The 139,832-nt window shown below is 52.1% G+C and overlaps 6 protein-coding genes across 10 annotated transcripts; 5 read left to right on the top strand and 1 right to left on the bottom strand.

Moving 5' to 3' along the window:
• The first annotated feature begins 7,402 nt into the window (after positions 1-7,402).
• On the top strand, positions 7,403-11,693 carry LOC119097146 (RING finger protein 207-like). The gene is made up of 7 exons (XM_037220207.1): positions 7,403-7,426; positions 7,854-7,954; positions 9,317-9,419; positions 9,908-10,000; positions 10,400-10,561; positions 11,410-11,583; positions 11,628-11,693. The coding sequence occupies exons 1-7, from the start codon at positions 7,403-7,405 to the stop codon at positions 11,691-11,693; spliced, it is 723 nt and encodes a 240-aa protein (XP_037076102.1).
• Positions 11,694-19,051: 7,358 nt separating this feature from the next.
• On the top strand, positions 19,052-35,328 carry LOC119096712 (rho-related GTP-binding protein RhoA-A). The gene is made up of 6 exons (XM_037219609.1): positions 19,052-19,091; positions 28,875-29,067; positions 30,255-30,369; positions 31,164-31,291; positions 31,840-31,917; positions 35,178-35,328. Exons 1-6 carry the CDS (start codon positions 19,052-19,054, stop codon positions 35,326-35,328), a joined length of 705 nt encoding a protein of 234 aa, XP_037075504.1.
• Positions 35,240-41,018, top strand: LOC119097031 (transmembrane protease serine 9). Its single transcript, XM_037220048.1, has 2 exons — positions 35,240-36,447; positions 40,269-41,018. Exons 1-2 carry the CDS (start codon positions 35,328-35,330, stop codon positions 40,664-40,666), a joined length of 1,518 nt encoding a protein of 505 aa, XP_037075943.1. The 5' UTR covers positions 35,240-35,327; the 3' UTR covers positions 40,667-41,018.
• Positions 41,019-42,397: 1,379 nt separating this feature from the next.
• LOC119096472 (glutathione S-transferase omega-1) lies at positions 42,398-86,073 on the bottom strand. Of its 5 annotated transcripts, none has more exons than XM_037219385.1 (7): positions 85,859-86,073; positions 83,671-83,740; positions 83,392-83,497; positions 82,690-82,909; positions 46,231-46,320; positions 44,773-44,949; positions 42,398-42,772 (listed from the first exon to the last, which is right to left on the bottom strand). In XM_037219385.1, the coding sequence occupies exons 1-7, from the start codon at positions 85,931-85,933 to the stop codon at positions 42,644-42,646; spliced, it is 867 nt and encodes a 288-aa protein (XP_037075280.1). In that variant the 5' UTR covers positions 85,934-86,073; the 3' UTR covers positions 42,398-42,643. The 5 variants fall into 5 exon arrangements, with proteins under 5 accessions (XP_037075280.1, XP_037075281.1, XP_037075284.1 ...); XM_037219386.1 differs by having other exon boundaries at positions 83,671-83,737; XM_037219387.1 differs by lacking the exons at positions 42,398-42,772; positions 44,773-44,949; positions 46,231-46,320 and adding exons at positions 77,615-78,694; positions 79,325-79,498; positions 80,050-80,139.
• Positions 86,074-94,807: 8,734 nt separating this feature from the next.
• On the top strand, positions 94,808-97,626 carry LOC119096711 (hepatocyte growth factor activator-like). The gene is made up of 2 exons (XM_037219606.1): positions 94,808-96,120; positions 97,533-97,626. The coding sequence occupies exons 1-2, from the start codon at positions 94,808-94,810 to the stop codon at positions 97,624-97,626; spliced, it is 1,407 nt and encodes a 468-aa protein (XP_037075501.1).
• Positions 97,627-124,922: 27,296 nt separating this feature from the next.
• On the top strand, positions 124,923-134,599 carry LOC119096710 (helix-loop-helix protein 13). The gene is made up of 5 exons (XM_037219605.1): positions 124,923-125,007; positions 128,126-128,234; positions 130,277-130,297; positions 131,313-131,539; positions 133,079-134,599. The coding sequence occupies exons 1-5, from the start codon at positions 124,923-124,925 to the stop codon at positions 133,186-133,188; spliced, it is 552 nt and encodes a 183-aa protein (XP_037075500.1). The 3' UTR covers positions 133,189-134,599.
• Positions 134,600-139,832: the final 5,233 nt, after the last annotated feature.

The raw sequence follows: 139,832 nt of genomic DNA, 5'->3' as shown, positions 1-139,832 counted from the left end.
GTTCTTACCATGGTGCACAAGATGGCAAACAGATCATGCCCTGAGGCTGAAATGTGTTACAATGTGTGCTACAGTGCTTTAACAGTTTAAGTTTGTTGGCTGCATTGCAATGCAAGCTTAAGCACTGTTTTCTGGGTTTATCTCATGTTATCTGGTTAATTTTAAATCTGGGTTGCCAAAACCGAGACAATCAACAGAAACACCACATGATGCAGCAATCCTATGGCCATTAAAAATGCATCATTATGACTTTATTACAATATCCCAAAATAATGGTCTTCAAGTATTTTCAATAACTTGAAAATACTTAAATGTCATATTGAGCCACCAACAGTACAGCACTTATCCCTTAAGTTGCACATCAACCATTTATATCACAAAATTCTACACTGTGGTTTTGCTTCTAGTTCTGCATTTATATATTCATAAACCATAATATCCTGTATGGGTGAAATATGTGGATGATGACTAGCATGCATGTACTTAACAAATGAATATAGAAAGCAATCCTGTAGAACTCAAGGAATAATTCTCAAACATTCCTGTTAAACTATTTCATTTTCACTCTTAGGAGGAAACATTTTTGGTTCCAAAGAATTTTTTGTTTTTGTTCTATGCAATATGACAAGAACACTGGTCAACTACACACTAGAATACAGAAATACTGCTGTCAACATTTGTAAAATTATTTTTTGATGCATAGTGGATCAATGCAAATAATGCCTTACCAATAATTCACCATATGGTCAATAACTAAAACTATACTTAATACAAGCACAGGGTATAAATTGTCACAGATAATTTTATCCATAGTAAACAAATGAGCATGCAACTGTACATTTTATGTAATAACTGAAGGATCAAAATCAGCTGAGAACATATCAATTCATGTGTTATTCATTTGCCTGTTAATACATGGTATCTTACAAAAAACAATTAAGAGGAATACAAAATTGGTTTGTAGGTGCATGATTCCCCTTTGGTTATGCTGCACAAAAGGCACAAATATATATACATCCCACACACAAAGCAGCCTGATTATTGAAACAAACATACTGCATAATTATCAGAAGATACTAATACAAATAATTATCTAGAATGACCACATAATAAAATCTTAAGAGTTGCATTTGGCCATTTCAAAAAGTCAGCATAACAATAATAATAATAAAGAAGGAAACCAGGAAATTTCTGATAACTATGCTGTCAAAATAGTAACTAAGAATGTAATAGGTCCATTAACAGACACAAGGGCTACACATTTCTAGCATAACACACAAATGATGACATAGTGCCATTCAGGCTTTACAAGGCATTAAGCTGCTAATGCTATACAGTGACACCTGACTCACACACCAGCAAGGACATGTAGAAAAAAGAATCAGCACTTGTACTTCTGGTCACCCAGACAACCAGCTTAACCACCATTCTACCAGCACCTTTAAATGATGACAACTCAGCATGCTAAATACACCAGCATTCCATCAAGATGTTTCTTACCTTTCCATGCTGTGCTCCATGTGATGTTCTTCTAAGATACCTGTCTTAAAAAATGGTTCATAGTAGGGCATACAAAAAGGATAATGATGACATAAACATAAAGGACACTTGCAAGGGATCACAGAAAATGACTTTGTGAAGCTGGATATTCAGGAATGGTCAGAAAGGATATAATAGCTAGCAGTTATGACCCCAATGCTGGCAGTATCTCACTCTAACCCATCTGCAAAGATGACATCACATTTTACGGCATGCATTTGAAAAAAGCATGTGGTGTCAGACTAAAGTTACTCAACCCTTTTGAATTGTAAGAACTCCATACATTTACAGATGTGCTATAATTTCAAGAACTGTGCTTATTTTACAGCAACTTTCAGCTATTTTCACAAGCTTGCATATTTGTTATACAGCATTAAGATGATGTTTCAGCAGTGCATGAGGATGACATGTCACCTGGTGGATGTGGTACAGATCAGCAGAGATGGATGGATATGTACCCAGGTAGGTACATATCTCCTTATGTGGGTTGATAAGTTTCAGGGACAGAGCCGTGGACAGGACTCCAGTGATCGAACAATTGGTACAAAAAGCCCACGGGACCAGACGGAAACGTTGAAGTAGGTACAAGGAAAAGTTAAGTTTATGTTCGCGGGACAGCCATCCAAAAACGGATTGGACAGCTGTGAACCCAACAGCAGCTAAGTAACATAGGCCTGTATCAGACTTTCCACTTTCTTGCCACCGGAACAAGCTGGCTGCACAGCAAACACCAGCAAACGCGGCACCGTGCCCCCAGCAGGGACAGGACGGATTTTTATGATTGAGTACCCTGGGCACGCTCCAGCAAACGGTTTGGTTGCATATGCTGGAAAGCCGCCTGTGAGTTACGTCAAGTCTTCTTCTTGGACGGGCTTGTGTAGATATGAAAATGAGCAATGACGTCATCAATTCCGATATCGCACACCATACTGTCCACACATTTGTAGAAATCGCGCCACTGTGTGTCTCATTTGCGGCAGGATAGACCTTGCCAATGCCAAAGTATCAAGGACTAAATCTTGTGAGATATAATTTGCTGTTGTTCATATATCTAGAAACATTTTCCATATTTTTCGCGGCTGCATATTGCATCACTGCAGACTTTCTTTAACTGTGGCATTAAAAAGTGCAAACTGACAATTTCTTTCATTTTAGTATAGCATGTTTTGGTATAGAAAGAAAAGGTTACAAATATTTCATTGATTACGTATCTTTAAAAGGCAGTCGAGCTTTTCTCACTATCTGTTGAACAAATTGATATTTTAGGGGAGCTTGCGAACAAAATACTTATCGTCCGAAAAACTCATTGCTTTTCCAAAAGTGATGTTATTCCACCGAGTGGGAAACGCGTCTGCTGCGCTAGTATTGTATTTTCGGAAATTTTGTGTTTCCATGATTTTGCGGTTGTATTCTCTGGAATGCCTGGGAAAATTGGATAGTTGGGAACGATAAGAGACCAAGGGGAGTGAGGTAAGCTCTATGCGAATACTATAGACGTATATTGCACGTCCACTTGTTAGTGCATATGCTATTGCGCTACCGAAACCTGCACTGAGTTGTCTTAAGTTCGTGAACCCATACATCTACCCATGCAACATTTTTTTGCAGACATTTTAGACGTATGGACATTGGTGCTATTCTGGGTTCAAACAGCTGATATAGTAACATGCATGTTTTGACATAAGCAGCATTAAACATTGTGCTTGCTGCCCAGATTGAAAAAATACACTACGGCGTGAAGAACATGCCTATTACTGCAGCAACATGAAGGCAATAAATTCAGTGCATATTCACCATGAATACATGAACCCACAGTTTGGAGTGCTGTCACAACCAAATTCAGAGCTTAGACTGCTGATGTCTCTATTAACTGTAATAGCACATACTTTTCAGCAAACACACTCCGAAAATTTTTGTTTTCTGCAAGCTAATTTTCAAAATCCAGCACAACCTGGTCTGGCCTGAGATAGGCACTTGCTAACATGATGTTTAGCTCATCAATGTCCTGCTGGTATCCTCTGCAATGGATGAATTTCTTGGCAGACTTGCCCTCAACCTTTGTGCAACTCGTAAGTGGATTTGCCGTAATAATGGCTTTGTTCTGTTCATTAAAATTGGGTGTTCTGTGATCATTTCTTAAGGTCATGGTTATCATACATGGGATGTCACAAGTTTTAAGCATTTATCAGGATATGATGCATGTCAATATAGTAAGAGGCCACCAGATCAGGCTGTGCCAACATCCTATGGCTAATTTTGATGCTTTCCTTCATGCTTAGTTTCCATGTGCAGAAAGCTTTTTGGTAAAGGTAGGGCTTTTATATTTCTGAGCCATCACTCACATCCAGTGTGTTGCCTTCATTTCTGAGAGCTGCATGTGTTTAAGGCTTAGTGTTGGAAGATAGTCATTAACAGGAGTACATTCTCTTAACCAGAATTACAGATAGGGTTTCAGGATGATATTATGTTGTTAGCTGGAAAACCTGTAGCTTTCAAGGTTTTTTTAGTACTGGTAATCTGCCATCAGTGGCCTAGCAAGGGTCTTAGCACATTGCATGTATCTGTAACAGCAAACTGACATTGGGGATAACTGGAGTGGTAGGTATGACAATATAGTGAACAACAGTTGGACCTGTTGGAACCTCGGCCCATTGCTGTGACCTTAAAAGGAAGGCCAGCAGTATCAGTATTGTTCTCTATGGTCTTCTCTTTTATCAATATCTGCCCTTAATTTCCAGGCTAGAACTGAGCCGAAGAACTGATAAATTAATTGTCCTTATGTGGATGTAAAACTGATGCATGTTATAATGGTGCTCACTGATTCTATTCATATATAAAGAAATGGTAAACTTTACTTTTATGCATTTCTTCCCCACCACCATTGTCAACAAAATGACCTCTCACAAACCTGATCAATTTTAGAATCAATGGCCTTTAGAACCTCATCCAGTATCTAGGCTGGCAAAGGCAAGCACAGTTTGATGGGGAAGAGGATCAGTCATTTCACTGAAGCAGCTGTTAGGCTGGGGTGCTTACTTTTGTCTAAGTTGTAGAGTGCAAAGGCTTTCAAACTGTTAGTGAAAAATGTTTTTAATGTCTTTAATAATTGGGTGGGATGTTTGGTCTTCAGTAGAACTCACATGGTCTCTTTGCATGAACAATTGTTGCCATAGAACATTCAAATATGTTTCAATTTGAGCAGAGGCTAAAATTGGGATGAACATAAGGCTTATGAACAAGCTCAGATAGGATATACCTGCAGCTCTAAATAATTGCAGTAACTACCATTTTTCTTGGGTACAGTTAGGAGCACAAAATTGTTGTGTACCATTTAGCAGCAGGTGCCAGCTTTTGCAACACTTCTGATTTATTGAACCCTTAGTGCAGCAGATCAAGAGCATGCATGGCATCCATTGACCCACCTGTTTATGGTGTTTTTCATAATCATTCTCAGATCTTGGCAGGCAGAATACATGTGAATTTGACTTCAACTTTATGGTGTAAACAAGTGTACTTCATACCTGTTGTCATGTGGCCAATTTAATGTTGTCCAACCCTTAGTAACAACAGGGACACTTAAGTATGTTTGTCAGGGCCCAGAAATCATTATGTGTGGGCTTTTATTTGGTGTCAAGTGCAAGATGCATACAGCAAGATATATAGCCATGAAGAGCATGTGGTTCCAATGCAATGTGGCCAATATTCATCCATAATGGTATTTTTGAAATACTTTAATCACAGTGTTGATACACTTAGAATGAATTTTCTGATTTTGTTTGTTTGAAATGGATTGGCTTCATTATTTGCAGATGTTAGTCATAACATAGGCATTAAGCCTTGCTTTGTTTTTTTTTTGTATTTGCCTACCATCTGTGATTATGTGCCACAGATTGGCAATGATGCCTGGAGTGAACAGCCGTGATTTTCAGGCACACAGACACATAAGATATGCTGGTCTTTAGTGACAGGAAGGGTGATTCTGTAGGATTTTTGCTCTGAGAGCGATTTTGTGAGATGTATAATGTCCAAGTTTGAAGGTGCCTGCAGGCAGGATGTTTTGCCAGATATGGTATTCCTGCAATCTGATAATATGAGATGTTGCTACCACGACATCATTACACAGAAACATAAAGTCTTCTTATTTCGAGAAAGGCTCGCTCCGTGACCGGAGGCTGGTCTCGGGTATCGGCTCCGCTGCGCGAGAGACCTGCGCAGTTTGACGCAGGGGAGGGCCGATAATGGTGTTTGCATAACTGTGAGTGGATGCGTGCGGTCGGTCACGAGCGCTCGAAGACAAACCATGGATCGGTAGCTCTCTGAGCATTTTATCGATTTGCCATATCTCAGCAGCCAGAGAAGACGAAGGTCTGAAACTGATTGCCCTTACCGTGTATGGGCTGTGCTCCAAATATTGTGATCTGGCAAATAATATGCGTGAATGTTGGTCACCATGCGCTGAACCATGCACCTGTGTTGCTATCATGTCCCATTATCCCCCGATGTAGGGCACACGTGTTGTATTGGAGGCCGGTTTTGGAAAGCGTCACATTACAGCTTCCCGGTCTCTTACTGGGGCGCCTGTGGTCCGGGTGGTATTGAGGTTACCCCGCGATTTGTGTACGGAACATTTGCTTGCGCCATGCAGTCGGCTTCGCGAGTTGGTCTGTTCTTCTTGCCGAGATCTGACACCTGTCCCTGAAAACGTCCAGCAGCGGCTGAGTCGTGGACGTTGCTCGAGGGCGTGTGACAGGCTGCACAAACCGCCTCAATTTGCCACTGCCATCGCGTGGTCCCGGTTTACTCAAGATTATTGGTCTCATATCGTCGTGGAGTCAGTTTTAGCCAGTTTGCCAGGAGCCAGTTTGGAGAGGTTTTAGCTCGGTTGTGACATTTGTGGAACAGCTTTTTCACAATAAGCATACTTTACGTTTTCCATGTTGATTGCATGGAGCATGTTAAATGCGTTTTAGCTTGTAATGTCTCATGAATGTCACGCCCGGTCCAGCAGCTTGCATGCAGGCGTCTTTAAGGATGCACACCATAAGCTTTACAAAATCGTGCTTCTTTTCGCTGGGAGCTATGAAACTGCGATCAGTGCTTGTTAAGATATGAGCCTCCGAAATCGTGACGGCTGGGGCCGGTCTGGCACGTGCCGCTCAACTTGAGCACTGTATCGCCGTCCAAGCGAGCCTCGCTCGTCACGAGCACGCCCGCGGCCGTGCGCCCGTGTACGCTCGTGCCATTGGCCGGGGGTCCCACCGGCATTCGTGGAACACGTCGTGAAGCAGGTGACGTGATAAAGACGGCACCACTTTGGCATTCCTGAAGGGGGGGGGGGGGGCAGATTTCCTCGGCTGGTCGCAAAGCAGGTGCCTCCGGTAGTACATCCGGGGCTTAGGCAAACCAGGTGTTGGTGGTACGTGCTAGGGCGCTGAGCAGGTGGCGGCGGCGGACTCCGGGGCGGTGCTGCGTCACACCACTGTCCGTGGACCGCGGCTAAATCAACTAGCCCGAGGTGGCATCGTTGTGCGTCACCTGGCAACAGAAGTAGTTAAGCGGGCACTAACCCGCCGTGGCATGCGCTATACGAAATGGCGACTTGGTGGGCGGTGGAACCCGGCGCTCAGTCCACCGAACCACTGGAAACCTCTGGCTGGTCGGTGTGGTCGTATTCGTCGGACTCTCGCGAGCGTAACAGCGGCATCAAAACTAGCCCATCTCGGTGTTGACGCGGGGGTGTCTGCATTGTCGCGCAAGGTGTTGACAGATGGTGGCCCTGCCGCTAACCTGGCGTGTGTCGCAGCGGCGCGCTGTGTGACGTCACTGGTGCTGCCTATGGCCGGGCGGCATCCTGTCCTCCAGCATGGACGATCTGCTGCCGATCTCGGTGGACGAGCTGTGCCGTAACCCCGCTGCTCTGCCCGCTGTGTAACAGGTGAGAGGCGACGGCGATCCGCCACGCCGTCCGTGCCGGTGCCAGTGCCGGTCGGCCGGCGGCCCGACGCCGCCCACCCACGGCTGTGCTCTGATTACGAGCATGGCTTGTGGCAGCTGCCGTGGTCAGCAGCATTGCAGCCATGTGTGCCTGCTGGTTATCGACGGTCGCAGTGTGCCATGCCGATTTCTAAGAGGGCAACGGAAGGTGGTAGCAGTGGGTTATGTATGGGTCGCACCGCGAACATTTTCGTGGTGAGGTAGACATTTTGTGATGGAGGCACTGCGTCATGATCCGCGTTAAGGAGCGTAGAAGTCTTGAGCGGTCGCTGTGTGTGTGTCGCTGCGCAGCTGACTGCCCCGTCCGACACCATCGACAGGTGTACGACGAACCGTGCCTGCTGGTGTGTTTTCACTCGTTCTGCGCCAAGTGTTTGCGGGTGCGTGTGGTGGACGGACGGCTGAGCTGCACCATCTGCAGGTGAGTCCGGCCCCGGCCCCGGCCCCGGCCCCGGCCCCGGCCCCGGCCCCGGCCCGGCCCCGGCCCCGGCCCCGGCCCCGGCCCCGGCCCCGGCCCCGGCCCCGGCCCCGGCCCCGGCCCCGGCCCCGGCCCCGGCCCCGGCCAGCAGCCCTTATCCCGTCGTCGGCAGCCGAACCGCACGGCGTCGACCCTGCTGGGTGAATCACCGCCCGCAGTCCTTGTCCTCACCTGAGTCAACACTCAACCCTGCGGCCGGCGCCACCTGTGCTCAGTCGAAATACGACGAACGACGGAGTGACCAGCCGTGCCAGGACCCGCTGCCCGGGGCGTGGCCCGCTGCCCGGGTATTACCCGCTGCCTGGGGTATGACCCGTGCCTGGGGCATGACCCGCTGCCCGGGGCGTGACCCGGTGCCTAGGGTATGACCCGCTGCTGGGATGTGACCCGCTGCCGGGACGTGACCGCTGCCCGGGGCGTGACCCGCTCCTGTGGTGCGGCGTCTGGCCTGGTCTGACCCGCACGGGCTGGCTGCGGCTGTCGATCGGCCGCCCCGCCGCCTGGTCAGCCATCGCGGTCCGAGCGCGGCCGGGCCCCGCGCGGCGCCTGGTCAGCCAGCCCGCCGGTCCGAGCGGCGGCCGCCCCGCGCGGCCCGCCGGTCAGCAGCCCGCCTGTCGAGCGCGGCCGGGCACCCGCGCGGCCGCCTGGTCAGCCAGCCCGCCGGTCAGCGTCGGCCGGGCCCCGCGCGGCCGCTGGTCAGCCAGCCCGCCGGCCCGAGCGCGGCGGGCCTCGCGCGGGCCGCCTTTGACGCCGCGCTGCCGGCCCGACCTGCCGCAGTAACGACGACGGTGCTGAAGGACGGCAACAGCTTGCCGCCGGCTGACGTGCTGCTCCGCTTCTGGTCGAGTTCTCCACTGAGGCGCGCACGCCCTGCGCCAACTGCGAGACCACCGAGAATATCAGCATGTTCTTCTGCAACACCTGCGGTACGGCATCGCCGCTATTGTAATGCCAAGCTTGCTTTCGGCTCGTCGCTGATGAGATCAAAACCGGTTTTCAGCACGAACGAAAACGATTGCAGGGGCTGTGCAATAGGCGATCACGGCACGTTCGGTGACAAACGGATGGGTGGATTACTTTGGACGAGTTTGGGCCCGTTGGGCTAAGGCCCAAGTGATGTCGTTGAGTCCTTTTGAACTTTTTTGCATTTTTTGTTTTGCAAGACAAGTTAGCGGAAATAATGTGGGCGAGACTCGCCCTCAGATGGATGATAAACAGAAGATGGGGGGCTGGTTACACCTGTCTTGTATCCCATATGGAAGTGGCGGTCCCCAGCTGGCCCGGTGGTCATCGTGTACCGCCCAGTGGCGCGAGGAAGGTGCCGAGCTTGCTGCCGCCCTCCGCCGTGGCCGCCTCGCGCAGTCCACCCCGGCATGGCCGGCGGCTGGTCTTGCAAGCCACGGCCCGGGTACTGGTGGCGGCGCGGCGCGCGGTCAGCGCGCTCGTGGCCCGTGGTGGGGGCCAGCTGCGGCCGCTGCTGCAGCCACCGCTGAATGGCCGGGTGGAGCGGACCGATCTGTCAGTGATTGGTGCCGCTTATGGCGCCCCCCACCCAGACACACGCTATAGCCGGCGTTCAATAGGCCGTGGCGAAGTAATTTCCCGAATGTGCAAAAAAAAGTGCCGTTGCTGAATATGTCCTACAGTGCGCAGCTTCCTACCGACCTTCTCCAGCCCCTGCTCCCTCACTACCGTGCCTAGTTATTCGGCTAATATATATATATATATATATATATATATATAATATATATATATATATATACTATCTATATCTATCTCTATATCTATATCTATATAATATATATATATATATATATATATATATATATATATATATGCCCGGGGTAGCGGGCGGTGCCGTGCTCGGCTGACTGTCTCTGCCGCCCACCGCTCCAGGCCAGGCCGCTGTGTGAGCGCTGCAAGAACGAGACGCACCGCGCCAAGATGTTCTCCATGCACGAGGTTATGACGCTGTCGGAGCGAAGCTGCGCAAGGCCTGCAGCAGGTGAGCGGGCCGCACCCGGCCTCGAGGCTCGGCCCCGTCGCCAGCGACGCCGCCGTCGCCCCCAGAGAGCGCTGCCGTCCCGGCAACCGTAGCGCCCACGCGAATCTGTGCACGTGCAGTGGCGTTTTGGACCCAGTGGTCTCGTCGTCCGGTATGCCTCTGTGAATGCATAGTGACTGGTGCTATCGGGGCCGTCTGAACGCTACAAAGGCCGTCGTGCACCTGTTCCCCTCGTGCCGAGGCTGCGGCATGATTCACGGCCACACGGCCCTGTCCGCTGATCTCAAGGTCGCAACGGTGTACCGCTGCAGCAGCTGAGGCGTGCCGGTGTCTTGTATGTCGCCGGTCGTTGACGTCCGCGATGGTGGCGCCGTTGGCCGCAGTGTGCGGTGCACAACGAGCCCCACATCATGTTCAGCACGGACAAGAAGGAGCTGCTCTGCATCAACTGCTTCCGCGAGTACAGCGCCGAGTCCAAGCTGCACTGCGTCGACCTGGACACGGCCTACTCGGACAGCGTGCGCCGTCTGGAGCGGACCGTGGTGGTGGGTAGAGCGCGCCGCCCGGACCCGGGGACTGGGCCTGAGTCGGGGGCCACCCTGTCCCCTGAGCTGAACTGCGCGCTGCGGACCGAGGTCCGGGTGAGCTGATTGCAGACAAAGTCGCAAATGGGCATAGGGTCGTTTGTAGCATGAATGAGTACGTACGTTAACAAGTTGCTGTGCAGATGATGGATGGTGTCAACTCGGCTCTGCTGATCGGCTCAGCTCGCATGATGTACCGTCATGTTCCGTGGCCTCCCAGCTGACGTTTCAACGGCATTGATGAGCAGCGCCTTGAATAATGCTAACAAGCTGTCCGTGTCTGAAGGACGTAATCAATATTGTGGGGTGTACGGGGACAAGTGTCAGCGAGTTGTGTCTGTCAAGAGGGCACACGTGGGCTGCAGAACGCGATGAGGTACAAGCGCCATCCTGGGCCAGCCCGTGTGTTCGTGGCCTGAGTACCTGCGAGCTGCAGAACTCGGTACACGGTCCGACATCACCCGGTACGGGCGCGTGTGTGTCCGTGCCCAGAGTATCTGCAAGCTGCAGAACTCTGTATTGGGTCCGACACCACCTGCTGTGGGCGGGTGTGTGTTCGTGCCCAGAGTATCCGCGAGCTGCAGAACTTGTACAAGGTCCGAACACGGTCCGACAGCACCGGGTATGGGCGTGTGTGTGTCCGTACCCAGAGTATTCCCGAATTGTAGAACTCGGTGCGCGGGCCAACATCACCTGCTGTGGGCGGGTGTGCGTCCGTGCCCAGGGTATCCCCAAGCTACAGAGCTCGGTACACAGTCCGAACACGTTCCGGCATCACCCGGCAATGGGCGCGTGTGGTCCGTACCCAGAGTATCCGCGAGCTGCAGAACTCGGTGCGGGACGGCATCATCTTGTACCGGGCGCTGCTGGACGAGGTGCGCCACAACATGGAGGCCGAGAAGACGGCCGTCGCCACGTTCTGCCGCCAGCTGCACGAGACCGTCAGCCAGCTGCAGGAGCGGCTGCTGGCCGATGTCGAGGGGGTACGCGGCGGCCGGCGCGCCGCCCTCCGCCGCCGTCTCCTCAGCATGCCCCGCCGTGCGCCGGTGGCGAGCCAGACGAATGTGCCGGCGCCGTGCTGCTCTCGTGTTAGGCCTGTGTGGGAGCTTCGTGCGTGGCGCGGTGGAACGGCACCCAGGCTCTGGCCTCCCGTTGTTACGTTTGTCTTTGGAATCTTAGCTTGGTTCGCTTTCATGTGCCAACATGTTATCTTTGGCGCGGTTCAGTGTGTTCACGCGATTGACTGGTCTTTTGTCTGATGCCAACAGCGACCTGCATGAAGATGCCTGTGCACTGTGTAGTTGGCGTTTAGTAGGCCGAGTTAAGTGGAACGCCTGCTTTGTTTTCTTTCCGTGTTGGTCCATGCTGCCATGATCTTGTTTTTCGTTTACCTGGCCAGCTTTCATCAGCATCTGAGTTATGTTCCCTGACTGAAGCACTTCAGTTGTTTTTGCGTTCATCTTGTGAGCATGTCCTCCACACTGCATTGTGACTTTTGCGCAACTGGACTTGTTGATGTGAAGTTTTTACAAACCTGTTTATTTTGTTAGGCAGGTTTTGTGGAGCTCTTTGATGTTGCTCTTTGCTCTTTGAAGAGCTTCCATTTCCTTCTTTTTTGCGCTGTTACATCGTCGGCTTGTAAACCCGGATAAAGTGAGCTTTCATTGAGATCGTGTTTAAATGCATTACCAACGCTGCTCGGATGGCCTGGCTTGTGCCGGTGGATGCGCCGCGTTGTTTGAACGCATTTGCTTCACTTCTGGCTCTACCTGCCGTGTTTTTCGTACCCAGTTGCTGTTTGTCGCCTGATTCCTTTGGCTGCTGTGTAAGCATAGACTGCGGTCAGAGAATAAGCTTCCGTCACACTGTGCATGTGTTTCATGCATTCTGCGCGGCATTGTTGTGTTATTTTCCGGGCTTTTTGCCATCGTGTTGTGATGCCTGGCTGCGACCCGCTACTCCCGAATACATCGCACCAGCGCTGCTACGGCAACTGTAGGAGAGCTCCACATCGTCTGTCCGCCGCTTCTGCTGATCTGTTCGCCCGCTGGCTGTCGTTTGTATCATGGTTAGCCAGGGTCTGTGATGGACTTCCCGTTGCTGCCATTTGGAACGCTTTTGCGTGCGCTGACGCTCGATGGCAGTGAGGCGCGTATGGTCCGACCGAGCCCCGTTCTCCCGCGTGGGATTGCGGCGCTCTGGTGCGACGCCACCGCTGCCGCGCCGTCGGCCGGCGCCGGGCTGGTGTGCTGCCGCGGACCGGCGGCCGGCGCCGACTCCCCGTGTCCCCGGGCTGGCCGGCGCTGACCCGGCGCCGCCGTCGCCGCAGGCAGTACACGCAGAAAGACGTCCACCTTCCAGCAGCAGCTGTGTGACCTGTGCGCCCTGCTGCCCGTGCTGCACGTGCACCTCAGCATGTGCACCACCTTCACGCACTCGGCGAACAAGACCGAGTTCCTGGACCTCAGCTACTCGCTGATGGCCCGGCTCTCGGACATCGCTCACATCGGCGTGCCGCTCAGGTCAGTATGCCCAGCTGAGAGCTCGGGTCACATGGATTGCCTGACAGCTTGGGTCAGATGGGTCAGCTGACAACTCGGATCAGGTGATCAGCTGATAGCTCGGATCAGGTAGTCAGCTGGCAGCTCGGGTCAGATGTTCAGCTGACGGCTCGGCTCAGGTGGTCAGGTGGTCAGCTGATAGCTGCGGTCTGGTGATAGCTTGGGTCAGCCAATGGCTCGTGGCAGCAGCAGCAGCTGAGATCTACTGGGTCTGCTGCGCCCAGCCAGCGAGGTCAGGGTGGATCTGTTCTCGAAATGAACCGGGCATAATTCGCTCTCGTCCTCAAATCAGGTGGCTGTTTATTTACGTGCGCGACCAGGACATTACAAGCTGAATGCATTTGCAAGTTGAGGAAGCTCGGTGCAAATAAGACTGCATGGATGACGTCATGTTGTCTGGTCGCTGGATGCTGTGAGACTGACATGGTGATCCGCCCGCCGTTGCCAACGTCCCCCTGTGGCCGCGCCGCCGGGCAGGCCGAGCCAGACGAGCCAGGTGAAGACCAACTACCGGCGCGAGGTGTACCAGGCGCTGGACCCGCTGCTGTGCCCGGCGGCGGCCGCCACGCCCGAGCCGGGCGGTCGGCTGCTGCCGGTGGCGCCGCGGCGCGCTCACACCGCCAACCGGCTGCGCCTGCTCGAGTCGAGCGGCCCGTTCGCCGACCACTGCCGCGCCATCGAGACGCGCCTCCAGGAGATCACGGGCCCGCTACCGGCAGCTGCGCGAGATGTCGCCCGACCGCGCTGAGGTCGCGTGCCAGGTGAGGCGGCCGTGCCGCCGCTGCCGCCGCCGCCGGCATCAGCAGCCGGCGGGAGTGCGTTGTTCCCGCCACCTCCCCGGAGGAGAAATCCAACGACGACCGCTGCGGCTGGGCCCGCTGGAGTGGGTCGAATGATTTGCTAGAAATGTTAATGGTAAGGTGAACTTAGGCGGGTCAGGATGGGGTAGAGAGGTTACTTGATGAAATAGCACCATTGAATATTGCTTTCCAGTCTGGTGGCAAACAAAAAGAGCAAAACTGTCCCATGTCATCGCTGCAGTGATGTCATGGAGACCATGCAGACCATGTCATGCAGGCCCGTCACAAAGATTTGAATGATCCCCACTCGCATGATAAGACTCAAATGCGTAACAAATGAGGTGACAAAACCAATTTCCCGTTTTGTGCGGTAGCATCCGAACGGTGACGGTACCCCGGAAAAGTCCGGCCGTAAGCTGGCACCGATCATCGCCATGTTGGTGAGCTGACAGGCGGCAAAACGCTGCCACTGTCGCGGGTGGCGTCCCCTGTCCGCTGGCCCCCCGCCGGCGGCTCTGGTCGCGCGCCGGCCGGGTGCGCTGTGCGGCCCGGGTCCGTGACCTATGTCCGTGACCACGTCGGCGCGCCCAGGTGGTGGACGGCGACATCGTGTCGCTGGCCTGCGAGGTGGAGGAAGCGCGCCTCCGGCTGCAGCACCGCTGGGACGAGGTCAACACGCGCCTGCAGATGGAGCGCGACGTGTTCTCGGCCCAGGTAAAGGCCTGACGCCCGCCTGCGCCGCGGCTCCGGCTCCGGTCCCGGCCCCGGTCCCGGTCCCGGTCCCGGTCCCGGTCCCGGCCCCGGCCCCGACCCCGTCCGGTCCGGTCCCGGCCCCGGCCCCGGCCCCGGCCCCGGCCCCGGCCCCGGCCCCGGCCCCGGCCCCCGGCCCCGGCCCCGGCCCCGGCCCCGGCCCCGGCCCCGGTCCCGGCCCCGGCCCCGGTCCCGGTCCCGGTCCCGGTCCCGGCCCCGGCCCCGGCCCCGGCCCCGGCCCCGGCCCCCGGCCCCGGCCCCGGTCCCGGCCCCGGTCCCGGTCCCGGTCCCGGCGCAGACAAGTCGAGGGCGGACAAACCACGCTCCAGCGACATGTGGCCTGCCGTGCGCGTGCCCGGGATTGGTTTCGTCCCGGTTTCAGCCACGTGTGACTGCGTCGAATCGTTTGGTTCCTTGCACAGCTGTCACTGAAGGTCAGCAGACCATGGTTATTTGTATGTGCGTGTGTGTGGTTGTGTGTGTGCGTGCGTGCATGCGCGTGCGTGATGAACGTCGTGTTATGTTGTATGTTACCCGGTCGGTGGTCGGCTGTCTGAGGGTACGCCGCTGACCGGGTGTGGCGCTCGCTCCGGCCAGGTGTGTGACCTGCAGCAGCTGCGCGCCGACCTGAACCGCTTCACAATCGCCATCAAGCAGCAGACGTGCGAGCGGCCCTCCTCCTGCGACCCACTCACCAACTCGCACTCCAGCGGCGCCGGCAAGAAGCAGAGGTGGGGCCCGGCTCGTCGCCTGATCCGGGGTAACGGGGGGGGGAGCGAATAATGCAGGGGAGCAGAGGATGGCTGGGGGGGGGGGGGGGGGGGGAGCGGGGCCCGTCTGGTAGCTGGCCAGGGACGCTCTCTTCCTGGATTGTTACGGCTTGCCATTCTGTCGTGAACTGTCAGTATGACTCACGTTATAGGACTGGAATTTCATGGGTCGTGAAGCGAAGCTGTGGTAAGGGGTTGACGCCGGTCGCTGACCTGTGGGTTACACATGGCGTGCCGGTGACGTGTGGAAGGCGTGTGATGATAAAGCTTTGAGCTGTCAATACCCGGCCAGTTTTGGGGATACCTGGCCGGTTTTTACCTGGTGTTCTTGTGTGAGGGCATATCCGTAAGGCGTTTCACAGTTTGGTTGGGAAAATGGAAACGCAGCGGCGTAATTGTTTCCGCGTCGTAAGCGTTGAATCACAGACACTGCTGTGGAAAGGGTCGGCGGTGTCGCCAATGTCCGTCTCCAGTCAAAGTCTCGCCCGCACACGACACCCATGCTTAAAGCCCGGTGCTGTGCGGCTCCGGGCGTCTCGCGCAGTGGCGTGCGGCCCCGCGCGCGCCCGCCTGTCCAGCACAGTCACCGGCGTGACCGGGGCGCCGCGCCGGCAGGCCGGAGGTGCCGCCGCGGGTCGACTCGCTGCCCGGCCAGCCGCCGCCGGGGCTGCGGCCGGACGAGCCGCCGCCGGCCAAGCCGGGCGCCGAGCCGCTCTGGCACATGCAAGGTGGGCGCGGCGGGTCGGCCGGCGCCGGCCGGCCGCCGGACGCGTGACCGGGCGCCGCGGCCGCCGAGCCCGGCCGGCCCGCGGCCCGGCCGATCGCCCGGCCGCGCCTCGGTAGACTCGGCGGCATGCTCGGCACGCGCCGGTAGTGGCGCCCGGCCCGGCGCCGGGCGCGCGCCCCGCGCCGCCGCGCCGGGCCCGGCTACAAACTGGATGTCGCCGTGATGGGGCGTGCCTCGTTCGGTGTCCGTTGCTTGACAATAAAGTGTTGGCTTCTCGCGGTGGAATGTTTGTGTGGCATGGCCGGACCGCCGGCACTCGACGCAGCACGCCGGCGAGTGCTCAGCGAAGATCGCTCACCGACGTGAGCAAGCTGACCGTGTAATGCATCCAACTAACTAAGACATTGCGGCATCGAGTCAACGGTATGTTCTCACTGGTCCGGGCGCTATATGTCGCATAGTGCAGCTCCTTGGTCGTCCCGCCAACCCCTAGACGTTCAGTAGACATCGAGGGTGTCCCTAAAACTGTCGAACTGAAACGGCACGGGGACCGGTGCGTGTGGTGCGAGGCTGTTATGTCGTGTGTTGTGTGTCTGGCTCGGCATGCGTGGTGGCCAAGTGTCCAGACCCAGAAGCTCAGACTCCAGTCCGGACTGACAGACCTAACAGAGCGCGGCAGCGTCGGATGTCGCCGCGCCGTACCAGGTCGATCGAGCGGCCGCGTGTGACCATGGGCCGGCCGCTGTCTCCCTCCGCGGCTCGGCGCAGCTGTACCGCGCGCGTCGCCGCAGCGCCGTCGGAGCCGCCGCGTCCGTACACCGTTGTGCCCTCTGTCGGCAGCCGCTGCAGACGGCGTCCGCGCGGCCGGCCGCGGGGCGGCGCCGCCGGCGGCCGCGCGCCGCGAGCCGGCCGGCGGCGAGGCGCAGCGCGGCGTGATGACCCAGCTGCGCGAGGCGGTGCGCCGCGGCCGCGAGCGCAGCGAGGAGCGCTGGCGCGAGCTCTCGCCGCGCCGCCAGTGGCGCGACCGCTCCGAGGAACGCTGGCGCAGTGACGACGAAGGCCTGATGGAGCGCGAGCGACGCATGGTGCCCAAGCTGACGTGGTCGAGCCGCGGCGACGGCCCGCCGATGGCCGCCAGCACGCACGACAGAGCGACTGGCGGGCCAGCGCCAGCTGGCCGCGCCGCAAAGGCACCCGTGCTGACGCCCATCTCGCCCGCGCGAGGTCAACACAGGACTACAGCGCCGGCTCCATCACCAGCATCGACTCGCACCCGTCCGAGGGCGCGTCCCACCCGTCCGGTTTCACCAGCATCGACTCCGCCCTGGACCGCACCGTCGAGCAGGTCATCACCCGGCATCGAGAAGTCGGCGCAGCGCGCGCGCGGGCCGCGAGCGCGCGCCGCGCCGCGTCCACCGGCGAGCAGGTCTGCAAGTTTGGCCGCTTCACGGTGGCCAAGGTGTCGCGCGACTCGAGCGGCCAGGACAAGGCGATCAAGATCTCGGGCCGCGTGAGCGAGGTGCGCGGTGGCGCGCTGTCGACCGAGCGCCGACTCTTCCGGCGCTCGCGGCCCAAGCCGCGCTCGCGCGACGACGCCTGCGACAACAGCTCGCCGACCGACGACGAGCGCCGACACGCCTACTCCGACTCCGAGTCCAAGGCGTCGCGGCGCGCGCGGCGCGGGCCGGTCATGCGCCGCCAGAAGTCAGCCGACGAGTGCGACGGCGCGGCGGCCGGCCGGGGCCGCGGCCGCGCGCTGCTGGCCGCCGACGGCGCCGTCCACCGCGCCGACAGCTTTGAGGGCCACGAGGAGACGGTCAAGACGATCGTGGCGGCCGTGCAGGAGTCGCGCACCTCGCGGCGGCGCAAGAAGTGATGGTTCTGCGCCGAGTTCGTCCTCTCCAGCCCGCGCGCGGCGCGGCGGCCCGGCCGGCGGCCGGCCTCCGTGCCGCGCGCTGAGGCGGGCGACGGCGAATCTCGGCGGCCAGAGCCCCACTGAGGCGGCCGGGCCGGCGCCTGGCCGCGGCTGCCCCGCCGCCGCCGGCCGGCACGAGTTCGGCGCTCCCAATACCCTCCACTGAGGCCCGGCGGCGACGGCCAGTCGCCGCTGCGGCACCCCTGACCACGCCAGGGCGACACTAGGCGGCCAGCCTTCCGGGCGGCCGGACAGTTTCAGCATTTATCTGCCAAGTTCTCTCCAAGACCCGATGGTGGGCCGCACTGAGGCCGAGCGTGGAGCGCGCTGGTTCTGCCGCTACGCCCCGCCCAGGCGGGGTCACCAACGGCCCAGGAGGACCGGCGGAAGCTTACGTGGGTCCCCGCGCCATCCTGCTCACCTACTTGTAGTGACTTCTAGTACAATGTGGCGCGCCAGCTCGGTCGCGCGGAGCCCACCGACCAGCCTGAGGGCGACCCCCACCGGAGGGCCGTCCTCTCGCGCCGATGTCTTCACAGGGTATTTCTGATCGTTGCTCTTCTGCCCCTGTTGCTGTCTTTATGAGTGGCTGCCGGGCCGGTGCGTGGCGCCGCCAGTTTTCTCTCACGTTCTCGTTGTAGTGGAGTACCTGCATGGACGCGTGACCGGACTGCGTGCTGGAGCGGCTTCTGTGGACGCTCTGAGCCGTGTTGTGCTGCGGTGTGACTACGCGTAAGTTGGGAGCGTGTCCGAGCCCAGGTGATGTACCGACCCTACTGGCCAGGAGTTGCCTCTTGTGGCCAGACCTGGGCTGGCTAGCTGCTGGGGGAGTCATCGCTAGGAGCCACCTCTGGTCCGTGCGCCTGCAGCTAGAGCGGGGACTGGTGTTGACCGTGACCACATCGAGGAGCGAGCGGCGCGCGTGACCATGAGGCGTCGGAGCCGCTCGCTGGTCCAGCTCGGCTCCAGTGAGTTGCGCTGGCTGGCTGCGCTCGGGCCGGGCGCGGATCGCCGTCACGACTCACGACCGTCGATGCAGCAGCTACCGCGCCGCGGGCCCGGCTGCCAGCCAGCGCTGCCTCGCGGAGCGGCGCTGGTCTGCCAGATCGAGCCCGTGCACTGCAGCGTACCCGCCGCGCTCGTCCCTCAGATCGCCGACGACAATCAGGCCAGTCCGTTTGGGACTCCCCTCCGTGCTGTGGCCGGCCCGGAGCGGGCTGGGCAGATGTGCGTCACCATCCGCCGCCACCCACGGCGCGGGGGCCGGGAACCGCGTCCGTGGCCGGCCGTCGGCCTGGCGCCCGCTGGTCAAGTCCGCTCCGCCTCGGCGCCCGGGCGGCGCTGAGGCCGGCTCGACCCGGCGTCAGCTCCAGCGCGGCCGTCAGTTCCAGCGCCGCCGCCTCGGCGCCCGGGCGACGCTGAGGCCGCTCGGCCCGGCGTCAGCTCCAGCGCGGGCCGTCAGCTCCAGCGCCGCCGCTCGGTCCGCGCCCGTCGTGTCGGTATGATCGGTGCAGGTTGAGGGAGGGGCGGGCGCCGGCAGGGTCCACGGTCCAGCTGCCCATTGTGTGCAAATGACCCCGGGCAAGGCCGCCGCGGGAGGGCGTGGGGTAGGGGGGAGGGGTAGACGCTTCAGCGACCAACTAGCCGTGCGCCGAGGCTAGACGAACGAATCCGGGTTTTGATCGAATCTGCGTTTGTTGTTAGTCGTTTGACTTGGCTTCCAGACAAATACAAAGCCGATACGAATGCGACTGTCTTGGCGCGACCCTGTGCTCCAGATTCCCGCTGTTCACGGACTTGTGACACTGAATGGATCTAGGGCGCGACAATCTGGCTGAAAAGGCGCATGCTCCGTGCCCGTATGCATGTCGACGACACACTCCGTGGACCTCGTGCAACACACTCGGCGTCAGTCTGCCGCACCGCGATATCGCGTGCGCCACAAAAGCAGAGCTGTCAGCAGTGTGTTCGGAACGTGTGCGCGCGCGTGTCACCAGGTGACGGGCGTCACCCGAGATACCACGTGACCGGATGCGAACGGCGGGCGGTGCCAGAGATTTTGAGCTAGAGTTGTCCACTGCGACTGCATACCCATCGGGCTGTAACTGAAGTACGCTTCATTGCCGTGTCATTGGCCGATACAGAGGGCTCGGCTGCGCTGCCTGGTCGAGACGGGCGTAACGGAGCTGGCTGGGCCGCCCCACTCCAGCTGACTGTGAAGCGGGGCACGCGAGGCAGCCGGGCCCAGCGGCCCTGACCGTGCTCACGCCGACGGCACGGGCGGCCGCGCCCGCCGGAAACCGGGCCGCCCGCGCTGGCGAGGGGGGCGGCGGCGGTGCGGCGAGCACCGCTCAGTGCGGTGTCAGGTGCCGAGCGGCGGGCGCGCCCCGGACGGCGCCAGCAGTAGCCGGGCTCGTGTCGACACGGACTCAGCGGTTCAGCGACGCCATCAACCCAGGTCCAGAGAACATCTCGCCTAGAATTCGTGCTGTTTGGGTCAGTGAACACCCAGTGTAGGCCAGTGAAGACCCAGTGTAGGCCAGTGAAGACCCAGTGTAGGCCAGTGAAGACCCAGTGTAGGCCAGTGAAGACCCAGTGTAGGCTAGTGAAGACCCGGTGCATGCCAGTGAAGACTCGATGGAGACCAGTGAACTGCTCAGCCGAGGTCAGTGAAGATCAGGCGTGGGCCACCGACGCCAGTCGGACGTCCGTGTGAACTGGGGGGCAGTGTAACGGAAGCCACGCTTAGGCCGGGAAGGATAGAGAGAACTGTGTGGGACTAATAAGGACACGGCCAACTTACGCGATGTCTCACGCTAGGTCGGTGAGGAGTGAGCCTAGTCCAGCGACAATGGGTCCTGGCTCGGTGATGAATGGTCCCAGGACCGCGACGGACTGGTCTAGGTCAGGGTTGGCAAGCCCTAAGCCGGCCACGGCCAGTCCTAGGTCCGCGAAGCCCAACCCCAGGTCAGCGGCGACCGCTCCTGGGTCGATGACGTCTGTGCCTCGGCCGGCGACGACCGCCCCCGGGTCAGCGGCGACTGTTCCCCGGTCAGCGACCGCCGGACCTAAGTCGGCGAGACCCTTGCGGTTCGCCGCCGGCAGACGTTCGGCGCGGCGGAGCCCGGGAAGTCCGCACCAGCCGCCGGCGCAACGCGCCGCCGCACAGGCCGGGTGAGTGCCCGGCCGGCCCAAGCCAGCCGTGGCGTGTGAATCGCGACGCTTTCTGGTCAGGCTTGGAAGCCGGCAAGTCCGCTAACAGCTGACTTCAGAGCTCAGCAAACGGTGTGGCGTGACTGTCACGGTTGACGCTGTGCTCTGGTCCATTGCAAACACTGAACACTCCCGGAATGCAACGCGCGTTTGCCATCGAGTGTTCGCACCCCATTGCCGCTTGCACCGCGTGCTGGTGCGCGTGCAGGGTTGCAGATAGCAGAAATGCAAACGGGACTGACCTAAATGTGAATGTGAAAGCGAGCCGCTCATTACAGCTCAATTCGTGCAACTGATCGGTACATTGTGGGTCACTGTTTGCAATGCATGGCAGGCGTCACTGACGCTTCAGTCACTGTCAATGTTGCTGCCGAATGATACCGAAGTAACGTGATGCTTTATGCGGGTACATGCAGCCGATAGATACGTATATTATACACATGCGTGCTGTGTTGTTACCAATATCAGTTCCTCGGCTTGAAGATGTGATGATCGGTAAGGGGATCTGCGTCAATGCGAGTTACGCCGCCAGCTAGGTGTCTTTTATATACCTTAACAACGTTTTCATATTATTATTGACAAACGCGAAATGTCTCTGGAGCTCTAAATATGAACTTGTTGGACACCACGTAATTACTTAAGCCGTTAACGGTATTCGAGAATGTACCTGCGACAACATACAAGTTCAACTGAAATATCCGTGCAGGCAAAATAGGCATACGCCTCCAAAATACATCACACCATTAAAGCGCAATGCGGCCCTGAGGCCAAGTCGCAGTTTTGAGACCAATTTCTCGCCCCACCTAAAGATGTGTCGGAACGCGTGCACCATCGTTTTTTGTAGCCCGTGGTGGTGTGTTGTCCAACCCGTGAAGTCTAAGACGCAGTCCGCCCGTGCTGGCGACGGTGTCGCAGCTATGTTCTACTGGCAGTAACCATTATGCAAGCGCTGGCATGAAAATGCAATTAAAACTCTGCGTATTTTAGATTTCGCGCGATTTTTAGCCATCAGTTTTAGCGTCGGCAGCAACGAACAGGATTTGGTTAGCTTTGGGACGGTACCGACTTTTGTTCGTCGTCGCTTTGGGACGGTACCGACCTTTGTTCGTTGTCGCTTTGGGACTGTACCGACCTTTGTTCGTCGTCAAACTGGCTCTTTCTTGACCGTCATGTTAGCTCGATTTCATTCCCTGCTTTGTTCAGATGTATCGAAACGTTGCGACGGTCAGCATCCCCCAAGCGTCGGCACCACAACGCGGCCGGGAAATCCAACCCGGCCGGCTCGGTGTCCCAGCCGGCGTCACATACGGGGCCATCACGGCCGACTTGGTCCGAACCAGACCGGGCCCCAGTCACACAGCTCTAACGTAGACACAGTCACGGCCAGCGCCACGGACCGGGCTATCATGGCCGACTCGGTCCGAGTCAGACCTGAGCCAGGTTTGACTCTTTAAAAACCTCTCACCTTTACGTTGCTGACAGTCACGCAGCTTCGCGCGAAGTGCAAGGTGTGCGCAGTAGGTACGGACCAACAATACACACTGAGCTGAACAACACGCCAATGGTCATGTTCTATGATGTGAGTGCATTTGAATTATGGCGTGCGCAGTACGCGCGCAGATATCAGGCTGTGGTCAGCTTCAAGCGCACCTAGCCTCGGACCGCACCCTTCGGCTGGCATGCCTGCAAATTTCAACGAATTGTACCACCGAGTGCAAGTGCACGGAATTTGGGAGGCACCAATGAGAGAATGCGCTTGCTTCGGCTGCTGCCATTGGCTTGTCAAAGCCAACAGAAATTTGAGTCGTGGTGGAAGACAAATCCAAACAAATGCGTCCGGGAAGGGGGAGTCAAGACGCCGCGCGGACGGCCAGCGCGAGTTTCCCATAAAATGATATTGTTAGTCAAAGATGCTCGGCGAAGCGGTAGCTCCGTTATGAACGCGGCCATTGTGGCGCCCTGGACGCCCGCTGATAGTGTGAACCTGCACCTGATGCGAGTGGCCGAGTGCCGTTACAACACTGCCATGTGGCGCGGTATAGGCTTGCATTCCCTCTCCTTTTTTTGCTCACCCCAATGCTGTTCTCTTCCGTCCTGCCTTTTCGGGATGCCTGGCCGTGAAGGGAGGCGTACATCTTCCGGGGACGGCGGCCATGGCCAGGCGCTGGTGGCTCTTGATGGCCTTCGCGGTCCTGGACAGACAAGCACGGAGGGGTTGCGGACAAAAGGACGTGTGGGCACATTGTGGCAAAAGTTTGCAAGGAAATGTTCGTATGGTATGAAGTACCCATGCAGAATGTTCTTATGGTATAAAGTGCGTATGTAACACGTTCGTATGGTATAAAGTACGTATGCAAAATTTTTGCATTGACAAAATTTCACCACAACAAAAGTCCATGGAAAAAATTGTGTACAAACGTACCTACGCAATTGTTCGCAGGCAATTACTCTTTCGCAAAGGTTGGTGACGAATAGAGTTCCTTTCATGAAAGCACGTGCTCAAAGTACGTGCGCATTGATGATAAAGTAGCACGTTCGGGTGAGAATTACCTCTATGAAAAGTGTTCCTGGACAACTTGATCATCATGGTATTAAATCATGCATCTTAAATATACATAATTTCTAGCTCTGATCGCCGGACGGCGTGGTAGCCCAGGACAGTGTTCGGTCGGGGGTAATCAAGGTCCTAATCAAAGCGGTTGCATCTTTCTCTTGGACTCCGTTTGCCTGTATATAACCAACCATACATCGGGCGTCGCTCGCGCCTCTGCCCGCCGCATTCCACAAGCGAGCTGACTCCCGCCGTGGCCGTCAGCTGGTGTCAGTGGCGCACTCAGGAGGCGTCAGGCGGGGCGTCGACAGAGGCGTCATCAGGGTGAGGGATAGAGGGGGAAAGCAACAACACGGGAATGGTCTGCGGTAATCATGTGTTTCAAATGTTGTTTTATTAACTTCCGATCGCTTCCATTCTCGGGGCATTTTGTACTAATCTCATTTATTCGAGCTCATTTGCTGACCGCCGATGTTCGTTTAATTAAGTTCGCGACATGAAAAATTGCAGTTTTCCAACCTATCATACAGCTTAAAAGCTAGTCATGCTATTTGAACTTACCTATACAGTTGTTACTCTCCACTGCCATCTACTGTGGGGAGTATCCACCCTCCATGTTCCTCCACTATATCCGTTTTCGGTCGCCGGGATATGGTAACCCGTTCTTTGTCAGGCGACCTCCATCCCGGAGAAGTATTTGCATATGATCTTTGTGTACTTACATGCTGCATCAAGATACGAAGTTGTGCGCACGGGCTTTTGTCGTTCGAAGTTTTTCGGGCACTAAAGTACAAACATATGTGTATTAACAATTGCGAGTAGCCTTTCGGATGCAAACTTTTGTACATACGAATATTTTCGTTTGAATTTGTTTCCGATTGGCAATTGACAACGCGAGCATTGCCCTATACAATCCTCTTTACCAGCTTTAGACGTCACGAACTTGTTAGGCCTCGGTCTGATTATAGGCCTTTTTCTCAAGAACTTGGGACAAACAAAATGTATGCTGTAAGGAGTTGTCTCGCGAACTTTCAGACACACTGCGTCGGCAACCCACAGGGAGGAGTGTGACCTTTTGGGATATTCTTGGCCGAACTGCAGACCACTTTAACGTACCTGAAGTCTAAGCATCTCAAAAGCCGCTTGGCCACGTCGGTTCTTCGGGCAGATTACGTTTGACGGATAACGCTGACGGAGTAAGCCTGGCGGAATACAGCGCCTTGGTTGATGCCAGTAGTTCAACGCGTTGCCGTCACAGGGCGCCGAACCCCCGATTTACCCGAGCTAATTTTGTTTTAAATCCTTGCTGCCTCTGGGATTCTTAGCTGCCAAAAGAAGTTAAAGGGAACTTTTCACATTTGAAGATATTGAAGCACGCATCAGATATGATGAAAACAAACTCGCTTTTCGTATACTTTTTTAGTTGAAGAGACTGCTCTAGACAGCAACAACTCTCTTGTAGTGATTACGCTCCTCAGTGTGTCATGTTTTGATTACGTCATGGTACCTTGCACAGCATTGATTAGGAACCAATTAACTACCGTTATATCTGGAAATCCCGCTCGCGAACGCCAGATATGAATGTCTCGGCAATTACATTTTTCTTGGCCTTGATCGCCACATGGCATATAGAATGGCAGGATTCGAATGGCGTTGCTATGACGTTATGAATGTCAGGGTGACTTTGAAATACTCCTCCCGATATACGTTTTTCTGTTTTCGCGGGCGTGTAGTTCAGAAACGTGTGAACAGCACCGAAAGGTCTTCAAGATGGTTATTTCGGCTCAAAGCCCCAAATAAATGTGGACCTCTCTCTTTAAACAGAAATCAAAATAGCGGACGTGGAAACGTGACCAAAATGACAGTAAGGACCGGTAGACGTTAGGATTGGCCAACAATTGCTTACGCATTGGCCGTACCTCAACGTGTTTTTGTTTCGAACATCAAGGTCCAATACGTTCGGATTGGTATCGTGTGTTGGTAGCTTCCTTACTTTCAAGTATTGCAAAATGTTTGACATATTGCTATTATCATCAGATTCTTAATGATGAATTGACCACAAGTTGTTCGTGATCGCGTAAAAAGACAAAAGGGTTTACGTTACCTTAAACGTTGCGATTCAACCGCTGATCCTCTTCAAACGGTGCGCGTTTTGCTACAGATAGTTGAGAAGTTGTCTGGCAGGTTTAAAAGTTTGTCTCTTAGGGAAGAGCAATGCCAGATAATAATGTCGCGGCGTGGCGCGTGACCGGGCCTAATGTTTTTGTAGTGTCATGGTCCGTGGCGGGGCTTAATGTTTTCGTGTCATTTGATAGCTCTTGCAACAGTGCCACGATACATGAATGTTCCGCTGTTTGTGCCCGATGATTTTGAACACTAGCCCTATGAAAATTGTTTCCCCCTCGCCCTAAGAGGGGAGCCTCAAAGGGACATCATCAGGACATCAAAGGGACATAAAAGAAAGACATCTAAAGAATTTTTAAGATGAGTGCTAGTGTCTAGTGGACATCGACACATGTCACATTTCATCCCAGGATTTAATGTCTGAGGGCTATTCCTCCATCGGTCTGTGCGGTTTATAAAAAACTGAGCATGCAACATCAGTGGAGAAAATGGCGTTACGAAGCACTCCAAAGTGTGAAGCATGTGTCTTAAACGTTTTGGCATATGACCTTTCAAGTGTCAAATCCCATCACAAAGGTCAAAGTTTGTTATCGCTTGACCTTGAGTGACCTGACGTTCCAAGGCCACCAGAATGGTCGTAATACTATTCAGAGTGGCGTAAATAAGGATAGTAGTTTAAAAACTCTTTGGAGTGCATTTTTGGGTGAAAATTAAGACTGTTTATCATTTACGACCAAAATGTCACTGACGATACATCAGGGTGGTGCCATGGATAATGAGCTGTAAGGTAAGAAATTTCATTCTTCACAGCATGTGTAAATCGGACGAAAATGGACTAATATATTCTCAAGTAATACGCGTCATATATTTGATATTTGATGTGTTCAAATTAGCGACAATGTGCTTAAAACCGTCCAGAAGTTGTTCTGTGCTACCCATGGGGGGGAGGCTGTGAGGCAGACCCTGCTAGAACCACGGGCAACACGCGGCAGTGGTTTTACGTGTAGGGTTTCTACTTGAATTGCCGTGCCACTGTGGCTGTTACACGTTTCCTGAAATATATCCCCTGCCACTGCATGGTATGTCGGCACATGCCGGATTGGGCTCCGGTACAAAAGGCCGAAGGGCAAACGAAGAGCTACGAACAAGAAGTGAAATGCAAGAAGCCAAACGGCAAGCGGTCGAACGGGATAAACACCAAATGCACAAAGTCAACAGAGAAAAGTGCCCAAATCACTTTAAGTCAAACGGCTGAAGTTCAAAAGGATAAAAGTTAAGAGCAAAGCTCAAAACAGAAAAAAACTTCCAAGGTGATGAAAGCAAAATCGATAAAAGTTGAAAATGCAAAAATTCAAAAAGATAAATCCAAGTACAAAGAGGCAAATACACACGAAGCCGAAAGGAATAGAAAAAAATCACATGAAGCCCGGTTTCCACCAAGTTTTCCGGCCCCGAAAACCGGGCAGTTTGACCGGGACGGAAAATTGAAATTGTCATAGGATGTGCAGAAAGTATCTATATTTGTTAAACCGTAATCTCTGTATGGGTCCTGGCAGCACCGGTCCGGAAATTCACAACAACACGTGACGATAGTTTGAATGTACCTTTCGAAATAAACTTCTCAAAGACGATGCTTTCATGCTCAGGTTTTGTTGTAGAAATGTTGCAGAAGGTGTCGTTTAGAAAATATGATAGGGGTATCTATATGTGTCATACAGGTGGTGCGTTGTCTTCGCCGTTAGTTAAGTAGTACAGGTAGTACAGAGAGGCAGCGAGACAGCGAGACGGCGGGACAAAGGAAAAGAGAGACAGAACAAGTCAGAGAGAGACAGGGACAGAGAGACAGAGTAAGTCAGAGAGAGAGAGAGAGGAGAGAGAGAGAGAGAGAGAGAGACAGAGACAGAGACAGAGAGACAGAGAGAGAGACAGAGAGAGGGAGAGACAGAGACAGAGACAGACAGAGAATCGGGGTGACGGTTAAACAATGATATATCATCTGTACCCCTGCTGGCATGTCAGCGTGTCCCACTGCACTACGCGCCAATGACGGCGACCCCGCTCCGCACCCATCGTTAACTGCAGCGGAATGTAATTGGGCTGAACTTGCGTGGCGCTAAATCGGATCACGTGATGGACTCGCGCTTCACGGGTGTAACCGAGTGAAGCTCCGGGGTCGCCCTGTACTTCAGTACTCCGGGGCCGCCCCGGTGCTTTAGCCTCCGGGCCACCCCGGTATTTCAGTACTTCCGGTGCCACCGCGGTTGCTTCAGCACTCCGGGGCCACCCCGGTGCTTCAGTGGCTCCGGGGCCACCCCGGTGCTTAAGCGCTCCGGGGCCGCCCCGAGGCTTCACCACTCCGGGGGCACTCTGGGGCCATTTTCGGTGCTTCAGTACTCCGGGGCCACCTCGGTGCTTCAGCACTCCGGGGGCACCGCGGTGCTTCAGCACTCCGGGGCCACCGCGGTGCTTCAGCAGTTCTCGCTCTGCACTGCCACATGTAAACCCATTCGTTGTGCTGAGAAGAAAACAGGCAGTGTCAGCCCAAACCAGCATAACCGGTCATACAGGCCAGTCAGTGATTGATCCCAAAGCAAACCAGTAAAGCCCATGTACGTCTTTTAATGTTTTAAATGCATTCAATGCTGTGCCTGTGTTTCAATTCTGCGATGTTTCGCACCCGCGTGGTTTTGCATTTAATCAGAAGCGAGCATCCATATTTACCTCCGCCAAGACAAAGTGGAAGCATTCCGAACGCCCTCGGTTCCTTACAAGCGCGTCGCCGCTCCTCACTCTGTCATCGAACGGACGTGACGCGCGCCGCCAGCGGGACGGCGACCGCGGCTGACCGGGGCGGGGTCGGCAGGTCGCGGCCGCCGGAACCGGACGCCTGCACGGGGCACGCGCCCCCCCGAGGGCGCGCAGGACCAGCCGCAGGGGACGGACCGGCGCCGGCTCAAGCTGACCGTCGTCGGCGACGGCACCGTCGGCAAGACGTGCCTGCTGCACGCCTTCGTCAACGGCACCTGTCCGGACGAGGCCGAGTACATCCCGACCGTGTGAGCCCCTGTCCGGATGTGGCCGGGTACATCCCGACCGTGTGAGCTCCTGTCTGGACGAGGCCGAGTACATCCCGACCATGTGAGCCCCTGTCCGGACGAGGCCGAGTACATCCCGGCCGTGTGAGCCCCTGTCCGGATGAGGTACTGAGTACATCCCGGCCGCGTGAGCTCCTGTCCGGATGAGGTACTGAGTACATCCCGGCCGTGTGAGCCCCTGTCCGGATGAGGTACTGAGTACATCCCGGCCGTGTGAGCCTCTGTCCGGATGTGGCCGAGTACATCCCGACCGTGTGAGCCCCTGTTTGGACGAGGCCGAGTACATCCCGACCGTGTGAGCCGCTGCCAGGGCACCGCGAGCCGCACGCGCCGTCGACGGTAGTTGAGTGGGATCCATCCTTTTTTTTTAGGTTTGGTTTCGTTAAAATAATATAACGTCACTCGCGCATAGTTTGTTGTAGCTCATTTCTACTCATGCACGCTTCCTGCCGTTTGCCGCGTTTGCCCTCCGCGCAGCTCATGCCATAATTTCCTGCTGACATGTGTGGATTGCAGTGTCGTCTTCCTCGCTGTTACTTCGCCCCACGCCGTCAGTTATAACGAGCCGTCCGGAAATGGGGGAGGAGGTTTTGATGGGGTGTAACTTAAAGTTTCTTGAACAGCGAAACATTGCGCTCATTTGTGGTTTAAAATCATGCTTGAGCCTTGAAACCATTTTTGGCCACGTAACCAGGCTAACGTGGCTCTCGTCCAGCTTAGCCAGCACGTGATCACCAGGGAGGGGAAGGTTGGAAATAGCCAAATGCGTACCGTAATTTATGGAAGGTCCTATTCGGCATATGGCGCGGCGTCTTACAACGGCACTGTCCGTGAACTGTGTGCGGTTTGGCTGATGACCTGATGACCTGATGTGCGGTTCAGCTGATGACCTAATATGCGGTTCGACTGATGACCTGATGACCTGATGTGCGGTTCAGCTGATGACCTAACATGCGGTTCGACTGATGACCTCATGACCTGACGTGCGGTTCAGCTGATGACCTGATATGCGGTTTGGCTGATGACCTCATGACCTGACGTGCGGTTCAGCTGATGACATAATGTGCGGTTCAGCTGATGACATGATGTGCGGCTCGGCTGATGACGCTGATGACCTGATGACCGTGCCGGGCCGACCCTCGCCGCAGCTTCGACAACTCATCGCTGGACTGGAGCGTCGGAGAGACGCCGGTGCAGCTCAGCCTGTGGGACACGGCCGGCCAGGAAGAGTACGGCCGACTTCGCCGGCTCATCTACCCGGCGGTGAGCTGCCGCAGCGCCCTGCCGCCACCGCTTGAGCGCCACCCTCGGCCGAGGCCAGGGAGGGGGGGGGGGATCTGTCACGTCACCTCGGCCGCGGTCAGGGGAATCTGTCACGTCACCTCGGCCGCGGTCAGGGAAGTCTGTCACGTCACCTCGGCCGTGGTCAGGGAAGTCTGTCACGTCACCTCGGCCGTGGTCAGGGAAGTCTGTCACGTCACCTCGGCCGCGGTCAGGGGAGTCTGTCACGTCACCTCGGCCGTGGTCAGGGGAGTCTGTCACGTCACCTCGGCCGCGGTCAGGGGAGTCTGTCACGTCACCTCGGCCGTGGTCAGGGGAGTCTGTCACGTCACCTCGGCCGTGGTCGGGGGAGTCTGTCACGTCACCTCGGCCGTGGTCAGGGGAGTCTGTCACATTACCGGCCGATGGCTTGTTCAACATCTCACTATCATTTGAGCAGCTGGCGACGGATCTTTGGATGTACCTGCGCTGTGATAAATTGATTAGCCCTTGCGTTGCAGTGATGATGACGCAATTTCAGCACCACGACGCCGGTGGCGTTTCATGCCATACTTTGTTGGCTGTTTTTTATGGAACCTTGTGCTGTACCCGCTGTTTGGCAGTGCAGCGTGCGGGGAGGGGGAAAAGTACAGCGAACTTCTACCGGCCATGGACCTATGATGCATTCATGTTTTTATGACAATCTATTCTGTTCGCTATCTAGGCGATGGTGACCGTGCTAATGATCAAAACAACTCTTTCGTGCCCAAGGTAATGCATATAGCTTTGGATTTCAGACAGACATATTTGTTCTATGTTACGCTGTCGACAACGTCAACTCCTTCAAGAACATCAGCTCCCTGTGGTGGCCAGAGCTTCGTCATGACTGCCCCAATACTCCCATAGTGCTCGTCGGTGAGTACCGGTATGGAGCATACCCTCCTTGAACGGACCCTACTGCATGCCTCTACACGGGTCCTGCTACGGGCCTCCTCACACCGACCGTTCCTGCTCGCACCGACCCTGTCACGGGCCTCCTCACGCTGCCCCTGCCCCAGACCTGCTACTTGCACGACCTGCACGCGGGCTACGTGTCAACACACTTGCTTTCTGTTCTTTCCTATTATTATTGTTTTGACTTGTCAGGAAGCCCGGACATTCAAGGTTGTAAGCAGTCAGGCTATCCCTCCAGATGTCTTGATTTGCTCATATGTTTATCTAGCTTTCGTAATGAATGCACGTGTTTATTACGGCCGCAGTGCCGGCAGCCCATGCCATAGAAATCTTGCAGAGCTCCAGAGTAAAACACGGATGCATGAAAACAGCCAGACCCGCCACAGATTAGTCCACCAGATGGCAGCACCAGTCACCCGTCGGTCCCACCGCAGGCACCAAGACGGACGTGCGCCACGCCGCGCCGGGATCGGCGCCCGCTGGCGTCAGCAGCGCGCAGGGCCGCCGCCTGCGCGCCAGACTGGGCGCCGCCGGCTTCCTCGAGTGCTCGGCCCGGGCGTGCCAGGGCGTGCGCGAGGTGTTTGACGTGGCCGCCCGGTGCGGCCTGCGCGGGACGGCGCGGCGCCGCTGGTTGTCAGCTGCTCTGAGCAGCCAGGCGGGACGGTGCAGGCCGGGTCCTGCCCCGCCGGCCGGCCGGGGCGGTGCAGGTGGTGCAGGCGCAGCGACCGTGAGGACGGGACAGGGGCCGTCCCGCCCAGTTGGCAGGGCGGGACCCGCGCGGTTGGTGCACACGCAATGAGCGTGAGGGGACGGCCAGGGATGGATAGTTACGTGGACAAGGATGCAGACTGGCCGGGTGACACATGCGATGCATGTTGCCACGTGTGTTGGGGAGCGATACCGAAGGCTGTCCATCGATATCTCGATGTCATTCAAGACCACAAGGGGAAGCAGGTGTAAAACGAATAATGAGGGTGCTAGATACACGAGGATAGTCAGAATATAGCACAACATGCAACTTTGGCTTCCCCGAAAACTTTAAAGAAAGCCGTTTGCTTAAATGTAACTTAAAGTACGGCAATCGGTGCACGTGGTTTTCTACAACGTTGTACGTTATATTGTATGTATATGTATCATATGTTATTTGATTTAGTGGTGTATAACGTTTACATGATATATTCTACACAGAAACCAAAATGACGGTGAGGGAATGCCGCAATTTATTTTCGGACATGAGAAAGGAGCTTTCCAGTGATGCCTTTTCCTGGAATGAAGACCCAGCCGAGTCGCTAGTGTTCTGGTGGCTTGGACATCCCCATGCCGAGTTGCCAAACGATCGCGGATGTTTTGCGTCAGTGACAGGCATTTATGTATGAACTATTTCTCCCACATCAGAAGACGAGCCGTGGCCATACTCCCGGCTCTGAAATGTGATAGCCAATCAGCAGCCACACCTGGTATTTCAGGGCGGCCCTGTGCTGTTTACCCCTGGGCTAAGCGTGATATCCGCCACCGCATGTTTCTACTTCCTGCCCTGACACAATGAATGTTGTGGTACATTATGCTAAGAAATGAGTGCTGTGGCTGGTTGTGGCCAACGGCATGACATATTTTTGATTCATCAACGATCGTTGAAAGCTCGTTTCTTAAAAGCAGGTTGGAGTGGCTGCTGGCAAACATGCGCGATATGATGTCACCAGCACATCACTGACGCTGCTGAGATGCGTTACGTCCGTACCGAATCGCTTCTGCTGACACACGTGAAACGGGCGCGTTTCTGGTGTGTCCCATCTGTGCATTAGCGGGTGTACGCCTATTATCACCCAAGAATATACCCTCTAGTCATCATGGCGCCGTCGTGTTTTCCTATCGCCGAATTTCCCCGGGGGCTTTGATGCGTCGCCACGAAGATCACGCGTTTAGATGTTTTCTTTCCCTTAGATGCATATGGGGAAGTCAGGAAATGTTTTCGTAATGTAGTGTACGATATATATATATAGTGTGATACCATACTTTTGTGCAACATGCTCTTCTTTAATTCTCGATTTTCCGTGTTCGCATTGATTCTTTCATCGTTCCTGGCGGTTTTACCTGCGATCTACCTTTTTCCAGCAACATAGTTACCGTAATTCACTGAGTTCATGTTCTTCCTTCTTTATTCAGCATTATGCAGAAAAATTGGGGTATGTCTCAATCCATGATACCTATCTTGGACGGCACATTGCAATCATCGATATTTTAATACATATATATATATATATATATATATATATATATATATATATATATATATATATGTGTGTGTGTGTGTGTGTGTGTGTGTGTGTGTGTGTGTGTGTGTGTGTGTGTGTGTGTGTGTGTGTGTGTGTGTGTGTGTGTGTGTGTGTGTGTGTGTGTGTGTTGTGTGTGTGTGTGTGTGTGTATGTGTGTGTGCGTGTTGTGTCATATCACAATAATGCATGTATTTTTTATGACATGCATGGCGATTTCCGCCTGCACGTAAAATCATTGGAGACAAGAGTCCGCCGGAAGTCTTTGATGATGACCGAGATGGGATGCATGCGATCGAGACGCATGCCGAGCAGGACCTACGGCCTTCGCGGACCTACGGGCCGATCATGCAGGCGATCAAACTGCACGTTTGCCTGCGTCTTCCATGCCTTCCTGACACGTGTCATTAGGAAAAACGCTTCACTACAGCACTTTTGTTTGTTTCCTGTCGAGCTCTGTTTGCCAAAAGTTGTTCCTCCGCCACTTTTCAATACCAACATTTCGTTGCGGTTTTATGGCACACGAGCGCCATGTTTCATGGACACATGAGCGCATGAGCGCTGCCGTCAGCTGTTATTGAATGACGTCAGTAAAACGAACTTTTGCAATTGGCACAGCGGGCGGCTATGGCTAGTTACCGAGAAGCGCATTGGTTGAAGTTTGAACCAGTGCGTCACTATAGCCATGTGGTACTCCGTTCCACTAATCTAAAATGCGCTTCGAAAAGAGCCACTGTAGTAAACGCCATAGCGCAGAAATCAAAGTACAACCTTTTGTTGAATTCGCGGGATAAAAGCTTCATGCTCGCATCTACATACAAACATGTTGACAAATAAGTCTGTTGCAAACATTACAGAACACACATGTTGGAAAAAGTAAAGCATATGAAGCGTTATTACTTTCATAGCGGTGAGCAGGGAGCTTCAAGTAGACTTATCCTGCAGGAGCGGCTACTTCAAATCGAAGCCTGTGCTATCCAGGAGGATTTCGAGAAAGCCGGTAGTACCGATAAAATCGTACGTGTCTGATCAATAATAAATGAAAAGTGCAAAAAGGTGGCGCGCCCCCTTTAAGGAAGGCTTCCTGGGTTCGTGGCGCCCGCCGCCTTCGGCTGTCATCGCTGCCCAAGTCTTATGCCGAACCACGAGTCAGATGTCCTACGTCAAAGGCCGGGTGCAGTTCCGAGTGACTTACAACATATGCAACCCCCGATCAACAGATCTGATGGGCTTGTTTAATGTATCTGTCAGCAATGGTCAAGTTCTCGTAATTCGGCCAGAGGCGAGGGCAGTTTGGTGGCGAGAGGCTCAGTCAAAGGAAAAGAAGCGGATCGAGCGTAACCCAAACGTTTGAATCTGTCGCTGGTGAGCTGCTTCTTCACAGTAACATCATGAGTGGTCAGCATCCTGCCCGTGAGGTCTTGCTAACGCATGCTTGTCACCACCGAACCCGTCGGCATGATTTTCCGGCACTTGATAACATCACACTGCCAAAGCCACAGATCACTGACGGGCGGCAGTAAGACTCGCCCTGTCCCGTCCCTGTAACCGCCCTTGCGAGCCGCACGGGCCGCCCGTCGTCTGCAGAGGCGCAGGGCGCGCTGGCGCAGCCGGCCAGCGTGGAATTCCCGTCAGCGACGCGGCCGACGGCGGCGAGCGGCGAGTCCAGCTGGGCCCAGCTGCCGCGGAGTGTGCCGGCAGGGAGACGGCGTCGCCGCTGCAGCCGGATCACCAGTGATGGCCGCTGGCTGTGCAGTGATGTGGACAGCGGCGGTGCTGCTGCTGGCGTGCCGCTTCTTGCCGGCGACCGGCCGCATTACATTCCCGCAGAGCGACGGGCCGAAGCTGTGTCAAACGTCGCAGGGCGGCGATGGTGTGTGTGTGTCGCTGCTGTCGCGGCGCTGCTCGCTGTTCACCCGAGTGGAGCAGCTGGTGACGCTGCGGCCGCGCCTCTGCGCCGTCTCCCAGCGCGACGCGCTCGTCTGCTGCCCGCTGGCGGCCGTCGCGCCCGACCGGACAGGCGGAGCGGCGACGCCGCCGCCCAGGTTCGCCACGCCGGGGACAAGGCCCACCAGGCCACCGTCCAGGCCAACTAGGCCGGAGACAAGACCTACCAGACCTCCCAGACCGCAGCCCACCCCCACCAGGCCGGAGACCAGGCCAACTATTCCCACTAAGCCGCCGACGCGCTTCACCAGACCGACGGCGAGCCCTCCCACCGAATCGCCACCAACTCGCTCGCGACCCCCGGCTCGCCCCACCGGACCCAGCCGCGGCCAGGGCGCGCCACCCAACCGGCACGCGCCGATCGGCCTAAGGCCGCGGCCGAGCAACGCACCGTCGCGGGTGGCGCCGACCGCCTCCCCCGGGCGGGTCCGGCCCCACCGGCTACGCGGCTGCGGCATCAGTCGGCCTCTAACAGCCTTCCGCGCCTTCGGCAACTACTTCCAGCGCCCGCCGTCCTTTGCGCGCGTTACGCCCGTCCAACTGGGCGCACAGCCGTGGACAGCGCTGGTCGGCACCGTGGACGAGGCCGGCGTCACCCACTGGCTCTGCGCCGGCGCGCTGCTTACGCCGCGCATCGTGCTGACCAACGCGCACTGCGCCGGCGGCTCGCCCCGCCAGCTGCTGGTCGGGCTGGGCGAGCACGACCTGACGTCCGAGTCGGACGGCACAGCCGGCACGCACCCGGTACTGGCCGTGGAGCGGCACCCTGCCTGGACGCATCCGAGCCGGCGGCACGACCTGGCGCTGCTGCTGCTGGCGCGGCCGGCGGACCAAAGCACGATGATCCAGCCCGTTTGCCTGCCGCCGCCGGACCCGACCGACACAGCCCGGCCGCTCCGACCGCCGCCAGGTGAGCATCGCGCACGGCACACAGACGCGGTATACAGACACGGTATACAGACACGGTATACAGGCACGGTACACGGACACCATACATAGACACGGTATACAGACACGGTGCACAGACACGATGCACAGACACAGTACACAGACACGGTACACAGACGACGTACACAGACACGGTACACAGACATAGTATACAAACATGGCATACAAACAAAGTAAACAGACACGGTACACAGACACGGTACACAGACACCATACACAAAGTACTCAAACATGGCACGCAGACACGGTACATAGACACGGCACGTAAGCTTGGTACACAGACACGGCACACAGTGCACGGTGCTCAGATACGGCACACAACCACCGTACACGGGCATGGTACACATACATTACATACAGGCACGGTAGGCAGACACAATATACAGATGCGGTAAAAGGCACGGTACCGAAACACGGTACAAGGTGCAAGGGAAAAGTACATAATCACGGCATACGTACACGGCATACAGGCACGCTGTAGACGCGGCTCACGGACAGCGTATTCGCAGGACAGACATTGCCAGACAGGCAGACATGACTGCCACATGGCGCAGATACAGCACACAGAGAACAGACACGGATACGGACATGGCAAAGACAAGGTGCATAGGCCGGGTCCGGACGGTGTACAGAGACAGTGTGGCCGCGGTACAGACACGGCACAGACCTGAGACCTGACAGAGACACGGTACAGAGACGACACAGATAAGTGGCAGGAATGGCATGGTCATGACAGAAACACCGTGCAAATGTGGTACGCAGTAGAGACGTCGTACGAGCGTAGTGCAGACACTGTGCAGGCATTGTGCGGGCACGTTATAGACACGCTACAAATTTGCCATTTTCGGCGCTTGCAGTAGTTTCTTTACAACTTTCGTTTTTGTCTTGCTTACATGGTAGTCAACACATACTTTTTCAGCAAAGTTGGGACCAATCCCGAAAAGACCAGACTGTGCTTTTTTCAGTTATAGCTCAACTGCCTGAGTTTGTAAAAATGTTGTAAAAATGCATAATTGTGTTGTTGTAATTACATATTTACATATTTACATACAACATTTTTATGTTGTAATTACATAATTACAACATAAAAATGTTGTAAAAATGCATAATTCGGAACGGATGTTTCTGATACAGTTGTGATTGTCATGTGCGAATTGTCACACCCCTCGCGTGCACCGTTTTCTGAAGTGTATTTTTTATTATGAAACACAGATCTGTGCGTTTCACGTTCAGCAAATCGAGGAAGACATGTGAGGTTCTAAAATTACCACGTATTCAATCGGTTGCTGCAACCCAAACGCAACGCATGACCTTCAGCGCTCAAGCGGGTTGTACTACTCTACTGTCCCACAATTCTCCATTTGTTTGAAGGATGCCTGTACAGTGCATGCTATGCGGAAATCCATGCACAACAATCTTCACACACATCCCCCTCCCCCCCACACACACAGGCTTGTGGCCGGGTTCGTTTGGGGTGGCCGATGGCATGGCCAGTGTGAGGAGGTATGTGGCATATGCCTACAGCGTCAAGATTCAGCGTCCTTCGTCAAGATTGCACAGTTGGCTTCAAATTACCAGAAAATCAGAATTTGTAGATGACTGGCGGCACAAGAGCCAGTGCGAGCTCCTGGCATTGACTCATTGGAAGAAATGGCTTAAAATGATGAATGTAGGTTTTAGAAACTGAAACGGCGCCCTTAGGAAACCTCCGCACTTGGTGGTGTCGACAAATTTTCTTCGGTGGAGCGGGGTGTTTTCTCATGGTTTTGTTTCACATGAAAGCAGCCATGGAGTTTTTCCTGAAAGAAAATTTAATTGGCTGCCCATGTTTTCATCGAAGTATTTCAAGATCCTGGCTATTTTTGCGCATTCCGACGAAAGATAATGCGTTTCTTATGGTTATAAAGAAGTCAAGAAGCAAATATTCAACAAAGAAAAGACCATTTTTGGAAAACTGAGACTGTTTTGTTTCAAATGCGTATAGCTGACCTGATGTCTAGAACTTTTGGGCTGCCGAAATCCTATTTGGAACGCGAGATATATGAAGTCGCGCGCTGCGGGTAGTTGCGGTGTGAGAAATGTTTCTCGTTATACTTCAGCCATGCAAAAATTCCGTTATCAAAATGGCGTATTGTCTTGCTGTCATACGGCTTGAAAGTGCAAATGTGGTCTTTGGCCATTGGACTGAGACCGTGGTCTGCTTGATTGCGTTGCTCAGGGCCACAAGTATGGAACTGAAATAAGTCCATGACATATATTTATGATGCATTTGTGATAATCCCGGCTGGCGTACCACATCTCTTGTGTTCAGCGCCCTTCTGCCTGAAATAAGACTGTGACGTCAGCAGAACACAAATTGAGTGCTTTCTCCTCTCCCCCCCCCCCCCCCGCCCCCTCCATTCCCCAGTCTTCCATTTGTGTGCTGCCTAGCTGCAATGTATGGCCATGTGGCAATCAGCGTGCAAATATAATACACACAACCTTCTTTGTACATGGCACCAAATTGGCCTCTGAGTTTACGCGGTGGGGACGCGGTACAGGCACAGCGTAGGGGTCACGCCGCAACTCTCCCCTATTCCCCTTGCACCGCAAATAGCGACTGCATAATCCTCACAGCACTGCAAACCTAACTCTATGGAAACAGCTCTCAGTAAGTCCAGCTGTTGAACTCTCGGCTGGGGGCTGGACCCGTACCGGTGTCCGGCGTCACAACATTATTGCTACTGTAAAAACCACTACCGACAGGAGCGTTACATCAGTTATAGGCGGCATTACTTCTGCTGCAAAAACTGGTGCAGATTTTTTATATGCGATATTACTGCCACTGCAAAGGCTTATACACGGCCTGAATGTTATACGACAAAATTTGTGCTTCAAAGACTTATACACGTCAGTACATCTGCTGCAAAAACTGATGCAGTCTCGACTGGTTCGTGTCATTACTTCTCCTGCGAAAACCTATACACGATGGGAGTACTACAGGACAAGTCTGCATTGCAAACACTTATACTCATCATTACTTATGCAGCAGACTTATGCACTCTTCATATATACGTGACATTAATTTTTCCGCAAAAACTCATATAAGACATCAATAGCACACGGCAAACCTTGTACCGCAAAGAAATATGCCGATCATAATTTCTACGGGAAATACTTGAACACAAGTGTTTTCTGTAGCACTAATGTCGCGTATAAGTCTTAACAGCAGAAGTAATGCGTGTATAAGCAGTGGTTAATGTGTAAGTGGCGATGGCAATGGCTGTATAAGCGTTTGCCGTAGAGGTAATGAGAGGGATAAGTTGCTGAAGCATAGGTTTTGTCATGTAGCACTAATGTGTTAAAGTTTTTGCAGTAGAATACCGTCGCGTATAGGTAACGTCTGCATCAGTGTTTGGAGTAGAAGTAATGAAGAGTTGAACTTTATGCGGCGCAAGTTTTGTCGCGTAGCACTAATGTCGCATATAAGCATTGCTAGGAGCAATGTAGCATCCCTGTGAGTAAGAGTTTTTGTTGCAGTACTAATGTAGTGGAACCCCGGGGGCCCGTGCTACGATGTCAATAGTAATATCCTGCAGTCCCCTGGTATTTCGTCAAATTGAGATACTTCTTAACCCACAGCGATAAGAGCGTCCATTGGTCCCAAAACGCCGGCCTCACAGGCCGCCAGCTGACCCAACCCATCCCCCTCAAGCTCCCCCGCCCGACCATCCGCGGCTGACGATTTAGTAGCCGCGACCCCAGTGGTCTGACTCGACTCATAACCCGCTCCCGACTTCCCAGGCTCGGAGCTTCGGCTGGTCGGATACGGCCTGGACGCCACCGCTCTGGACACGGACGGCAGCTCGAGCCGTGGCTGGCAGGAGACCACCACGGCGGCCGTGGCGCCGCTGGCCGACTGTGGCGCCGCCCTGGCGGCATCGCCGCTCGCCGAGTTTCTGTTCCCGGGCGGATCGCGCGCCGGGCCCGACCTCTGCCTGGCGGCGGTGCCGCGCTGCGACCAGGACGCTGGCGGCCCGGTGGTGGCGCGCGCCCCCGATGGCGTCGGTCAGCTGGAGGGACTGCAGCTGATGGACAGCTGCATGCCCGGGCAGCCGCAGCTGGCGCTGCGCGTGCGCCACTACGTGCCCTTCATCCTGGAGACCATGGACCGGCTGCTGCAGCGGGTCGGCAGAGTGTAGGTCATCGCGCGACACTGCGACAGGCAACGCACCGCGCTCACTGGCGTCAGTGCTGAGTGAATGGTCGTTGTCGTACGGAAAAGTTGTTCTGCCTACGATGTACATGATTTGGTTTGGTACCAAGGGGACGCGCCAGCATGGAGGCGATTCGGAATCCAGGGTACTTCAACCACTGATGTGGCACGATGGCTGGGGCTCTTACAAGGCGGCTGGATAGATCACGCCCTGAAGAGATAGCGGCATCTAAGCCAGCGAGAGGTAACAGTATCTGGATGACGAAACTGGACCGTGTTCGAGACGAGACGAAAGCTTGTCTGTTAAATAGGGCGGAAATATATTTGCAAAGCGTTTAGTGTTCCGAGCCTCTGCGACACGTTGTGTGGTGATGCCCGATCCTCTCCTCTGCGACGGTCTCGCTTCCGGCTAACTCAATATGTCCAGGCAATGGTGGCTAACATCAGTGTGGCACGTGGGGCGACACTACCAAGGTGCCTTACCGGTAAAAGCAACAGTGTCATTTACCGAAGCGTGGAACCGCTGCAGACATTGGCACTCCACTTCGTGGCGGTGGCTGCGGCGCCGGACCCGACAGTGCACCCGGAGACCGAGCCATGGAGCCCGTGTCTGGCTGCACTGCGCTGCCGGTCGCGCCGCCCGCTCTCGTGTCGTCGTGGTCCAGGGCCCTGTCCTACCGTCACCGTCGAGACGCGACCAGCCGCTAAATCAGCGCCGCTAATAGGGGACAACTGGCCAACCAGCACTGGTGTACCGCACGCCATGGAGGCCCGACGTGCCAGGTTCAGTGCCCTTCCATATCTAACGCCCGCAGCCTCGCACATGTTGCATCCATGAAACATATCAGGTTCATTCCGGTACTACGTAGCACTGTAGCACGTAACGTCAAACGCCTTTTATAATGGTGTACGACGAACCAAGAACCAGTATGATCCAACGACAAACCCGGCGCTGCATCGAAGCGGAGGACGGCCAGTACAGTATGGCCTGTCTTCAGCCGTCTTCAGTCGATAAGTATGCGACTGCCGATCAGCAACGCAAACACTGAGGGGCTTTTCCACGAATCCCGCTATCGAAGGCATCAACAACGCCGAGCTGCGGACTTTGAGCCGCACTGGTGGATCTTGACTTGACGAAAAGCGGCGGATCGATTCGTCAAGACAACGCCAATCAGCCTGTCGCCCACTTTAAACTCGAGGAATTAGCCCGGAGTCCACTTTGGCCTCTGTCATTATTCCCAACGATTACTTTCATTGATCGACGCTACGACAGCCAATCAATGTAGGTTGACGTCTACCGTCAATAGCTGGTATCCTGGCAACGCTCAACAATCAAGGACGCCATCACTGAACACAGATTTGTCAAGAACACCAGCTGATTGATCTGATCTGATCAAGAACCAGAACTGATCAAAAACACCACAGATTGGCAAGAACAATTAGAGTGGCTGCACGAAAAATTCGTTCTCTGAGCTTTCCTGAGCGGGCGCCAGAGCCGCTGGATTAAATGCACGACGACAGTTGTGTTTGAGAGCGCAGGCGGACATGTGAGCTACACCAGCACCCCGATAAAAATTCATGCTTTTAGTTTCCGCCGAGGCCGAAGCACGGGTGTCGGTCAGATCATACCAGTCACTTTTCTTTGCTGGGCACAAACGACTCTTTTCCAGATCCTCATTGTTTTCCACATCATTTACGGCAATATATCAAACCCAAATTCCACAATTCCAGCTATATTGCTATGGGAACGGAACAGTCTGAACACCGGTAGCATGATTCTCATTCGTGAAACACCGCAACCAAGAACAGAGACTTTTTGGCTGTCTAGAACCTACTAACGGAAATACGTTTGGTTACATCTTACGGCCGGGTCGGTCCCGTCCGTCAGCCAGAGTTACTCCCGCGCGGCCTCGAGCCTTCAGATGGCCTCGGCTGCCCGGCTCTGGCTGCGTCGCCTCGCGGCCTAGACGCCCTCCATGTCGTAGTCGGGCTTGCCGGTCTTGCTGGACATGATGAACTTCATGTGGTGTTCGGTGGCTATCAGACATTTCTTGACGTCGGGGTGCTGCGTCATCCGCATCACCCACTCGTGCTGCAACGGCAGAGACATGATCAGTGACGCCCGCTCGCCGCGGACCGTGACTGCGGTCATGTAGCAGGCTCGTCTTGCCTAACTGGGCCTTCTGATATTCAACTGGGCCGCGAGCGCTAGCTGCTAGCCTGTGTTGCAAATCCTGCGACGCCTCGGGATGAACAACAGCAAGGAACAAAGCGACTAAACGCCTCAACACCGGGTGAAAACAGCACCCCTCACATGGATGGGTGCTACCAGAAACAGGTGAGCACCATGCGACCATGGAGACCCCGGATTGGTCGTTTGTCGTCGGAGAACAGGTCAATAGCGTTGTCTGACAAAAAACAAAAACGGTCAACGACATCGGCCATGGGAAATTTGCATTGATGGTAACAACTGAGCACACGGCACCAACAAGACACGAGCGGCAGTCGAGTAAGAGCATGCACACAGTCTGTACAAACTGTCCGTGCCGCGCGCAAACAGTCGGTGCAAAAAAGTACAAAACAAAACAAAAACAAAACAAACAAAACAAAAAAAACCAACAAAACAAAGTACAGTACAAGCCCACCACTCGCAGGCTTTGGTTAACGCAGATTCTCGCAGCGCACCGCCTAAACACTTAACACACCTAAGTACTGGCTAAACACCTGACGAGAATAGCTTCGGTCACTGAATTATCAGCAACGCGAGCCCCATCTGCCGATCCGCGCGGCCCCATTAGACGGCTGCGCCGCTGGCACCCATCGATCGGACCGCCAGCAACTAATGATATCACCGCCGCCGCTGCCGCCGCCTGTTGCCCGGCATTATCGTGGAGCACACAAGCCCAGGTCAGCAGCCATCGATCATCGGAGCGGGGCGAGGACGGTCCCCCCCGCAGAGCGTGCCCGGTACGCTGGGCGTGCGGACGTCTGCACCAGAGGTCACCGTCTGTGACCTCGAGCGCCTGTGACCGTCTGTAGCCTCGAGCGATCACAGCCGTGATCAGGACGGGATCAGGCCAAGGCAGGGGAGCATGAACGGTTCATCTCATTCCAGCTCTAATCATGAACACTGATCGCTTTGTCTACCAGATAACTTGTTCGTCGCCCAAACGGTACCGCATCTGATGTCTAAAAAACGTGTTAACATGTTTTTCGCCTTTCTCTGTTCACTTTTGTCGGTGCGAACGTCAGCCAAACCCGAGGCGCTGCCCCTTGCTCAGCTGACGAGTCGGAGAGTTCGCAAAGACGGTCGGAAGCTCGGCTCACGCGTGGACCGATGCGAAATGCGCAACATTACCGTCTCTACGCGGGCGCCCTACGCGTGCGCCCCGTGTGTATCCTGAACACCCGGAAGGCGGGGCTCACGCCCCTGTCTTCCAGGGACACGCGCACAGGATGTGTGCATCAGTGGTTCGAGAGTGGGCACGTCTCGATCAGTATATATAGCGAGCCTGTCCGATGCAATACAACCAGTGTTTTCTCATCAGCCTTTGGCGCAACATCCCCAAGAACCTTGACTACACCCCGCATCATTGAAAACGCACGCTGCGGCGGTTTAACAACGTGACACACAACAGGTATTCTGCGGCGTGCAACCTTGCAATCACTTGCAGTGCGCGTATAATCTGGCGTATGGTTTAGGAGCATTCTAGAATTTAGAGGCTGAGAATATCTTGTAAATGACTACTTAAATTTAAGTCCCGGGATAATCAGAAACGCGATGCCATCATGGGATCGTTTTTCATATGTCCGTGAACGTCCCGTTTAACAGAAAATCGGAGCGGTTAGACAAACTGTTCGGCCTTTCCAAACAAGAAAGAACCTAATAATTGCTCCAGTTGCTTCATAAGGTCAATGACCTAAAATCCTGTGCTACTGATCGTGGGATGCAATCGCTTCACAGAAGTACAACGATTAGTAATGCGAGGAGCCACGCCATAAAGCAGTCCAAACTGCATCAATGTCTTGTCACACCATCCCAAAAGCCCTCGTGCTGAGCCGCACAACAGCGGGGGGGGGGGGGGCACGCACCAGATTTTTGATGGAGGGTGGCGGCGGCGGCACCTCTCCTTCAGGCAGTGTGGTGACGCCCAGCTTGCGAGCGGCCGGGAAGCGCTCCATCCACGGCCAGATCATGAGGTCCAGCATACCCGGACGGTCGCCGTGGTAGAAGGGCGTGCCGCGGCGAATCAGCTCTTCCTCGAACGGCTGAGGCACGGCAGGGGCAGAGTTCAGCAGACAGGTGACACAGGACGAGCTCATCGAACTGGTGGCACAGGTGAGCTAAACAGGCGGCTGGCGACAGAGCGAGCTCATCAGATAGACGACACAGCGGGAGCTCGTCAGACGGACGCCACAGGATGAGGCGATCAGATGGACGGCACAGGACAAGCTGATCAGACGGACGGCACAGAACAGGCTGATCAGGCGGATGGCACAGGACGAGCTGATCAGCAGAGGGCAGAGGACAAAGTGATCAGACGGAGGGCACAAGACAAGCTGATTAGACGGAGGGCACATGACAAGCCGATCCGACGGAGGGCACAGGACAATCTAATCAGACGGAATACATAGGTAAAGGTGATTTGGCGGGGGGGGGGGGAGGGGCACAGGACAAGCTGATCAGACGGAGGGCGCAAGACGAGCTGATCAGACGGATGGCACAGAACGAACTGATCAGGCGGATGGCACAGGACGAGCTGATCAGACGGGGGGGGGGGGGGGGGGGGCACAGGACAAGCCGATCCGACGGAGGGCACAGGACAAGCTGATCCGACGGAGGGCACAGGACAAGCTGATCAGACGGAGGCCACAGGACAAGCTGATCAAACGGAGGGCATAGGATGAGCTGATCAGATGGACGGAATAGGATGAGCTTGAGGGAAGGGCGCTGCAGAGCGGGCTCATCACTTGGACGATACAGGCAAAGCTTACCAGACGAGGATTACCAGATGGCACATTGCCGCTTCATCAGACCGACGGGTGTCGCAGTCATCATCATCATGGTCATCATATCATCACACGCATGGCTGGCACAGTGAGTGGTCATCGCCAGCTCCATAACCGATAAGGGTGGTGTGTGGGGGAAGGGGGGGGGGGATAAGAAGCCGTCCGCCGCTGCCCCTGGGGGAGGGGGAGGAGCAGTCCCCTAACACCGCACCCTTGAGAGGACACAAATGACATGACGTTGAGCAAATTGACACGCGTCAGAAATTCGAAACCGCGCCTTTCTTCACCAATGCGCAGTGTGCGTTTATCCTGGCATATTGCTCACAAGCATCCTAAGATTCGTGGACTGAACAGTCTCACGATTAAATATCATTTAGATTTCGTTACGAGGATAACATGAAACTCAATGATCGTTCGATTTGGTCAGACAAGCTTCCCCGCCTTTTCCAGAAAAGTAACACCATTATGCGCCCTTAACTTTCCGACTAACCTAGCCGTTGCGCACGGGTATGTTAAATAATGGAGGGTCATAATAAACACCTGTATTTTCTTGTTGAACGTGTCACTGAGCTCCTTGATTTTCTCGGCATCCCCAGAAGCCCGGTACATCTGGTACATGGTTCCAGAAACCTAGAACAGATGGTGATATCAATTGACACATTTTCGGTCACATTCGGGGCACAGTTTACTCACAATGTGAGCATTCAAAGTCCAAGACGGCCTTGAATTTCGCCTACCTGTGAGACTGCCACAAAACCGAATAACAAATGTGATCAATCAAAATTCACACGGCATAATATAACGATGGGCATGCTGTAACCGCGGCAATCAAGCGTTTGATGGGCAAGCCCGGCCACGGACAAACACGCACAAATTCTTTGAATGTCTTGAGTGCATGCCCCTTGGACTCCTCATTAACATCATGGGCTGCTGAAATCACACGTTCTCAAATGTGTACAGTGCGGAACACGCTGAGGGTCAAGATTCCGACAGAGCCGTGCGGATTCCTACAACAAGGTGTCCGGAATGCACATGTACGGAATGTCTATGGAATGTTTATTATATATATATATATATATATATATATATATACATACAAATAGACATTTCCTAAGCGTGTTGATTCCCTTACACCCAGCCCAGCGAAGCTACCTACCGCGCTGAACTGCTCCACCATGAACTGGTCACGGGCCTTGGCCCAGGGATCAGCCGGGTAGAGGGCCGGCTCCGGGTACAGTTGCTCCAGCAGGTTACACGTGACCAGGCTCTCGGGCACAAAATGGTTGTCCAGTTCCAGCGCTGGCACCTTGCCATCCGCGTGCTTGGCCACGTACCACTCCGGCTTCTGTTTCAGGTTGATGTTGACCACCTCGTGTCTGTCAAAACGGCGAGCAGAGTTCTGAAGATGACTCAGTCGCTGAAAAAACCCTTGACTAGACCGGCCGCGTGATCGCTTGAACTGCAAACATTATTAGCCTGTTTCACTGGTCGAGCCCCAGCCGCGACCACATCAGATAAAGCATTCAAACGAATAAGTGCACGTGCACAGCCCACAGAGACGTGTTCTTATTTTGACGCGGTGGTCCAACTGTATCTGTAGAAAAAACTTCGGAATTTGTTAAGTCCATTTGCGAGGAACATTATGCACACAGATAAGATAGTGGTAATAACCTTATTCCACGTAAAAAGGCAAAGAGAATGGAGGTACAGATGCGTTGATATTTCGGCAACATGTCTTTATCGAAATGAATAGCAGGAGTAAATTCTGTTTTTCTATTATTGCGCCTGCTATTTACTTCGGCTCTTCTGCTATCAATAAAGGCATGTTGCCGAAATATCAACGTACTTATATCTCCATTCTTCTGGCTTTTCTACGAGGAATAAGGCTATCACTACTATCGTAACTATGAAAAGTCCTCTATGACTGAGCAACAGCTATGTGGAAACCTGATTTGCACAGAATAATTCACAACACATTTAGTCAATAAGCGCCGGCAGGGGAGTGGCGCAACGACAACTAACTCCCGAACAGCCCGTCTGACCCAGGCTACCCAGGACCAGCACGCACGGGATGTTTTTAGCCGCGAGGACCAGTCGCGTTCTCTCGGCGTATGGACAAAACTTCATCGAGTAAGACGCGTAGAGTGCCCGGCTTCAGCGGCGGGTTACTCGGAAGGCCTGCGGCAAACGCGCTGCCGTGGTAACATGCGTCAGTACGCGAGGTCACACCGCCGGAAGGTGAGGTCAACGTAGTCAGGAGGCCGGGGTTCACACCGGCCAGGAGGCAGAGGAAACACCGTCGTGAGGCCAGGTGCGTGCGTCAGGAGCCGGCTCCGTCAGGAGTCAGGAGGCGACGAAAACATGCGAGACACTCCCGGAGAGGTGGGGGGGGGGGGGGGGGGGGGGGGGGGGGGAGATGAAGAAGGCAAGAGCGGGTGGTGTATCGGAGCATGACTTCCGCCCGCGAGAGGGGGTCAGAGAAGCGGTGGAGCATCGGACTGAAACGTCAGCGGTGGACGGGACGCGGCGTAACAGTGTGTCGCAAAAACAGGAAAATGTGAAGAGGCCACTAGGTCACAAGACACTGGAGGACATCACTACATTACAGGACATTGGAGGACATCACCGCGTAACACGATATTGGATGACGTCACTGTGTACCACGACATTAAAGGACGTCACTGCGTAAAAAGACAATGGATGACGTCACTGTGTACCACGACATTGGAGGACGTTACCGCGTAAAAAGACATCGGATGATGTCACTGCGTAACACAACATTGGATGACGCCACTGTGTACCACGACATCGAAGGACGTCACTGCGCGAAAAGACGCTGGATGACGTCACTGCGTAAAAACACATTGGAGGACGCCACTGCGTAACACGGTTTTGGAGGACGTCGCCGCGCGCCCGGTGCACCACGCACAGTGACGGCGGAATACAAGTGACGGCGGAATACAAGTGACGGCGGAATACAAGTCGCACACTCAGGTATGACATTCGCGGAAGTTACGACACAGGCACAATTCAAATGCAAGGGAAGACGCTACCGAGAATCGCAGCGAGGTCCCTTTCCCGCACGTCTGCAGGTACACCGGGGTGGAGACGCCCGAGACACGTTACGGTTGATTCGACACGGGCAGTGCGAACCGGGTGCATTCCATAAACTGGGAGACTCCTTTTGGATTCACAGAAGAACCCGAGGTTGATTTTTACGGCCTTGTTCGGTAAGTACGGAACGTGCACGTGTGTTATCAATTACTTTCGTTACGTGCACCGTCACATGCGTAATGATGCCTGTTTCCAAAGCTGGTGCGACATGGGACCCACTCCCCGTCCCCCGCGCAGTTCTGGCCCACGTGTCTGGGAGCGGATAGCGAGCTGTGGCGAGGCCACCTCTTCAACAGCTGATAGCACCGTTCCGCGGAGTGGGGCAAGGGCTTGACCCGGGCGGGCGGACCATCACCAAGTCTGCGGCACTGGCCGCTAGCCCCCAAGGTCCGGCGGTATCGCCGTGCAAACACCAGCAAGTTGCCCTTGCCGCGCAATCCTATGTGTCGAGCACACCGCAGCCGCAGCCTGTAGCGACGGATCGGCGGAGGCGAGTAAATCAAGTCCAAGGGAAGACAAGGCAAAAAACGGGAGCAAAGATGGTGACACAAGGTCAAAAACCATTTGTAAGAGTACACCCACGGAGGGCTTCAATCGCTGTGGCCCTGACGACTGAAAAAGGAAGAAATTCAAATTTTGCATGGCGCATATGATGTGAGGTACTACAATAGTGATGCAATTCATGCCAGATTTGTATCATTCCATCAAAGCATATCCGCCACAGCCATACCTTTCAGCTTCAGAAACGCTCACTGAAGGGGCCGGGGTTATCGGTATTTGTCCTATAAAACGTTCCCTAACTTTGCTTTACCTGGAGTAAGCTGGCAATCGCGATCCCAGACAACAGCCTTTTTCCAACGCAAATAAATTCTGAACCTCATCAATTTTGCACGCTTGCGCTGTGCCATCGGCCATGACGCTATGGCCAAACATGATGCGAATGATGCGAGTCTTCTGCTACCCGTTCATATTGTCATCACTATCGGCATTATGCATGTCTAGTTCCTCTTTTCGGTCGTTCTACTCGTTCATTATCATCGCCATCGGCATTATGCATACTCAGTTCCTCTTTTCGGTCGTCGATATCTATCTGTTTGGTGGTGAAACGGCTGTAGCACGTGATCCCTCCCCTGCACTTGCAGAGCTCTGTGCATGAAAGGCCTGCGCTGTTGCAGCTGAAGCTCGCGCCGCTGTAAGCCTTGCCCTCTGATGTGCACCTGCAGCTCATTGCACCCAGGAGTGTTTTGGGGGCAACTAGTGCTATTCAGATAACTGGTGTGATGGCGGGGCCCTCGGTGCTCTAACAAAAGTTAGCCACATCTCGAGCCTTTTCGGGGGGGGGGGGGGGTGGATCACGTTAGTCCACTCCTTTCCATAGTAGCATCTGGAGGTGAGCTCGGAGCGCATGCCGCTGGAAGGTGGCATTAGTCGGCGTAAGCTTCTTTAGCGGCGGAGGCTTCTTGGAAGCGAGCACGCGCATCACTTATTGTTCTACAGCTCCGTTGTCCGTATAGGGCAAAGAAGAAGGCGTCTGCTGTCCATTTTAGCTCATCGTAGGTCGCACCAAGCTGTCCAAGTACTTGATCAGGATATGGAAAATATATTTACAATACCTTGAGCGCCGACTGTTCCTCTTTTCCGACGCAATACGACACCGTATCGCATCCCGACAGTCCGTGGACGCCGAGAAGCTGGCTACACTTTCCGAGGCCTGGCCATTTGACAGTCCCGTTGATGTTCCAGGAAATCACCATTCCACTTCTCCATTTGGATATTAGCGACCAACTGCCTCCTCGATGTTCAGTACACCAGGAGGGCGGAAACGTCGGTGTCATCACTTATGATGCAAATGGTCTGGGAGCTGTCCGCCACGGCCTTCTGCATGTAGCTGCAGAAGGTGACGCCTGCCTCAGCATGGATGACGGCACAGTCCAGCTTGCTGACAAGCTGGGTATTGTGTGGAAGAGGGTAGCTGCATGGGAGTTGTTGAGCAGACCCTTGTTCATGGCATTGTGAAGGATAACTTCCCGACATGAAAGGGTGCGTTTCGGGTCAGCCGGATTTCCTTGACTCCTCTTCTCACTCGTTGGTGATCCTGCGCGCAAGGAGTCTCTTGGTCTCTTCTGTCAAGGAGCAGGATTTTCTTGGGGCAAGGAGGACAGCGGGCCGGTCGAGTGCCGAAGCTTACAGCCAGATCTCCTGCGGTCCCGCAACGGGCCGGGTGACGCGGTACATCAGCTGACTGCCGTCAACCAACACCACGTCTGGAGCAAGTAGAGCCGTGACAAGGACACCGAGACACTTGACGAGCACGGTCTTGTCGCCTCTCCTCAAGAAGCCGCATTCGTCGATCAGATATGAAGGCACTGGACTCAGTTCGAACTGGAAGACGTCAGCAACATCCACGCTTCGTTGTTGCCCCACGACCAGCAGCCGACCGAACGGCGTGTCAATGTCGTAGATGGCCTTTCCCTTGGCAAAGACTGCCTTCTTGAGTCCCTCCACTGTTTTTACGCCCTTCTCATCACTTTGTGGAAGTTACTGTTTAGGAAGGCGGATATCTGCCCACTCTGTTCACTACCGATGGTCAGCGCATCCCGAACATTCGCGGTGTCGGGGGCCACTTGGCCGTTGCAGATGTTATAGACACGAGGATGCTGTTCATTAAGGGTGCGCGTATGTTTCTCGAGCTCTGCCGCGATCCTCCTCCGATAGGCCTCGTCCAGTCTCCTTCTTCCCACTCCTTTCTCCTTGTGCTTTCTCCTTGCGCTTCTTTCTCCTGCTTTCTCCTTGTGATTCTTCTCTTCGTTCCCAGTTCCCCATGTGGCCCCTCCTCGTCCCCAGCTTCACCGCACATATGATTCATGGCGATGTCCAAGTGAGCGCAAACGATGAAACTGCTTACCCACTCAGCCACTTGCTCGGCCTTCGTCAAAATGTCCTTTATGCCTCCACTACATTTCGCTGGCTTAACACACGTCTGCTCACCGAACTGGTCTGCTGGTTCTGCGGTCCCGCCGTCCGAGTGCCGAAAGACGTACGCGCCCGCCAGAAGATCCTCCTTGGCACGCTGGGGAAGGTGTTCCATCTGCTGCACATACCAGCTCAGGTAGCGGGCATAGTTGTGGAGGCCCACCGCGAAGAAATACGGCAGCATTGTCCTTAAACAGTGCTGCTGGAGGATAAAATCACCGTTCCGCTCTCCACGCAGGAACATGAGCGCCAGCAATGTAAGTCTGACGAGGCAGTCCCGAAACATCTTTCCAGTTGGGTGCTCTGGCTGCCTCCAGATAGTTGCTCAACTTCTGGATGTCCTCGCGCCATTTGAATAGAAACTCGGACTACTTAGTGTTGTGGACTTGCGACAGCCATGCCCCGTCTCCCGGCTCACTGAACATGACGGCAGTTGCTTGCAGCTTGGCTTCTCCAGCGGACAGAGCCTTCGCCGGAAGCAGCGGTGGGTTCAGCTCGGGGGGCCCATGTAGCGCTGCAGCTGCGTGGCCCGGTTGGTGATTTGCAGAGAGGACACCGCGCGTTTCCTGAGTCGGGGTATCTCGAGCTGCATCACACCAATGTTCCCCGTCTCAATGATTCTGGCAGGATGCTGGGTGAACACCATGATCATGGTATGGGTGCTCTTCGGCCCATTAGGGCTCACAATGCACGAAAGCTAAAGATAGGACCGATATCCGTGCACAAGCCAAGTTTCTCGTGAAAACCTGACTGGTTGTCCGGCACAAATTTAGGCACTGACTTCCCAAATCGCAGCACTTCGTCGTAGGTGTTCGCGATACCGTGCTCGTTAAGAGCCTTGTTAGGCTCATATGCTGTGGAATGCACTGAGACAACGTAAGTGACGGCTTCGTGATGGTGCCCTCTGATACGAGGCTCGAAACGAATTTGAGAAGCTTTGCGCTAGCGTTCTCAACGACCTTGAGACGGGCGAAGGTACCGAGGTCGTGGGCCCAGGTGTTGCCATGACCTCACATGCCCTTCGAATTTTCTTTGTCATCTTTTCCAGCTCATCGTCGTCCTTACTCTCGCTTGTCTTCATTATTTTGGAAAGCTGTCTGAGGCTGCCTTTAAATCCAACCACGCTGCTGCCGCAGCCCTTGATGTGGGACACGAACAGCTCGTCACCAAAGTGGTCCGTGACGCTTTGCACAAAGTGTCTTCTTGACACAATGTCCGAAGTGGCGAAGTGCTTGGAATGAAGCTCCGATGTCGTCCACGTTTCTGACACGTTCTGAGCCACCGTCGTGACGACGGACTTTAGTGCCTCCTCCATAAGCGCCTTGGGGGGATAGTTGGGTCACAGGAACACCACGAAAACCATTGTAACAGGGGAAAGGGTACTGACCGTCAGCAGCACGCACATCAATGACTCCACTGACTTAAGCCGCTGCCACGTTTTCCCAAAGGTCTTGCCTTTCATAATACAAATCTTCCAACTGCTGCTCGAACGTGATGAAACCACGCTTATCTACAGTTTTACACTGTCGCACCTGTACCCACCTGTGTGGATTTCGCCCTCTCTCAACTTTCACTCTTTTCCACAAAACAGGTATTCTCGCCTCAAATCAAAGTCACGACAGCGGGACCTCAACAGCCTTTAAGAAACGCCGACATGGGCAATCGAAAACTTTCTCTTCTCCTTTGCATTATTCCTACTCCTCGATGTACAGCTACGGTAGCATGACTTATGCGCTAGACTATCACGCCCCCGTAAAGTTGCATACCTTCCACCATGTTTTGCTTTGCTTGTAGCAACGAGCTTTTGCGCAGCCCTGGTCTTGAATGTCTATAAAGCTCCCGTGGCGTTACACGGACTGAAGAGGGTTTTCCTTTTCCAGCAGAAGGCATGACGACTTAGACGGCATGAAATATCACAGCATTGATCCTAAGATGGTGACGGCACCGGCCTCTGTTCTGTCAACAACCTCATAAAACAAATACATGCACGCAGCCTAGTGAACCCATGGCCTTTAGTATACGAGTCATTCGTGCTGCACGTGTTTACAGCATTACTGCATGCAGCCCGCGTGGCTGTTTCTATTGATACTCTTACATCGAACACGAGCAGACAACGGATTGCGTTTTACTTTAACCTCGGATCTAAAAATTAACTGCAGGAACGGGCTTACTGACATCAAAATCCCCTAAAATGAAGTGTTACACGACCCTGCAGGTTATCACAAAAGTTGGACGTTGGCCAGGAATCAAGATGGCGACGTCTGCCATCTTAGATTCTGAAAAATGTTCCAAGCTGCACGAGTAGCAGCCAAGCTAGTTTGGCTCTCCAATTACAAAAAAGTGATTCCGTGAAAAGGTGCGCGGTAGTCAAAATTGCAGGTTCTCGTACAGTAGGCATATGGGTGGTAATTCAACTAAATGGCGAACTGCAAAATAGCGACGTGCCAAAACGCCCACATGCCGAAATGGCGAAGGTCCAATGGTAATATGCCCATGGGTCATGTTTTAATAAATGACGGCATGTGAGAATGGTGTTATAACGCTTGGCGTTGCTGTTATCGGTATAAAAAGCGCACAAGTGAAATATACACCAAGACCACCTTGCTTGTAACGCTTCGCTCTTGTGGGTAGCGTTCTTCTTCTCACTAAAGTCCATCAGAGAACGGGCGTGAAAAGGTAACTATATTCGGTCGAGGTGCCCCCGCAAAGTGCAGCGTCGCGACACTGGTCGTCGGGTCGCGTCCGCCTCTCTCTCTGACCGTCACCGCCCGTCTGACACTACGCAGGATGCGTCAGGTTATAAACGGCGGGGCCGCTGGGGGGCGCCGGCGTGCGGCCTCCAAAAACTGGGGATGGGACGTTCTCGAACCTTCGACGTTGTGCAATTCTAATGCGTATTTGAGCCCACATGAAGCAGCAGCAGAGGCGCGCTATGTCGCAACCCTTGCATAAAGCAACTACGGCTACGGGTAATCACATCCGGGTTATCTAATAATTCTCATACAAAGTAAACAAGGCAATGCATCTGCGTCAAACGAGTCAGTCTACGTGCGTTGTTTTTGTTAGCGAGCCGACCGTCCTGCTGACACGTTGACAATGGCGCAGTACGGACGCGTATTCGGTTACGTGTTACTATAGCCCCCCCCCCCCCCCTAACAACAAAAGAATGATAGCAGGGCAACAGCTATCATTAGTTGGCAGCAGTGCTGTCAACCAAGTACGTAGGGGTTCGGAAATAACGGCTGACGCGTCACAGACCTTGTGAGCACGCACTGAGACGCAGCGTAACCTAATCAGCGCACAGCGCTAGATCTACAAGCCCAAAAACATGTAGCATAATCTAATCGAGCATAAAGCCAATAACAAAGAACGCGGGGCACAGAGCGTGCGCTCCGACGCAAGTATGGTGCCGTATGTATCCTGCTCGTCAGCGGTTACCAAAGGACCGTCATTGCGAAAAGCTAACTTTGCTAGTCTGGGGGGTTGGACACGAAGCGATTTTTATTCAGGTCTCTTATGAATTTCAATGGGACGTTTCAGGGTGTCGTAATTTCTATTCCAAACGTCATTGATATCCTTATTTCGGGGATTTTCAGAATAAACCAGCTTGGTTTCATGGGTTGCCAGGTTTTTGATGACAGTTTTCTTCTTCAATTTTTGCTACAATGCGAAAGTAATTCTTCCAATGCAGTGTGAACTTCGAAGAATTCCCTGTTTTGATCGTAGGATCGTAGTATTAAACCGGATCGCCAATTTGAAATGAGGATGCTTGAGCATTTTTGTCAACTAGCCTTTTGTTGTGATCCCATGTTTGTTGAATATTTTCTGGACATGCTTGAATGCGTGATGGAGATTCTCTAACATTTGGGGAACATACTCGTCGCCAGAGTACTTGTAACGGGGTTGCATCAAAGCATCTACAGGTGAAATCGGATCTCGGCCGTACATGAGAAAACATGACGAGTATTTGGTTGTTTCATTTTTGTTAACCCTGTAAGCGGCTAAACATGGTTGTAGTATTTGTTCCCACTTTGTGTGATCCTCACTAACCTTTTTGGCAATCATCTCATTCAAGACCTTATGGGATCTTTCTGTCTTTCCGTTGGTCTGAGTATGGTAGCTACTCGTGCGTATCCTTGCTATTCCTAATTCTTTGTTAACAGTATCTATAACCAAATTGCAAAACTCCGTTCCCTGATCGCTCAGAATTGATCGAAGGCATCCATGACGGGGTATGATTTCATCCAAAAGTATTTGAGCTATTGTATCCGCATTTTTGTTAGGAATGGGGTAAGCTTCCGGTCATCCAGAGAATAAACCTACTACCGTACAGGTTTACACGCTTCCTTTGGACGAGATCGGGTGGGGTCCTGTCAAATCAATGCCGAGGTCAGTCGTTGGAGCATTGGGCATTGGCATTTATTGTAATGGGCGTCTTTCCTTTTTGAGCTTTGTCATATTACACTTTTTCGTAGGTTTGAACGTTTATGTTAATCTCTTTTAACATCCCCGGCCAAAAGAATGACTTCATGACATTGTCAGTGGACTTCTTTATGCCTAAATGGCCTCCAAAGTATCCATCATGCGCCTCTCCAAGGATGGTATATTTGAATTTTTCAGGAACAGCTAGTTGAGCTCGGGTCAAAGGACGGGTTTTAGTACCTGAAGCTAAATGATATAGCAAATAATCCTCCATGTAATATCCTTTCACTTTACCGTCGTCTCCCTCAAGTTATTGCCGGATGATTTTTTCTAACAAAGCATCTTCTTTTTGAGCATTCCTAAATTCGGCATCTGTCCAAGCCATAGCAACGCGTTCGGTACACGGCACATCATTTATTTCCTTGTTTTGTATCTGGAAATTGTCAATTCCGTTAATTTCTTAAGGATTAATTTGTTGATCATGTCAATCTAGCCGTTCGCCATCTGACAAAGTCTCTACTTGTTCCGAACTCGGAAGTCTAGAGAGGGGATCTGCGGTAACATTTTTAGCACCACTGACATACTCGATATCGCAGCCGTATTCACTCATCATGATAGCCCATCTTAGTCCTCGAGGATTCTGTATTTCCCTTGTGAAGATATGTTTCAGCGGTTTATGGTTCATATAGATTGTGGGCTTGGTTCCTAAAATGATGGGGCAAAGTTTTTGTAGGCTGTACACGATAGCGAACGCTTCGCGTTCTATAGTCGGCCATTTCTTTTATGCATCAGTAAATTGATGATATCCGTATTGTATCACTCTCTCTCTCTCTTGATCCCCTTCTTTTTCCATCAACACCGCGCCTAAAGCGTATTGCGAGGCGTCTGTAAATATTTAAAATGACTGGGTGACGTCTGGAAAAGCCAAAATTGGGGCTTCTACTAACCGAGGCTTGAGGGTGTCAAATGCGCGTTCCGTTTGATCATTCCATTCGAATCTCGCGTTCTTTCGCGTGAGTGCTATCAAGGGTCTTGCAATTTCGCTGAACTGTGGCACGTACTTTCTGCAATAGGATGTCATTCCAATCAATCCACGGACTTCTCTATGATTTCTAGGTGGTTGCATGTTGTTGATGACTTTGACTTTGTTTGGATTTACGCTAATTCCTTCGTTTGATGCTTTGTGTCCCAAATAACTTAGCTTATCTTCTATGAATTCACACTTTGATATTTTGAGGTGCAGGTTTGCGCGTCGTAATTGGTCGAACACTGTTTCAAGATGCTGAGATGTTCCTCGAAAATAGTGCTATGAACGATAATGTCGTCGATGAAGGCAACTGCAAATTGTTTGACATTGCTCAAAACGGCGTTTACCACATTTTGGAAAACTGCTGGAGAACCTGATAAACCAAAGGCCATGGAATTGTGCTGGAAAACACCGGCATCCGTCCCAAAAGCAGTTTTATTTATCTTCCTCTTTGATCGGAACCTGTCAGAATCCCACTTTTAATTCTAAACAGGTGCGGAATTTAGATCTTCCTAAAGAATGGAGGATGTCTTCGGCGTTAGGTATGCTGGGGGCGGATACTACGGTAATGGCGTTAAGTTTTTTGAAATCTACACAAATTCGATGTGAGCCATCTTTTTTGGTACTACAATCACAGGTGATAGCCATGGGGAGTTGCTTCGGCGAATGATGCCTGCTTTTAGCATATTGTCTACGTGTTTATCCAGAATTGCCTTTTGAGTCAGAGGAATCCTATAGGGCTTTTGTCTAATAGGTGGTTCGTTTCGAGTGTTTATTACCATTTCGGTAACATGCGTAGTTGTTTACTCTGAATCTGTCACCACAAAAACATCCATGTTTCTTCCTAAAAGCTGTTCAAGGACTATGCGTCTTTCTTCCGAAATGTGTGCCAAATTGAACATTTCCAACCTGTCGTTTGATTCCACGGACACCGTTTGTTTTCTGCTTCCACATGATTGACTTGAATCTGTTTTTCTGTTTTAAAATTGAACGCTTTACCTAAAATTCGACCTTTCCGAAAATAAAAATGCCTGCCTGTCTCATTTATAATACCCCAGGGGACCTGCTTGTTTTTAGACATTTGAACAATTGCACTGGGTAAAAAAGTTCCAGGTTTATCTTCAAAGGATGGGGAAGACGTAAGTTGCGTCAGAATAAACTGTTTTCCAGCAGTTTTACTTTTCGACGGTTGACATTTAAGTTGAGCTGACCGTCTAGGATACAGCTGGACGCTTTCTGACAGTCTTACTAAGTTCATTTCTTTTTCCTGACAGTTTTGTTTTTTGCGTTAGAGGAAACAACGCTTTTCCAATTTTCAGTGGCTGATTAGCAAAATCAAGGATAGCTTTTCTTTCATTGAGAAAGTCCACGCCTAAAATCGTGTCGTGGCCTAGTCCAGTAGCCGCACCAAATGAATGACACATTCGGGTTTTACCCAATGTAATTCAAATTTTTACCATTTTGTGGCTTTAAGTCGGTGGCCTGTGGCAGATACTAAAGGCACTTTTTCCTGACATGTTTCCTTTATCAAAGCGTCGTCACATAATTTTAAGAATTCGTTGCCCTCCAGCGAGAACTGAGCTCCATTATACAAAAGATTTTTTGTTGTTGTTCATTGGAGTTTTCGGGCGCGTCGACTGCAGTGGTCATTTTGCGCCCATAACTATGCTGTTAATTAGTACGGTGTGAAAATGACTTGAAAATCAATATCTTTTAAAAACGAAAAGAGCTGTTTGGGACCAAGAAAGGAGGAACTGTCACCAAGCACATCGTTTATCGTCAGGGTCGAAGCCTGTGAACCAAAGTGACGTCGTCGTTCTTCGAAGGGGCATGGACATGATATAATGACATGATGGACAGTCAGGACGGCACCACACCGCTGGCATAGGGGTCTGTCGGCTCCATGTAACAGATGGCCATGGGTGGCATAGGTATGCCCAATGCGCAGCCTGCATAAAACCACCTCTTCCCACCGCACACTGCGAGAGCATGACGACCACAAGCCCAACTCTGTCTTTATTGCCCTGAGCTTATTGCCCCCCACCTGGTCCCAACAGCGCTGCAATCTGCTTCTCAGGAAGGTCTTGACTGCCGGGTAAAAATCTCTGGCAGGGATAGGCAAAAACCGGGTATATGGTGCTACCGCTGCTCGCTTAGCAGCGGCATCAGCCAGTTCGTTGCCCACGATACCGACGTGACTAGGGATCCAGCATAGTGCAACTCTCTTTCCAACCCGATTCAATTGTGTCAGGCGTGATAAAATGTCCTGTAAAAGGGGACATGATGGATAAAAAGACTTCAGTGCAGAGAGACTGCTCAGTGAATCTGTAAAAATGGCGTGTGAAGATTCTTCACCCACTTCGATGAAACATATCGCCTTGGTGATTGCAACTAATTCCGCCGTAAAAACTGACGAGTGGGCCGGTAACGAGAACGATCGAGTGACGGACCCGCTAACGAAAGCACAACCCACGCCATCCGAGGTTTTGGATCCGTCTGTGTATGTCAGGGTATATCCTTCATAGCACGCCAAAAGCTCAACTGCCCTGGATCTCAATAGGTGTGGTGTGACGTCTTTTTTCCTAATTTCCGTAAGCGAGGTGTCAATGAAGGGTGTGGTCATTTGCCAGGGAGGAGAAGCCAGGCGGCTTACTTGCCTTACACCCCGAACAGGAATTCCGCTCTCAAGCAATAACGCTCTCATTCGGGAACCAAAAGTTAAAGCGTGCTGCTGCGGCCCATGACGAAGAGAACTTACTGCAAACCGCGAAAATATTGCAGAATATGTCGGGTGAAGTGGGAACTGCCGCAGCTTCAAGGCATAACGCATGCCAAGCATTTTCCTCCTCGTCGAAAGTGGTGGTTCGTGTGCCTCCGTTAAAAGGCTGACGGAAGGTGATGTGCGAAACGCCCCAGTAGCAATGCGAATGGCAGTATGGTGGACGGTATCAAGAACACGCTTGCTGGATTCAGACGCGCCATCATAAACAAAGCATGCATAATCCAGTTTGGAGCGGACGAGGGAACGATATAAAAGCATAAGCGTGCTTCTGTCTGCCCCATACGATGTGCGAGACACACACTTTAGTATGTTGAGAGATTTAAAGCATCGATCGCGTAACATTTTAAGATGTGCGTTATATGTAAGGCGGCGGTCAAAATGTACCCCAAGATACCTGGCCACGGCCTTATTTGGAATAGAGCGACCATATAGACGGATGCTCAGATCATCACATCGCTGGCGACGACAAAAATGCATCGCAACGGTCTTGTCGCCTGAAAAACGAAACCCGTTCATGTCACCCCATCTTTCAACGCGGTCCACAGCCAGCTGGAGACGCCGCTCCATCGCTGGTGCTCTCGCTGCACTGGTCCAAATAGTAAAATCGTCAACAAAAAGGGCACGTCCGACCGACTGTGGGAGCACATCACAAATATCATTTATCATAACTGCGAACAGTGCAACACTTAACACGCCGCCCTGGGGCACGCCGTTTATTTGTTCGTACCTGTCGGAGAGGACGTTGCCGACCCGAACACGGAAGTATCGTTTGGATAAAAACCTTTGGAGAAAAGCACCCATATGGCCACGTATACCATATTTAAAGAGCTTTTGAACAATACCATGGCGCCATGTGGTGTCATAGGCGGCTTCAATGTCGAAGAATACTGTCCCCATATGCGCTTTTTCTTGAAAAGACTTGCGAACCGTGGTGTCCAGTGTTAAGAGATGGTCCACCGTACTACGGTTTTTCCTAAATCCGCACTGCGAGTTACTAAAAATATCGTTGTTCTCTAAAAACCAAGTGAGTCGCACGTTTACCATCTTTTCCATGAGCTTGGACAGTGATGACGTCAGTGAAATGGGTCGGTAATGAAGAGGGTCCAGCCCACTCTTCCCCTGTTTTAGGATAGGCACCACAACAGCTTCCCGCCAGGCCGGAGGGAACTCACCTCTTGACCACACCCTATTGAAGGCCGCCAATAGTGCACGACGTGCACACGGAGGCAGATGTCGGAGCATCTCATTGTGGATGTCATCAGGACCTTCCGATACACTACGAAGTCTTCCGATTGCCGACTCCAACTCCACCAAAGTGAAGGGCTCATTGTACGCCTGTGGTTGCCTTGTAGAAAAGTTCACTACGGTTTTTTCGGATTGTGCTCTTTGCCGTAAAAACTGTGGGCTCATATTTGCACCTTCGCTACGGTGGGAGAGTGCTCGGGCGATCCCGTTAGCCACATCCAACGGATGAGTCACCACCTGGCCGTTAACATGTAACACAGGAAGTGGCACGGATGAAAACTGCCCGGAGATACGTTTGATCCGAGCCCACACCTGCGAAGTTGGTGTGAATCGGTTGAGCGTGCTTACGTACATACGCCAGGATTCACGTTTCGCTTCTTTTATCGTGCGGCGGGCGAAAGCCCTGGCTTTCTTAAAGGCTACTAAATTCTCCAAGCTACTTCTGGCGTCAAAAGCTCGGAAAGCACGTTTGCGTGCGCGAATTGCGTCACGACACTTCTCCGTCCACCACGGCACAGGAGTGCGACGAGGAAATCCAGAAGTGCGCGGGATGTAATCGCTAGCGCAATCTAGAAGTCTGTGAGTAAAATCCTCAATAGAGGGTGCCACCCTCACACCTCCGGTCTGACATAATGTCTCCAGTCGAGCCTCAAACTCTCTCCAGTCAGCCTTTTTTAAATTCCAACGTCGTGGTCTTACACCCAACGTTCCTCTTATTTGGAATCGAAGCCACACTGGGAAGTGATCGCTGCCCATTGGATCATCTGCCACAGACCACTCGAGGCTCTCCACCAGCTCGGGACTAGAAAGACTCAGGTCAAGCGCGGAAGGCTGACCAGACGGCAGTGTAAAATGAGTACGAGTCCCTGTGTTTAAAATACACAGTGACGAGTCACGGATAAAATGTTCGCACATCCTTCCGCGGGTGTTCGTGCTATCACAGCCCCACGCGGTGTGATGAGCGTTGAAGTCGCCTAAAAGAAGGCATGGTGAAGGCAACTCATGCACTAAACGTCTCATGTCTTCCAATGGAAAACCGACGCCAGGTGGAAGATATAAAGAACACACCGTGATGTGACGGTGATTAAAATGTAGGCGTGCGGCTACAGCCTGTAGCGTAGACCGCAGGTTAAACCTCCTGGCTGGCACGCTGTGGTGGACTGCAAGAAGGACACCGCCATGTGCGATACCGTCGGTTAACACATCATTGCGAAACAGGGCGTATCCCTTCAGCGTGCAGTGGTGACTAGAAGCAAGCTTGGTCTCCTGCAGCGCTACGGCTGCAGGACAGTGCTCGCTGACGACAGCCTGGAGGTCGAGGGCATTTGCCCTTATTCCTCTACAGTTCCACTGTAAAAAGGCCTGTAAAGGGGGCGTGTTAAAAAGCCGGTTGGAGGTCACATACTAAAACCGGGCACGTCCTAAAAGAACTGGGCTGCGCCAGTTGCAGAAGCAGACTTTTCTGACTGAGAGCCACGGTTGGAATCTGCAGGGAGGTGCCCCACTCTGGGACGAGTTCTGGGGCTCCCGCCGTCAGATGGAGACGGGGGACCGGCCGGGGCACGCTTGACGCCAGCGTACCCGGTCCGGGGTGGCGGCGGGGGAGGGCCCATCGGCGGGCCTCTACCGGGCGTCTGGGGGTCAGCGGGGGCCTCCACTGGCCTTCTCGGCGATGGTGTGCCACTGCGAGGGGTGGGCTCCTTGCTTGCAACGGACAAGCGATTGGCCGTCTTAGCCCTCTCCAACTCCGCTAGGCGGGCCCGCTTGGCGTCGCGGGCGCGCCTGTCCGCCTCATGCCGTTCCATCGTTTCCGCTGCTCGTCCACACACACTCGCCAGCGTCGCCGGAGGCGACGAGGGCAGCGGAGTGACAGACGGCGAGGAAGGCCGAGCCCGCGGACCATGGCCGCGCTTGACCACCGTCCATCCCTCCTCCTCCCCCGCCTGCGACCCCAACGACACATGAAGGTCCGGCGGCACAGCGTTGGTAGAGCAGGACGCAACTGAAGGACCAGGAGGATCCGACTGGGCGGGGGTCGCCCGCCCCGCCGGCACCACAGACAAACCGAAGGATCGCAGGAGCGTGATGAGTTGGACCGCTGACATGTGACTGATGCTGGTGGACTGTGGTACAGAGGTTTTGGATTTTTCGGCATAAGATACCTTGGGGTGATTAGCCTCATACTGTTCACGCGCCTCGCGGAAAGAAATGTTCTTTGAAGTTTTGAGTGATATAATTTCCTTTTCCTTCATGAAGGCTGGACAACTTCGATCGAAAGTTGTGTGCGGTACCTGCCCCGTGCCACAGTTCACGCACCAGGGCTGCACAGAGGTACACTGGTCTCCCGAATGCTCGGAAGATGCACACTTCCCACAGACAGCTCGATTGCGGCAGTGTGGTTTTGTATGACCAAAGCGCTGGCATTGAAAACATCGCATCGGATTCGGAACGAAGATCCTGACTTTCACAACTGCGTAGCCAATGCGGATATCAGACGGTAAATCAGGCCGGTTGAATGTCAGTATAATGTTGTTTGTAGGGATTTGGTCATCACCCCTCCTGGTCGTGATCCTACGTGCTGCCGTGACCCCGAAAATTCCCAACTCTTCGACGATTTCCTCCTCGCTGACGTCACGAAGGTCATAGCAGTTTATGATACCTTTTGAGAAATTTTTGGTGTGGTGCGGTGTGACCGTGACCGGCACGCTCACGTCTCGCTTTGCACCCTCGGTTCTCGCGGCATATACAAATTCAGTTACAGTCAAAGCTCGAGTCGCATCGGTGCCGTTTGCGAACTCCACTTCGATCGCGCCGTCCCTCAGCTTGTCACAGCGGGTGACTTTTCCCAACCTGTCACATCCGTTTCGGCGCTGAAACGGTGAAAGCGATGCCAGGTTCTTCACATCACTCCGGAAGACAAGAACGCGTGGGGCAGGTGGAACCGACTCCTCGCTGCACCCTAAATTCATCGCAGTCCGTCCCCCTCTCGGGGGGCGGGAGTTTTTTGGGTTTGTAGATGCCATGCAAGGTTGTTCTTTATTTCGGCACCGGGGCTCCCCACCCACCTCGGAGCCCAACTGGGGGACGGCCCACTCACCAGTTGGTGGTGGTGCCGCCAGGGCTACCTCGGTGCTATACGGGGCGGACGACGCCTCCCACACGGCCAGGTGTAACCGGGGAGACCCCTCCCCGTCCTGACCGTGGTTCAGCGCCGCCGCCCCTTGACCCCTTAAGCCGCTGCGCGCGGCCAGGCGCCCCAAGCGGAACCCGCAAGGAGCACCCAACCGCGACGCGAGCGACAAGCCGCTAGACCCGTGTGGGGCCCCACGGGCCCCCCGCGCCCCCGGATATCCTGGCCAAAGTGGAGTGTTGGGACGCGCCGTGACTGACCCGCACGACGCGCCCCTCAGCCACCAGGATCCGATCAACCCGGGGACGAGGGCGAGGGGGCACGGCGACCCCGATAAAACGAGGATCAGGAGTGGTGAGTGGGCCGGATGCGGGAAAATGGGTAATGGGAAGGGAGCAAGCGGGACAAGGAGAAGGGGCTCACGTACCGGCAGGGTCGCTACGCCCTGAGAGGAACAGGCGCTGTCCACCCGTTACCGGAGCTGGGACCCGAGGGGGCGCTAGTCCCCTACACCGACCGAAGCCAGTGCCCCTGCGGGGTTGACGGCGAAGACCAAAACCAGACTTTCACGGTCAATCCGACTGTAATTCTTTTCAGTTTGGTTCAGAGTGCGGGAGGCGAAGGCGATTGGGAGTCCTCATTCTGGTGTCATCTGAGACAACACGGCTCCTAGGCCATAGGAGCTGGCATCTGCTGACACGATGACTGGTGCATTACCGTCGAGGTGTGCGAGACAGGGAGCCTCTGAGAGAAGAGCCTTCGTTGCCATGAAGGCGTCCCGCTGCTCTGCGCCCCATCGTCACTCCATGTCTTTCCTCAGGAGTGCGTACAACGGTGCGGCAACCGCACTCAGCTTCGGGCAGAAGCGGCTGTAGTGGTTCAGCATGCCGAAATACGTCCTCAGTTGTCCGGGACGTTTTCAGGGTCTGGGGCGTCTCGCACAGTTGCCACTTTCTGTCCTGATGGGTGCAGACCTTCCTTGTCGATCCGCAGCTTGAGGTAGGAGACCTCTGGCAGGAACCACCAGCACTTTCTCGAGTTGATTCTCAGGTTCTCCTGATCCAGTCGTCTCATGCTTCCTCCAGGTTAGCAAGATGTGCCGCGTCGTTCGGACCTGTGACACAAATGTCATCAAGAAGCACCGTGGTCTGAGATGCCAGCTAGCAGGGTTTCGATGTGGCGCTGGAAGATGGCAGGACCATTGCTAACTCCACACACCAGCCTGGTCGCTTTAAAAAGACCTTTCTGCGTGTCGACCACTCTGTATTGTTGTTGATTGGAGTTTTAGGGCGCGTCGACTACTGTGGTCATTTTGCGCCCATTTGACCACTCTGCAGTCTTGGCTTGACTCTGACAACGGAATCTGCAAGTACGCCTGATCCAGGTCGATTATTAGGAACTTTTGACCTCCAGCAAGTTGGTTGAGAAGCTCCTCCACTTTGAGCAGTGGATATTGCTCCAAGTGACTGGCTCTGTCTACGGTTAGGTTGTTGCTACTGCAGAGTCTCACTTTGCCATCCGGCTTCAACACTCTCACCAGGGGTGCAGCCCACTGTGCTGACTTGCAGGGCTTCAGGATTCCGGCTTCTATTTGACGATCCAGCTCCTCTTCCACCAGTGGTCGCGGAGCCAGGGGCACCGATTGCGGTTTGCAGAACACCGGTTCGACGTTCGGATCTATCTCCAGGTGGGCTTCGGTGTTGGCTTTCCCCAACTCGGGCTTTATCAGAATTGGGAGCTTTTCAGCATCTCTTGTGCAGTTTCCTCCAGTGAGGCCTCCACGTGGAAGATTGCATGCCAGTTGAGTTCCACCTTAGAAAGCCAATTTCTACCCAGTAGGGGCTTGCTAGATCCACGCACTTCAATCAGGGGTAGCTGGACTCTTGTGCCACTTTCTTGCAACAATCACATTGACTTCCCCTATCACAGAGATAGGCTCATCTGTGTAGGTTTTCAATCTCTGTCTGGATTCCTCCAATTTCCTGTTTGGCCACAGCTTGCGGAACAGCTGTTCCCACATCACTGACACTGTTGCACCAGTATCAACTTCCCACTGCACTGGCTTTCTATCCACTTGCACTGTTGTCTCGATTGGACGGTTTTCACTTGCTGTTGTCTCCTGTGCAGACTTGTTGATCATCAGGAGGTACTCCACAGGTGGGCTTTCAAGCTGAGTTTGCAGATTGTGTGCTTGGTCCATCTGTTTTACTCTGGTAAAACTATGCTGACCTTTGTTGCGGCTTGCGGCATGCTGTTTGAGTGTGACTCCGTTTTCCACAGTGAAAGCAGTCCTGCTTTTTAAAGGGGCACTCCCACTGGTCATGTTTCGGGTTGTTGCATCTTGTGCATCTTTCTGTGTTCGAGACACTGTGACTGGGCTGGTTGCTTTGGTGCATTTTCTTTTGCAACACGTTTGGGACGAGCTTTTGTTCCTGCACTACATTTTGTGCCTGGACATTTTGCCTGTAACGCGGCAAATCTGTTTGAAAAGCGTGCTTCAATGGCACCGGCTTGGGCTCTGGCTTGCTCCAAGCCTCTTGCAAACGAGTGCAGTTCGAGTGTCATTTTCTGTTGCAGGGCCTTTTCCCTCACCCTGGCATCTCTGACTCCCATGATCATCTTCTGGCGGATTTCCCGGGCGGAATCGGTGAAATCACAAGTACTGGCGAGGTGCCTGAGGCGAGCCACAAATGCGTCACTGAACTCACTTTCCATTTGCATCGTTTGGCGGAACACATCGCACTCGTCTATATTTTTCTGCGGAACAAAATATGACCCGAGGTGCCTACACATATTTTTGTAGACATCATCTGCGGCCTCCCCGCGACGGGCGGGGGCTGCGGCAGCGTTTCTTGCAGACCAAACACCGCAGGGCCAGCAAAATGGAGCAAGTAGGCTTTTTACGGGCGGGATCTTCTACTCCCATCGCCAGACACATGCTTTCCAGCCGACGGAGCGATTTAGGCCACTGGTCGGGGTGAGTGACATCAAACTGCGGCAATGCCAACGTCGGCGATGCCATCCCTGTTCAGGCCGGGTTTAAAACTTATGGCGGGCAATTGATCGTGAAAATAGCAATCAAAATTGATATCCTTGTCGCCAATCTTGTTGCATAAACGCTCAGTGCAGAACGATGGGAGTTTATTGGCTGGGCAGACTTTCAGGCACATTGCGGCACACGCCGCTTGGCGCGTCGCAATCCACTCGTGAGTTGGTTATATTTCCAAACGGCGCAGCGGAACGTGTAGAAACACTGCCGTAATTCGCCGCGCTACAATACCACAGTGATCGCTTGATGTCTATCACGCATAGAGCCGACTTCTCGCACGGGATTCTGCATTTTTCCACTTTCTTTCCTCCAAGGCTGCTAATCCGCGTATACTTGACACGTACAACCATCTGACATATTTTTGGAGGGTGTATAGGCCCGGTGCGTAGCCGCCCTCTGTTTTGGAGGGCGTATAAGCCCGGTGCGTAACCGCGCTGTCTTGGAGGGTGTATACGCACTGCCTACATAAATCGGATTAATTCGCCAGCCACCAAACATGTTTGATATGCACTTAAGCGTGAACAATTCACAGGAAATGAAGGAGACAATTTGAAGCACGGAACTTATTTTTACCTTTTCGCCCTCTTAAACCCTCGGTTAACCGTTTTCTTGGTTCATGGCGGTGCTCAATAATGATAAAACTAAGCCTTTCGAGTGTCTGACTCACCAGGCTACCTGGTAAGGCTCTGCTAATGCTGCCACACAGAGCCTTGGGACAGACCTGACGCAGCTAATACAGAAGTGTTTGATGGAGAAATTCTGCCCTCTGGGGATGTTTATCATGCACACCTCTTACTTGTTTCGCATTTTAATCTCGTAGGTTGGTGGGCATGATTGATATTTATATTTGGGGGTGAGTGGGATGACTCTGTCTGCCAGCGTACCACGCAAGAGGTACTGACTTTTTTCTCTTTTTTGGGGGGGGGGGAGCAGGAAGAAGCTAGTAAGTCTTATGTAGACCAAGTAATTTCTTACCTCACCTGCTTTCAAAACATGATTGGTAACCAGAGTTTATCATTTTCTGTTTTAATCCATCGAGTTTTTGTCATAAGACAAATTATGATGCCACAAGGCACGCAACGGGCTTATCTGGTTCCATATTGTTGGTTACTTGCCCCACATTTCTTAAAGTGGTCGCTCATGGCTGCTTTAACCAGATGTTTTCTATAGTTGTCATGGTTTGCTGACCGGCAACTGACTGTACTGTATATATGCACTATGTCTTTAACACAGGGATACTCTAAGCCGCATAACAATTATAACATGAGTTAAATATTCGTATGTAACAGACAGACCGTCCCATTTAAAATGTGAAGCCAACATCTCAAACTTTATCACTAAATATGAATAAACAGGCCTAAATTGATGCATTTGCTGGAGCTGAAAAGGCAAGCAGCAATTCTGGTACGGTCATCTAAAAGTTATGTTACTTTTGGATAATAGAGATTGTTTTGTGGAGCACACGCATTATTGTCCTTGACATAGGTTAACCATGACAATCAAAATAAGTTGGTCAGTGATTTAAAAAGTTTTGATTTATATGTTGTCAGCGTTGTGTGATGTCAACAAGCATGCCCAAATTAACTGAATAAAAATGCAAGTTGAAACCAGTCAAAAATTAGCTTTAGATATCACGTTTTTTCACAAGCGCTGCTGTCAACAGATCGGTGAGTTCAGATGGTGTTCATCATATGGGCTACTCTAAGTTAGGTTAAGTTGGTCAAGTGTATGGCAAGTGGCAACAGGAATTGTGCAAGAATCAATAACTCACAACTGCTGCCGTGACGCAACCAGGTTATATGGGATGAGATGATGTAAGGCCTCTTTAGGTTATGCACAGGCTGCTTTCATGGAAATAAGCATTGGTATTTTGTAAGAAACAGTGACAAAATGTTTGTTTTCCCTGACCCCATCTTAACAGAAGCCAGAAGTATGTATATTGCGTTTGACTTGGTGATGGGCTGATATGTAGTAGTCCAAAGTTTTTTTGTTTGGGTGTTTCATGCCTGTTGAATTTTCTGCTGTTATTTTATTGCTGAGTTTCTTTGCTTTGTTTTGTTTTAAAAGTGCTGTGGAAGGGCATTGAACAGTGCAGCATCAAATTACTGGCGTTAATAATTTGTTATGCTAATAATACTGTCATGAAATCACCACGCTTTAACACACGCCCGGTTCGCGGGCCAGATACCCTTCGCTCGGGGGGTGGTCAATTTGACCCTCCCCCGCCCCCTCTGAGACCCCGGGAACTAAAAAAGCTAGATACACCAAGTTTACAGGGTGTCTTGATCTATACGTGAACTCACAGAGGTTAAGGTTTCAGCTTCCTAGGTCTTGACTTTCAGGTCAAATAAGGTGAAAAAAGTTCAAATTCGAGGTTGGTCTCCAAAACGCCTCCAGGACCTAGGCAACTGTCTCTAAGCAAAAGTTCACTAGCCCACTTGAGGTCATTGACCTTGTTTGACCCTTTGAAGGTCATGGTGACCAAAATGATACAAGACTGCTCTGAGTTTCGCATTTGAATAAGCGACAAAGGTTACACTACGCAGCATGTTCCTAAAACAAAAAGTTCGACCCGGGTCATCTTAGGTCAATTACCTCTAACAAGCCAACTGAAGATGCATAATGCGGTTTCTGCTGTCAATAAATTCGAAATGAGCACCAGGAGCTGTCCTATACAGCAAGCCCTAGAGTAATAAAACAGGTTGGTTTTGACCTTGGTCTGACCTTCACACTTAACTAGGTCAATGTAATTGGCTCATTCAACTGTTGTGTTGCCTAAGAAACCATCTCAGAGATATATGGCTTCGTCTAACACTCCGTTGTAGCATCAGATTGAACGATTCCCTAGGAATTGACTTCGCCGAAACCATGGCCCGACTTTGACCTGCCATAGGTCAGCGACCTTACAAGGTACATCTAAATTTTTACGTCCAACGATCCGCTATTCAATTGTCTACAGCTATGCAAGGTTTGGCACGGCTGCACCGCGCCGTTAGGAGACCATTCTGGAAACATATTCGGGTGTCAATTTGACCCCCACCCGAGCGCGTGTTAATAAGACGAAGTTATTTCAAGGTTAAAAGTTTATTGCATGTAAAAAAGACTGCGGTATCAACGTGGTTGGGCGCAGCATTTTTTACATTAACAGAGCACTACACCGCAAATATATGGTCAAAACAAACAAAACAAAACACCATTGCGCTCACAATTAAACAAGAGATATGTCCGGTTAGGTTGTGTCGCAAGTGACATGGTCTTGTACATATGAGCATGCAAAGCTGAAATAGTTCGATTTTCGAGACAATTAAAGATCCTAACCGACATAATGGGACCAATTTTCCCCTAGTAACTTACAACTTATCACCATCGCGAGATCCCGTTGAGGCCAATCCACTTGATTTTCTATAACCTTTACCTTTCTTGGTTTGGGAATAGTACGGGGGTCGCATCGACCCCCGCATCAGTCCGCGTTATGGAAAACGGCTTTTCAGGGCGCGAGTAAATCACGGTTAATTGAGTTTTACGCCTGTTTCACTTTCATGTCTCCGTGCCTGTAATACTCTGTTCTCGCAGCGGGAAAGAGACGGGAGCCGTTTGTCGTCGGCACAGAGGGCCGCGCTGGACACGGCGGTCGTAAAAGGTTGAAAGCCTTCTGCATTCCACGTCGCTATGAGAAAACGTAGTGCTTTTGCACCTTTCACCTGAGCTAGTCGTTTCTCATGTCAGCATTAGTTCACCAGTTAGCACTTAGCAGTTTATCATTTAACCGTCCCCCAATTTGACACGTCGACATTTACCTTATCGTCATTTTGACATCACCGTTTATTCTAGTTTACCATTTAGCAGTTCGCCAAATTGACATGCCCGCTTTTTGACATGTCGCCATTCGCCACTTTACAGTTCACCATTCAGGCGTTCAGCATTTGGGCATGTCGACGGTTTGGTATGTCGCCATTTTGGAATTTGCCATTTAGCAGCTCGCCATTTTATCCAGTCGTCATTCTTCCATTCATCCACTTTTAAGCTCGCCATAAAGCCGATTCGAGTTTTTGGCATGTCGACTTATTTACATTTCTCCAATATGGAAGTCGTCGCGAAGCAGCCGACAAAAAGGAATTCGGTAAACTGCGAGTCGAATTTTGTCCGGACACCGCTGAAAACGTGTATGAGCATATAAACATGCATGAAACCATAGCCAAATTACGATATCACCACCGTGACTCAGCCGACCATCGCCGGAGGCGAGCGACGCTAGTGGTGATGACGGAGCAATTAGTGGCGAGCAGGGGTTATCCCCTCCACGACCGTTTTCCTTCCGCTGGCCAGCCCGCCCCATGAGCCACTCTTTGTGTGCAGATTCGCTGTCGCAACGATCGCGTCACCGGGGGTTACCCATATCGGCGGCAAACATGTCCCCGTAAAGGCCTGACCACCGCGTCTGCCAACCGCGCGTCGGCCTGAGCCGCAGTCACCGGCAAACAGCCGCGGTCACCGACAAGCAGAAGCGGTCACTAGCAAACGACCGCGGTCACCGGCGAGCAGAAGCAGTCACTGATACACAGCCTCAGTCACCAACAAACAGCCGCGGTCACCAGCAAACAGCAGCACGAATACAGAGTTCTGAGTCGCGCGGTTGCTTCGACGCGGTATCCGCATTCGCGGGCAGCGCACGCGGTGCCTTGAACTTTGAATGGAGCGGCCCAGCCAGCGTGACCTCCCCCCCCCCCCCCCCACGCTAGCCCATCAGCCTGCCCTGCTTGCTGCCGAGGAGGCGAACAGGCGAGGCCGGCCAGCAGCGCGGAGATGACGCTGCTCAGCTGGGGCCGGCGCTCTGCACATGTACCCACCTGATCAGGCCCCGGACTGCGACGGCTGGGCTGCGGCGCTGCCCCGGCCCGGTGCGCTGTTGCACCCAGCGTCGCGCCATCCAGCCACCCGACGGGCCTCTGTCAGGAGGTTCACTACCGTGCTTTGGTAGGGGTTTGGTGGAGCAATGCGGGAAGTGCGGATCAGACTTACACTAGCGGGACGAATGGAAATCGTGCTGAAGATTTTGCACACTACAGCACGCATTTATCAGCAACACAATATATTTCTGGAGCTGCCGCAAAGTACATGACATGGGCTTAATCATGTCTGCAAGACTCGACAGCTGTTACTAAAAACCAGACGTAATAGAGGTGAGCAGCATGACTGGCGCATAACATATGGAGTCTAGATATAGCCCAGACGCCGGGCACCGGAGAGGTTATCAGCATGACTGGCGCACCGTCCCCCGGATGACGAGGCACACTGCGTAAGCATGACTCAGCATATTATGTCACAACGCAAACCCATGGTTCAGGTAACGGGCGCAAGAGGGCAGGTCGGCCGTCACCAGCAGGAAAACGTTATCAAGCCCGAACTTTGCTTTTCTCACGACACTTATGCAGGGGTCGTGTGGAGTGAGGGAAAGAGAATGCGGTTCAATCAACCCGCCTCCGCTCGAAACCGGAAACTGCGGAGACAAGGGCCACTACTGGACCGCAGTGTACCAATAACGAACCAGGTCAAGCTGCAAGACCAGTTGTTTGCATGCTGCCCGTTTAATGGCTCCTTAAATCAGTTTTCTCTTGGTGGAGACCTGTCAGCCAGTTGTAAAGTGACGGAATCTCGAGCTGACACATCCCGGCCTTCCCGCGTCTCACCCCGCGCGGGAAACGGAGCAAGCATAGAAGAAAGTGTGCAACCAGCGCGTGACGTCGCCGCTGCTGATATGCCTCGTCAGCGGAAGTCGCCGCGCGTCGCAGGTTCGAGACCGCCATCCGGTCTGGGGTGACTGGCACGGGCGGTGACGGCGGCCACTCTAACGCTGGCGATTTCGCATCAGCGGCTAATAGGAAAATGGTAGCAATAAAACGCACGTTTTGCAATCACGTGGCGGCGTGCCTCCGGAGTTTCCGATCTGGGAATGCCGGCCTGAGCCTAACAGCTGCCTGTCTCAAGGTCAGACGGGGGGGGGGGGGGGGATGACTGCGAAGAGAGCCCCCAAGGCGGTGTTGGCATGGTGCGGAATCGACATCCTCAGAGACCCAGAAGACATCGTAAGAAAAAGAAACAGACAGTAGACCAATCCTCGAAGAAGCCTTTCTACAAAGGGCCAAGGACTTGTATGAGACACAACCCTAGAGCCTGATACTTTGACGATTTCGAAAGTGGACCGGCTGCTGCCTAGGCACTCACATTCAGGCGGAAACAGCCAACATAACCCTAGAGCCTGATACTTTTAGCGATTTCAAAAGTGGACCGGGTGCTCTAGGCACTCACATTCAGGCGGAAACAGCCAAATCACATTTGTTATGCAGCATAACTTTTTCCGTTCTAATCGCGAGCATTTTGACGGAGCACGTCGCATGTACGTGAAGTTCGCGATCTATTAGGTGGTGTACTTAGCATCGAGTTTCAATTTTGTTCAAAACGTCCTAGCCGATCAATTATGGTGTGAGAACATCGAATCTGACGTCTCATATTCAGAACCACGTAACATTCGAAGGCAAATTCATGGTCAAATGACGGGGAACTCCATATCACCGAAAAGTTTCCGGCCGATTTCGAATTTTTAAGCATCAAAATATTCAGCAGCGCTTGAAGCAAAACCTCACGAAGGTCTCAGCCTCTCTATGTCACCCATCAAGGTCAAATTCAGGCTCAAAGGACCGGGAACTTCACCGGAAACCTCGGTGTGATATGGAGTTCCTGTCACCTGACAATGAAGGATGACCTTAAGGGGTCAAGGCTTGAGGCAGACGACAGATCATACCCTGATAAATCTGAAATCAGCCGGTTAAGTTTGGGTGATATGGTCCTTCGACCATGAATTTGGTTTTGAAAGTTGACCTTGAGATGTGAAGTCAGGTCATGCGCTAGTGAACATTCTGATGCTAAAAAAATAATAGGCTCGTAACTTGTGGGTGATATTGAGTTTCCCGTCATTAAGCATGCATTCTATCTTGAAGGTAGCCGTGAGAGGTCAGGACTTCTTGACGGACGCCGTTTACGCGCTGAATACTACTCTGAAACTTAACCGTCCAAATTCGGCCGTAAACGTTTTGGTGATATGACAATCCCCGCCATTTGACGTTGAGCTTTACATTGAAGGTCACGTGATGTTCAAAAATAGACGTCTCTGGCGCCATATTTTACCACCGGTCGCGTTTTCAACGAATTAAGAACTCCTCGTCACATAGTCTGATGAATAAATCACTTCACGGACGTCCACGTGGCACCATGCCAAACATCCTGTGGGACAATCGAACCCATTGCTCGCGTTGATTTCACCACTTCAACAAACAGGACAGTTGGGAATTACGGGACGGAAACCAAGAACGTCGGCAGAGTACAGGCCGTCTTTCCCCAGTTAGCATCAAATGCAGTCGCGCGGTGTCGCTGGTGAGCATTTCACAAGACAGCGCGCATGGTCGTAGCCAAGCCTTAATATTGTGTCGGGATCCTTTCCGTTTGTGCCATCAGACGTGGCCAAAATACAAAAATAGTCCGATCCGCCTAGAGCGTGCCGAGGTCAGGGCCATAACTACCGCAGGTGGAGTCCAGCCCGTGGCATTATCTGACCGCGTACAGAACAAGCCGCTAGCCACGCGTGCACTGCACGCAGAAAACAAGAGGAAGTCGAGCGGGTGGCAATTATCGATCGTAGTCGACACCAATCCGCCCTGATCAGACACCATGCAGCTAATGAGTATTTAACCAGACGCCTGTAATGTTCATCGATCCCGGTCCACCCCGACCCCCACTCCAAATACAGTCGTCACTCACCCGACCCCAGGTGTTTCGTCTCCTGCACCATGACGCCTCCCTTGCCGTTACTTCGCCGCCTCTCCCCACGACCGTCCGCCGCCGACTGAAGGTCAGACTACGCGCCGACGCCGACAGGCTCGACCGAGACACGTGCACCGGCGCCGGGGCCGGCCGGCGGCGTGACGTCACAATGGCCGCCGAACGAGGGGAAGGGGAGGGGCTGCGGCAGAACGTGGCAGAGTTCTGTCGCGGCTCGCCGGCACAGTTTATCGTGGATCCGGCCAAGCTATGTGTGATAACTTTGGAGACTGATGGCGCATTGGTTTGCCGCGATGTAGCCATGGTTTGTTATCCATGCGGAGGCGATTTACCGCGCTGAATGGGACGAGACGGGATATTTGCCCCGTCATCAATGAACGCGTGCGGCGCTTGGCTCAAGGCAAGCAGAATGCGGCAGTGGAAGATTATGAGCGCGCGCGCTGCAGCCACACGGGGGCACGCGTTGCCTCGGATACGCGAGTGCGGTTCATGTAGCAGTGCACATGACAAGAACCGACCTGGTTAGCCTCTACCTGACTCAACCGATACAATTTTTGCTCGGCCAGCTATCGTGTGTGTTTGTTGTTGTTTTGTTTTTGTTTTTTGTTTGGGCCGACAAATGTACTCGTGGAAAGTTAAAAGTATCGTAAGTTCATATCTAACCCACTTTCAAGAGCCTTAAATGAGACGCTCTACATATGCATAGGCTCTATCACTGGGACCGCCATTTTCAAAGTCGCGTCTTGTCACGTCTCAGTAAGACCCTTCGTAAAACTTCAGATCCTCCTGTTTCTGACCCATACGCACGCGAACTTGTGCACACTATTTCGCGCCGCCTCTCGAGTCGCCGAGCTATAGGCCACACTTTCATATTTGCAATCACATTAGACCCTTTGAAATTCGTGCTATTTTAAACGCAATGGCACATATCTTGCCACGATGGATGGCTTATCCATACATGATCTTCCCACCATTCCCACAAATGCGGTGGGTTTCTGGTACAGCCGAGCTAGCTAATGCAGCATCACCTTCACCCATTTGATCTTCTGACACATCGCAGGCAAGATGCGTCGCTGTCCACACACATGACAGCTTTCCTGGAGCCATTTAAGACCGCCCTCCGCATTGTCGGGGCACGCATTTAGTTCTTGAGATAACAGGGGGATCCGGCAAGTGATAATTTGACCAATTTGGCTTCATTCGACCTGTCAAAGGTCATATTCATCATCGCACAGGCAGAGCTGTGCAATCAATTCGACGAGACCTTATTTCCATTGCCGTACTCCGCGTGTTTCTACCTTGCTTTATTTTGAAAAAGGAGGGTCTCCGAGGTGGGAAGAACTCCCTTTCTAAGCCGGCCTTCATTGGATACTATATTTCTAAGCTTAATGTTCGTGGCGCAGTTGTGCTTTGTGTCCTGCGTCCCTGCTGGGGCGGGGGTGCGGCGGGAGCGCGCCGCCGCCGCGGTGGCGGGTCTCGGGTTCGTGGGCCGGCCCCGGCATGCGGCCCTCGGCGGTCGGCAGTCACCGTGCAGAGAGCAGGGAGGGTGGATGCACGGTGAGGAGCTGCTGTGGAGCGTGAGGAGCTGTAAAATACAGAGAAGCTTTGGGTGACGTACTTGGCGTCTCATTACACTTAGTGCTAGCTTAGCTTCCCAAGAAAGCTAATCTAGCGGAAAACTTTTCAGCTTCACTCCGTAGGGCGAAGCTGAAAAATACTCCCTTAGGGTGAGAAATCATTCGGACGACTACGGAACCTTATGTTGCAATGCATGTCAAAATATCCACACGCATGGCCCTTTTCCCATATTAGATGTAAACGACTGTATACGGGTCATGAATGGCCTTCAACTGGAAAACTAACATGCAACGGTTTGTCCAAGTGTGCGGCCTTAAGGACTCTTGCGGGCGAGCTAAATATAAACTTGAAGGGTCATATTTTCCACGCCCACGTTTGATGCCCCAACCATTGGAAAAAATCAGGGATCTAATCTAGCGAAAATTTCGTCGGTGTAGAGCTGGTCTACCGCGGCAAGTCAAAAAACATGGCAGATTGCATGGCACGTCGATGTCCTACGCGGACGCTGTGGGTGAGGGCCCACTGCAGTTCTCACTTCACCAGTGTCCAATGAGAGCTCGCGTTTGCGAGTTTGCGTCAAAACTGACCCAATGCCGCTGAAGCTTCAGATGATGCGGCACCTTTTTTCACACTGCTGCCATCTGACGGCGGAACTGCGATAACGGCTAAAACGCTGAGCTATCTGCCGGGAATTTCTGCGTTCAGTGATCACCCGCTACGTTTTGCGCCCACTCCATCGCAGCAATCGTGTAAGAAAGCCAGAGACCGGGTTAGCGACTCGTCTTCCAGTTACTGACATTGTGAAGCACCAACAATAGATGTTTTGTATCGATAGTGTTATGTAACGCGGCGTTCCAAGCAATCGTTACAGCTATCCGCGAAAACCGAAATGCATGGATCAACAGCTGAGAGCGCTAACAGGGTGGTTTACACTGAACGCGCGCTGGTCACCACACGCTGGATCACGTCTGTCTCTGGCAATGACTGCGCAGTCAGACGCAAGCGTACAAACGTCTCCATCACCGCGACTGCGCTGCATTTCTGTGGACAGAGTATTGCACAAAATGGAGCAATTTACATCCATAGCGCTTGCCCATCCATCGTCAAACACACATGTGCACTTAAAAAGGATTAAGTGACGCTCCATAACAGGCACTCCATATTCCTGGGCATCCTCGCCCGCGTTCGAACACTCCGTTTACGCAACGAGCAAAAGGTCGAGCAGATGCACTTTGCCTAACCAAAACCACCTCGGAATCAATCCGGCACTCGGAAGTCCATGATTTCATTATTTCATACCGCAACTACTTGGACGATGGGGCTCGCCTCGTCAGCTTCAGTGATACAGCATGTTACGCCGACTTGTGTGGACATCGCGCGCATCCCTGACAAAACGGAACGGCGGCGGTGGCCATGCAGACCGCCCGGGGCCCCGCTATTCTACACGAGGAGACACGATGGCGCTTTCGGCGCCACCAACAAGTACGGGAGGTTACGACCGGGGGCGCTACCAACGCCCGACTTCGAAAGCCTTGTGATCATGCACCCCGTATATGTAAAGATCACACACTTATGCGCACCCAAAACCCAAATTTGGATGCTTCATCAGCTCGGCTTTCTCGATGGCACCACAACCCATAGATATGCCATAGGTCATCAATCGATTGCACAGTTGGGCGTAAAGGGCATTCATCATTGTCCGATACCATCCACAACGATGGTCTAATTGCCCTCCATGTTGTAGTCTTGGGTGCCTTTCCTGAGGTCCGACAGGAAGCGACTGTGTGTTTCGGTGCTGATCAGGCAATCCTTGACAGCGGGATGTCCTTGCATCCGTGTCATCCACTCCCGCTGCGAAAAACACAAACAAGCTCAATACAATGCACGTTGGACGACGTCCATCAACACATCAGCAGTGAATGAAGCTTTCTCTCCTCTTCACCGTAGGCGGCCTTGACCTCGTACCAGATACGGTAACAGCTGGGTCAACCAGTCCACGCAAATGAGAAGCCCGAGCGATAGCCCGCCACCTCAGGCTGAAGTGGGACGCGTAACTCAGCCTCACCATGGCGTGCGGGACATGTTTCGGCCATCCCCGCGGTTCATCGCTCGAGGCGTGCACTGAATCAGACACATTCCAACAAACTCAGCCGCGCTCCGCAGTCAGCTGCACCGAGCGCGGAAGAGACTGCTGAGAGATGTCCGCATCCAGCGCAAGCCGGGAGCAGTGGACTGCGCAAGCGGCCAAGGTGTGTCAGTGTGTGTGACGTGATGTGATGTGAGGTGAGGTGAGGTGAGGTGAGGTGAGGTGATGTGATGTGATGTGATGTGACATGACGCGACGTGATGTGTCAGTGTGTGTGTGTGACGTGACGTGGTTTGTCAATTTGAGTGGGTATGTGTGGGTGTGAGTGTGAGTGTGAGTGTGAGTGTGAGTGTGAGTGTGAGTGTGAGTTGACGTGTCGCGCCGTGACCACCCACCAGGTGTTTGGCGGAGTCCGGCGACGGCGCAGTCTGCTCCGGCAGGATGGCGAGGCCCAGGGTCTGGAAGGCCGGCAGCCGCTCCATCCACGGCCAGATCATGAAGTCCAGCATACCCGGATGGTCGCCGTGGTAGAAGGGCGTGCCGCGGCGAATCAGCTCCTCCTCGAACGGCTGAGGCACCGTAGGGGCAAAGTTCAGCAGACAGGTGACACAGGACGATCTCATCTAATGAACAGAGCAGGACGAGTTCACAGAGTATTATGCAGGGTGACCTTACCGCTCGCACAGAAAAGCAAGAGCACATCAAGCAAACGGCAAAGAACAAAGTCATCCGACTGACGGCGCAGGACAAGCTCAGTAAACGGACGACGCAGGACGGGCTATTCAGACGAAAAGCGCAGAACGAACTCTTCATATGGCCGGCTCAGGACGAATAACCCGACAGATGGAGAGCATAGGCTCACCAGACGGCATGCACAGCGCGAGCTCATCAAAAGAACAACAGAACTGCCTGGGCTAGAAATGCGTTAATGAGATACGGATTGTCGGTGTCACTCAGAACGATCTGACATTTAGCTTAAAATCATGTCCATTCAGACAAACATGGTGTGGTTAAAAAGTGACAAATCATATGAAATTGGCCCACTCTTGAAGTGCTTTCTTGGATTGGAAAATAAGCTGAGACACCATCATATAGAAAACAGCCGGAGCTAGAGTCTTACCCGCATCCTCTTCCTGGACTTCTCCGCCAGCTCTTGCATCGCCTCCGCATCTTCGGAAAGGCGGAGCGTCTTGTGCATAGTGTTTATACACTGGAATAGATCAGCATGGGCTTCACTTATTCAACCCTACCACAGTCCAGGCCTTCACGGCATGGCATCACCCGAGACAGAAGGCGCTGAAGCCTGAAGCATCATACATATATTTCGACGTTTTCAAGGACATAACGCCCACCTTTTTTATCCATACATGTTGAAGGCAATGTCATGCTCTTCCGACTCATTTGGCATCATTATTTTGCTACGAGTTTTTCCTTTATGCTGCAATATTTCTGCAAAGTTCTGACAGTGACACGGTTCCAGTGGGCGATAGCTACCACCTGACAGATGGTTTTTCAAAGACAGCATCTTAGTCTCAAGCGCCGCGACAGAAGACGACGCGCAAGAGGCGCGATATTTGGGATATTTCGAACGCGCCAGGACTGAAAACAACTTTTCAGAAGTACAATTGTCCGCCCATCCTAGGCAAAAGACCAAGCGAAGAAACAAGACATTTCCCACTTCTGACATCTCCAAGAATGAGACATCCCCACACATTAAAGAGAGCATGCCACCTTTCCGCACGTCCCACTCAAGGGTAGATCAGACGCGTCCCATTTGGTCGGCAGTAGGAAGGAACTAACCGGCCGACGGAACCTGTTGACAACCACATGCTCCAAGCCTATCGGACCGATCGACACCTTCCCCTCCCCATTCGATGCCGCATGGTCGATAACCTACCAGATCCTTACCAGAACATAGTGACCTTGAGTCGGGTCGAAGCTCACAAAACGCCCCTAGCCACCAAAATTGGCTGCCGGCAAACCTACCCGGCTGCTGCGAGCCTATGGAGCCGATAGGAACGAAACTTTCAACAAGCGATGCGCCATGGTTGATCATCTATTCTTTCCCGAACATGGCGACCTTTTATGGTGAACTTTCCCTTGACCCAAGGTCGCCATCTTCTAGAGGTTAGGTCATCATCTATGGCGCATAGGGTGCCATACACGATGTGATAACGTGCCGATTGGTTGCATACGCTAAGAGATTGGTGTTGTCTGAAAACTAAACTACTGTAGTTTTGAACACTTCTGGTGGCCTTCGGCCTGGCCCAAGGCCATCCTTTTCTGAAAGAGTAGGAACTCGAGTATGTCGCATCAACGGGTGAATGTTTTGTGGTGTTCAGCCTTATAAGCTCAAGGCATGAAGTTATCTTCAAAGGGATTTTCGTTCGCTTCGGGTATTTTTGACGGGCTCTGACCTGACCCCAGGAATCTTCTGGAATAATAGGCAATCGACCACGGCACATAGATTGGTGAGTATTTTGTGGCGATCGGTTCGATATGCTCCGAGCATAAAGCTGTCTGCAGTGGTTTTGTCGGTTTCGGGCTTTTTTGTTGTTGCTTTTTTGGTGGCCTTTGACCTGATCCAAGGTGACCTTGCTCTGGAAAGGATATATTGTCCACCAAACCACATCATCTGGTGACGATTTGGTGCTGATCAGCTGCATATGCTTGGAGCATGGGGTTTTCAAAATGTTTGGTCTGCCTAAACGACCGGCCAAACCCTCCTCGGTAAGATCAGTTTTCTCGAAATCGTTCTGAGTAGCTCCGAATATCAATTTAAGGTAGCTACTCGGTCGAGAGAAAAGTCGCTGGACTCCCTGTTTACTAGCAATGAAAGGAATACGTTTCATTTGTTCTCGTGCTCCCACCATGCGTGCTGTAATATGTTCGCAATACACTAATCCGCCAAAATCCATAAGCAAAAATGGGGTGGAAGCTTAAAACACTCTTTATTGCTGAAGGCTTATGTAAGGTTTTCTTGAAACACTTTCTACGGAAAGCAACATGAAAATATGAGACAATTATCATGCAAATGACTGTGTTTACAAAACGGGCAAATACCAGCCACACATCACGTGGTCTAGTGACGCACATCTTCGAATTTCCACTTGCATACACTGTTCGCTAAACTGCTTACGGCGCTACGTTGCCAAGCATGAAGGTTCATTTTTACTAACGGTATTCATATCCATAATTGATGGAATACTTTCTGACCAGGTGTGCCAAGGGCCTGATTGTTGATGCTCGTGGACAGCTTTTCGCTTTATTAAGCCAACATTCATGTCGAACTTGAACGAGATTGACATCAAACCGTCGCGCATGGTCGCGGAGGCTACGGTGAATATCTCTCTTGAATGCCTAGTACGTGCCAAGATCGCCCATTCCAGAAATAAGATCAAAGAGAGAAATCTGGTGTTGCACCGAAGTGCTGCTGCATAACTTGGCCGAAAATAAGTAAAATTAATCTGTCTATTGTAACATGTTAGGAATGTGGTGGTATGCCTCATTTCTATCATTAGATACGACTAGTCCTGAGGTTTCCTCAGGGATTTCTTTTGGAAAGGCACGACACACTTCCTTTCGAGCCTCCGTCCCAACGTCTGCCCCGAGCAAATCGCCAAGACGCTGCAAACATAACCAACGAAGCAGAAAGTATTTCAACCACAGGGAGAACAATGGGCCACATCTATTTACTTTCAGAGAAAGCACAGTCGTACTACCACCCATAACAACCCTGTCTCTTAACAACGCTACCTACCGCGTTGAACTGCTCCACCATGAACTGGTCACGGGCCTTGGCCCAGGGATCAGCCGGGTAGAGGGCCGGCTCCGGGTACAGTTGCTCCAGCAGGTCACACGTGACCAGACTCTCGGGCACAAAATGGTTGTCCAGCTCCAGCGCGGGCACCTTGCCGACCGCATGCTTGGCCACGTACCACTCCGGCTTCTGCTTCAGGTCGAGGTTGACCACCTCGTGTCTGTCAAAACGGCGGTAAATGTTTCTGGTGGAAGCAGAATTCTGGGCAGTGTTTTTCAGCACTCTTGCTGCCACCTGGCATGATAAAAGCACAAGGGAACGGCACATCGATACCTCCGACAGCAGGATCACACAATCAGGTGTGGTACCGCCACTACCGCCGTGCTTTATACGTCCCAACCAGCTCTCATCCCTGAAAATTATCGCGAACACATAATGAATACAAGACAGCGGAGCATAACTCATAAAACTGCTCCATCATGGTTGGTGGTTGGCAAACAGGGCAGCAGAACTGAGCTGGCACCCATATAGATGGCACTGACAACTGTGATCACAAAATGAACATCTAGCTTACCTACCTCGGCTCCTTAACTGGTCACAATAGTCCACTCAGCGGCGCTGTGCCCGTCCTTATTTACCATGCAGTCGTGATCACCAGTTGTGACAGACACTGTAAGCCAGCACCCCAGTGATATCACGTACGGGATATGTTTGGCAGCGAGGACCAGTCGCGTTCGCTCAGCGTATGGACAAAATCTCATCGAGTAGACGCGCAGAGTGCCCGGCTTCAGCGGCGGGCACTCGGAACCTGCGGCACACATAGCAGCACTGATGTTACACATATCTTACAGATACCTTGTGGTTGCGACGTGCAAACCAAATTGCAAAGTTAAGTGCCCCCTGTATTTCATGAAAAGGCAGGCCATCGCCAGTAGACTATATCATATCAATGAACCTCAAGAAACACCACTTTGTGCTGACCTGAACCCAGATGTTTTGCTGTGTCCATAGAATATCCTGCTGTAGACCATCTGATGCTGATGAAACCCTGCTGGACATGGGGATGCACATCAAAAAATCCTGAATATTCAAGCCAGATAAAAGCACATACTGTCGCCTATCTATTCAAGTCAACTGTCCATCCATTCCTATAGCACAATAAGTTTGGGAATATACCATTCAAGTCATTCACCAGTAGTGGGATGGGTTCAAGTGGTGTAATTTCACATCAGATGGTGGCATCAGGGCTCACGCAACAAGCAATGCTTGCTGTGAGTGCTAACCCAGAAGCCTATCTACCCCAAAATTTCAGATCAAATCTTTCAGAAAAAGCTCAGTATGTCAAAATGTCCTGTCCAATTTTCATTGAAAGTCTGTTTTATTGGTTAGGGTTTAGTTGGTTAGGGCAACTGCCCTCCAAATCAGCCACCTGTGGCAGGCTGGATCCAGCCCCTTCAGGCCTGACATTCCCACAGAAGGATCAGGTGATGTCACATAGCTTGACAGCCCAAGACAAGCAAGGCAAGCTTTTGCTGCAAAATTATGCCATTAACATGGCATTTTTTACTGGAAATTGGTGGGGTCATGGCTTATGGAGCATTCACCATGTGCTGTGGGTTCTGATAGAAGAAATCTACTCAAAGGATTCTGGCTAAATATTTTCATAAAATACACTTCCAGTGGAAACTTAGTGTGGGTGACTTCACTGACTTCACTGACTTGACTAAAATCTGAATGTGTCAGCTCATTGCAACTAAAAGATTCACACATATGCTTTTGGGTGTTTTAAGTTGTGTGGGAAGCTTCCCTCGGTTTTCCGCCCATGGAGTAGAACTTGTTCAAAACCTCAGAACTTTATCTGTAATAAGACAACAATCATCTCTGGCAGATGACTGAACATGCTCCTGTTCAAGCACCACCCTTAATTTGGACCAGGTATCAAACATATGAACAAGCCTGTCTGGGATGCTAGGTAAACATAAATTGTAGTATTGCGAATGAGGGCATCTTCTGATTTTTACAGACAGGGCCAGGATGCAAAACTTCATTGCATACTTTCTACCAACAAGGGGCAGTTTTCCAGCACTGCTCAAAAGTCAATGCACATGTAAGAAGAGTTAATACCAGCTTTAAGCAGCATGTCATTTGCTGCTACTACATCCCTATGATAAGGTTATCAAATGCTTTCTGATTTCTTGACTAGAATATGTTGTTTCTTATGTGACCAATGAGAAATATAGCATTTAGCTATTTCCTGATTTCCATTACAGGCTTTATATAATGCCCAATTCCACAACCAACACGTACCAGCAAGACACTAACTGGCAACACACATTCTCCCTCTCTCAACCTTGCATTCTGTATTTCAACTCCTAGTGCATTCTCCATCCAGTACCAGTGGAAAGGCCATGACATTATCAAGTCTAATATCACAGAAAATAGACAGTAACACATACCAGGACTATAAGACATTATAATACAGGTGTGAATGATCAATGGGTGCACCCATTTGTTTATAGGACATCACATTGGTAGTACCATTGAAAGCCATGGTTTGGCTTCAGGAGAATCAGGTCTTGAGCATTCATGGGGTGCAAACTAAATGGAAAAGCTTTCAAAATATGAGGATTTGTAAAGTAAATAATAAGCAATCTAGGTAATTCATCTACTTTTCATTACATGTTGAAGAGCTATATCTGTGACATTGGGAGGGAATAGTGCAATCTAGGAGGGCCCTTATAACTCACATCTGCAATCATGCTTTACTTATGGCTGCACTCATGCTTTACTTATGACTCATAGGTTTGCAGAGTTTCTCATAAACTTATGGACTTTACTTAGCATTCTTAGCACTATATGACATATCTACATGCATCCCAAAATTATCTCCTAGTTTGAGCCCCTCAGATAGCAAGCAGCCATTTGAGCAACAAGGCATATGTGTGTTGGTTGATCCGATACCATTTGGGGGAAATACTTAGAAATCCTTTACTGACAAATGCCACCACATTGGCAATTCATTGTGCCATTGCCCATGAATCTGGCCAATTCATAATGTTCTTTGCAGATCATTCATGATCATAACAGAACTGATGCACATCCCACAACAGTTAAGGATGATGTCCCCCGGGTTCAGGATGGCTTCAAATCAGGAGGGTATATCAATTACCTTATTTCCAGCAAACATGACTGTACTGCTATTTAGCACCCTTCGACAGCCCCGCATTTGGTTCCAAACACCCATGTTTACGGTTCACTTGCTATATAATGTTCAGCTGTGACCTTGGTTTGTTCGAACGAATTCGTTTCCACGCTCAGCCTATCTCTTAACAGCGCAAAATTTGGATAGTCCTCCCCCACAGCCCATTGGGATGCGCTGCCTTATTGCTGCCCGCAAACTCCGCAAAGCCTGTGCAGTTTGTTATGTCGCTGGACCACCAGAACTGTATCCTTAAAACATTTTGAAGGAAGTGTGTCATATTTTTTATTTTAGATTTTGATTTGCTAGTGATTATGTGTTAAAAAATAGGACGCGTGTAAATCGACTCACGAGTGCATCTACAAAGAACAACTTGAATTAAAGCTGCTATGCCGCCACAAATTTGAAATTTAGTAGGTTTTGGTATAATCCAGCTTTCTCTGTCAGCTGCCGCAGTATTAAAAGCTCTCGTAGATAGGCGGGGTGAAGTAAACTACCGAATAGTTGAGAAGGAATAGGGTCATTGAAGTAGGGGTGGGTCCAGGAGAAGGCAAAGGAGTCACGCTCCAACGGTCGTAAACTCATAAGTTGCCTCTTCTCTGCAAAACGGGCGGACGTATGCTGTCATGGGCATGCTACGTCACGTTTTCAACAATTGGTTGCGTAGATTTCTCGTTTTGTTGCTGTTGGGGGCTCCGAAAGAAACGAAACGAAAGTAGCAGTTCGGACAGTCAACTGTGTAAACAGCCAACGCATGCTGGGAGCTTACGACGCTTGCAGGTTTAACATGAGTATGTCATTGCTGGTGGATGGCTAACTTGTTAACACATTGACATTTTGAGAAGTGAATTATCTCGCTATTCTGTTGACTGGGTCCCCCAGTGACCCGTTAACTTCATCACACCCAGCCTACCGGGCGCAGACTGTCCTACTCCCCGCACACAGCGGCTTTGGCAGTTCCGAGGCGGTCAGACGCCACCCGGCGCTCTCCAGCCACCTTGGAAGGACCGTGGTCTCTATGAAGTGGTTTACTCCATGTTGGACAATGCTAGGTTGGACCGGAGCTCTGGCGGATGGCGGCGAGGTTAGCTCGGGGAGCTCGTCCCAGATCCGGACCAGGTGGTTGGCGCTGAGCTGTAGCCCCTGCAGGCTTCTGCTCCCAGGGAGTCAGAACTGGTTACCCAGGGGCGAAGTTCGACAATGTGAATTTGGATGTGCTCAATAGCAAAAAATGACCAAGCCTACCCTAAGAGATATGCTAACAAATAGGTTTCCCCCTAAATTTGGCCTACTTCCTTTCCAAACATGGGGGCGTGGGGGGGGGGGGGTGGTTGGAGCCCAAGTTAAGGGGCCGAGTTCGCCCAAAGAGACTGAATATATAACTACACCCCTGCGTTCACCAGCACGTCACCAGAGAGCAATAGCAGCGTGCGAGCGCCCAGGCCGACGCCAGCCCACAGTCGTGGAGGAAGTCAGCTCCAATGATGACTGTCTGGACGCCAGCAGCCAGGAGCCGCCAGGCAAAACTGTGGCCTCCCAGGTAGACAGCCCGAGTGGGGAAGCCGTGGGTGGTCGTTACGAACTTGTCGGCTGCAGTGGTCACTGCGGATCCGCTAGCTTCAGTGATCCGCGGGCTGGTGAGCTTCAGTTCCAGCTGCCGCCTGCATGACGGCCTGCGGGAGGAAAACAATATGCATTTAATACCACCCTTTCACTCAAGTTGAAGTCTTGTAGTTACGCTTAGTTCAAAAGTTTCCATCGAGAACCGAGCTCGACGCACCGCAGACGTCCACAATTTTTAAGTGTCAAAGCACTTGTATGTTTCCGACATTCTTATCTGAACATTTTGCCTGGAATTTGAAACTATCGACATTTAGCACGCGTATGAATATAAACCATACATTTACCAAGAGGCCATGGGAGCACGTGCCCTGGTGGAAACATGCACGATGGGCTATAGGTAATAACGTACACTACTTACACCGTAAGTTCACTGTCGCTATGGGCGTACACCTTTCAGCTGAGCTAGGAGGCGGTTAATTGAGTTCAGGAGACTCTTGTATGCATCAAGAGACCAATTGTCTGAATCAGGAAGCCCCTTTATGAGCCAGTTATGCCCTGTTCTGAATCAGGAGACCTCGTTTTGTGTTAGGCGGTTGCTGGCTCGAAAGGCCCCAAAACGTCGTGTTGCATTTCTCCACAAGATGTGAGTGGCTCTCAAGAGGAAGCATTAGCGTATTAGATTGCCGTGGCCAAATAAGCAGCCCTTCCACAGGGAAATGATTTTCTTGGAGACTAATGCGCAAATTCTTGGGAGCGAGTCGCACCCAATTACATACTGCGAGTACACCAAAACCACACTGAGGAAAGGTCCAAGAAGGGACAGCATTTGTCATTAATGATTTTCAAAAGTAATGTAGTGGGCGCTTACTTATAAAGAAATACTTAATTTTCGTCAAGAAGTTGCATCCACATCGTGGGGCCACCTTTTGCACGGTGGCGAAATCCAGAGGAGCTCACCATAAGAAAATCCGTGCATTAGTGACGTTTCAACATCATTAGAGTCATTTTCACGCCAGCATTATATGACAGGCACCTAATTGGTACGAAATCAGAAACTCACCAAGCCTTGGATAGGCGGCGCTCATTCTCATCGTTTGCCGTCAGGTCTATCAAAATAATCAAGGGCGGTTTTATTCCGTACAGATGTGGCAGTTCATCATATACATCTGCGGACTTGATTCCATGGGACCAACCATAAAAAACCGCAAACGTGAAATGGCCAACGAGGGCATGTTGGCGGCGCTCAAAGCTCCCAGACTAGAATTCCCCGTCTATTTTGATAGCTATTACGTATCATACTGGTTAATTCTCTCTGTTAATGCTAGTTTTCGTGCATTTCATGCTCGCGGTATCTTTGGTCCGTCTTACAATGCTGACGTGAAAAGAGCCAACAGGAACTTTACATGGGTAGGAAGCTTGCAAGGCTAGCGATACTTTCACGCGGAGGTCTCCCGCGTTTGGGACTTCGTGCTACAAATTACTCAAGATCTCCACGTGGGCAAACTAAGGGATCATGATTTTCGGAAAGCTGGTTTTTGGACGTTTCCTTATTTCCACTTCTTTGTGTGTTTTCATGAAAGGGACCCATTTAAACCTTGCTAAGCGTACAGATAGACGTCTGATTTCTTGCTAAAATGCTCGCAACAACCCATTATGACTTTCAATTTCTTATGTTGAGTTAACGTTTAAGTAGCCGTTTAAGTAACGTAAGGTTTACTTTACCCAGAGGGCACTGATTAAACGGCATTGTAGTGCTTAGCAATGATCATATTGGCGCTACTCAAGATTTCGAGATGCTCTCATCCTCAAGAGTCACCCTTGTGTCCAAAGTGGTCGCAAAGTGATTAATTTTGTTTAACAAACAGAAGGGAGCATAAAACATAACTTGCCGTTAAACTCTCCATAAATGCAAATATGCATGAGATTGTCCTATGTCAACAATAAAGGTGAAATCCGTCTATCGGAGTTGCCTTACAAGCGTTAAAATGAAAATGAGGAAAATATGTATACACCTCTGCTAAATCGAAAACAAATTTTGAAAATAACGACGAACTGGAACCAAAAAGGCACGAGTGTCGCTTTATGTACGTTCTGGAAGCCCCGAGCTCCCCAGTACTGACTTGGAGCTGTCACCACAAAAAGTCATCCTGAACGTTTCTTAATGTGCTTCTCATTTCAACTCCTTTATATGATATGCAAGTGTGCAAATATTTGCAGCTTTTTCATGAGACTGTGCCTGGATCCGTGCAACAAAAGTGGTCTGCAATAAGCGTTAACTCTTATGTATAAGGTGGCTGGTTTTAAGGTAAAAGTATTTTATAAGGTTGGATCACTACACCCACGTCACAAAACGAGAACATTTCACAAACATTATGAGCAAGGCTATCAACTATAATTATCATACCTCAGCTCGCAAGCACTGCTCTCACAATGTAAAATGTCTATTGCGGTTGGGGGCTCGTTGTGCATTCCAAGTGCTTTGAGAAACCTGTTCTGGCCTCCGCTGCCACCGCCAGATTTGCTTCATTCCAGCTGTCACTTTTCAACGCTGTCGCGATGCATCTTTCCCCTCTCCTTTCCAGTTTCCAGAACTTTCCGTCCCTGCATGACGCCTCTAATGTGCACACTTGCTCTCAAAACCTGAACATGTCTTTGTTGTCTTATGCATGAGCTGATCACATGTACAGTATATGAAACAATCATTCATTTTGTATGCCATTCAGCTTTCACAGGAGATTCCTAAATTATTGAAGAGGACACCTCTTTTTCGCTTCCTACCGGGTACCAGCTCTAACTTTATGAAATGCACATTCATAATTAGATAATTAACTTGCGCACAGGAGATTATTGCATCTTTTACCTTAAGCTGCTGTCAGACTAACCCGCTGGGAGTGAGAGCTACCTCTAGCCTTGAAAGACGAGCATCCCTTTATATCCACTGGCAGTACGAGCTACTTCTTGCCTTTTAAAGACGAGCATCCATTTGTAACAGTTAGTGCATTAATTTGCTTGGCTTTGGTGCTTCGGATTCACAATGAGATCATACGTGCATTGCAGTCATCGGGTACAAATGCTTTGCAGTGTACTTGTTAAAGACCGAGATCCCGTTTTCGAGGTCGGGAGCGGAGCTCCTGGAGAGCGGTGGTCACGTTGTTAACAAGTGGCTGTCGGTGGGCTTGCAGAAGACCTCCGGACGCTCAGCAATCCTCGTGGATCTGATCGATGTCGCCACGAGGTTGAGGCGGCTGAACAGCTGCTCCGGGTCGGCCGTTGACACCGGCAGGGCGGCGAGCACCAGGATGAGCTTGTGAATGTTGGAAGCAGGAGGTCCGAGCACTTGGCTTAGGTCTGTACCACAGATTTTGCAGTTTCTTCTTTCCTTTCCACAATTCCGGCCAGATGCTGTGCTCAGGCTCAACGGCCGGTACAGGGTCCAGAAACCCGCGCATTGCGTCACGGCCGGCTTCATTGCCGTCCAGCTCTTCATACTTGCCGGAAGCAAGCCACGGAGTTTGAGTGATGGCTGCCGCGGCTGCCCGAAGCAGGCGTGAAGCTGGATGAGGACAGCTGTCTAGCAGGGGGATAAAGCAGTCTACTCTGAAGTACTCTGCAGCATCGCAGAAATCCTCGCGCTGGACCGGTTCACCGACCTTAGCGCACAGCGGGGAGGAGCGATAACAATCCCAAGGACGTAAGCTGCCTCACCTGCCTTGTCCATCACGGCTTCTCTGGCTTCTCTCTCCATCCCTACAGCAGTCTGATGCATACATCGTTGTCTCCTGCAGCCCCGGAAACACCCAAACCCTTAGCCTGGAGCATACGGGCGACTGGTTGCGCCACAGACGCCACGGCTTCAAACGCATAAAGCACCGCCAGAAATTCTGAGCAGGCGATCGTGCCCATCAGCCCCTGGGCGCTCTTCCGCGCTTCTGAAGAAAACCGTATGCCCATCTTTGTCAGGCAGTGAGCCACTGCTGACAGCAGCTGGCAGATGCGCGTCACTGCCTCGTGACGCTCCAGAAAGTGCGTAGTGCGTTGTAGGCCTCTTCCTGCTTTCTTTGGACACCACCTTTTTGATGGCCTTTGTCAGGGCTCTGGCGCGCTTTCCGCGAATGAAGAAGGTGGTTATGTTTCCTACGGTATCAAGACATTTCCGAATGTCTTACTGCTTGCAGCTGCTGCTGACGCATGAATTAAGTGTACGCATCGAACGGCGGAAAAACTCGCAGGGGTCTTTATCGCGCTTGGGCACAGCTGCTGCTCCCACATTCTCACTGTCCGCTGCTGGAGCTTCATCGAACCCGCAGCCGGCCATCTCCCCTGTGCCCTCCGCCAGTCCGACGTCAGCAACTTTTTCAGAATGACACTGCCGATGTTGACTCCACTCATCTTTGTCCCGTGAATATCGTCGTCCTCTTCCTCTTCCTTCTCCCTCTCGTCGTCGGTGCCGTTGTGTTTGGAGCACCCAGTGTCAGTCCCCTCGAGAAGATCCATGATGCGAACAGGATTTTTGTGGATATCCCACGTTCCATGCCGCTGGGACGCGAATCGAAGAACAGATGCCATCTGTTCATGTCCAGCTCGGTCAGTTGTCTCATCCACCAGTAAGCTGGGCAAACTGTCTCCCACTGTTTATCTGATGTAATTTGTGATGCAGGTGGCGGTGCAGTCAAGCATCTCGGCTTGAGTACCTCGCTTATGCAAGGGAAATGCTCACCAACACCGAACAAATCCAGCACTTTTAATATAAAGCATCGTGACATTCGCAGCTGGCTATATACGGGCCGCTTCACCAAGGAGCAGACAACGTAAGCAACTTAATATTCGTAAACATCGGCACTTGTGGTGTACAAGCTTGTCACATCAGACGTTTTTCAAGGAATCTTGACTTAAATCGAATTATCCGAGTCCTTTTTGTGAAGTGGCGATCGAACGTTGTTTGGCGGCTGTTCGTCGTGTCATTTACCGCCGCCTCTGGCGGTTGTCACGTGATCACGAGCGGTCGCGTGCAGGGACCACCCGAGGCGCTTTTGTCGTCAGCCCATTACGCGATAAGACTGGACACAGCCAGCGGGACCGCTCGCCTTGCGTTGCCGCGCGGTCAACCCAGCCCTCCCCCCCCCCCCCCCCCCCCCACTCCTCCTCCACGATCGTCTTTCATGGTACAGCTGAATTGAACTGCCACGGTACCAGTCTGCGCATGGTGTCAATTTTTCAGTCATTGATATGTAACGCCTATCCGTGCCAGCGGGTGCCATCATCCTTTAGAAACGCCGCCAGTCTCTGGGGCGCCAATATCTGTGCATGGTAGGGGTGGCATATGAAATTCCAGAAGGTGCTGTCACTTATGTTTGTTTTTGTATTGAAACGTGCAAAGGTCGCACGAAGAGGTGGGCCCGTGTCACCTGGGTCGGCAAGAAGCCGGGCACGTTCCGTCCACGTGCTGCGCCTGAGGTGCCACTCTTAGCCTCAAGGCGCGTGATGCTGCGGCGTGGGAAGGAATCTCTGCCATCGCACTGCGGGGATGCGGAGATGAGCGTGACACGCGCGAGCGGATCGTCGTATGAGCGTGGTTCGCGACGATGCTGAAGTGCAGGCAGCGCACGTACGTCAGTGTCATCCTCCCATGTATTCGACCTCCTTGGCCATGCTAGGCGCTTCAGGTTCCCTTATTCCGCACGGGCGCCCATGAAGCTGTAATGTCTTGTCTCCAAGCTAGTGTGTCTTGTGGCTTGCATAACTTCAAACTTGAAGGTCCCACAGGTAGCGCGTGTGCATTCTTCAATCACTGTGGGCGGCTATTCAAAGCACCAATGTCATCCAAGACCCCCATGAGGTTCTTGGGGTGCCCATTTGTTCTTTAGAGCTTCTTTATCGCCCTTGAGACGTTTTCAGACCTCAGGAACACCTTTTTAGCACCCGGGGCGCCTCTCTAGAATTCGGGGTACCATTTTATTTTTAAGGTGTCCTTTTAGCTGAATGGACTATTTTCAAATATCAAAGAAAGTCACTCGGATTCTGTCCGTCCATTTCAACTTTGAAATATTGTTATACTCCAGGAGCACCCTTTGCGCCCTCGGGAGCGGCTCTGTGTGCTTCTGTGTCCCTTTGTTTGGACTTATTTTGTTCTTTAAGGCGCCCTTCCAGATATCACAACACATTTCAGACCTCAGGGACACTGTTTGAGCCCTAAGGGTGACCCTCCTGGGACTTGGACGCCCTCCCGTTCTAAAAGGCGTTCTTTTTACCCTCGGGACATGTTGTCATACTCAGTTGCGACCTATTGGCCATCGGGGCGCCCGTCCAGGTTGCGAGGCGCCCAGACTCTTAAGCGCATCCTTCTAGACTCGAAGCATGTCCTTGGACCGCAGGAACACCTTTTGAGTCCTAGTGGGAACCCCTCCATGATTGGGGGCGCCCTTTTATTCTTTAGGCATTCTTCTATAATTCGGGACAATTTTAAACATGAGGACCTCTTTTAGCCCTCGGGGGCACCTCAGGGTATTTTGGGATGCTATTTTGCATTTTTTTAGAGCGCCTTAGACCTGACCCTGGGACATATTTCGAACGTCAGTGACGACCTTTGAGCCTTCAGGCTCTTCTCCAGGGTTTGAGACACCCTTTTGTTCTTTAGGGCGTTTTTATTGCCTTCGGGACACATCTTCAAATTTCAGGGGCGCCCTTTGAGCCATCGGAGACAGCTCTGGTGTCATCGGCGCACCCTTTATCGTTAAGAGCTTTCCTCTCGCCCTCCGGACGTGTACTACGGGGGCGCCCGACTGAGTCCTCAGAGGGCGCTCTTCCAGCCCGGAAGCTTTTGATGTCCTTTTATTCTTCAGGGTATCTTTCTAGACTTTGGGACATATTTTCAGATCACATGGGTGCCCCTTCAGCTATCGGGGGCGCCCTTTTCCTTTTTCACATCCCCCGAGGTTTGGAGCACCTTTAAATCTTCATGACCATTATCACCCTGCCCCGTTCCGGTCCGTGCCAGGTGCCCCTTTAGGGGTACGCCATAGAAGGGCGCCCTAGAGCGGCTTTTGGGGAGGGCCTAGAGCGGCCTTCGGCGTCTCTCTAAGAACGCTCTTACTTCTCGGGGGGGGGACACGTTACCCAGTGCCCCACCCCTCTGCCCCCCCCCCCCGCTTACAAAGATGTCAATTTGGCTGTTTTAACGTGCTATGACGTCTGGAATATCTTGCCGACCATCCCACACCGTCCCGAACAAATCTGGTACGATTTGTGGCATTTCCAGGTACGCTCAAAATGTGCCACGGCAACACCGGTGCACTTCGCTGGCGGCCGCAGGGGCGGCCGGGAAGCGGTGTGCCAGTAGGTGTCAGTCTCTGCCAGGCAATGGCAATTCGCGTGCGCGCGCTGCTCGGGGCGGTGCTCCTGCTGGCTCCGGTGTCGTGGCGGGTGGAAGCGATACATACAGCCAACAGCGACTGGCCGGACCTGTTGCCGACGGACTGTGGCCGCCGCCAGGTGAAGCCGAGCGAAGCCACCCGTCCGTTCATAGTCGGGCCGGGCAACACCACCGCCTACTACGGCCAGTACCCGTGGCAGGCACGGCTGGTCGTGTACGACTCCAAAGTGAGGGGCTACAAGCACCAGTGCGGCGGCATCGTCATCACGCAGACGCACGTGGTGACGGCCGCCCACTGTGTGAGTGAGGTCGCCCCCCGGCGGCTGCTGGTGCGCGTCGGGGACCTTCGATTCGATGGCCCCGACCCGTTCGAACAGGAGTTCGCTGTTGCCAACCTCCACATACACAGCCAGTTCGGCACGGGGCCTGGCCTGCGCCACGATATGGCGCTGCTGCGGTTGCGGGGCCGCATCGGGCCCGGCATCGAGTTCAGCCGCTACGTACAGCCGGCCTGTCTGCCGACGGTCGACTCTAAATACGAGACGTTCCTGCCGTGCGAGGTGTCCGGCTGGGGCCGCATTGCGGAGCACGCAGATATCTCGGAGGTGTTGCGCGGTGTCTCGGTGCCGCTGGTGTCGGACATTTTCTGCGGTGCGCCCGAGGTCTACCAGGACCGGTTCCTGCCCGGCGCCATGTTCTGCTCGGGTCTGACGGGTGGCGGTGCCGACGCCTGCGAGGGCGACTCGGGTGGCCCGCTGGTCTGCAGCGACGAGGATAGCGGCCGCTTCGTGGCATACGGCGTCGTGTCGTCTGGCGACCCGCAGGGCTGTGGCCAACGACCCGGCCTCTACACGAAGCTGTCGGGCTACATCGGCTGGGTGCTACGCCGGCTCCAGCTGGACCAAGAAGATGAGGCGGTCCCGAACGCTGCCGCCGTAAACACCGTCAACCGGCCCCAGGGCGACCTGGGTCGGGCGTGCTTCACACCCCGCGGCGAGGCTGGCTTCTGCATCCCGCTGCGAGACTGCCCCGACTTGCTGCCGGCAGGCGGCGGGTTGCGGTCGGGCCTGCAGGGGCGACCCGTCTGCGGGCTGGACGCGGCCGCTACGCCGCTGCTCTGCTGCCCCGGACAGGCCCCGCGGAACGTCGGCTGCGGACGGACCAGCTTCTCGCCGCCGGCTTATCTGGGCGCAGCGCTCGCCAGGAACGCCGCCAACTTCCCCTGGATGGTAGCCATCATCAGAACGAAAAAGGACGGAAGAAAGGCGGCGCTCTGCGGGGGCGTCGTGATCTCCGATCGGTGGGTGTTGACGGGGGCGACCTGCGCTCGCAACGTCCACAAGCTGAGACTCCGCTTCGGTGACCTTCATCTGCAGGATACCTCTGACGACAACCCTACCGCGCCGCCGTTCGAATTAGAAATTGTCAAAGTTGTAAAGCATCCCCAATATGCGCCACCGAAAAAAATCGTACAGAACATCGCGCTGATGAAGGCGGCGTCCAAAATTTCATTTTCTAGCACGGTGAACCCTCTATGCCTCCCAGAGGCATCCCTGACGTCGAATGCGGCAGCGGGCAAGGACCTCCTCTTTGCTGGCTGGGGCTCGCCCAATCGTGGTGACAATTCTGCGCTTTTGTCGCTGAAATGGTCGAGACTGCGGGTGGTTGATATCAATGAATGTGTGAGTAACTATACTAGGGTCAGCGGAGCAGCGCAGTTTTTTGGAAAAGGGTCATTTTGCACCAAGTTTATCAGCGCATCAGAGGAGTTCATGTGTGCAATCAATGGTGGTGACCAGGGCTCGGTGTTTATGGACGTGGTTAGGGAAGGGAGCTCTGAGAGGTGGTACGCAGTGGGGCTGGCTATTGGTGGAGTGGGCTGCGGTAGCAAAGAGTTTCCAGACATCAACATCGCACTGGGACCATCTGTGGGCTGGATCCAGTCGGTTATCTCTGCGCCCTAACAGGCTATATCTCTTGCTTCAAGAATCATCATATAACGCAACCAAAACCACCCTTGCATTTTGTGTTTTCATGGTGTTTTTTATGCAGCACGCCATACAAATTGGGCGATGTTGCGGCGGTTTGAAACCTAAATGCTTTCAATACACCGTTTGCGTCCGATCGTTTTGAGTTTCGTGTCTAGGAGCAGGCCTGTGTTTGCCTCTGCTTTCCCGGACTCGATTTCAACCTCAACTCACGTCACGTTGTTCTGGTGGATTAAAACTCCGATTCTGACCCGTACAACACGTTGTGGGTCAACTCCAGTTCGGGGCGGTCAAATGTCACCCTCTATCAACGATGAAGTGGCCTAACAAGGCCTCTCTGAGGTTTTGGGGAATAATTCGGTAACCATTAAAGATAATATGCTGCTTTGTCAGAAGCTGAGTGGCATTTTTCCCTCTGGTAGTTTTTTCACGTCTTACGTCTTTACCGCAGCGTCTTATCGGAAATTGGAAAGAAATCGGATGAATAGTAGCACCCAAATACGTGACCAAGTTATTAGTCGGTACGTTCATAAGTACCTTTGAGATGTGCCGGCCTTTATGTCGACGTGGATATTCGATGGAACAGCTACGAGAACCTGACGACTGACCCCAGCCGACTAAACTGACAGCGGTAACCTTCCGAAAATGGACATAAAAATAATGCTCGCCGAATCGAACATGCCTAACGTGAGCGCTGCCCCGTAACCTGCACTCCGGTTTGTAGCCACCAGCCGGAGGTTTCCGTGGCAGCCTTTAACGCTCGCGCGCACCACTTGCACTCTGTGCTTCCGGGGGCGTACACGACCAACAACGTCTGAAGTAATGTCACGTCGACCTCATGAATATAGCAGAGACCTGGTTTTGACGACCAACGCCAAACAAATGACAATGATGCCCAACGGCGTAATCTTCCGCCGAATCAGGGTGAGGAAACGGTTAGAGCAGGGTTGTAGTTTCTTATTCAGTTTGGGGACTCTAGCTCAATTATGTTGAGAGGAAAGTGGGCTAAAGCCAGGGATGCACCCGTTTTAAGTGTATTTAGGGCTATTTTTCCACTCAGCCCCCTGAAACCCCATTTTGGGAAACTGCGCCCCTTGGGCCGAGTATCCCGGTCTTGGTTGAACCTTAACAACCGTGACACGCGTCGGATTTTCCACCAGATTACTCCGGAGTCGGGTCTGGGACTGAGGACTCATTTCCCAGCGGGGACCAGACCGGAATCCGCGAATTACATTAGCCCGGCGCCTGAGTCAATGGGGGGGGGGGAGGGGGGGGGGGCTGTGCCTGTCAGCGGGACCGCACTACACAACAAGCTGGGAACTCGGGCTCGGCCTAGATAGTCTTTTAGGTGGAGCATCTCGAGGGCCCGAAGCGCCCTTCGGAACCGCCGATGAAATGCCCGAGTGGAGGGCACGTGGGCCTGTGCTTAGGTCACATTAAGGACCCCGACCCGCAGGGACGGGGCCCTCAAATGTGAGTCAGAAGACATCCCACTTACATGACCTCAACAGACATGCTGATGATTGGAAGGACAAGTAGGTAAAGGTTGGTGACCACTGACCGGACGGGTCACCATAATCAAGAATTACCGTCTTAACAATTCGCGCGAGCAGCGTTTTGACACGAGTTTGAAACTGATGTCAGGAGGAAGGGCATTGCACCCCTGTCAAAGCATTGCTGAGGGACACCACTATGGCGCTGGAACCCCGCGGCGCTATGGGCAAGTGATAGTTGTTCTCTCTTGGTCCACTTACTTTAACCTTACTTAACCATTTCAAAACAATTTTACACGTTACTTAACCATTTTTCAGTAAAGCTTTGAAAAACTTCTCTCGGTTTCAAGAACGCAATGACATAAGCTTGTTGATGACAAATGGTTTTTTATATTTTGTAAATATCAACTTCCAGTTGATATTGACCTTGGCATTATTGACCAAGCATCAGTGACTGCCAGTACATTTGATAAAGGACTTTTAGCAAACATAAAAAATCCATTAGCAAGTGTATTGTCATTATGTGTGTGCCGCGTGGTATCGATGCCAAAATAAGAAGGCTACAGTAACCTCGCTGGCCAATTTTTTGTCGTACTTCTTGTCAATAGGCACATACATGCTATAAGATATCTCAGCAGCATCCACTGCCCCGATGTGTGCGATTTTGCCCCAGTCTAGATTAGGCAGCAAGTTGCATTTTGGGTCCTTGGCAATGTCCAAGTTTTAACAGCTGAGCGTACCAAAGTGTCGTAACAGATAGGGGATCGCCCAGTTTACACTGCTGGTCAGAAGACGTCGGGACCCGACATCGACAGACTCGACGATTGAAACAAGCAGCAGCACGGGACACCTCGGGACGACACATAGGGCTGTTCTGTCCCGGCTGCACGCCGCACTCTGGACTCCACGCCATCCCCGCCCCCACTCCGGTCCCCCTTCCTCCAACATAAGTCGCCTGAACGTCATGAACTCTTGCGGCGGCTGCAAACACCGCAAACCCCGTGCAGGCGAGCGGGAGAGGCCCGTCCAGGATACGTTCTTCGTAATGCCCATGCTATGCTAATCGTATTATTGTCTGCGGGCGCCTGCAGCCTGGCAGTCGGCATCGGTGGTTTCGAAGACATGGGCCGCTGTTGGATTCCCTCTCTCGGCACCAAGAATGCACACCAGAACGATGCGGCCGGCGTTGGCTTGGGGTGAAAATCGGGACTCACAGTCACAGCGTCACCAGTGACTTGAAAGGTGACTTCGTGACTTCGTGACTTCGTGACTTCGTGACCTCGTGCACCACACACGCACCTTTGACATTTGGAAGTAAATTCAAGCGCTTGTGTGTAGTGTGATGATGGGCTTAAATAAGAATGGTCTGTGTAAAAATCGCTCTGTCCACCAAATTGTATCAGATCTCTGGGTCATGGGTTGCATGGGTCTCTGGGTCCGTAGGCAGGAGGGCTCCAAATCAACGGGGTACCTGCGCAGGCAGACTGCATCTTGCCGCTGATCATCTCAATAGCGGTACGTGTATACATGTGTACAATAGCGGTACGTGTACGTGCACATTTCGATGCCAGCACTTCCCTCGCCACCCAGTCAGCATCGGTTGGACCTTTCTGCGGAGCATGGACAGCAAACAAGTCTGGAGAGGCAGGAGCCCCGTCCGAACCAAACAAGGCCATCAGGCCGACCGGAGTCTGGGAAGTGGACGCAAATCGACCGGACGCTGCAGCCGATCGACCCGCCGGAGCAGAAGGACGCCTGCTGTTAACCGAGTCTGTGGTGAGACCCAGCGGTGCACGATGACCGGTCAGGTGCAGCAAAATGCCGGCCCCTTCCCAGATCTGCCATGACGGCGGCGCTTGTTCCGAGGGGGCCGCCACGTCCAGAAGAAACACCAGCTGTCGGCCGGCTGCTCGGGATTATTGAACGCGTGACGGAAAAGCGAGAGACGTCATTCTTTCTCTTCCCGCCCCCCCCCCCCCCCCCTCCAGAAACTTGCCTTGACGGCGCTGACGTGACCTCAGCTGCGGTCAGGGAACTGTGCGAGAGGGGATCTCCAGGACCCGCTCGAGGCGAGGCAGGAAGAGGTCCTGTACCACCGCGAGTGACATGCTGCTCGAGTCCTCGCCCCAGGACACGTCGGGAGCCGAACACGGGAGAAGGCCAGGACTGCCCAGTGACGGACTGGCGAAGGGCGCATTCCAGTCAAGCGTTTGGATAAATCACAAACGAGGGCGGGCCAACTCAATTGTAACATATTGCGAGAAAACAAAAACATCAAATAAAATACCTTATAGGAACGCCCAATAAACGCCCATAGGAAGCACCCGAGGGGCGGAAGGAGAATGCCACAGCGGAGCAGAGCAGTGACCGCTGGGGGAGTGCGACGCCGGGCTTCGCAGCGGTCGGTGCTAGGCTGATATCAAGTTGGTCCGAGTTGCCGTAAATAGGGCATAAACGTGGCCTAAATAGATGTCTGAAGTAGATGGAATGACAATGTATTTGATCCCGGTGAGGAATTGCACACACGTGCCGATTATAAGGTGAAGGCGTTGGAACGGGATGGAGGACGTGCTGAAGGGGAAGGGAGGGAAGGGGGGGGGGGGGGCAGCCCGTGTGCGCGTCCGAGATGAATGGTGTGATGTGGGCGCTAGCGAAAGGGTTTGCTTGGAGCGAATACGGCGTAGCGTCGAATGCATGAAGTCTGCGTGGGTTAGTTAGAGTGTCCCATCTTTGGGGCATGTTTTAAAAATACACTCCGTTGATACCTCAGGACCATTCACGCCTAATAATAGCAGTAAGGAGATTTAGTTCAATTATTTTCGAGTCCCAATTACGCTGTCAACGCCATGTACAAACACTACATTTCTTCCTTTCTTTCTTTCTTGGCAGCCCCAGATTGTACCCCGAGTCCGCGACAACTGCGGTTGTCGCGTCCGTCGGCGTCACGGCAACCGCCGTCGTCGTGACGACGGCAGAATCTGCTGGCGGCTGTTAGCTGTTATAGGTTAGAGGTACCATTTTCCAGCTGTTTTAACTTAACGAGAAGCCCATTACTTGAAGCTTGAAGCAGTGCGCGGCTGTGGGCGATAAGACACTCCGTTTCTAAAAGCTTAAGTGCGTCTCGAAAAGAGTTACCGTGCTAAACGCCATAAAAACTACGAAGGGAAAAAGGAGGAAAAAGCCTAGCATAGGGTGTCGTTAACTTCGGGGATTGTAGCCGCATGTTTGCATATTTTTTCTCTAAAACAGTGTGTCCAGCTTTCATAGCATTTATTACACAAACATTAAGACAAACTAGCGTGTTGCAAACATCACAGAACACACATGGTGGAAAAGCAAAGCAAATTAAATGCATCACTTTCGTAGTGGTGAGCGGGGTTTCCAGCGAGATTTCTCCCGCAGGAGCAGCTACTTCAAATTGAAATTCTGGAGCTATTGAGAGCGATTTAAAAAAAAAAACACAGGTATTATCGATCAAATCGGACGCGTCTGCTCCAACACCAAGTGAAAAGTGCAAAAAGGTGACATGCTCACTTTAAGGATATCAGGCTACCAAGCTAATATCTAGCAGCCCCTTTACCCCACCCCCGACTAAATAGCCGTAGGTAATAAGTAGGATACCATGGTTAAGGGCGCACAACCGTACATGGCGAGACAGCCGTTGATGCCGCCTGGCTGGTTTTACCGTTCCACCGATGCACCAGTCACCCATTTCACCCCAGCTATGCAGCTCACATGTCTGTGCGTAGGTGGAGACCCTACCTCACTTGGGTCAATGCATTCGCTGTTAGGTCCCGAACACGCTTAAATCCCCGGCTGCACCCGGCCGTCCCTGCCCCAAGCCTGCGGCCGCCCTCGCCGTTGATACCGCCTGGCTGGTTTTACCGTTCCACCGATGCACCAGTCACCCATTTCACCCCAGCTATGCAGCTCACATGTCTGTGCGTAGGTGGAGACCCTACCTCACTTAGGTCAATACATTCGCTGTCAGGTCCCGAACACGCTTAAATCCCCGGCTGCACCCGGCCGTCCCTGCCCCAAGCCTGCGGCCGCCCTCGCCCGTACATGCGACCTTGGCCAGGTCACGTGGCCGGTAGCCCGAAGGCACGGACATAGCCGGCCGCGCCGGTTAAGCACTGGCTGGGCCGGCTGAATGCCGGTCCGAGAATCCACTACCAATAATTTACTACATAATAGTCCACTACATATGTGTGTGCTAGATGTCGAGGGTGCCGGAGGTCATACGTGCCGAGACGTGCGCCGACGAACATCACCCGGCTCGTAGGCTGACCAACGGGCTCCTCACACAAGTTTTGCATTGGTGAGGTGGCATGCGCAGCATGTAAGCTGTTCCCATAGAGCAACCAGGTAGGCGTCCTAGCAAGAGCGCATAGCGACAGCCTGTGACACAAGCCAACAACAACGACAGCCGGGCAGCCCTTCCGCCCCCACATAGAGAGCCTCCCTGTCAGGGAAGATATTCGTTAGGGCTAGAACATGCATACCTATTATTAAATAACATTTATCAACGGGAAGTTACGCGTCTTATTACGGGCATATCATTTAGGAATCACGAAAGCCCAATCCCAAAGTTTTCGTATATACATGAACAGTACCAGTCGTGCATATAGATGACGACAAACGTTGACATTGGCAGCATGCGCTGTTTTACTTCAAGGTTTACCAATGCACCAGCGAGGCAGCCCAGCGCTGACTAAACTGCGCAGTTTGTCCCTACCGGTTGAACGCTGCCTCATGAATTATTGATGTACGCTCGGGGTACGAAGACTTACTATGGGGCATTTTGAACATTCTGCACACAGATAATTGGTCTGTCGCTTCCCGGCATCATACGTGAATCTGCACACTGCGCTGCACACTGCTTCCCGGCATCACTGCATTCTGTCGCTTCCCGGCATCACACGTGAACGCCGAAACGATCGGCAGTCTCACCAGCAGCGCCGCGTGTGCTGCCAGGTCAGACGTCATACCACCGCTTAACTTATACAGCACGGCGATACAGCGATGCAGCACTGCGATACAGCGATACAGCACGGCGGCATAGTGGCACAGCACGGCCACACAGCAACACACCACGGCGACACGGCACGGAGACACAGCGAGACAGCACAACGACACAGCGACACAGCACGGCGACACAACCCAGTCGCGGCGAAGAGGGCAGGAGGGGCAGTATGCGACAGCGCCTGTCGGTACCCCGCTCTGCCCTCTGTGGCCCCAGCACCACCCCGCTTGATTTCGAAAGGGCACGGCGCATCACCAAATTTCCCCGAAATAAAGAGAATAACGTGATCTGTACGTTACGGCTGAAGCTGCTATGTGAATTTGCGAGGGACAATATGAATAAAAATGCACACATATAGATGCACGCATGCATATAGATGCAAGACAATACTAATAGCCTTATTCCTTGAAAATAACGTGGAGAGTGGAGAGATAACTGGATTGGTATTTCGGCTACATACCTTTATCAAAACGAGTATCAGTGCTGATTCGTTTTGATAAAGACATGGTGCCGGAATATCAATGCACCTATCTTTCCACGTTTATGGTTATGTCTTCTGCGAGGAATAAGGCTATTCGTATTGTCTTACCTATCAATTTGCACGTTGCAGGCATGCGGGTTTAGGAATAGAATTGCAAGATGTATGGCTATGGCTGTGAGTATGACCTCAACCAGCATTTTATTACCGGAAGTATACTACATTTGTATGTGACTTTGAATTGAAATATCTATTTTGAAGATCATTCGGCGCAATTTGCAGCCCTGCCCTTCTTTAGACCTAAACCCTCTAGCCTCTGATGTACACCTGCGAAGATATGCAGAATTTTTCGTGTAGGCAATTTCAAATTTACCAAGGCACCCAGGAAACCGTAATACCGTCATTAAAATCCTGCCATTTCATCGGCCATGCAGCGTTCAAAATCAAGAAAGACGTAATTGTTGCAATTTTCATATCTAGCATTCGTGGGCACGCTTTCCATATGTAACGGCCGTCAGCTGGCTCGCAACCAATATTGTGCAAGCTATTCACGATTCCAGCACGTCGGTTTGGTTGTTTGGATTAGGGCCCTTTCGACGGGCTTTTTGAGTAGGAAAACGTCTCAAAAAATTAGGTTTCACGTTTGTAGACGAGTGAAGCAGGTTTTTCAGTTGCATAGACATGTATCAGAGGGATGGACTTTACTTCTCTGAGAAGGGTGTGTACGTCCTGAGTAGGATGTTCGAACAGTTTCTTCGGGCAAACGAGCTTCTGGGGATGGGAGGGTGAACATAGAGCACATGGATAATGAACATTCAAAATTGCTAAACAATCAGCCGAAACAAATGTAGGAAAACTGAGGTGCTTTTATGCAATTACAAGAAGAATCAGAAACAAGTTCGGTGAGCTCCATGCTCAAATGCTTGAATAAGGAATATACCTGGTAGCTATTACTGAATCTTGGATTAGGGCGCAGCTTTTTGGGAAAAGTTAACATGAATATGAATTACATGGTTAGAATATGTTTACTATTCATAGAAAAGGGGAAAAGGGATGTGGGATATTAGTATATGTTAGGCAGGGCATGAATGTGAAACTGTAGACAGTATGAAGAATGGCGATAGTGAAGGATCCCTCTGGGTATATTTGGTTGTGTCGAAGGACAACGAAGTAGGCATTGGAGCTTTCTATAGTCCTCCGATTAGCTGTCAGAATCTGGGTATAGAAATATGTGAAGAAACTGGTCGAGATGTGAATGAGAAATATGTAGTTCTGGGAGATATCAGCACCCCAGGCTTGAGTGCAGATTTTGGTTAATTTTCAAGGAGTCACAAAAACATCTTTTCCTGTTTTGAGGAAAACTTTCGTAAGAAGGTGGTATGCGAACCCACGAAGAGAGATGATGTTTTGAATCTTATTAAGACTAATGCGAAAGGGTTGGCAGGTGCTTTAACAGTAGGTGAGACACTAGGAAATAGTGACCATAATGTTGTAAGCTTGCATTGTGTCTAGGCTTTTCACGTAAGGCTAATCGTACTCTTATTCCAAACTTTGTTAGGGGTAAATTTGAAGATCTCACAGCCTTTTCTTGCTATTGTCCAGTGTGAAGATACTCTAACTGGTCTCAGTACACATCGGATGGGGAAAGTGTCCGAGGACAGTTTAGAAGAAGGGCAGAAAAGACACATTCCCTTCAGCAAAATGCGAGGAAATGGTTCCAGGAAACCTCATGACTGACATAGATAGTGAGCAATTTTATGGCGGTGAATGAGGCATATCATAGGCAAAAGGTACAGAACACAAAAACCAACAAGGCAGTGTGTGTGATTGCGACAAAAAAGCTGAAGCAGAAAATCAGGGCAGCTTAAAGATTATGAGAAATACTGCTGTATTATATATTACATATATATAGTAAATGCTGTAAATAAAAAATAAATACAATATATATTGTATTGGAAATACTGAGAAGTACAGACACTTGCTCTGGCGACGTCAATATTTATTTAAGCTTCTACAAATTCCAATCTAACGGATTCTCTGTCGGCCCCTTCAAGGAAGATGGAATTTCTTAAGTAGAGAACAGGAACATTGTAGATGCTATTAGTATACATTTTTTCCAGGTTTTTTCCAAAAGCAGTTTTAGACTTCACGCCGACCGATGGTGTCGTAAGAGACAGCTTGAAGGAAATCGAAATTAATAAGGCGGCCGGACCTGACCAGGTGCATGGTAAAGTGTTGAATAAATGCATGGGTACTTCAGCTAATCCCTTTATGTTAATATTTGGTGGATCGTCAAGCTTCTCAGAAGTACTCGAAGACTGGCGCAATGCCATCGCGGTGCGGATTTCTAAGAAGGGAACCAACAAAAGTGTCAGCGATTACAGACTTATCAGTTTAACCCCATTAGTAAGATCTTAGAGAAGTTCATTAAGGTAGCGCCGTAAGTGCCTTAATGAAGCGCCGAACCCCACCCCGCGCTGTAACCCCTCTACGGGATATGCGCTGGGCACTCGGTCGGGTCCCCCCCCTCCCTTTCCCCCAGGGGCCTCTCGGCCCACTCGTGGATGACGCAATCTGCCTATCTTGGAAAAGTGGGGCGTCGCCGGGAAACAGGATAAAGCAAGAAAAATGATTAGAGGATCGGATGGCAAATACGACTGGCTGTTTGGATTAGAGCCCTTTCGACTAGAGATGACCATTTCAGGGATGGAATGAGGGAGAAAGGATAACGGTGGAGCAGGACTACAGGAGCCTGGGGGGGGGGGGGGGGGCAACCGCCGAGTCTTGACCCGCGCAGTGACCCATCGGGCTATGCGCTGGGTGCCCGGTCGGTACCTCTTTCCAGGCCCAGTCGGCCCAGCTCTCGGCCCAGTCGTGGCTGCCGCACACAGCTGCACCGGACCAGCGAGGCGTCGCGAGGATTTAGAATGCAACGAGAATAAGAGGATAAGAGCTTCGGAATGCCGATACCAGTTACGTTTTGTGCTGCATGATGCAAGAAGTGACACATTCTCCTCATTTTTCCGGAAATAAGACTTGTAACAGAATGCCTTAAAAATTGCATTATAACCCAGTGTGTAAATACAAGCAAGCACCTCAAACTCACGGATAGATATGCAAGGACAACGAGGAAGGACCAAAACACGAGCACCAAACGATATTTGGCTCAGCACACATCCAGCACCGCCGCGGCTACCTCTCGGGAAATTGACGTACTGCAGTTGAGTGTTGTGATAGAAACCTTCCATGACGCAATCAGACAATGACGTATTGTGAAGCATGTTCACTAAATAGAGAAATTGTGCTGCATAAAGCAGTCTTTTCCACTCACGAGCATGCCAACTGTTATTAAGTGAGATTATTTCGTCATAGCTGATGCTTGCTAAGTGATCTTTAAATGTGGGGGCTCCCCTGCATTTATTTCAAGTGGGGGGGGGGGGGGAAGGCAGTTGCTGTCGGTAGCCGCCTACAGCAGGACCACACGGGGCTAAGAGAGGGAGGGGGGCTTCACTGCGTCCCTGTCGCGCCGTCTCCCCAAATACGGTAGGGGACTCGATAGGAGGGTTCTTTGCGGCTCATGCAGCTTGAACAAAAATGGTCATACCGAATGAGATGAGCCCTGAAACCTGTCTCTGTCAGAAAAGCTGCCTGCTGGACGCCCGCCTACTGCGGTGTCGCTCTGGCCACAGAAGAGCCTTCTGGCTTTTGGTGTATCTGTCTGGGCGCTCTCAGGACTCCACAGGCCGCTAAGAGCCCCTTTAGGTGTTCAGAGGTGCATTAGGTTTGCATACTCAAGACTCTCGGATCCCCAGGGATCCATATGAGACGTACTGAGCATCCAGTGTTAGTGCTGTCTGAGCTATGATACTGTGTGATCTTACATTCTGTGAAAGAAACTTTTGGGGCTCATTTCACGCAATGTGACCGCTTCTCATTCACGCCGCGTGAGCCGAAAGCAACCTTTCTGTCAGGGCCCCAGAGTGCTAGGCTCCGTTTCCTCCATCGCTGCCACCACCACGGGATTTACACTCGTGACTGCACGGGTCTGCTGAGGCGAGTTACCGTATATCAGGAAACAGGATATCGGAGGCACAGCCAAGCCCCCGCATTTGTTTCGCCACAGGCGGCTCCTAACAGAAAGTGAAGATTGGTGTGACGCCTACGATCACCGAGCTACCTGCCTCGCTCCCCACCTCCCCACCTCCCTTAATTAGATGCTGGCTGGCGGCCGCGTCCTTGCAGCATGGTCGTAATCATATTGATAGTTATATATTGAACAGCTTCATTCTTGACGTTTGTACATGCAGCGTGCAGTTGGTATTATTTTTCATCGTTCATTCGCAACGGCATTTCGCGAAATATCTTCATACTCATTTACGCCTTGATTTTTGCGGTTTTTCCTCTAGCCGTGGCCTTTTGGGGTTACTAAACAAAATACGCACTTGGAGGCTAATGAGGGCAAAATGTCAAAACACACTGAACATGTCATTTCCCCGTAAGTGTCGCATACCTTTCCATTACAGATGAGGGCGGGTGGGATCCCTGACTGAACACGAAACGTTATCCCTGGCCTGGCGCTCACTAAGGCGCGATATTACTTCCACTGCAATGACTTATATAAGGCTCTAGGGTTACACGAAAAAACTGTCACTCCAAAAAGCTACACCACCAAAAAACTACACCTAGCAGGAGTGTACCTTTCTAGATATACACGCCTTTGCACGCAACGGCAAGTATAAGCAGTAAAATTATTGTTGCGTATACGTAAAGACTGCATAAATTTTCCCAGCAAAAGTAATGACAGATATGCATTTTAAGCAAAGTTTTATCGTGCAACACCAATGTAGCGTTTCAGGCTTGTAGTAGAAGCAATGTCATGTATAAGAAACGGCTATATATGTTTTTACAGCACAAAGTTTGTCGCGTAGCATTGATGTGTGTAAATATTGGCGCTAGAAGAAATGTCGTAGCAGCCTTGTCTGTAGGAGTTGTTGCTATAGAACTTCCGTGCAACCATCTCAGTAGTAAGATTTCCTCTCTCCTTTTAACACACGCATCGTGTGCACCGGCCATCTGGACGTTTATAATATAGATATCACGGCATCGCGTGGCCAACTGCCAGCACTCCTTCACGCGTGCTGCGTGAAAGAGTGCTGGCAGTGCTAGATAGTTGAAACGGGAATCTGTGCTATCGGATGCATCAGTAGTTTCCTCATGGCTGCGATCGTTATTGTTTTTGCGGGCAGGTTGTTAGTTTCATTTGCTTCCTAGCATGCTAACGTTCAGGCCATATATACATACACCCCAGTATGCCAACTACCTTGACTCTTCATATCTCTGGAACGGCAGCGCAACTGGCGAAGGCACCATTGGGCGTGATAAGAAATTGTAGGCTCCGCCTACAATTTCTTATCACGCCCAATGGACCAGTTTGCCTGCTTGTTCCAGTGAGCTGTGAACTGTTTGAACATTCCTGAATGAAATGAAGCCTCTGGTGTTATTTCAGACTGGTTGTAAACAAACAGTCCAAATCCCATGTTAGCTGTTAGTCATTATGAACTAAGTTGAACTGACATTTCCGGATAAGCATCAATGCCATCAAAATTTACTGATGCTGGAAGTGTCATCTGTAACCTCTCCTCGGATATAGATTGTCTCAGCGTCCCAGAGGCTACGGACGAACTGATGAAGAGAAGCGTCGATGCTGACGGCTCTAAAGACACACTCCCGAACCGGTCGCTTGCTGCTCTTAAGGAGGAACACAAGGATCCTGAAGTTTTCAGGAAACATCAGGAGGTCTTAACTGGTCTTGTTGCCTCTTAACAGGTAACTTAACTTAACAGACCTCTTAACAGGAGGTCTTGTTGCCTCAGGGTGCTAGAGAGGTTGCTGCTGTCAGTGTTTCAGATGTTCAGACTCAGGCTTCAGGATTACACATCCAGCAGAAGCGCACATCCAGTGGCCGTTCATCTAGAAGATGGTGCCTTCCAGATTGGGCAGTAATGTTCCCATGCTGTTTCCATGTCTTCAGTATTATATACCTCCGGTGCCAGCCGAGTAGAGAAAGAGCTGGAGCAGACGAGAACGCTGTGGCTGTAGACCAAAATAATATGACCGAAAAAAAAGAAGAATTCAAAGCAAGAAATTGTTGATAAAAATCATTTTGTCCTCCAGAACAGACAGATGGAAGTCAGCGCTCAGTTCGCTGAATTAGAGGCGAGGTATTACGACCCTGAAATGATTCAGGCTGGGTTGGATGAAGAGAAGGCTCTCTTAGCTGTTAGCCGACCCGTTCCACCCATGACCCGTTGCAGGTGCTGCCACCTATAAATCCCCAGCTTTTCCTCGTCCAAAACCTTCAGAGGTGCTGCCAGCTATCAAGAGCCAGCATGTGCTCGAATTGCTTAGCTCGTTTTTGCGCAAGTTTCGTAGCCCTTATTTGGAGAGACTTCTTCAGCATCGGACGGACCTTTCAAAGACAATGCTTTGGCATGATGGGACGAATCTTTTGCCAAGATCTGAGATTCCAAGGATTGGTGGCGACATCACCATGGTCACTTGTCCGGAATGATTTTGGTGCAACGATTGGGAACACAGCTCAGATCCTGAAAAGCTCCATCTTCCGGAGCAGCCGACCTCGGGCGATCCTCGTGGGCTCGTGAGCAGCTGGCGGTGATGGGGACGGCGGACGGCTGCGTGTCTGAGGATGAGACGGGTTTTTACCACCCCTGTACATGCCCGATTGAGTCCCTGCGCCAGCTGTCGACACTCATTAGTCATCCTGATCTTCACCTCCATCTGCCTCTTTGTGTACCTATTCCCTCATAGTTTTCACTTCATCTACTTCATTGATATTTTGTGCGCGGCTATGGAAGTCAAAAGTCTTACTAAAGGGTTAGCGGTATACATAAAGTGTGCAGATAAGTTGGCAGGTAAATCATCAGAACATATCCATAACATGCGGATTCAGCAATCTCCAGATCCATTAATATGCGAATACGCGGAAAGTTTCATCAATCATCGGACAGTTGGAATACATTGCTGGTTGTATAAGACAATATATTACTCCACTGGTGCATTTCCCTGACATAGGGAGCAGCTTCGGGCTGCTTACTGCCCTGCCCCCCCCCCCCCCCCCCGCCTGCTTCAGGCAGGCACCCGGCATACCAGTGTAGTAAACTAGGATCTTAGCAATTTAGCATTGGTGTCGACTTCTTAGAATGATGGGAGGGAGGCCAGATTCGAGGACGTCGTCAAAAAAGAAAAGGTCGAAAAACCCTCAGATTTCGTGCTTTATGTTTTTTATCCATCATATATATATATATATATATATATATATATATATATATATATATATATATGTATGTGTGTGTGTGTGTGTGTGTGTGTGTGTGTGTGTGTGTACACATACATGTCGGCATATGTTAGCAGAACATTTGCTTTCATGCATATTTGATTAAAAATAAACAGCCGACTCAGCACTGACGAACTTTCTCATGCGTCGTTCGAGTTTCCGCGCTTTCGACTTGGCAGTATCGTTAAGATCACAGATAGTTCGTGCAAAATCACTCATATATTCGTCAGTCTGTACATAATTGCGCTTCGAGATCTTTTCTCATCGTGGGAAAAGTACAAATGGCACAAGGCATGGAAACTCGAACGACGCATAAAAATGCTCGCCAATACTGGGTAAGCGGATCTTTTTAATTACATATGCATATATATATATATATATATATATATATATACACATCTTTTTGAAGTCCATATGCGTAGGCATAGCCAATCGCGCATGGAAGCCTTGCAGACTGTGTCACTTTCTTATAAAGGTACCTGCTTTGTAAAGCTGAAGGGGTGCAGTTCCAGCTGTGTCTCGAACGCTGAAAAATGAACTGGTAAATGATTTATTACCATCATCTACCTAAGTAATTTGTTGTGTATTTATTTGTTACCTTACAAGAATAAAGTGTCCAGTGGCCACAATATATGTGGCTTTCACAGCCCACTAATACGCAGGTTCTCGACTCGCCAGAATTTCATCGATAAAGTATACGCATTTTCGTTGAATGTTTATGTTAGAAAATTCCTGATACTCATTGCTGATGTCAATTTCATGCATTATTTAAGAACATGATCTTTAACTTTTTCCAAATACGCTTAGGCACACTCCCTCCTGTTGAGGGTCTATTTTCCCCGCTCTTTTCTCAATAAACACGAATTGCGAGCCAGCTATACACCTGGGAAACACTGTTCCAAGCTGTTGTACCTCTCAAGGGAAAACGTCCCCCACTTGTTTCACTTCAAGAGTTTGAAAAATAAAACACCCCTCATACCAATGTCATGCGCGACGCAGGTTGATTGTAACGGAGTTGCCAGTTGGGCTGGCTCCTCAGTTACCACGCGATTATCCTGACGTCCGCATGTTCGGTGTCCCATGACCTTACCCACGCAGGGGCGCAGCCGGAGTCTTGGTTATTTTTTTGGGGTGGGGGACACAGGATTACTATGACCCTCCACCCCCCTGATAGAAGTCCCCCATCTGAAAAAGAAGTCACCGGATATGGCCACCCTGATTTCGAGGCGAGCCCCGCCCTTCCTGAAAGCCAGGGGGCGCCGATAAATACAGTTCTGTTTGTGTTTTGAACCCAATAAGCTAAAGGAAACAAGCGTTAAATCATTGCATCCAATAAACCATCAGTGTCATTTACTTCGCCATTTTGCTATGGGCTCTTTTTAAGCCTACAGCGCTCAGGGGCTGTCCCGGAATTCCTCTGGGTCGCGCAGGGATATCGTGAACGCAGATCTTAGATCGAAGTAGGGTCGTAAATTGGCATTCACATCAGCCTGCTTTGGTCTCAGAATGATCACCTTTGTTCAAAATCGAGCAGTCAAAGGATCACATAACACAGCTTTGACCATGCACGCTCGCAAGTCATGCAACAGGAATCCCAACGCCTGGCGCTGCAGTCTCCGCAGGTTTCGCGGCGTCGACCCTGTGTCTCACACCAAGCATTGTCTTATTAGCCTATGTTTCACCTGTACAATCTTTAGAGCTATGTTAGAATGGGATAAGCATAACAGCACCGCGAACCGGTACTAGAATTTGATGGTAGGACAAGCATAGGCGTAGGAACGTTTCAAAAAGTGGGGGGGCCAAGCTCAGGGTGTACTTCAGGAACTTTTTCTGGAAAGCGAGCCCGATGACCGGGGGAGGGGGTAGGGATGGAGATTGTTATCGCTTTTTATTCAAATGTCATGGCTGCTATGCTAGCTATGCATCTAGAGCTGTTTATCACTGATGCACAATCTGGCCTATTCGACTCATCTGTTATTTGGCGAAAAAGGCTATCCAGCTTCCCTAGATTATTCGTCTATATTAACATTGTCTTTCATGGGGAAACGAAATTCGTCTTGAGATGCACAACAGAGCGGGTAGGTATTTTGGGTCATTAAGAAAGCATTTGCGTCCACAGTGTAGATGCTAACATACGGCATGGATATAGGCTGGTGAGAATTCTGAAAGTGGATCGATGGCTTACAATGCGCCAGGTTTTTCATGCACCTCCATTTTGCTGGCTGCTTTTCAAGAAATAAGACTTGTCGCAGCATTTTAGGCGAAAAAAGAAATTCGGGAGCTTGAAACTTCTAGAGACAATGTGACAAAATCCATAAAACTGGAGATTCTCTTTTAAGAATCAAGCCACGTAATAAGGCTCATCTGTCATATGTTCCTTATCTGAGGCCTGCCCCTGTCCGCCGTCGGTGGCCACTGCCCTGGCCCGGATGTCTCCCGCATGACTGACTGCGAGCTGATTGTGTGGCTACTTTGTTGCATACTTTTGGATCAGCGTTACCTCTATATGGTGTATGAAACATGTGTTGGATACCTGCAACAATATTTTTTTCCCGAATTATCTTCCCTTATACCACACCATCGCAGAAAAATAGCTTCCGGGAAGCTGCCTGCCTTAGGTATGGATTGGCCCAACGGACACTTCATTGCCCATCATGCAACATACGCGACTTGATCTACTTTTGTGTGTAGGCAGGGGCGTAACCAGAGCCTTGCCAAGGGGAAACACAGGGTTGACAAAAGCCCGTCTTGTGGTGACCCCCCCCCCCCCGCCCGAAATCGCCTGATATGGCTTACTTGTTTACAAGTGACACGGTTTTCTTCGTGCTATTGCTACTTTTACCTTGTAACCAGAACAGAAACCGGGTGCTACCGTGAGCTCAATTCTGATTGCATTTTGAGGTCAATAAGCTACAGAAATCAGGCGTTGAACGACTGCATGGAAGAAATTACCGGCGCTCTTAATTTATCATGGTTAGCTGACTCTTTCTAAACTGATATAATCTAGAAACTTTGTCAATTCTTATCTGGGTTCTACAGACATTGAGGGCATCGCGAAGGTAGATTGTAGATCGATATGTTTGATCCAAATTTGAAGACGAAAATTTGATTGCAAATCGAATGGTCAACAATGTGTATTAACATGGCCAAGCCATGTTTGTCTGAAAATGTTTACCATTCAGTCAGAATACATTAGTGATGCAATACACGTAACGCGTTTTTTTAACATGCCCGTTCGCAAACCTTAGCAACAGACCTCGACACCAGGCGTTGCAGTCTCCATAGTCCGCGAAGTTTTAGTCCAGTAGCTAACATTGAGCCATGGCCCACCGGTGGACGAAAATGATGACGTTTTGAAATGATTACCTTTAAACACTTAAATCACGTAGTTATACAAGCTATGCCGCGTAATTCTGAGCATGCGCACTCGAAAATTTTAGAAACACAAGCCTCTTCTCCAGGCATTGCAGTCTCCGTAGGCCGCGCAGCGTTGGCCTAGCAGCTAATATTAAGTTGTGGCCAACGAGTGGACGAAAATGATGACGCTTCTGAGAAAGTATCCTTGGACGCTTCATGACATCAGATCTTGTATTTAGAAGGCAGTCTGAAGGCATATTTCACGCGTGTAATTTTTAGATTGACGAAACAACGGATTGGCCCGTAAAGCACCGCGAAATGGGGCTGGAATCTGGTGGTTGAGCTGGAAGGGTGGAGGTAAAATTTATATGTTTCGTGTTTCCGCAGCTATTTATCTGTCCAGAAGACAGATTAACACGACGTCCGCTGTCTGGTGGCACTTGCAGTGGCCGAAACTTATCGGTTTTACGGAAGTTGTAACCCGGACCAACCTTGTCCTTCGTCTCGAGGTTGCGGGCGGGCATGTTCAAGCCTTTTGATATAACTTGTTTCAATAATACATTCTGAAGGAAATGGGCGTTCTCAGGCAAACATGGCATGACCTGGCTGTTTTTTCTAAAAATTCATTTCGACCCGCGTTATTCAACAATAATGAGAGCTCCACTCTACTCAACAATAATGAGACCCCTTATTCCCTTCCGGGCAAGGGGCCTCTTGAGTAGAACACCCGGGGTACATTGCCGTTTCCGGTCAAGGGCTGAAGGGCCATTCCGTCCAATCGCGATGTGTCTTCTGGTCATCATTCTGGTGGCGTGGGGCGGGATCTCCTGGTCGATTCGGAGGTCATTAGAAGGATATATCATATCACATTGTTCCCATCCCTGACACGGGAGGCCTTCTGATCCACGCAGTTAGCCCCGGATCAGCACAGGGACCCTCATTGACGCAACAGCATCCCTCATCACCGCAGGCAGTCCGGTAGTTTTCACATAGACTCCAGTTCCATGTTTTTCTGTGTTCTTCAGAGATATTGAGTTCTCCCCGACTGTAGATTGCAGATGAAATGGGGTTCATAATTTGTATTAACATGACTAGCCCATGTTCGTCTTATAATGCTCAAGGTCCTGTCAGAGCTCATTACTGGTAAGAAAACCACGTAAAATGGTGTTGAACATGCGTGCTCGCAATTCATAGCAATAACAGCCTCGACGCCCGGCGTTGCAGTCTCCAGGCCGTGCGGCGCCAGCTTTGCGGTTGTAACGGTAAGCGATGGCCAATAAATAAACTAAAAAGATGACGCATCTTAAGGGAGATGGCTGGTGAACTAGGTAAATCGGTATGCATGTTTTTGCATTTGGTATGCATTTGGATGCTTGCAATCGGTATGCATTTGTCCCCAGATAGACGCAGGGGCCCTCATTAATGCAAAAGATTCCTTATGGTTACATGGGTCCAATAACTGGCAGAGGCTACAGCTTGGCATAACGGGCCCCTGCCAGAAATGGGACGCAGAGGCCTCCGTTTGGCACCGGGCCCGGCCTGACAAAGGGCCTTCCATTGTCGGATTGTTGACTCACATCATACAATTTCACTTCCCCTTGCATATTCAGAGGGCTTCGACCAACGCAAGATGCCCCTGGCTTTTGGAGTCCCGTCCCTGTCCCTGTCCGGAAAATATTGCCCTAGCCGACTCCAGCCCCTGGCAAACATTGCGCCCTCTGTTAGGTATTATGGACCCCTGACCGACACAGGGGTCACTCATTGACTTAAGGACCCCGACCAATGTAACTCGCAGATCCGGGCCCTGTCCCTGCTGGTGAAATGTGTCCTAGGTTCCAGACCTGACCCTTGAGTGTAATCTGGTGAAGAATGCTTCACGTATCACGGTCGCAAGACTCCACCACAGGGGTGCAGTTTCGCAAAATAGGATTGGTGAGACCGAGCAGGGGAAAAACCTGGCACAAAACTAAAAAGCAGTATACTTCCCAGATTTGTCACAATTCCCTCTCAACGACGTTATGGAGCTGAGGTTCCCCCCTCCCCTCCCCCCCCCCCCCCCCCAACAGAATAGGGAAATAGAGCGCTGGTCCAACACGCTTACTTGTTCTGTCTCGGCGAAACATGTTGTCGTTGAGCATCATCATGATTTCGTTTGCCGCCGAGCGTCGAAACCAGGTCTCGGTAATCGACGTAGGGCCGATGTCACGTGGCTTCAGACGCCGTTGGATGCTTGCGGCCCTGGGAAAAGAGAGTTGAAGTTGGTTAGCACGACTTAAATGTCTGCCATGAAAATCCCGGCTGGTGGCCGCAGGGCGGAGTGCAGGCGCATCAATCTCGTTAGGCGTGTTCGACACGGTTAGTATTGGGGGTCGTGGTCGGACGACCACCGTCATCGGTTTAGTCAGCTGGTATCGATAGTAAAGTTTTTGCAATAGCTTCATCGAATGATCACGCTGAAGTGAAGGTGGACACACATCAAGGGTTCCTCCGGATGTAGACGGCTAATAAATTGGCCATGTTTTGAGGTACAGATATTCCACCGCTTTGTTTTCATTTCCGATAAGACATCGTAGGAAAATAACATGACTCGCTGTGCTCTGTATAACTTGAAACATTGCTGAATACCAAAACACTCCCGCAACAGCACAAAACTATACCATAGACTTGATATAGACCGTGTCGTTAAAAACATGCAGTATACAGTAAAAACAAAACAAACAAAAAAATCAAGTGAACACGGTATGGCTGTGGAGCATTAAAAGTGTACTCTCACTCTAAGTCAAGTGCACTAAACTGGACATGATATCGCAGTTTTCATTTCCTTTGGTCTTTTTACCTGTGAAACAATAGACGCCTTCTTTAAACATGACACAATTTTGAGCTTCTATTTGTAATGGTCTACATGCACTTGGGTTCCAGAGGGGCCAAACTCGCCGTTGGGGGGGGGGGGAGCAGATTGGAATTTGGAGGGGGAAGGGGCAGTGATCCACACAAAATAATACAAGTCGACACCCGTGTAGCACACGACCCTAAATAGGTATCAGGGCTCTGTTTCAGGGCAAGCGCATGTGCATATGCATAATGAATAGACCTTTCGCAGCACTCAACCATGTTTGATCCCCAACAGATGCTTCATAGTCTTCATGCTCAAAGGCCATCACCCTTCACCATGTTGCTTAAGTGTACAAAACTCATAACTCCGCAATTTCTTGCCGTACATTCTTGCTCCCATAATCTTGCAATAACGAGTTATCAACCGCGGACATGCATTGCTGATAAAAACAGTGCGTTCCATAAGCAGATATATGACATGCACGGTTTTGTGTATAATTGCTTAAGCTGCTTCTGGAGTCGATGCGTTATGGTCTAAAAGCTGTTATGTCTCGAAAGTCAAGAAGAGCAATAATATTTCGTAGGTCGGGTTTTTCGCGCAGGGTCAAATAATTGCAGCAAAAGTAGCATACGCAATAACAATGTCATACGCTTTGTTCGGCAATCCAGTTTGATATACACTTCTTGACTATGATGGTCTTTTGACCAGATCGTTGCATACGTGTAAGAGAACGTAGCGCGTATTCGCCTGGACCCGTCCTAAAAACCGACTGGCGTCTGCGAGCATCGGGTCCCTGCCGCAGCCTCAGCGACCGACCCTTGACCCCCGAAGAATCGGGAGACCCGCGGTCACGTGACGCCCCCCCCCCGCACCCAGCCAGATGTAGAGGTCGGAAGACAGCAAGGGCGAGGGCGCACACTCCGCACAATCACACCACGCCTCCACCTGATTGTAAGCAATCATGCCACCCTACCAATCTACAAACACTCATAATCGTCAATGAGATCGGTGGGGACACTGAAGCCGTACAGCTCGACTGGTTGCCGGCGAGCGCGACCGCTCGTCCGCGGTTCCTGCGACTCTCTCTCTGTGGAGGATCCGGCCGAGGCGGATGTACCACCGCACCGTTACTGGACACGAACAACGCGTCTTTGAGCACACCGCACTCATCCAATTCATACTCACCACAGCACAATAACCCAGAATTCGTACTGGCGCTAGACACTTCATCGCGATCGCTCCACCATAGCGATGGGCGGTCAGCAGGGTCCGCGACCAACGGGCTTGATGGCACAGCAGGCGGATCTGAACCGCCCCCCCCCCCCCCCCCATCCCGTGGACTCATGATTCGACACAATGTCCGTCATCGGCAGCGTGCCTGTGTCGTCCCCAAACTCCTCACCCGCGCCGGGCATTCGGCTCCCGTCTGAGCATTTCTGCGGGTTCCGGCGCCGCAAGCACCGCACGTGCCAGGGCGTGCGCTGACCTCAACCACTCGGTCCGACGTGACCCGCGTAACTACGCACTGGCGTGACACATCGGTGCACCGCGTGGCGGGCCCCCGGCGCCGCATTCACACCGCATCGTCGACGCGGAACGACGATGAGACGAGTTCCTGCATCAGCGGCGGTGCGGGTTCGGCAGCGCGCTGACCGGTCGGCAGGTCGGCATCGGCTGCGCGGAATACCTGCGCCATCGGCGCGCTCAGCGAGTTAGTACCGTCCCGCGCAATCGCATTGTACCGATGCACCGCTTCACTGACGGAGCACCATTGGCGGGCGACCACCACTTTTATAGTTCGGTGGTGGCGCTCCACGATTCCGTTGCCGCCGGCCTCGTGCGCCGACCAAAACCGCAGCCGAACCCCCCACTTCGCGGCGAATGCAGCCATTCGCCAGCTCCGGGATTGAGTGGCATTGTCCAGCAGAAATTCAGCCGACGCGCCGCGTTCTAGGAACACTCGATACAGATGATCCGTCACTTCTGCCGCGTCAGACCATCGCAGTGCGCTCCAAATGCTGTATCGGGACGGGACCACAGTCTACGATCGTGAGGTGGAGACGGCCTTGGCAGTGTGTCACGTCGATCGCGAGTCGGGTCCATGTTGCCGGGACGCCGAGTGAGTCGGCGCCGGGTCAACTGAACGGCACACATCGCCCTGGTTGACGATGGCTCGCACGTCGGCCCGTGCCACGTGTCCGCCAAGGTCCTGTCTGGCGTACCACGGGGACCGGCGGATCCCCTGGTGCCCCGTCCGTTCGTGTATGCTTTTAATCCGGACACGAACGTCGCTTGCCGTGAGCTCGTGAGTGGCTTCTTGGTCCGCAGGGGGCGCCGCGACTTCTTCCGGCCCGATAGTCGCGGAGACCGAAGTGGCATCTCGCGGTGGTGCCGTGAAACATTTTGGCGCGGCGGCTGCTGCGGCTGACGTCACATCTCGAGGCTCTGCTCGCAGCCAGGTCTAGGGAACTCGGGTGAGCGCGTAGGCAGGATTGTCTTGTAACCGCACCTGCTGGAGGGACACCGAGAGCTGGAACTCGTCGACCAGCTGTCGCATGAGGTCAATCCTGCGTCTGATCAGCATCTCCCCTTGCGCCCTTGCTCTGAGATGAGAGCGTCCTCTCAAGGCGTCACTCGATCACTTGAACACTGTGGCCGAGTCCGTGCGTAAGCTGAAGCGCTTTAACGCCTCATGCCAGGGCTATGTTCACGCCACTCATCGCCGCGCCCAACTCGGCCATGTTGATGTGGTCCGTCGCCTTGGACTCTGGCCGGAGCCACGCGGCATCCTCGAGAACGCCGTCCTCCGCATCCTCCAGGACGACCCCGTTTGCTGTGGCGCTCGCGTCAGTCCACACCATGAGCTCTCGGCCGACCATCCGCCACGGCCCACGAGCAGGGTCAGCTGCCCTCACCCGCGTTGCGACTTCCCGAATATGCGCGCGCGATGCATCATCCGACACTGAGTCGTCCCACCCGATCGTCAGGCCGTTCACTTGCCTCTTAAGCCAGGCAGCTGCTGGCCGCAACCATCCCGCCACGGGGAGGTGCGCCAACAACTGCTCGCACCACGCAAACACTGCACGCCGGGTGAGCTCGGTCGGCGGTGGAGGCACCTCATTGTCTCGACACCACCGCAGGTCATCATCCCGAGCCTCGACTTGAAGGCCGAGCATTCGCGCTCCGTCCGCGACGCGCTCCGGCGGCTTGCAGACCAGCCCGTACCTCGCAAAGTGCTCCACCACCTTGTCGGCGCTGACCACGTCTTCTTCGATGAGCAGGTCGTCCACATAGGCGAGCACTCCCCGGCTGATCGCCTCGTTTTCACGCAGCACCGCCTAAACGACAGCCTCCATAATCAACGGCGCCACATTGAGGCCGAATCCGAGCCGCGTGAGGCTGTAGGTTCGGCCCTTGACCTGCACCGTCTGATAGGGTCACAGCCGGCGCTACAGACGCAGCTGCAAGTACGCTTTTCGCAGATAGACCACGGCCAACCGGGCACCATGCTGGCGCCAGGGGCACAACTGCTCGGCGCACACGTCGGCCGGCCTGGCCTTCCCCTTGTGCGGCTGTTGAACTGCCATCAAGGGAATAATGCCTCGAGCGGGCCCGTCCTCTTGCTCGTCATAGGGCCAGAGTCATTCGTTCGCCACCCACTCAGCCAACTCGCGCTCGTAGGCCCCTCATGCTTCAGCCGGCACAGCGTATTCACTCACGGTGTTCCCCAGACGTTCGGGACCACGTCCGTGCGCCCGCTTCCACGCCGCGCCCCAGTGAGCGCCGTCGAACCGAGCTGTGAAATTCTCCACTTCCAACGCCAGTGAGCTTCGGGTGCCGCTGCCCGGCGCCACCGCGCCGCATGCCGGCTCGTTACTTGCCGACTCCGGCGCCTCCTGCGTTGCCGCACCCAGCGGCACGTCAGTCGGGGACCGAACACTGATGCCCCTTAAGACGGTGATGCCGGACATGCCGATCAGCATGTCCAACCCCGATGGACGATCCGCGACCACCATTACTCGCTTGCCTCTGCAGCCGAACGTCACCTGGGCGGTGCCCACGCACCGCAACACGACATCGTTCACCGTTCACATCTTGAGCGCGCACGGGCGCCACGTGCGGCAGCAGCTCGCGTGAACCAGGGTGTCCGTACATCCCGTGTCGAGCAGGGCACGCCAGGGGCGCTGGTCCACCAGCAGTGTCACGACTGGAGAGCGCGCGCTACTGCTCGGGGGACTGCGTTGGCGTTAACGCAGCCTCCCTGCCCGTTTGGGCAGTCGGGTTCCTCGTTCTTCGTGCGCTCTAGCCGCTGCCGCTGCCGCACCGACACGTTCGCCGCTCAGCACTGCCCGGGGCTCGCACCAGGATGCTCTCCAGGCTCGAAGCCTCCGTCCGGGCGCCAGCACGGACAGTCCTCCGCACCTCGTCGGGCACGTCGGCGTCAACAGCGCACGTGGGCATGGTTTCCGGAACCCCACCGCACAGAACTGCGAGACGCCGTAGGTCCGCCAGGAACACGTCAGGCGACTCACCAGGCAGCAGCCGTTGGCTGGTATATGCGTCGTGCGCGGCAAACCGATCCATCGCAAAGGCGTTATAGAGAGCGTCACGCACGGCGTCACTCGATACGCGCGCCTCCTCCGGCATCTGCAGCCAGACGGCAAACGCGCCACCCGTGAGTCGCGCCGGCAGAATGCTGGGCAAGTCCGCTCCACGATGACGGCAGAGCACGGCCGCCCTCGTGAACCACGCTACGACGTCGGCCGTGCCATCGTACTCGGGGATGAGTCGCGCGTCGAATAGGCCTCCACCAGTCACCGCGGCCCCTCTGTCCACTCCGGCCGTAGCAGTCGGCATCACTGGTGCTGGGACACTCGCAGCAGCCGTTATCACGGCGTCACCACTGGCCGCGGCGGTTTCGGGCAGGATGGCCGAAATAGCTTGCAAGAGAACGTAGCGTGTATTCGCCTGGACTCGTTCAAAAACTGACCGGCGCCTGCGAGCGTCGGGTCCCTGCCGCCGCCTCAGCGGCCGACCCTTGACCCCCGGCGAATCGGGGGACCCGCGGTCACATGACGCCCCCGGCACCCAATCAGATGTAGAGCTCGGGAGACAGCGAGGGCGAGGGCGCACACCCCGCACAATCACACCACAATACGTAAGATTTGTGAGCTAAAGTGAAGTTGCTGTGTCTATCGTGGCTTCAGGCTGACAGTAAGTAATTCTTGAATGCTGTGTTCTTTAGGGGTCCACATTCACCGCATGTGGAAACTGAAATTCACTGCCTTCTTATTGTGGTGTGTTTCTGCACAGTTTCTTTCTGTGTGCGTTTCTTTCAATGTGGAAACTTAAATTCACTGGCTACTCGCCGTGATGTGCTTCTGTCCATATATTTTATTTCATCATGGAATGGATTGTTACCATCAGTAATGCATGTCCGCAGCAAGGGGCGTGTCATTGTAGGATTGTATGAATGAGAATGTAGGGCAAAAATTTGCGTAATTCTGTACCCTTTAGCAGCATGGTGCATGGTGTTGTCCTTTGGAAACGACGGCTATGAAACATCTGAATCAAATGCGCTTGGGTCGGGGGGGGGGGGGGGCTGGGAATCAAACATGGTGGGGGTGGAGTTTAAGGCCTATTCATTATTCATATGCACATGGGCTGGTCGTGAAAGAGAGCCGTGGTGCGCGTCTAGGGTTGCGTATTATATTGTCAGGTTTGTAGTTAATCGCACGACTGGCATTTCGTGCTCTACGCGAAACAAGATACATGAATGTGCCACGGATCCATTACAAACGAGTTTCCCACGTGAAACGCAAACAAAGGCGCCTTTAGATCTCGACACATTCATCCTCATACTCGACACTGTTGCGCATCGTTTGTCCCAAATCCGTCAGTGCTGTATCCAAAGTTAGCTACCATGTCTTTCTTCCCGATACGACGTCATGCATCCTGATGGGAGCTTGTAGTAGTCCTGCGAAGGGTGAGTTTTTAGTAATTTTACATTAGACAGTATACTAGGCTTATTCCTTGGATAAAAACCAGGAAAACTGGTATATATATATATATATATATATATATATATATATATATATGTGTGTGTGTGTGTGTGTGTGTGTGTGTGTGTGTGTGTGTGTCTGCGTGTGTGTGTGTATGTGCATTGATATTTCGGCAACATACTTTTATCGAAACAATAGAAGTAGTCCTCTGCGATTGCTTCGATACAGGCATGTTGCCGAAATATCAACGCATCTATATCTCCGTTTTCCTGGTTTCTGTATGAGGAATGGGGTTATTACTATTGTCTCATCTATGTGAATTATGTTCCTCACAAATGCACTTAACAGCATACTTAATTTTAGATTGCTCATTTCTCTGCGAACGTTCGCGTTTTTGGTCGCCACCATGTTATGTTAGACGTTTTTCAGCTCCAAATACGTATTTTGCATAAGATCAGAAGATTTGAGAAGGTGACTCATTACTCTTTAAAAGAGCATAGCTGTGAACTGCAGGAAACAATCCGGAAAATGACTCTCTCAGTTCAAAACCCAAAATAAGTGTCGAACGGTCCGTTTAAAACGACGTTGGCAACGTTATGAGACAGCATAGTGAAAATAACGGATCTTCATTGTGCCACCAGGTGCCATATGAACGGGGATGTCAAACAATCATTACTGCATGCTATGAAAACAGCCGTGCTCCAGGTAAGGTTCATGGCGGCGGGTAGAACAAGGGAGAAATCGAACTTTCTTCAAAGTTAAAAAGATTGTCTGCAGGCTGATTTCCTCAACAAACACGTTTACGACCGGCATGCGTTAAGGTCTCTGTCGGCTGAAGGGACTAAGCCGAACAAAAAGTTTTGGCAAGCTTATTTTTTCCGGAAGGGGTTGGAAATTGTGCTTAAAAAATGCATTAATCTGAAAATTCCTGAACCTTACAATGTCTCTCTTTTTCACCAAGAATTGCCGAGCTTATCTTCGGCCCGGACGTGCGTGGTCCGTTTTCCAGCACTCGTCTAGGTCCGAGAACTGCATCGATCGCACCACAGCTCTCTCCTGGATAAATTCGCACATGATTCTGATTGGTCCGTCTGTGAAGGCTGGGCGGAGCCAGCGCCCCAAGCCCCGGGTAAGAACGGCCGTCAGAGCCGCCGACGGAGCTCATGCGTGCCCTTGTTACACGCGCTCCCGCTGCGCCTGCCGCTGACAGGGTAATTTGCGGTCCTGGGGGCGGGCGCCCGCTAATATGGATGCTGTCAGCCCCAGCCCGCTCTCAGAGGAAATAACAGCGCGCCGCCGGTGGCGAATCACTGCCGCCGGAAAAAACCGCCGGCAATTTGCACCAGGGATAGCGCGGTGCCATCAGTGGCAGTCCGCGCTGTGTCATACACAAACACTCGAGCCGCGCTGCCGGGCGAACTTCAATTTGTCGGGGCGTCAGGCCGTTTTGACGCGGCCGGCCGGCGATGGCGGGGTACGGGGGCGCGCTCAGTGCGGGCGGGGGCGGCGGCCGAGCAGGGCTACCGGGCCAGGTGCTCAGGCAGCAGGTGTTCGCGCCCCAGCTGACCGCCATGCCCACCTACGAGCAGGACGGCAAGGAGACGCCCTCCTCCTGCGCCTTCTCCCGCTGCCAGGCTCTCGGAGTCGGCACCCTAGGTGAGTGTGCGGCGTTTTCGCTGGCGGTTGGCGGTGTGGGAGCGCGGCAACGGAACGTTGTTTTGCCACGCTCCTGTTCTGTCGCTTGTGCCGCTGCCGCTGGTGACCGACGCCGTTCACACCTGCGATGCTTGCCGCTTCGGGTGTTCAGTGCTCCGACTTCTTTCAATCGCTTTCGCGTATAACAGCTATTCAGGTTCTCGTCTGCGTTAGCCCACGAAAGCTCCGCTGTACGCAGTTGTCTCGGCATTGGTAAAAAACTGAGGGTGGGTTCGAGGCTGTAAAGGCGTTTTGCATAGAGAGACAATAGACGTAAGAATGAAATCCGCGAAGTTCAGACCTGTGTTCTACCCCCCTTCCCCCCGCCCTCTCTCCCCCTCCGTGCTCTGCAGTTCTGTCATCTGGCCACATAAATTGCACTTTGTTTCTTTACTTTTTACCAGTTTGCAAGGAAATGGAAAAAATAAAAGGAACGGAAAACGCCTTTTAAAGTGTCTGTATTTGTTTCCGTCGTCTCATTTATGATTAAGTATTTTTTACTCAGATCTACAATGCCTGACCTAACGTAGGATATTTTTTAACTGCTAACCAGGAAAAGATAACGGGTCGCCTACTCCCTCTATCTCAGCAATGCAATAAACCGTACGTTAACACCAGAAAACATACATCCAAGTCGCGGCAGTCCAAGCTCAGAAGTAGAAGCAAGCGTAAAGAACCGAAAGAATAGGTGTACAAGCCCGATAGGATCATTGTTAAGTGCTAGCCATGTAAAATCGTAAGAAGAGGCTTAAAGTAAATACGTGGCCAAACGTTGCAAATGTCAGGCCGTTAAAAGCAGCTCAGAAACCACTTTCATTTTTCCAGTGTTCGTAAGAGGCATTGATTACTCAGGTGAGAACAGCCCTTAGTTGGTCAGTTTCATGCAAGGTCTCAGATGTTCCTAGACGCGAACTACATATCCACAAAGAAATGCTATTGAAAACATATTTCAACTTAACATGACAATATTTATGAAACGATGCCACGTTGCAGAATTAGTCTCAAACAGACCCGCTCCTTGTTTAATTCCGAGTATATCGATGGGCATTTGGTTGCGATTTGAGCACAAAGGAATGGTGTGGAGCTCCGCTATGTTGCAGCTATGTAACTATAACAGCGCCGCACCCCCTGCACGCGACTGGCGCATTCGTCGATCGTCCACCGCCCGCGGGGGCCGCAGGTCGCCGCAGCGAGCAGCGCTCCTGAAAACCGTCGCTGCTCAGAGGCTAAAAGTGCCAGATGCATGTTTTTGATGTTCAATCACGCAAATGAATGCCCAAAAGCTGCTGAATATATGGGCGCAGATGTTTAAAAAAAAGATTAGAAGGAGAGGGAACCGACCCTCATCAGGGCAAGGGTTGAGCAGCAAGAGTTCAAACAGGGAAGAATTTAGGTGTTCAAAAGCACTTACGTTGTTGTTTTTTGTTGTCAGTTAGTTGCCTAAGCCTACAGATTGCTCTCACGTTTTTACTTTATATCCAAGCAATGTCATTAGTATGGGGCGTACATTTTAACAGTTTTTCGATAAGCACGTTAAGGCATTTTATCATTTGCTGTTCTCAATAGGTTATAATGTTAAATTTTTGATGTACTTGAAAATGAGCAGGAATTGAAGCATAGTGCTGCGTCGAAATTTTGGATCCATTGAGTAAGAGGAAACCGACTCGAAACCAGTAAAACGGTCATGGGAAGTACGTCGACATTCTTTCGGAGCACAGCGATGCTTGCATTCTTGATAATGATTGGCGTGTGATCTACTTTGAGATAGAGCTAAGGCGATAGGCATGGGCCTGGTCCCCCTTGGATCCCCCTTGCTTCAGGGTTTGGCGGTACAGCAGTCTACTGTTCGGGCCTGGCTCACCTCGGTTTTTCGGGTATGACAGCGTGGACAAGTCCTTCATGGCTTGGGGATAATGTCATCTGTGATAGAGATAAAATAACCATTTCATCTCATGGCTGTATATGTGGAGATACTTTGCCATGAAAATTCTTAGCCAGACTGATACCCTCTCTGTATGACAGTTTGTGAAATGCTCACTTTCACGCTTCATATCTGCAAAAATCGCGACTTGTCGGGCTCGCATTTCAGTAAATTATCATAACTAAGATGTCTAGATCATCAGTCTGACGGAAGGTAACCCAGTAAACAATGTTGCCACCACCCAAACATTGAAAATTAATTAACATTTTTTCTCGGACAGTGGCACCACACGACCATACCCATAACGTCCACCTTGAGTTTTCCATTGATTACCTTGAGAGCAACAATTCAGGTCTGATCAGTGGCCCCGTCAGCCTTTGGCGCAGGGATCCGTTCCGCTTAACTCAGACTAGGTCCAGACTGGCGTGGGTGTTGCTCGGTCCCATCTACAGAATCTTCTAGACCTTTTGCCATATCACGAAGCTCATAATCTTTCAGTTCCAGGTTTTTTTTAAATTCTGCCTTTCAGTGAGCTTCTCATGCGTAACTAATTCATCGTCTTTTTCACCTCAGCCGCGATTTCTCTCTACTTCGCGATAACGCGATATCTCCCTTCTGAGGACACATCGACCAGTTTGGTAAAGCTATCGAACAACCAAATTGGTTATCAAAAAGATGTCGCTGACTCAGAAGAAATATGAAATATAGCATAGGCTGACGTGATCCCAAAGCACTGAATTTACCTGAGAGTGCCTGTGGTCAAGCCTCGCCTACAGCCGTCACGAACTATCTGCGTCTGACTCGATCCAGATGAGACGCGTCACGCTCCGCGCAACGGAGCACATCTGCACATCATCATCGGAGCACATCTGCATCTGCATCCAAGCTGGGGACTTGACTGAATTGTGCAGACTGGAGCGCTGGGCTCGCGCGCACGCCCTTCCCGCTTGTAATCGCTATCGCATTGTGTGTGTGCCGTTGGCCCTTGCACGCCTGGCCCGACAGTGAGCTTCGATCTCGTGCGGTCCAGCTTTCAGACGGCCTCCGGCCCGGTGCAGCGCCACAGGCGGTGGCGGCTCATCTGACGCGAACACTGCATCACGCCCGGGCCCTCGTGCACGTGTGAAGGATCTTCGACGGCAATGCCTCCTGCCGCAGGCGTGGAGGAGCGGCCGTTCGAGCCTCTGGACGACCTGTACTTTCCGGGCAGCCCGTACCGGGTGCAGCGGCACGCGGCCAACATCCGCGAGCGCAAGAGGATGCTCAGGTAGGGCCGACGCTGCCGGAAGCGCTTCGCAGCGTACAAAGCCGGCCACTGTCCGAGTCGCGGTGATCAAACACCGAGCGGAAGGAGTTCGTTCCTACGGAAAAGGGATCAAAGAGGGTAACTCATTCCGTTCGGTTGCTATTGTGTAATCTTAGCAGGCACTTCTTGGGCAAATTTCAAGTGCAATGTAAAATGTTGGAATTATGGTAGCTGCTGTATGTAGCTTTGCTAGTGTATGGCTCCGTACCAAGGAGCCGCGCTGCTGAATGTTTTACAAAAGTGGCCGCTGCGACCCTGCACAGCGATAGGTGTTAGTGGGGACGAAGGCTCGTTTTCAGTTGGAGGGGCCCGATTCTCCCCGTCGCTAGCTTAAAGGTCGGCCCTCCTTACTTAATAACGGGGCCATCTCAGTCGGAGGCATGATGCTTATACGATACGAGCAGGAGAGAAACTAATATGGACGATCGAAATACAATTTCTGTAGCTCAGCGTCGTCTTGGAGGAATACCAATTTGTGGAAATCGATATGTCATATGATATGATATCAAGCCTCAAGCACACATTAGCCGTCCGCACACACATCGCAGTTGCTCCGTGTTGCCACAGCCAGCGGTTCCTGGCAGACTCGTGGCTGTCCCGTTACCATCCAAATCCATCTGGACTTAGGAGTCTGACACCGCCACCAGATCCTGAGATTCAGCCCCCCCGAACGGCGCCACCGGTCCCCTCACGGCCTAAGCCTGCGGCCCCGCCAGTGCGTGGTCTCGGATCTATAGGTGTGTCAGTGATTGTGATCATTTTGTTTCAAGACTGCTGGGATTGTAGTGTCACTCACGCCAATAGCGGTGCAAATGAAACCGAAACCATTGAAAGCATGCGTGATGATGGGAGTCAAGCCAAACTGGGTACCTCCCAACCACAATCCTGGCGCCCTTATCACAAACACACGTCATAAGAACATGCATACCTCAGAGCGGAAACCAGCACTGAGCCCACTGAGAATCCTGTTATCGACGCCGACGCCGGCTTCTGGTGGCGAAACACGGACCTTCGACGTCACTATCAGTCGCTGTCAGACCACTGCCTTCGACAGAGCAACGGGCCGATCCAGTCAAACACGACCCTTCACACCGCCATGCAGTTCGTTTTGGACCAAAGCCTCCAATTTGGCGATGGAGAAACCATTGAGAGACCAAGCGTAATCATTGGAGAGAAAAAAGGAACGATACTTTATGACACCGATTATCGCTTGCTGCTGGTAGTTGCCGTCACGGGTGTACACTGCATTATCCGGGTCGGTAAAAAAGCATTGGCATTCTTGATTTCGTTGTCCAATAATTTCTAATGGCCAATAGCAGCCGTGGACACCGGCCTAGAGTGACCGATGGAAGCACTGGACGAGGTGGTCCGAGAGAGCGGTCTCCTAAAGGGATCGGTGGTGGCATTGGAGAAGGTGGTCAGAGAGAACGGGGCCCTAGAATGACCGGTAGTACCACTGGAGGATGTGGTCTAATAGACCGGGGTCCTAAAGTGAACGGTGTTAGCATTGGAGGAGGTGGTCCAGGAGAACTGCGCGGCGGCGTCACGACCCTTGGAGTCGGTGGTTCGTCAGCGGACGCAGTCCCTTAGGGACACCCTGGACTGCCTGATAGAAATTGTACGCCCTGGATGGTTGCTAAATTTGAAGCTACCTTTCATCCGTTGTATTGCTGGAAGCTATATTAAAGGACCTCTGGCCCCAGGACCATGGCCAGCAAATGTCAATCAGCGGGTCTTTTGCGCCGATCGCGCTCACATAGCCGAACAGGGGATTCCATGTCGGCCAGCGGCAGTTGACCTGCCTCTGTACAGCTCATTTGTTGTGCACGAGCAGGTACGGGGCCCCCAAAGCCGTAGGGCCTCTTGTGTTGGTCGGAGTCCTTTGACGGTGAAAGGAGTTATGAAAAAGGACAATGGAAGAGATTGTAATAAGACAATATAATGTCATTTGCCATTCTGGAGACACAGTGGTGAAGGGATGCCCGCCACCTCGGGTCAGCCAGGAGCCTGATGAGCCCAACTGGGTTTTCTGTGCTAGTTATTAAACCCATTGTGCCAGTAAGGGATCCTTTTGTGTCAATGAATGCCCCTGGGTCGAACCGGTGCCAACTGCCCCGGTCAGAGGGTCCCGCGCGCCAGGGAGGGACCGATGTATGCTGTATCCCTCTGAGGCCCCCAGATCCACCAGGGGTTCCGGCTACCGTATCGTCAAAAGGACAGGCGGCAGGCGCCCTGATCTGGGGCAGAAGGGCTCTTCAGTCCCTGACTGGGAAGGATATCTATCACATCACAGATACGTATATTAAAGTTGCTCGGTCCATTGCATTCTGAAAACTCTGGCAGCGGAGAGCACATCGTCCTCCCCACGGGTTCGACAACTGAGATCATCCTCCAATGAACATGCGATCCAGCCAGCATAACAGAACATGTGAGCAGGCCAGCACACGGCGAGGCTGGGCGCCACGCTGGGCGGATGCAGAGTTCGACACGCATTGGATGATCTATTCCGTGGGCGGATGACGGTCTCGCAACACTGTTTCCTAATTTGGGATCCCTTCGTCCCGTGTACACTGGTAAGGAAGGCGGTACGGCAGGTGCGCGGAAGTCACACCAGCTGTCTATGAAATCAGCCTCATTCTGACATGTTGAAAGAGGCAGACTTCGTGAGGATACCAGATCCAACGTCTTTCTTTTAGCAAAGAACCTGAAGGTTTTTAAACTAATACATCATATTCAGATTTAGATAAAATAACTGTCCCAAATCTGAGAAGAAATCAGCGATAGAGGATACCACGGGATGACTTAATTGGGGCTGGGCAAGTTCCAGCTGATTTTGTGCACCTGCACGGGGGAGGGGTACTTCTATTTGTACAGTATACGTTGGTGTACTGGTTCGCACGGTCCAGACTTGCCGCTTTTTCCTGAGGGGCTCACAGCAGCCATAAGCATGGAAAGAGTTCTATTTCAAGCGGTCTGACCACCCCACTATTTGGGCCGTTTCTGCATCGCTGGTTACAGCCTCTATAACTCAGCCCTCAGTAACACTTGTTCCAGCATCAACTCGGCGTTCGAGGAGCTGCGCGTGCACGTGCCGACGTTCCCGTACGAGAAGCGGCTGAGCAAAATCGACACGCTGCGACTGGCGATCGCCTACATCGCGCTGCTGCGCGAGGTGCTGGACAGCGACCTAGACCCCATCACCTACATCGACAAGTGTCTGCGTGGCGAGATCCGCACCGAGGGCAGCGTCGAGTGGAACACCTCAGGTCAGGGAGCACCTCAGGTCAGGGTACATCTGAGGTCAGGGGACGCCTCAGGTCAGGGTACATCTCAGGTCAGGGAACACCCCAGGTCAGGGAACACCCCAGGTCAGGGGACACCTCCGGTCAGGGAACACTTCAGGTCAGTGAACACGTCAGGCCAGGGAACACCTCAGGCCAGGGAACACCTCAGGCCAGGGAACACCTCAGGTCAGGGGACATCTGAAGTCAGGGGACACCTCAGGTCAGGGTACACCTTAGATCAGGGAACACCTCAGGTCAGGGAACAACTCATGTCGGGGAACACCTCACGTAAGGGGACACCTCAGGCCAGGGTACGCCTCAGGTCAAGAAACACCTCAGGCCAGGGAATACCTCAGGTCAGGGGACACCTCAGGTTAGGGAACACCTCAGGCCAAGGAACACCTCAGGTCAGGGAACAACTCATGTCTGGAAACACCTCAGGTCAGGGGACACCTCAGGCCAGGGAGTAACTCAGGTCGGAGGACACTGCAAGCATTTGTGGAGCAATGAGGGGCAGGGGGGTCCCTGGACAGGTATGCGCTCATGATAGGCAGGATGACTCAGGTCAGGGCCTCAGGTCAGGTAAGACCTCAATACCAGGTAGGGGAACTTCAGGTCAAGGGAAGCTGTCATCAAGGAATCGAACTTCAGGTCAGCGGGTTACTCAGATCGGAGGGTTGTCTGGCCAGGGTGAGTCTGGAGTCAGCCTTTTTCACCAGAAAGAGCCTGGTTAGCAACAGCCCAAAACAGAAAGGTCGCGAGGCACGTGAGGTCAGGGGTCACCTCAAATCGGGGCAAACCTAGAGCCGGCGATCAGGGTCGGTCAGTGACGTATTTTCTCCAGCGCCGAGAGCCCCGCGTGCCAGAAACCATTTCGTCCCATAGTGCGGTCATCTTGGTCTCAACGATGCATCTGCCCATAGACATTGGGCTAACGGCTCACCAGCTCGGGATAATCAACGTACAAAAAGGAGTATCTATGGAAGGGTGCTAATATGACCATACGCACTAAGCGATCTCTGCTCATCTTCAATATCTCCATTCCACCGACACACGCGACTTCCCGACGAGATTCTCTTGAGATCTTATCAAGGCATTGCGGATTCTAGATTCTCCCTCAACGTGTATTTCTCAGAACGGACCTCTGGCGGTGGTATATATTTGCGGTCATGAGGTAACTGCTCATATTTAGCACATTTAATGGACGCTAACCCAATGTAGAATATGCGGAACAAACTCAAGTCCAGTTATGCATGGCAGCAGTGTGTGAATAATCCTTTGTCCTGTTATCTTATCTATCTGTTGTCTATCTTTATCCTTTATCCTGTGTTAATCCTTTATCCTAATTTATCCCGTTAGGTAGTGATGTGAGCCACGGCGCTGGCATGCGTACCTCCACGCGGCGAATGCCCATGTCGCAAGAGTGAGAACGTTGTCGTAGTGCCCCGCCTGGACCACACGCAGCGTCTTGTTCTTCCCACCACCGTCTCGCTGATAAGAAATAATGTCTGCTGCCGACAGACCTGACGGCGAGGCTGTCCTGGATCAACTGGGAGAACCTGGGAGTGAACCCGGCCCGGCGCAGCGTGCTCACCTCGTTCTCGGTCAGCCACGACCTACCAGGCAACTAACCGGGCTGAGCTGCGGGCGCCGGCCCGACCCACCGACCGCCCACCAGCCGGGTGGAGTCGGTGTCACCGAGTCGGTGTCCATTTGCGACTCGGAGCCCCGGTGGCGAAGTCAGATGTCCGCAGAGGCAGATTCAGATGTCCCCAGAGGCACTCTCGAAGGTCTCCAAATACGGACTCGAGCGGTTTCGAACGGAGGCGTCGTGGCGGATGTTCCACTGGTGGAGGTTTCCGCTTTACTACGTCTTCGAAGGCGGTGCGCCAGAAGATTTGTAGACATTGTCATGAAGTCAGCAAGTCCCAGTACGGCAATGACGCCTATCTCCACACCGCGGACAAGACTGCTCTGTTAGGCAGTGCGCTATTTTTGCTATAGCTGTGGATCCCTGTCACGCCAAGGAAGATGCTTCGCTCTACTCCAACGGAGGCATCTTGTCCGGTAGCATACGTAGCATAGTATCCAGCGCGTTACTCTGCTCTGCGTGTGCTGCAGCTTGACGGAGCGTTCACGTTCTTCCATGGACAGGTTTTTAACCTTCATTTAATGAGGGCGGGCCTCCGACCTCCCCTCAAGGTTTTTCCGGCACAGCTTCCGAACTGCTTTAGGCACCACACCAAAATTTTGGGCAGCTTAAATTATATAATGTTTTCACGTGGTGTCAAATTAAGTTCCTGACCTTGACCTGCCATGTTATCGCAGAAAACGCACTTCATAACCGTTTTGGAGACTGATTTGACCACCTTGAGCAAATTTGACCCGTAAAAATGACTTTTGGCATTGTTTCGTCGAGCCTAGATTGTGCGGTTTGACGACAGTTTTCTAACGCCTTTACTCCAGCGGCTCTGACATGCTTACTTTTTGATATATTTAATTGACCTCTGAAGCCCCCCTCCTGGAGCAAAGGTGCAAACAACTGTCGTAAGACGACGGCTTAGAACGTTGATATAGATGGCAGCAATGCCTGAATCTGTATTGCACTTGATGTGAGTGTTTATCTAGTCATTATCAGCTGTCGTCCTTGGGCAGGTGCCAGCTCCTCGAGACAGACCGTACAGAATCAGCGCCATTTTCGGTCATTTCGTTCCATTCCACGCCCATCCAGTGTATATAGTTCGTATAGCTCTGTGCATTAACGCTTGTTTGTGCCACCTTAGCGTTATGGAGCTCGGAGAAACCACTCCAAAGACTTGCAGCTGTCGACATGTGCAACGTTGAAATGGTGCTGGCATGACCCGCGCCAGAAGGTCTGCTGGACATGTCGGGGACTTTGTGCAATGCTTTTGATGCCAACAACTGATCTCATTTGAGCCAAAGACTTTGAGGAAGGGGAAGAACAGCCACTAGAACCCTTCTCAGGCTGTTTTTGCATTTGTTTCTGACTGCTGCTAAGGTGTGAGTGTCAACGGTGCCAAATACACGTCTTCAAATGTATTTTTTTAACCAAAGGGAGAAAGCAGTGAGCCGAATGAACGTGTTATGGGTCTTTTAAAGTTAGTCCAAACCATTGGCATTATGAATTCAGAGTTCTTACGCTGAGTTATCGCTATCAACCACCGCAAGTCTATTGAGGCCTTCGTAGCTCAGGGTGCAAGCATGCCATGAGCTATACAATGGAACACATTTTAATAACACGGCTAAGAAATATCCGGCGTTTCATTCGATACGCATAAAACAGCCCTCAGAATGCGGAAATGCATTGTCATATCCTTGTTTGCTCGGATCGACCCACGGGATCTCTTTACATATCTTCTAAAGGGAGGTGGGGAGGAGGGGGGGGGGGGGGGGGTAATGCAGATGCCGGCTTGATTAACTTTTGCCAACGTTTTAATGAGCGTTTTAGCGCTGCTTGATGTCTTACTGTTCTGCTTCCCTGACCTCCCCGCTCCACCCCAATTGAATATGTGCAAAAAGGGACTACTGGACCAAGGAAATGTAGATGATTTCCCTGAAATACAAGATCACTAGATTCCTAAAAACACCACTGTTAGGTTCATGTTCATCTTGTACTGTATAACATCCTGTAAGTATGTGATGTGCTTATGTGATCCCAACTTCTTTACATTCTAGGCTGACCTGCAAACATCAGCCGGCTTTTGACGAGATACCACCTAGAGCGGTACAATAAACAGAGAAATGCGACATGCCGCAGCATCTGAGCATAAGATGACCTGTTTCAAGATGTAAGGGGCTTAGAAAGTTAGACTAAACGACCATTTATCACGAATGCTACAGCACAAGAGCGTTGCGCAAACATCATGAGCATTCCAGTCATTCAGACTCCCCCGTCCCGTCAGCCAATAGGCAGGACTGGCTAAGGTCTTGCAAATTCCATTTTACCGCTAAAGGTAGGTTCTTCCGGCTGTACACATGGCGCAGTTTCGTAGACACCTCATCACAAAAAATTGTGTAATTTGCACACTATACTTCAGTAGACATGTGTCAGGCCACGCTATTCTGCAATAAACTGTGCTTTTGCGCCTCGGACAACCTTCATGAACGATAAACGAAAAAGTTTCCAGTGGTGATAGCCGAACCGTCTTACTAACTTGCTTTCTATGAGCTACGGCAAGTTCTAAGCCTCTTACAAAGCCGCAGTACCACACGGGCTTGAAATGGGAAGGTATTCTTCAGTAAAGATGGTTCGGGTGCTGACAAAAATAAGCCTCGACATCGGGAGCGCAAATTCAAGAGGTCGAAATCCGAAACAAAATCACATTTTGGGGGAAGTTTAGATCAACTTCATTAGAATCCTCATTTCCGCTTTCTCTTTGCTGTTAACGAGGCGTGATTCTTATTTGCTAATTACTCTCTCAAGTGAGTCTTTTTCCATCCCTGCAGTTTTGTTGAATGCCGTTGAATAAAGCAGCCTGATGCAGCCTGTTACTACAGCCTGTCAGCCTGTTACAGCTTGTATCTGTACGGAAATCTATCACGAGTTGCATGCAACGTGATAGTTCAACAAATTTGCGTGACGTTGGTGTGTGTGGCACCGAGCGTAACTAAATTTTCACCTTTTTTTGCATGATGAGTAGATAGGAACCTGAAACAAAGGTGATACGCAAAGGGGTTATTAAAAATGAAATGTACTGGTTGGTAAGCATAGATACTAATCGCGATTGCAAAGACTGGATAGATATTTGCTTACAAGATGTTTGAAAAACACCGTGTGCTTTTCAAACCCAATGATTGCGCTGGTCTGAAAGGTTGTCAAAACGGCTGCTACATAGTTTGGATACCGGGCTAGAGCCAACAAGAACAAAAACATTCTTACTGACCATAACTGACACTTAGCAAGGTCCACACATTTTGATAGGACAGTTCGACAAAAATATAAAGGGAAGTCACCCACTTGACTGCTCAAGACACAAACCACTTGCGCATTGAAGGAACGTGGAGATGTGTTAACCATGGCAGCAAACGTTCCGTGTTGTTCATTCTGCTCTAAGCTCACAGGTGTCATAATACGGTTCCGCGATGCAGAAATAAACGGGGATGGACATTTTTCCGATGCACAGCACGGCTGCAGGCCCTAACCATGAACAGCAGTCAGGCCAAACCTGTGCACTCTGACTTCACACTCTGAGACCCGGTTGAGCCAAATGCTCTTCATTTGACCCCGTGACCGATTCCGGGAAGTCGCAACTCCACAAGGCATGTACAACTATGGCAGGCACGCTTCGTTAGCTGGCTGCACGAATGTCATCAATTTCCTTCAGATATATTGATCTGTGCACTCAGCGTCCTCCCTTTCAGCCCGTCATTACGCCAGTAAAATTGCTGGTGACATCAAATGACACATTTGGATAATGATACGCCGGCAACCTGCCCATCGCGCCCGAACGAAAATCCACGGGGCCGACTGCACGCGCCGCCAAAAACCCATCAGGACCATTAATGGATCCCTTCCGCTCCCCCGCGCACGATTCATCCGTTTCATCCATTATTCATCCACTCGAACCATAACATTCCTGCTCCCGGCTCGCCGACAATGCGGGCAGCGCGCCGTTCGGCGGCGCCACGCGCCGACACAGCTCGCGCCAAATTGAATGTGTAACCACCAATTAGAGGGGCGCCCGCCGGAGCGGCGATTTGCCGCGGGCCGTCGGTTCGGCACGCTCGCGACCGGTTTGCAAACAGGCGGCGGCGGCGCGGCGCGCGCCACGCGGTCGGATTACCTCGGACGCTCTTTGATGACTTCATGGCTGCATTGGCGATTATTTGCACGCCTAGCCTGTCGGGAATGGAGAGGGTCAGAAGTGGATGAGGGAGGGGGGGGGGGGGGGGGCATTGCTAAGCGGACGCAGTCGCCAGGCAAAGAATACCAGCGGCGACCGGCAGTGGACATTTTTCAAATTCCTGCCCGGAGCAACAGCTCATCTTTGGTAGCACCATGATTTTGCAATCATTGCGTTTGGTGGACATATTGCGGGCGACCAGGGTAGCCACCACAAGCAGGGCTCTGCCCATTCGCCTCTTAATAACACAACTACCGCATTTCTTCATTGACCCTATTCCAGACTGGGTGGCCGACCCAGACAGCTCTTCCTCCCTTCCCCTCCCTCTTCTCTGCGCTTTCATAGGCACGTGCGCAGCTAAGGTCGTTCACAACATGCTTGCAGCTTTTAATACCTCTTCTAACGAGATGGAACAACGGATAGAATGCAAGCAAAAGCAAGAGCTGATGAAACAGACGACACATACATGCTCACACACTACATGAAGTAAAACGCCCGCAAACTTAGACTGACCCGCCAAGCAGCGGGCGTCGCAGGTGATAGTCAAACAAGGACCAGGGAAGTCGAGATGCATCACATGGGGGTGCATTGTAATCACGCGCGCCACGACAGCAGAACCGTCCCCACCCCATCGCTGCACGAAACCTCCGCACCTAAGGGTCGCTGACCGGACGTTTGTGACGACCGCGTAACCGCGCCACGTAGACCACCACACAAGCCAGCACCACAGGCTCCCCGGATTGGAGGATTTTGTGCACCTAACACATAGCGTGGCGCCGCGTCAGGTCCTTCGCGCGGAGCTGGCCGAGCTTCTGTAGGAGATCCGAGGCGAGTCTGATTTGTACGTCCAAAGATAACTTTGCGAGCACAACTAGTGATTTGTTGTATTTGAACTAGGCTCTTTTGAATAACCTTGCCTCATGCCAAGATGCAGTGATCGATCTGAGACAGATCCAGTGCACCGACTAGCTCGGGGAGTACGGAAGGCCGCGTGCCATTGGCCAGGAAGGTGAGCAGACAGGTGACAGGTCAGTCATAAAATGCGCCGGATCACTCGACGTGCCTAAGCAACCTCGTCTGACGACAGAATCGTTTGAGTCCCAGGTGGGAGCAGCATTGAAATTTAGATCCGGGCTTTTTCAGTTCAGGAACCGGGACAAGATCGCGCTCGCCAAATTTGACCGTGAAAAGAAATGTGTGAAAAGTCTGAAAATTTTAGAGCCGTACGGCGTACCGATAAGAAACTAGGAGTAGATGAAAATACGCGATGATGTCACGAACTCTATTTCACCTTGTTTCAGCGGATGCAGTTTGCAGGGTATAATGTTGGAGGGAATTGCATCGAAAGCCAAGCCTCCATACTTGTAGGAGACATGGTAAACAAGTTACACAAAGTGAGACAGTTTGACCGTTGAACTCTTTTCTGGAGAGCGTGTTCCTTCGATTTTTTCTAAGCCGGTATGCAATTGATGATCAAGGTATTGCCGTTCAGACGAAGACAGTAAAGTGGTGGGATCTCTTCCAGATCGGTAACAAATCGAAAATTAACTTAAGCAGATCACGCACGGCGGCATGCCGTAGGCTGACCGGTCGGTATCGGGTGGCCAGGTACGATCGGCTTTCTACGTCGGGAACTGACCGTGACCTTGAAACCATAAATTCCGATATCAAATCAGTCACTTTGTTATTCTTCCGGATCTCTAGAATGATGTATGAATGATGAGTGCGTGTTGATCGACCTTACATACCCGTCGTCCCTCACGAGTCGCGTAAATTACAATTCCTCAACATGTGCTCGGTTTATTTGCCAGGTTGACTACAGTACCGCTCTCTTAAATGAACCGTTCGCAGTTCGCCGTTTCAAAACGCAACGGCTCAAGAATGGACGGAGGAAGTCAAGCGCAGCCCCGAAAGGCATAACAGAACGTTTGTCGATTAGCCACTGGCTTTTTCCGAAGATAACTTTTCCTTCGCACAATGCGCAGTCTATGGCTACTTTTGGAAAACCACTCTTGAGCGAGCAGCGACTTAACAACATGCATCCATTCTTGGCATGTTTCGAAACCACCGACGACCTCGTCAGCAGAATTACCTGTATCATTAGTGAAATTTAAAGCCATTCACCAACCACAGTATACACCCGCTAGGGACAGGTACTACGCATAGTGAAAAGTTGCCACCAAGTACAAAACAAATTCTTTGCTTTACATATTGTTGACGTACCCGACATAAAACAAATGTAACTTCTTCAACACGTGTTACCATAGCGATGATTTGGGCTCCAAATGTGTATTGCACATCCTCACGACCTCTCATGGGAAATATCCATGTATCAAAGCGGGGGACATTGTTAAACACCTGAGAGGATGTGGAAATCTATCATTCCCACAACAAGGTCAAATCCTGGCGTC

Source organism: Pollicipes pollicipes, unplaced genomic scaffold (assembly GCF_011947565.3).
Source record: "Pollicipes pollicipes isolate AB1234 unplaced genomic scaffold, Ppol_2.1 Scaffold_4295;HRSCAF=5057_pilon_pilon_pilon, whole genome shotgun sequence".
In the NCBI taxonomy this organism is placed as follows: domain Eukaryota; kingdom Metazoa; phylum Arthropoda; class Thecostraca; order Pollicipedomorpha; family Pollicipedidae; genus Pollicipes; species Pollicipes pollicipes.
The sequence above is the reverse complement of the archived record's forward strand: the minus strand, read 5'-3'. Positions and strand labels throughout refer to the sequence as shown.

Excerpts from the sequence above, each read along its gene's own strand:
- LOC119097146 (XM_037220207.1), top strand. The coding sequence starts at position 7,403 with ATGGACGATCTGCTGCCGATCTCG. Across the intron at positions 7,427-7,853 it reads ACGATCTGCTGCCGATCTCG|GTGTACGACGAACCGTGCCT; the intron begins GTGGACGAGCTG and ends CACCATCGACAG. Across the intron at positions 11,584-11,627 it reads TGCTGGCCGATGTCGAGGGG|CATGCCCCGCCGTGCGCCGG; the intron begins GTACGCGGCGGC and ends CCGTCTCCTCAG.
- LOC119096712 (XM_037219609.1), top strand. The coding sequence starts at position 19,052 with ATGAGGCGTCGGAGCCGCTCGCTGGTCCAGCTCGGCTCCA. Across the intron at positions 19,092-28,874 it reads GCTGGTCCAGCTCGGCTCCA|GTCGCGGCCGCCGGAACCGG; the intron begins GTGAGTTGCGCT and ends CGGGGTCGGCAG. Across the intron at positions 31,292-31,839 it reads GTGCTCGTCGGTGAGTACCG|ACTGGGCGCCGCCGGCTTCC; the intron begins GTATGGAGCATA and ends CCTGCGCGCCAG.
- LOC119097031 (XM_037220048.1), top strand. The coding sequence starts at position 35,328 with ATGGCCGCTGGCTGTGCAGTGATGTGGACAGCGGCGGTGCTGCTGCTG. Across the intron at positions 36,448-40,268 it reads GCCGCTCCGACCGCCGCCAG|GCTCGGAGCTTCGGCTGGTC; the intron begins GTGAGCATCGCG and ends CCGACTTCCCAG.
- LOC119096472 (XM_037219385.1), bottom strand. The coding sequence starts at position 85,933 with ATGGGTGTTTGGAACCAAATGCGGGGCTGTCGAAGGGTGCTAAATAGC. Across the intron at positions 46,321-82,689 it reads TGGTGGAGCAGTTCAACGCG|GTTTCTGGAACCATGTACCA; the intron begins GTAGGTAGCGTT and ends CATCTGTTCTAG. Across the intron at positions 44,950-46,230 it reads CGTTCAACAAGAAAATACAG|CCGTTCGAGGAAGAGCTGAT; the intron begins GTGTTTATTATG and ends GCCGTGCCTCAG.
- LOC119096711 (XM_037219606.1), top strand. The coding sequence starts at position 94,808 with ATGGCAATTCGCGTGCGCGCGCTGCTCGGGGCGGTGCTCCTGCTGGCT. Across the intron at positions 96,121-97,532 it reads GGCGTCGTGATCTCCGATCG|CCACCAGCCGGAGGTTTCCG; the intron begins GTGGGTGTTGAC and ends TCCGGTTTGTAG.
- LOC119096710 (XM_037219605.1), top strand. The coding sequence starts at position 124,923 with ATGCCCACCTACGAGCAGGACGGCAAGGAGACGCCCTCCTCCTGCGCC. Across the intron at positions 130,298-131,312 it reads AGCCTGATGAGCCCAACTGG|TAACACTTGTTCCAGCATCA; the intron begins GTTTTCTGTGCT and ends CTCAGCCCTCAG. Across the intron at positions 131,540-133,078 it reads CGTCGAGTGGAACACCTCAG|ACCTGACGGCGAGGCTGTCC; the intron begins GTCAGGGAGCAC and ends TGCTGCCGACAG.